Source organism: Pinus tabuliformis, chromosome 9 (assembly GCF_031772625.1).
Source record: "Pinus tabuliformis cultivar Carrire ecotype Pingquan chromosome 9, CPIR1, whole genome shotgun sequence".
NCBI lineage: Eukaryota > Viridiplantae > Streptophyta > Pinopsida > Pinales > Pinaceae > Pinus > Pinus tabuliformis.
Window position 1 is genome coordinate 1,047,036,004 of NC_142307.1, and position 144,179 is coordinate 1,047,180,182.

At 39.1% G+C, this 144,179-nt stretch overlaps 1 protein-coding gene across 1 annotated transcript; it reads left to right on the forward strand.

Annotated features, from left to right (window-relative positions):
• Positions 1–42,716: 42,716 nt before the first annotated feature.
• Positions 42,717–93,828, forward strand: LOC149152295 (uncharacterized). Its single transcript, XM_089443438.1, is given in 3 exon segments — positions 42,717–42,789; positions 93,037–93,239; positions 93,241–93,828. Coding segments are annotated over 3 exon segments (864 nt in total).
• Positions 93,829–144,179: the final 50,351 nt, after the last annotated feature.

A 144,179-nucleotide genomic window follows, 5' to 3' on the forward strand; every position in this document is an offset into this window, starting at 1 on the left:
TTTTCCTCATGCATGAAGTAGATAGTTAGCTCATGAAATTATGTTTTCCTTGGTTAATTGAAATCCTTCTTCTTCACATGATTTTTGGATAAATGTCCATGGTTGATGCAGTACATGAGTTTCAGAAGTACAAATAAATTTCATAGTCAGAAATCTCATTCCATATTCATCCATCCATGGTCCTCACTCTCTTTCACTAAAACCCTCACCAATTTCATCATTTCACAAGAATATTCTCCAAACTTGTTGAGCAAATCCAACCACCTCACAACTCTGGTTTTGAGTTCTAAAGTGGTCCTAGGAACTCCCTTGCCTCATTCCATCCACTAACCACCTTACCTGAGCCTCCATCACCTTCAATATCCCTCATTTTTCTCTTGGCTGTATCCTGTAGGTTTGCAGGACATCCAGTAGAACACATTAGGAAATCCTGTAGGTTGACCTGTAGTGGCCTGTTTTGAGGCTGAATTGAGGAAAAATCCTCTAGGAATATAGAAAAGGACCCCTACTTTTCTCCCAAGCCTTATGACCATCCACCATCATCCCTAAGCCACCTGCCACATCACCAAAAGAAGTTAGTTTTCATACTTTCACATAAAAAGAACAAAAAGAAAAATAGATTTATTTTATTCATTTATATGCACAACAATAGAATGTTTGATGTTTTGAATTTGCATGCTTAGGATAGTAGGATTTCATACATGTTAACTTAGCATTCTTTTGAAGAAAATCCTCTTAGCAATTATTTAGAAGAATGGTGTGTTCTAGCATTTTCTTTCAGTCTTTTTCCTTGCTGCAATGGACAAGATTTCTCTTAGTGTAGATTTCTCTTTCTCTCATCGGTTATCAAGCTTCTTCTAATCAATAGAAGTCTGGTTTGAAAAACCTTAGTGCTCTATCACCAGCTTAGTAGTGACAAAGAGTAGACCCATCACATTTACTTGTGTATACAACACTGTCACCTCCAAGTTTGTACGAACCTTGAGTTAATAAAGTAAAGTTGGTAGCCCAAGGAGTTGTAGCATTCTTGCTGAAATAGTGGTGCTCATCACATGGTCCTATGGTTTGTGTGTGACTAGGGGATGGGGGCCAAGCATTCCACCCCTTTCCCCCAACGCATCGACCATTTGATTTTAAATATAATCGGGTCACTGCATCGGTTAAGAACTAATGCGATGGTTTGAAGGTAGGGCATGCAGCTATGCTGTGTCATATTGAGGGGTCGAACCCTGCCTAGGTCTTTGAGCTGCTTTACAAAAAATTTGGCCAACCACGGGGCGCCACATGGTACCCTCTCATTGGGCCATGTGGTGCCTCATAAATGGCCCAGCTCACAACCAAATAACCAGTGAAAAACTACCATATGCCTCAATACGACCCTGCCACCTGTCGAGCCCAGGTTGGTTCATATGGTCTACTATGCCTACCCATTTAGTTGTTGATGTCAATGTATGGTCTGCCTAGTCAGCAACCTAGTTAACCATGTCACTCAATTTTTAGTTGTTTGGAAAAAAATTCAAAACATCATAACTTGAGCATACTATCATAGTTTTAGGTGATTCAAGTGATATTGGATTCAGGATGACGAGAACTACGATCTAGATCTCGTTTTGATTGATTTTGAGCAATTTTAATTTTGATAATTTTTCTAATCCCCTGGATTAGAAACACAAGAAATTATTATTATAAATTATTTTAAATTATTATATACAAAAATAAATTAAATTAAATTATTATATACAAAATTATTATTTATTTAAAAAATTATTAATTATTAAGTGAGAAAATATTTTACTAAGTAATTTCACCTTTTATTATTAATATTATTTATCATTAGAAATCAATATTATATGATTAAAATTAAAATAAACCTAATTTAATTATAAATTAAATATTTTGATAATATTAATTATTAAACAGTCGACCATCAACATTTTTCCTTAAACCAATACAGCTTACCTCATAACTATTTATATCTCGCTATCAAGCTCTTCTTCTATCAACACTCAATAATAGTCATGATGATGGATCCCTGTTGGGATTTGAAACGTTGACAGCAAAACGATTTTTACTGTGGGTTCTCCGGTTACTAAAGAAAAAATATTTAATAATATTAGAACTACATTCTCCAAGTTTTATAGTCCAAAGGATCCCAAAAGAAAATTTAGAACAAAAAATTCAAAGCTGGCCTATTTGAAGAATATTTCAAGAGAATTCAAGAAGCCTAACTTCCTTAGACCATATCTCTGAAATTATAGTGAATCAAGGTTGAAAATTTTAACCACATGTACATGAATATCTTCTATATTTATCCTCTAAGTTTCACATTCTAGAAAATACCATAAGAAAATTTATAGTAAAAATTCTCATTTGACTTGTTGACCCCATAAATCAATTTTTTTCTTCCACATTTAGACTCCAATAATCACATGAAAATTTATTCCTCAATTCCTCTTGCAACATCATATCTCATATTTCATGGATTGTGTAGAAATGAACTCATATTCCCTTTATTTTTAGTCTCTATATGTTCACTTATGGAGATCACTAGTAAAATTGGTTAGGTCGACCTACTTGTACATTAGTTGGGTCATCCTGATGAAATCTTTCATATCTCCTCATTCTTATGGAATCAATGAGAGTTCCATATACTTTTGCAAAGGCATCAAAATAATATTTCCAATCATTTATCCTATGCTCCCATTTGAGCTAAGTAATTGTAGTAAAAACGGCTTCAAATATATGGTATCCAAATGGAGCATCAAAAGTCCAAAAATGATATTTTCAACAATTTTCATTTCCAATATTTATCTTGGGCATAAGTAGTCTCCTCTTGTATTTGACATAAATGGAAACAATATTTCCAGAATTAAGATAATTTATAGGGACATATAGAGAGAGATATAGGAATAGACACGAGGTGGGGAGATTTAGGGAGAAAGAGAGAGAGGCATATACAAGGGAGGCATAGGGAAGGAGAGAGAGAGAGAGAGAAAGTGATAGGGTGAGACATAAAATGGGGGAGAGGGGAGAAAGGAGGAAGACAGACAAGGGAAAGGGTAGAGAGAGAGAGAGAGAGAGAGAGGGGGGAAGGGAGAAATGTTGGAATAGAGAGAGATAGGGATGTAAGGGAGATCCAGATGGATATTGGTGGCCACCCACCTATTCCAATTGAATCCCCACCATTTTTTATTTTTAGTTTACCTAATTGTAGCACAAATTACTAGTTTTGGCAGTTTTTTGGGTCCTAAACATCCAGAGTCATTTTGAGGGAATAAAAGATATTTTTAAGGAAAACGGAGAGACCGAAAAAGTCCCAACCTGATTCACCAATTTTTTGTTGGCTTCCACTTTGATATATTCAAAACGAGGTATTATGATAGCCAAACAAAGATCCTATGCCAAAATTACAACCCTGGGACATTGATGTACCAATTTACCCAAATGGGACCAACACTTTTGGCACTTCATCTCCTAGGGTTAGTTTTTGGATGTTTATGGTTTTCCATTGTTTCTCATTAATAAATAGGCCTTTGAGCCTCATTGTAGCATAGTTCACAGGCATATAGACACCGCATCTCTTCTCATAGATAAGCTACCATCGCCCGAGTTAGTTTATTTCCATTTCTGTATGTAAGCGTATTTCAATTCTTTAATATTAATGAAATGAAGTTTTATTTCTATTGCATCTATGTATATATTTGTATATCAGTATTTTTTTGCATTCCTGCATAAGTACGGATCAATCGTATCAGAGCCAGGTTTTCTCTTTCTTTATTTTTCTTTGCATGTCACTATTGAGGTCAGGGTATAAGGAGTTAGGGCTCGAACTGGTTGACCCTTTTCAAAACTAGCCTCGCAAACCTTGAGGACCTCCCAAGGCGGAAGAAAAAAAATATGAGGGGGTAGGAGATCCTTTCAAAATATTACTTGAGGAATCCCTTGAGTGAAAAATGATCGCGAGGATGGATAAATTTGCCTAGATCATTCGGCGGCTACCCACAGGTGGTGCATCTTCATCCAACAACCACTCTGGAGGCACCACTCCTTTTAAGGTACAAGTTAACTTTGACATTACCATATTTGAAGGATATATAGATACAAATGTTGTAGATACATGGTTAAATTTTTTGGAAGGATATTTTTCAATTCATGACTTTTCCAATCGGGAAAATATTACTTTTTCATTCCTCAAAGCCACCCCACATGTCAAGGACTGGTGGGAAACCTACTGTGAATAAAAGGACGAGAGGGAATCCTCACTATTTTCAACCACACCCACTTGGAATTATTTTCAAGATGCCATCAAGGAACAATATTACCCTGTCGGGAGCTATGAAGATAAATACATAAAATGGACCACGCTGCGGCAGGGAAGGGACCAAGATGTGCTAGAGTTCACAAATGTTTTCCATACCCTTGCCATGAAGCTAGGTATCAAGGATTCTTAGTGGAATTTGGTACTCAAGTACCACGACTATCTACACAAGTACATCCAAGATGAGATGAAGTTCCTAAACCTCTCCTCGCTTGGTGCCACCTATTGATACACTGTCAAGACCGAGCAAAAATTTAAACAAAAGAAGCGAGACTTTGGATCTGTGAATCCAAAGAAAGGGAAAGGTGCCCCCAAGCTGCAGAAAAAAGAACAAATCCAAGGTAGGGTGACCCAATACAACCCATCAAAGCCATGAGAAAAGAAAAACACCACGAATATAAAGAAGGATACAAGGAAATGGTGTGAATTCCACAATAGCCCCACTCACAACACAGGTGAGTGCCAAGCTAAGTAGTCGTTGGTGGCTGAGCCAAAGGCTTCCGAATTAGATGCATGTTTCGACTCTGGGTCAAAAACCAACTAGGGGAATGACAAAGGGAATCAAATTATTGATGTGGAGCCTAGTGCCAATATTGCCACCACCAATATTGAGAAGGATGAGCTCAAAGATCCAGATGAGGGGGAGTGACTATTCCGCTCAAAAATGTGGGTGAAGGGTTCTCCGCTGTAGCTCATTTTCAATAGCAGGAGCCAAAAGAACCTCATTTCAGCAAAGTTCATGAAGCAGTTGGGCCTATCAACCATACCACACCCATAACCATATACCATCTGGTGGCTTCACCAAGGGTGAGATATCTACATCTAGTGGCTTATTGCGGCTTGACCCAGGTTCAGAGTTAAGTTAGCCAAACAAATCCCGGTACTATTGGCCCTTTTGGCAACAATCCACGGAGCGTGGACTGAGGTCTCACCCGAAGTAGTATGGGAGGGTGTTAGAACCTAGTTTCTACACCTTGGAGATGTCTGATGAGTTCAAGTGTTTCGCAGTTCAATCTTGCACGCAAGTTGCTTCGTGCACTTTCTTGTACCTCACAGCCTGAGATACTGCATTCACGCAACCCTATTCAGGGGTCGAACGCTGTTATTACCCAAGTCCTTACTAGTAATCCAATGTTAGTTGATTATCTTAGTCTACTTGCATGCTTTAAGTTACACTTAACAATATAAACCATTCATACCAGTGTGCACAGTAAATAAATAGTATATTTGCAATTTATATCAAACATGCATTAATCTTGGAACAAATACAAAAATTGGTAACAAAACTTCCATTTATTAATTTCTTCCTTGGTTATAGACTCGACTCCACCCTACGCACTTAGCTGCAGGGGTCCGCACACTCAGCTGCGGATTACTAGGCCTATGCGCACTCAGCTGCAGAGCCTTCTCCTACTTTATGACCCAAAGACACCCTTTACACTTCGAATCAGTCACTTATACTTTTCATGCTCATCCTATCTTCTATCTTATTATATTTTAAACTTATAGCCTCTCTCTATTTATAAAATCCCATGGCCTGTGGACCATGGGTAGGTCTATCTAGTTGAAATTACATTACAAAACTAGGGCGGACAACCCTATGACTCTATTATACTTTTCACGCTTCACACCCACAATTCGCGGAGCTTTACAACAAGATTAAGTCAAAACTTGGGCTTTGAGCCCCAAAACATGCCTTGGTGGAGATTCCATGCCCAACAGGTCCCCAACACAAACATCGTGACTCGCCCTCAAGTCACTTGGTTGACGCGGAAATCTTAGCGCGGAGTCCCTCCAACTGTTCTCAAATTGTGCTGATGTCCACAACAAAATGAGCTGTTGCTTGCTGGATCTGCTACATTCGTTGTTCCAAGACCTCTATGTCTGGGGTGCTTCTCTACATCGATGTGTTCATCCCCTGTATGTGCACGAGCTTTCCTTCGATGTTTTCCATGATAGTGAAGGCCTTGTCAATCTAAGGCTAGACGCGCGCTTTGAGAACTGCTTCCTTGTGTCGCGTCGCATCTACCTGCTCCTTCAGTGCTTTAGCTTGCTACATCCTCGCAAGCCTCTGGGTGGGGACTACTATTTGTGTAGTTCCTTGGACACTGTTGTATTTCTGTTGGAGTCTAGCGCTTCTATTTCCAAGTGCTGGATGTTGGGATCCTCTTGCAAAGTCGTGAGAACCTCAAGTGCTTGTTCCAACATAAGGGTACAGTCTCACACTCCACCTCCGATTTCCTCAAGTCTGTTGTGATAGTGATAGCATGTTGTTCTTTGACTTCCAGGGGAGTGGAAGGTTGCGCCTTCAAATGCAGCTCGACGATCTGAAGATTCAACTCTAGCTGAATCTTTGTCGTTTCTTCCCTAGCCTCGAAAACTCTTGCTCCTAGCCTATGGATCCACACCTCCGTTGGTAGATCTGCTAGGATGGCCAACTTCGGGACACTTCAGCAAGCGTCACTTACCACCTACACCAACTGTTGATTTTGTGACACCAATTTGTCATGCTGCAAGTTGAGTTGTTCCATGTTTATCTTTTGCTCGTTGAGGACTTGGAGTGCGCGGCTCTCTGTAGCACGCAACTTTGCTGTTATCCCATCCTGCAACAGATATAGTGTCTCACACAGAACGGTAGCTATATTAAGGCCAAGGCCTTTCATCATGCTAACCGAAAATCTATCGGCCTCATTCACTCTCACTAGGGCCCCTTTTAGAAAAAGTATTTTGTTTTCCATTCGTGCACACAACACCTTATCTACTACCGAGGATCTTGCTATGAGGTGGGTAGAAAGGGTACCCACCTGGAGGGTCCACACCTGTAACTCCTGCAACTGAGCTCTGAGGGCCCCCAACATAGTCTGGTGCTCCTGCATAAAATTTTGAAGAGCCTCATTGATGACATCATGCACTATCTCACCGATGTCATGAAGATCACCCTCGGTTAGGGTGATCGGGTCAATGGCCAACTTTGAGGCCTTGACCTTCTTCCTCGGTCCTACTCACTCTATTGGGTGTTAGTGCTTCAAATGTGTAGACATGGTTCATGGGTTCGCACCTCATTATTCTATTTCTACTTCCTTTGTTTCCTGCTCTTGAGAAGGCGTTGCTTAGCCCTCGCCTGCCTTCATGGTTGCTTCCTGTACTGCTGTTGCTGCAGCCTTTTCCTGCTCGGCTGCTTTCTATGCCGCTTCCTGTGCTTTGGCTGTTGCTGTTTCCTTCCATCGTTTTTTGGCCAACTGTGTGATGTGCAACCTAACATCATCTTTCTTCTTCTGCACTGCCGACTTCTCAAGTTCCGCAATGTCTGATGCACATGATTTTTGTGGCCATGCCTCCAAGACATTAAAAAGGGCGTCGTCAATGGCTACAAAGGGTAGCTTTTTCCACTGCTTCGTCGGATCCTTTCATGACCTGATGTATATATTATGCATATTTGCCTTAAAGTCTGCAAAGCTCTGCAGACTATTGGGCACTGTGGGCGACAAGCGTGGCTTCTAGTTGGTGCACATTTGGATGTTCATCTCCATGAAAACCCAGAAGATCTTACTATCTCGTATCCTCTTTGCATCATTCGTGACGTAGAGAAAAGCATACTTCACAGCCTCTGCTAATTCTGTGTCAATGATGGGGAATTGACTATCCTCCAACAATTCCCCTGCTATGATCACTGTGGACAACAATAGCCACGCATAGTGGAAGGTTTTACCCTGCTCCTGGGCTTCGCAACAATTCTGTAAGAACTCCATGCAAAGGAATTCAGACCAGTTAAACTAGACCCCCTCTACGCATTGCTCAGCTAGTGCGATCACTAGTGGAGGTACCTCATCTGTGTGGCACTTCTGCATAAATTTTCCTACCAGGATTTATGTTGCTATGCGTACTACTTTATCCTTGATGTTGCATATGGCATAGCCCCTCCTCATCTTCTCCTGCTTGTACCTTTTCTTCATGGCCTCCGCGAGGGCCAAGTCACTAACCTTCCCTTGCGATATGGTCATGGGGTCCTTTCCTTTGAATGGCAGCCAGGAAATGCGATGAATTAGGCCTGCCGTGATGGGGATGGGCTCCTCCAGCCATAGATACATGCACCAGGAAGATCAGCTGCCTGATGACGAAAATGGCTATTGGGGTGCAATGGAAATGCGACACCCATAGTAGGTTCAGAAACCCAACCTTTTCCACTCCGCGCAGCCACTTCCGCGGTTCTAATGTTGTCGCCACCCCCACGGTGTTCTACTTCATAAGGTTCCCGATTTGAAGGTGGGGAAACTTTTTGCGGTCAGCAAGGTTCCAATCTTCAAACTTCATGGTTGGCACATGGCCCAGTTGCATGCCTTCAAACATAATTCTACCTGGGAGGAGCAGGGTCTGGAGCAAACTCTTGGTCTTGTCCAAGTCCTTGGGCACTTTGGCCTTCCCTTTGCGTGGGATCACATAGGCAGGAAGCTTTTTTGCAGAGTGCGTTGGTGGAATATCCACCTTCATGCCTTCATCTTCTTCCTCTGCGATGATGAGAGCTTGCAAATCTTCTTCTTCCCCATCTATTTCTATCATGATAGCTTTCCCCTTCTCCTCCATTGATAGTTTGTTGTGCGCCGTATTCCTCAGGGACACGTGCACACGATCCATTGCTTGTTTACTCTTCTTTGGTCTTGGTGTACACGATGATTTGGAGATCTCTGCCACAATCCTGGCACCTTCTGGAACATCCACCATAGTTGTCGCTTGCGCATCCTCGTCGGCAGTTACCTCTTCTATTCCTAGGCCATCCTTAGTTGCTGTCATCTTATCTGGGCTGTAATCTGTCACTCGCGAATTCTAGGGTTCAATCAACGCTTGACTCACAATACTCATGGCTTTGATTAATCACTCAAATCTCAAATGAACAAGTGTTATTTGCTAGGTAGCCCTTTGTGTTTTACAGTGCTTTTTAAATTCGAGTTTGACCATTCCCCCCAATTCTGGTTGATTAGTGCTTTCTTGGCGGCAGATTTTCCCAAATCTTACCTATAAATCACATCTTAGTTGTTTGTCGCTTGCTCCATTTGGCCTCAAGTCGACCATCCCATCATGAACAGTGACTTCAATGGTCACTTTCTATCCAATCCACGTGGCAGCTCAGTCCCCCATGCGCAGTCGCAGACCTTGTGACTCTCTACTTCTGCGGACATCTCCAATATCACGTAGCTCCTCGGCATAATATTTTATAGTCCCACGCTTCCTTCCAACTGCCTGGAGCACTAATACTATCCTTACCCTAGCTATTCAGGTGGTCACACCACCCATATAAAGCTTCATCCTGTCCTCCATCAGGGTTCTTGGAGAATCCTTACCTTCTATTGTTGTGGTCGGCATCGTGCACTTCACCATTTGTAACACGCTACCCTGCTCACTACACTTGGTGATATGTGGTTCAAGCCAAGGCATCAGAATAACCAATTCACAGCAATAGTTGTCAAACTTGTCAATATGATCATATTCACCTTACCATACCATCCTAGTTTTTTCAGTGAGAAAATATTCCTTTATCTCATCTTCTAGCTTCTTGACTTCTGCATCCATCAAAGCGCTTTTCTCTCTTAACCATACCCTTTCTTTTTCCAGTTCACGGATCTAAGGTTTCCCTATTGGATTTCCTCCTCAAGTCCCATGTGTTCTATCTCTTGCGCCTGTGTGATTCCTTCTTTTTTGGCTTCGTGAACCGTCGTATCTAGGGGTGCTGCCATGTGCGGCCTAGGCTTTGCATGCTCCATAGGGATTACAGCATCTACTTCATACTTCAGCGTCGGAAGTGCCCATGTGGTGAGGTTTTGCGCATGGTCCTCTAGCCCATAGAACCACTGATATGAGCAGGCCCCAGTCAGTATGTCTCACATGGTGAACCGTGGTCAGTACTTCACATACTTTGTTAAAGGCTTCCATGAAAATAATCTGTGGCATGCTTGGTTTGATCATACTTCATTGTTCATGCCATCTTCTTGCCCGCTCCTGCTTTTTCGTCATGTTTCCTATCACGTGGACAATGTATGTTTGTGCAAGTTGCATACCATACACCTGTACCAATCTGGAGAGGTGGGTTGTTTCGCCCGTCGTACCCTGCTTCCATCCTCATCTGAGGCTTTCCAAATCATGTTAGCATCATCCTTCTAAATTCATGCCAGTCCTCAAAATTTCTTTGATGCGTACCCCACTGTCTTGCGAGCGTAGCCCACAATGCCCATTTCAGAGCATCAAAATGTTGTTGTTCTGGTACTTCTCTTTCAAACTTGTCTAGGAAATCATCCACCTTGTTGACCCCCTCATACATAGGCAGATCTCTTACCTCTATTTCCACGCAATGCAGTGACCTTATAAGCATGTTGCAATTGAGCATGGTTACCTCATGTAACTGGTTCTGCCATTGTTCTATCTCTTCGTCTGAATCTGAAGTGTAGGAGCTTTCATGCTCCCATGAATTCTTACCATCCACTATTGGATTTACCCAGTCCTGCTCCTATGAATTTATCCTGTAAATAAAGTCTAGATCATCGTTGCTATTGTAATCATGCACTGGCTCTATGTAGCGTGATCCTTTAGCAGGGTCTAAAGGTACCACTACGCGAAGTGACTTTTTCTCAAAAATCATCTTGCGCTTCTTTAGATTTATAACTCCATTCATTTCAGTGGCCCAATCTATTCCTAGTAGCACGGGATAGGGATTTTTGTCATCAACAATCTTTATCACTTTGAAATCTGCAAGCTTGCTCACACATTCAATATCCACCATTATTCCTTGCAATCTTCCCATGGGTAGGATCTTTTTCTGGTTCGCCATTCATAGTTGAATAGGAGACCATTGCAACGTGGACCTACCCATGTGCTCCCATGTCTTCTTTGGCAAGATGTTCACATCAGATCCTAGATCTAGAATCACTTGATCCATTTCGTATTCTCTGATTTGCACAGTCAATCTCATCTCCCTTCATGTTTGTGTTGTGTGCTTTTTGAGATTCTAGACTATGTGTGGTTCTCCTGATCCAGCACATCTAGTGATGAGTTCTTGCAGCCCCTTCACCACTTTGTTGTCACGCAGTAGCTTCATACATGTCTCTAGAAAGGTAGTGAGCATTGATGGGTCCATCTCGGTCTAGTTTTTCTTTACTACCTGAAGTGGAGGCCTCCGTGAAGCTCTTCTTATCTTCCATGAAAGTCTCCTCTCACGCTCCAAATCAAATTCTGGTTCCTTTGTTAGAGCCTTGCGAACCTAGGCACTCTCTTCGAGCTACTTTTCTTTGTCATCTCTTGTCATGATATCACTTTGGAGCATGATGTTTGCATTCGAGTCCGCCTCGCGTGGCTCAGACCTCATCATTTATAGGTTCTGAGTCGGGGGAGGCTAGAGTGTTCCTTTATCGCACAACCTCACTATCAGCATGGGGTAGTCCTCCATCTCATGATCAAACTGGGTATAATATAAACATGATGCTCTTGTTGGATTTGTACAGTCATGGGAATAATGCTCTGACCCTCCGCAATTGTAACAAATCAGCTATTTGCATTGCCTTCCTAGTCCCATTTCACCTTGACCGCGTCTTCGCCCCTGAAATCCAGTGAGCACCATCCCTGCATTTTGATTGAACACTCACGTTTCAGTCTGAACTCTATAGGTAGGAGTCTGATCTATCACCAGTTCATAACTTCTACAAGTGTGCTCATCATGGCCTACTAATCTGAAGAGATTACAAAACAACTGTTGGGACGTCTGTGTATACTTCTGTAATAGATGGCAGTTATCTGTAGCATACTTCCCTCCTATCTAACAAATCGCAAACCATAATGCAGGTGCTGCGCTTAGTCCTTCTTGTGCCTCTTGTCTCAATGGCATTGGCCCTCCTCTCACCAGGTAGTTTGCGAAGATTGGACAATGGTCCTTGTCATGTCCTTGGCCTTTGCACTTTATGCATCATACCTCCTCGCGCGCCTCTGGGACAGATGTCCTGTCTTGTTTCAAACTCTGCATCTCAAGACACAATTTTTTCAATTATGCATGGATCTGTTGGACCCCCAAGTTAGGATCTTGTATCAAGGTCTCGTGCAGTCTCATTGCGATTTCCAAAGCTTCGGCCTAGGTGGATAGCTCCTGCTGTGAAAGTGCGGTCCTTAGATGTAGCATTAGCAACACTACAAACCATGCACGGTGTTTCCCATCCATCAAGGTCATGTTAGCTTCCTGAATCATACCCTTCTAGGGGGTCTCACCTGGAAGCATCGCGATTTCCTTAAATCCGATAATCGATCATGTCTCTGATTTTGTCCTGCTAAATTCCCTGTTTAGCGCAGCTTGGATATCCACGATCCATGCATTTGCATTGTCATTGGAATGCTTAATGTACCACGTTAGTGCATGATCCTGCAAAGCACTCACTAACACTGCTTTCTTTATATTGTCATCCGTGACTCCCTGCGCTTCCCATATAGCCTTTACCATGAACCAAAACTTGTCCGGATCTTCATTCCCTACTCCTTTGAACACTAGAAACTTTATTATTCCTGCCATACTGAATTGTGGTGGTGGCAACAGTGGTGTGGGTGAAGATGGGGGTGAAGAAGGTGAAACTGGTGGTGGTGTAGGTGGAAATGGTATGCGTGGAATTCTCTTCCTTATCACACTGATCGCACTTCTTGGTGCAAGTTTTGCAATATATTCCTCACTTTCCCATGGAGGTGAAATCAAGGGGCTATTTTCTATCTCTGCACTAACTTTGTTTCTATAGACCCTCCCACTTCACGCATCCCCAAACATCAATTTATTTGCATAACCCACTTTTCACACAGTAGCATTTTAATCCAAGTGTTCAAAGATTTAATGTACTTACCTCGCGTTCCTTTGAGGAAACGTCATTCCACCTCGCTATAGATGATTGAAGTATCTACCGCGAACTCGGTGATAAACCCTCCTATAAACTAATCGAGCCAATGGTCTACAACACGCACGATATTATCTTCTGATGCTTCTAGTCTGCGCACCAACTCTGGAGTCCACACAATTAGTTTGTCAAGCTTACACCTTCCTTGACTGTCTGCTAGCTTCGTGATCCACTCGTATAATTTAGAGAGGAAGGATGCAAAGGAAATTTCATGTATTCTTGTATATATGTAGCGATCTAACCACTCTTCCTTCCATACTCGTGGATTCCTATTTTCCCGCGCTGCGAACTCATGAATCTTTCTGTCCAACCACTCTTCAATTTCTTTCTTTGTTGGATTCCAGTGACACAATGTAAGACATCTCTTACGTAAATCCCGGTCCCAGCAACGGAATCATTTGTTGGATTATTGGGGCCTCACCCAGGTCCAGAGTTAACTTAGCCAAACAAATCCTAGTACCACTGGCCTTTTCGCCAACAGTCTGCGGAGCGCGGACTGAGGTCTCACCCGAAGTAGTATGGGAGGGTGCTAGAACCAGGTTTCGGCACCCTAGAGATGTCTGACGAGTTCAAGTGTTTCGTGGTTCAATCCTACGTGCAAGTCACTTCGCGCACTTTCTTGTAACTCGCAGCCTGAGATACTGCCTTCACGCAACTTTACTCAGGAGCCGAACATTGTTATTAGCCAAGTCCTTACTAGTAATCCAATGTTAGTTGATTATCTTAGTCTACTTGCATCCTTTAAGTTACACTAAACAATATAAACCATTCATACCAGTGCACGCAGTAAATAAACAGTATATTTTCAATTTATATCAAACATGCATTAATCTCGGAACAATTACACAAATTAGTAACAAAACTTCTCTTTGTTAATTTCTTCATTGGTTACAAACTTGACTCCGCCCTACGCACTTCACTGTAGGGGTCCGTGCACTCAGTTGTAGACTGCTAGGCCTCTTTGCACTTAGCTGTAGAGCCTTCTCCTACTCTTCGACCCAAAGACACCCTTTACACTTCGACTTAATGTTATCAAGAAATCTAGTGTCCACTCGGAACTGCTAGTCCCACTAAGACTGGTAGCTATCTTAGAAACAAGCAAACTAAAACTACTTTTGTTTTCATTTATGAGAAGTAGATAAGAGAGGAATGAAGGACACCAACCTAATCTTGCGCTCGGTTCCTTGCTTGATTCCTCTCCCTTCTGACAGATCCTTGTCGCTTTCTCCTTCATCTACCCAGCTTCAAAGATCACCTGTGGAATCAAAGTAGCATAATACTATCGAAGAACAGAGATCTACAATCATAAACAATATAGGACCAGATATATATTGACCACAAAAATGCATATATCATCAAACATACAAGAATGTGGAGGAAAACTTGAATAGCTTTATTAATATCAAGAATAGCAAAGAGGATTACAACCAATTGTTCTGTCCCAGCGTCATCCTCCAGCATGAAAGCCCTTCTTTCACCTCATGAAAAGCTTAGATCACCCAACACTATGATATTCCAACAGGAAACCAACAACACTTCCTTACAAGATACAAAATTCCAGCCTATGGATCTCTGGGATGAGGGATCCATATATAGATGATTGCAGGGGGGTGAGTCAGCTTCTGGGATTTTGATTAGTGTCCTCTCTCTGATAGTTCTTGATTCCACTTGGAGATTTATGATCTCTTACTCATCCCTAGGCAAATTCAGAGAGGCAACTATCATAGGAGAAGTTTCTGGAAGATTCCATGATCATCCACCTCGCAAAATGTCTCTGCCATTTGTCCACTCTCACCCATCGCACCCCATAGAAGGGATTTTCAGTATGCATCATACCTCCCATGTGCATTAGGTGGGATGCATCGCACTTTGACCATGGAGCAAGTGAGATGGTCCAGTTTTGACCAGTTCTGAGCAGTTTTTCATGGAGAACTTCTGGGAGATGATGTAATCAGTTGACCTTGTTCTTTTAGGGTATGGAACAACACTTTTAGGGACTTAGGAGCCCTTGGTTTATGGACATGTTTGATTGGGGTTGCAGTGCCCAAAAATTTCTATAACAGTTTCCCCCTAAAGCATGAGGTCGTTAATATTTTGATGTCGAGTGAAACGCTTTATCATGAGGATCCGAAGTTTTTTCGAGCTGGAAGGTGACCTATAATAAGATACAATACAATACATTCTCTTCATAATATTTTTCATGATCTAGCTGAGGCAGGCATTCCCATGCTCAGCTTTATAAATTCATTTTCATGTACATAAGATAGACAACTGTCTGTGTGGGAGACTGATGATTCTAATAGAGTCATCATCCTTTGATTCAGATGATCGTCTATGTAGCAACAATGTAGATTTTATGTCTTTATTTTCCTGAATATATCGCAGCCCGGATGGATGAAACTAGATCCGGGGTCTTCAAACTCGTTCAATCTTCACTCCAAGTACAAGTCGATCCATGTGAAAGATGTTCTGGAGTCGAACATGGAAAGACATCGCCTGATTACCAGCCAATGATGTAAGTTGTTAATAGGCATGAGAGGAATCACCGATAATGATGATGACCCTCAAGGTACTACAGTCCATATCGTGTGGTGTGAATAAGGGACTCGGCGTCGAACACCGTGCAAAATCTTTCGGTCGAAGGCCATTGATGTAAACCTGTCATCGGAAGTGAGAAACTTGCCATTGAGGCATGCAAGCTTCAAAGTACTAAAAAGGTTGTTCCTAAGTCGACTTCTTGGATAATGAGCTAATGTCGACAAGAAGCAACCCGCTGTAGGAGGGCCTTAATGAATCCCACATCTACGACACAGAATGGAGTAAATGATTTTGGAGGTGAAAATGATCTGATGATACAGGGTTCAGGGTGGTGGTCATGAAAGAATGGAGCGTGAATGTATTGCAGCTGATGAGACACAGGTTGAATTCTCTGAGCGACTTCTCTTGAATGTACCGGCGACACTGACATGGACTGGTAGCATTAACCCCAAATATGGATGGTGCGGTGGACCAATGGTGATATGACTGGTGAACAGAACAACCCAACCCGACTCGGATGCGGAGTGAAAGTGTCATGTTCAAGAGCGACTTGCTACCAATAAAGTTTCTTCAAGTTTTCTTCCCAATTTTCCCCTAGACATTGTTAACCAGTACCTCTTTATTTTTTTCAAGCTTGAGGAGGACAAAATATGCTTGTTCTATAATTTTCCCTTCGGGCAAACCCGTCGCTATATTTTAACGAGCCTAGCGACAGTGAAACTCATTCTTGTCTGTATGGACAAGTTTGTCGTTATTTGGTTTTAACGAGTTTAACGAAAAAGATAACTCGGTCCTTTTCAATTTTAGAGAGTCTAAAAGGGATGTAAAGGAAACTCCAATAATCCTTTTTCGTCATGTAATCCCTTAAGTCCAAAAAAGTATAAAATAATACAAAAGGGATGAATTGTTGGTATTTTTAACAAGCCGAACAAAACAAGCACTCGATATTTTTGTGTAATAATCCCTCAGGTCCAAAAAGATTAAAATCTAGAGGAGGGATAGCACTTCCGGTCGCTTTAATGAGCTGGAGAGGCCAATTGCTCAGCAATCTTTTCAAAATTTATGAGTCAGGTGAAAAGAGCTTAAAGAAGACTCATTTTTTGAGGAATGAGTGATAATTTCGGGTAGCAGCTGATTCCAGGTAAGGTTTGGAATTTTCCAATCACGGCAGTGTCACAAGGATGGTAACAGGATCACTCTTCGCAACTGTTCCTCAAAAGGGGTAAACAATCAAATGGAGGTGAATGATCAGCCAAAAAAGAGTGGAGGTGATGATGAGAACATAACCAAGGCTCAAAAGATGATGATAATGCATTCACATGGGTATTTACTAGAAATTGGTTCATTTTTTAATGAGCTTAAACTCTGGGGGAACGTTTGCTCATTGCTTATGTTTAATTTTTAACGAGCTTGAACTCCACATAAAAACTGCTCGTGCCAGTCGTATAATAAGGACGTCTCATCGATAGGTTCAATTTTTAGGAATCTTGCACCATTCGAAACTATGCTCCAGCGCCTCTCGCATGCAAGCTAGGAACGACCAACTACACCCCTCTACTTAACTACCAAGATCACTACCAAGGTTAGGTAGGAAAGTTTTTCCTTTACTTTGCCAGTGCCATGGTGGCCTCTGCGAAGATGAATGGTCAATTTGACCACTCACCCGACCTAGGCAGTTGAAGTCAGTGGAATCATAGAGTTAACGTTAGTTGGTCATTTCTCGCTTGCTCACAAGAGGTTTGCATGCCCCCAGGTATAGCGAAGTAGAGTTTCTAGGTTACCTCTCAATTTGCAAACAAAACGTTTGTTCTGTCGGGAAAGGCCTACATTTTAATGGAGGTATCTTATCCGGTCTAATCCCCTCTTCCTATATGGACGGGGATCAGACCAGTCATATATCCTTCGCAGAAACCTACCGTATACCCAGAATTTCCCTGCCGAAGCAAACCAGGGTGCATGCCCCCTGGGTTTCAGTCATGTCCTCTCGAATCACTCCCGCTCTTCAGGTGGACGGACTAGAGACTGATGAGACATTTCTTGCATGAAAAGACCATTTAGGGATGGCATTTGACTATTTGCTATGTATGAGCCGGGGAACGAAAGCTGGTCTACGAGCTGGACCACTCTACCTTCATACGGAAAACACATTACTCGAAAGAGTGAGGAGACGATGGCTCCCATGCAATAAATATAGTCATGCCCAAGGAGTAGATTGTAATCTAAAGGCCCTTGGACTACCATTATGTTTAGATGAATGTTTTTCCTCCTCAATGTTATGGGCACATTGGTAAGGATCCCTAACGGTCGACTAGTTCCTTTGTCAAAACCTGTCAGATTTCTCATCTCAGGCATAAGCAATGGTGAACCAAGCACTTTCCAAGCAGTCGAGGAAAGGATACTCATAGAAGCCCCTTCATCAATGATGGTACTGACCATGACCATTCTGTATACTTGTGCAATGATGCAGAATGGTATACTAGCCGGTAGACGGGGTCTGCCTAGTAGATTCCAATCGAAGGAAACCACCAGGTTGCTTGGAGGTGGGACCGAATAGACGGCTGGATATGACTCTGACGAACTTCCTTCCTGTGGTAAAGGAATGGGTAGATTTCTCCCATGTTCATCAGAGTCTGTGTTTACGAAAAGAATTTGAATAGTGTCATTCTCGTTCTCTTCTGTGACTGTATCATCTGAAGATGGACCTCCCGGAGACAAGACCGGGTCAACCGCCACCTCGACCTTTTGACATTCATCTGGTGTTGGCTCAGAGTGTTTATCTTCAATGATAGATGCTTCGACTAACCACAAAGGCGTGTCAATCGGATTTTCAACTAGCGATGGACTCCGCAAGAGTTTCTTGTACCCAGGAGGAAGCCATAGCGGTGAAGCGGGACGGTTGTCCAAGACTCTTTTAGCTTCGTCCAGGAAGGGACAACGGTGGAGGGCATGATCACCTTCACACAGTCTACAAGGGAATTTACATTTTCCTTTTTGTGAAGGGACTTCATTTTCACTAGTTTATGGTGTACTCTCAACTTGATCGTCAGAGGTCAATGACACTGGATTGTGCAAATGGGGAGACCAATCCCTTAAGATCTGAGGGATGCAAGGACAATCCCGATGATAGTGGTCTCCTTTGTAAATGACACATGGAGATTTAGGCTTGGATGGTGCAGTGTGTGGATTTTCGCTAGACGATGCATGGTTGCTCATTTTCGCCTTTGGCTCCTTCTTCTTCTTCTCTTTCTTCTTCTTCTCCTTCTTCTTCTCAGTTACTTGGTTTTTAGCTTTACCAACTTCACCAAGCGAAGAGGAAGGAGGGGAGGGAGAAACAAGTGAAGCAGAAGGTTGGGGGGTAACTCTAGTATCATCTAGTTGCTGACTTGATTGCTCAGGAACCGTGGGGTTTGAACGACAAAGGTCGAGAAGAGCCATATGGGCAAGCCAATTGTCAATGCTGGAAGTGATAATGTGGCCATATGAGGTGCACCAACATCTCCCCAAGAGGAGAAAGGACTAGGATTTCCCCCAAGGGAAATCCTTGGTTGGTGGACTCCATTTTTCTCAACCTAAGACCAACGCGGGAATGGTGGTATTATTCCGATTAAAATAAATTTTAGACGCTTTGACACAAGTTGTTTTTTCAAATTTTAAGAGTCGAGAAAAAACAAAAAATGACTCTAGTCGCCTTTAATTTTTAATGAACCTGAAGTGACAAGTGCTTAGATGGAACTTTTCCTTTAAGGAGTCTGAAAAGGAACGAAAGAGACTACTCTGGAAATCTAGATAGAGGGATTATGAAACCAATCACAAAATTGCAGAATACTTTTTACGGTACGGCAGTCAATCTTCCTGAATGTTGTGTTTAGTGCATTGCGATCGATAGGGCGGCAGACACGGCTTCCTATGGATAAAGGATATAGCCTATTGTGGTCTCCCTATATATACTCGACAATACGTGGGAGCACAAGTCTGTACTGGTACTTGTCATCTCAAAGAGGAGGAATCACCCAACCAACAACTACCAGGCTTTACGACGTCGGAATACGTCTCTAGCCTAGACTTCTAGATGTTGTGCGTTAGGTTCCAAAGAATTTTTAGGCTCATTAAATTTATTTTACAGTTGATCTTTCTTAAGAAATTTGCCTTTCAGGTTCACCGTGTGATGTAGATGTACAATTCCTAAAATGCAACCTAAGATGATAAACAATCATTTAATCTTCTTTTTGCAATGAAAATCCTAGCTACTAAAGAAAGAGAGATGATATTCTTTCAACATAGAGCAGAGAGCAGACACTAGATGCATTGTCCTAAATCAAACCAACAAGCAGTCTAAATGTAAATGCACATGCATGTATTTTTTTTCAGCTTTCTTAATGTGTGAATGACAAGAAGAATGCTAAGTACAAATCTGAATTATCTTTTCAAAGCGAAAGTACTAACAAATTTCTCTTCAAAAATGAAAGGAAGATAATGACAACACTTTACGATTTTGAATTGAAAACTGCTTTTGACACTTGAAAAACTACTAATTCAAATAAAATACAAGAGTAACTGTATATTCAACCATCAAGAACAATAGAATTCTTTTCTTTGACTGAAAATGACACTTGCGACACTTTCAAATCAAAAGACGACAGTTCGACTATGCTACTACTTTGTAAAAGAGAACTGAAAATGGCAGAAAATACATAAAAACATTCACAATTCTTTGCACAATGGAGGTGGAAAGATGGAAAGGAAGGCGGTTTCGATAGTGGTATACTAATCACAGACAGCAAAACCCCTGAATAGAGCTGAAGAGAGTGAACACAGAAACCAAAATATGAGAGCAAAAGAGGTCTTGTCTCATCAGTGCACATGTAACACAGGGAAAGTGCGATGAAGCGCACCTATTGCACACAGGAAGTGCGATGCATCCAGATTCACAAGAGTAAAAGGTGTGATGGTCCAAGGACGAGACTTCAACTGGGTTCCGGGTCATAGTTTTCAGTTTAGTTCAGGGATTTAGGCCGGGAAAATGATGTACAGTAAATAGAAATCACAGGGGCTGATCTAATGAGGTTACTAGAGCCACCACTAAGGCAATTAGAAAGTTTGCAAATCGATTGTTCAGTTTATAAACAAAACCCATAGATACACTGACGCAGCATTGATCTATTTTGCACTTGCATAGAAAATGCAATTCGAAGGCTAGCTGGCTTGACTTTAGGCTCCGTCTGTAAGTTTATAAAACAAAAAAATATAGACAAACAAACAATCTATTCCCTCCCTAGTGGAGTCGCAATTTTGTTATCGGGAAATCTAGTGTCCACTCGGAACTGCTAGTTCCACTAAGACTGGTAACTATCTTAGAAACAAACAAACTAAAACTACTTTTGTTTTCCTTTATGAGAAGTAGATAAGAGAGGAATGAAGGACACCAACCTCAGTCTTGTGCTTGGTTCCTTGCTCGGTTCCTCTCCCTTCTGAAAGATCCTTGCCGCTTTCTCCTTCGTCTACCCAACTTCAAAGAGCACCTGTGGAATCAAAGCAACATAATACTATCGAAGAACAGAGGTCTACAATCATCAAAAATATAGGACTAGATATATATTGACCACACAAATGCATATATCATCAAACATACAAGAATGTGGAGGAGAACTTGAATAGCTTTATTAATATCAAGAATAGCAAAGAGGATTACAACCAATTGTTCTAACCTAGTGTCATCCTCCAGCATGAAAGACCTTCTTTCACCTCATGAAGAGCTTATATCACCCAACACTATGATATTCCAACAATAAACCAAGAGCAATTCCTTACAAGTTACAAAATTCCAGCCTCTGGATCTCTGGGATGAGGGATCCATATATAGATGATTGCAGGGGGGTGAGTTAGCTTCTGGGATTTTGATTAGTGTCCTCTCTCTAATATTTCTTGATTCCACTTGGAGATTGATGATCTCTTACTCATCCCTGGGCAAATTCAGAGAGGCAAGTGTCACAGGAGAAGTTTATGGAAGATTCCATGATCATCCACCTCGCAAACTGTCTCTGCCATTTGTTCACTCTCGCCCATCGCACCCCATAGAAGGGCTTTTCAGTATGCATTGCACCTCCCATGTGCATTAGGTGGGATGCATCACACTTTGACCATGGAGCAAGTGAGATGGTCCAGTTTCGACCAGTTCTGGGCAGTTTTTCATGGATAACTTCTGGGAGATGATGTAATCAGCTGACCTTGTTCTTTTAGGGTATGGAACAACACTTTTAGGGACTTACGAGCCCTTGGTTTATGGACATGTTGATTGGGGTTGCAGTGCCCAAAAATTCCTATAACACTCAGTCACTTAGACTTTTCATGCTCATCCTAAATTCTATCTTGTTATCTTTTACACTTAAATCCTCACTCTATTTGTACAATTCCATGGTTTGCAGACCATGGGAACATCTATCTAGCCAACATTACATTACAAAATTAGGGCAAAAAACCCTATGACTCTATTATACTTTTTGCGCTCCGCGCCCACCATTCGCAAAGCTTTACAACAAGATTAAGTCAAAACTTGGGCTTTGAGCCCCAAAACATGCCTTGGGGGGATTCTACGCCCAACAGTGTCAACCAATAATGTCGCCTTCCCTACAACATCAAGCCCTTCATAGATGAAGTATTGTGTGATGTTGCTCCTCTTGAAGTTTGTGATGTTTTATTAGGAAAACCATACTTATGAAGACCTCACATTGTTATTATTAATGTATGAGTCTAGGCCTTGCACTGGACAATAAGTTGTAGACAATACTGCAGGTCGCACCACCAATTGTCGTTTCTTTGATAATTGTGAAGCAATGCAGAAAGGTCATTTCCCAGACTGGGAAATTTGTTTTCCTTATTATTCACCCTGAGGGAAAGAAGAAGATTATGGCCACGACCTCCAAACAAGGCTCCTCTACACAACAACAACAGATGTACAAGGTTGTAGAGAAGTATAGGGACATCTTCACCTCACCCACAGGGGTACCTCTACACTATTAGGTCAAGCACTCCATTGATCTAACCTCGGGATAACTGCTATGCAATGCACTGATCTATTGATGCTCTGTTATGGAGAATGATGAAAACAAGAGGCAAATTCAAGAGTTGTTGCAGAAAGGTCACATCATGCCAAGTTCATCACACTGTGGGAGCCCAATCGTGTTGGTACAAAATAAGGATAGGACCTAGAGACTCTGTATTGACTATTGGGTGTTGAATAAGATCACTGCCTCGAATAGGTATCCAATCCCACAGATTGATGACCTTTTGGACCAAATCAAGGGGGCAAATATTTGAACAAGATTGACTTGAAGTCTGGTTATCACCAAGAACTAATCGAACCCTCCAATGTGTGGAAGTGTACCTTCAAATCCAAGGAGTGCATTTTAGAATGGTTGGTCATGCCTTTCGGGTTGATGAAGGCCCCCACTACCTTCATGAGGTTGATGGATGACATCTTGTGACCATTCACTAACTCATTCATGGTGGTGTATTTGGACAACATTTTGATCTTCATCTAGAGTTGGGAAGAACACCTCCATCATATTTGATAGGTCCTCTAAACCTTTCATCAACAAAAGTTGTGTGCCAATTGAAAGAAAAGCACTTGTGGTATGACCGAGGTTCAATATCTGGGGAAGATCATTAATGAGTGGCTATGTATGTGGAGACATCCAAGATACAAGTCATTCATGATTGGCTAGCCCCAACCACTCTAATAGAACTCCACAACTTACTGGGTCTTGCTAACTTCTACCATAGGTTTGTGTTGGGGTTCTCTCATATAACTTGGCCTTTGAGTCAAGTCATTAAGGGAGGAGAAAAAGAAAATTTCTTTTTGTTTGAATCCCAACAGAAGGCATTTTCTAAGTTGAAGCATTGCCTCTACTCTACACTAGTGCTCACATTACTAGATGTTGGATACCTATAGTAATAGGTTTCATATTTCATGATTGATTATTGAAAATCCAAATATGCTCTGCTTTGTTACTACAAAGATCCCATATTTCCAGGAAATCAGAGGTGTGTGAAATACTTCAAATATTGAGGACCTTATTACAAATTTTGTGGATGATTCAACAGTTCAAGCTGGATCATGCCATGTTTCAATTTTGAGTTGTAGAATAGAGAAAGAAGTCTGTCCAAACAGCTTAATCTTGGCAGACAAGTAGTTCAGGTAGAGAAACAAAGGTTCCCAAAAGTCTAATCTGGGACCTTGGAAGAGATAAGGGTAGAAGCAGATAGAGTAAAAAAGGAAAAAGCCAAAGAAAAGAAAAGGCAATTGAGGGTTGCAAGTTCAAGTGCCCCTCCAAGGAGAAACAAAAAATGCTAGGTGAAATAGTGGGGTAGGCAGTTGTGGTTGCAGAAAAGACATGTTCACCATCACATAGTTGTCAAAGATGTTTTGCCAAGGCAATGAACATATCAGCAAAAAAGGTGGTGAATTTCATGGATTCACAGCAGAGAGCATCACTAACTTCACTTTTTCCCCTCTACTCCATCATTAACACCCCCTTTCTAAATCCCCCTCCTTCCCTCATACTAACTCCTAACTCTACTATGTAATTCCCCTATTTTACCCCTACCCCTAATAATAATAACACTAAGGTGTATAAAACCCCAAATGATATATATTTTCCCTCCCCTAGGCATAATAGCCGAGAATTCTGCAAAGAGGGACCATAATGGCACCTGGCCACCATGGTGAACCTATCTCCACTATTTTTCCTTTGCTGCAAATCATTTCCCCAAAAATATACCTTTGCATGGGTAAAACCCCTCTCTAAACCCCTTTGATCTATAAAACCCTCTGCAAACCTTACAAAAATCAAATTTCCGCCTTCAGCACGTTCCCAAATGCAAGCGCGGGTGGTCAGAATCAAAACATTTGGAAAACCATGCCAAAAACCCACAGACGGTTAATATTTCCGCCGCATTATCGGCCGTGCACCTCACACCTCCGCCAGCCGTCGGATCAAGCCTTCCAGATCCGACGGCCCACAGCAATATCGGAGCGCCATCCGCAACCGCACGTTAACTCCCGAGAACGTGACGTTGCGCCTCGTCACGCCTCCGCCACGCGTCGCCTGATGGACCATCTTGGAGCTCCCTCTGACACCCTGGGCGCCGTACTCTAACTGCCCCGAGAGACCGTGACGGTTAGAGCCTTAACCATAACTCTCACGGTTTCACTTCCGCCCGTCCACCATTAACCTTTCTGCCACGTCCAGCTCACCGCTGACTGGACTGCCACCTCACCGCCCTTTGACCGGTCGTCTTCTGCCACGTCCTCCCTGATGACGTCAGCTGACGTCACATCACCGTGACCCACCAATGACGTCATGCTGACGTCATTGTAAAAAAGCGCCAAACAGGTAAAAAACTCATATTAACCAAATTTTACGCGTTTTTTCACCATTTCATCGTTATTCCGTCTGAACTCTCTGCTCAACCATTTCTGCCTGGATTTCCGCCAACCGGTAAAATTAGCTAAAGCGACCACTTCAGCAGCTGCAGTACACCTTGCCACGACCTCTGCACGTCGAATTACAGGTATTTACACTGCCCTGCCTTCCATACGACCTGCATTCAGCTCAAAACTGCTCACAGGCATAATAGGACCATAAGATCGACCTTTTCACCGTTAGAATCTAGTTGTACCTCCACCATTGTCACTGTGAGGTCCAAAAATTCCCTGCAGAGCCGTAATAAGCTGCAATTCATCTAAAAACCCCTCAGTTCTGCGTTTCCCCGGCAAATTCACTACTAAATATCTCTGAACTACTACCAGAAGCTCACTTAGGCCCCAAAGAGGCTCTGTTACCAATTACCAGCAGTATTTCAATTTCTAGCTGGTGAATTCCCCTCTGACAGTTCAGAAAATCAAGCTATTTTCCACTGAGGGCAGTCTGCGGTCTGTTTTTGCCCATTCACCTGTCAGATTGCAATAGTTTACCCCTTCAGAAGCTATGGAGACCCCCATTGCTCTCAATATCAAGCCTATCAATGCTCCCCACCAAGAATTGGCATGGAAGCCCCTGGGAGACATGGACTACCAAATGCTGGACTGGTTTCCTATGGGAACTAAGTATAATATCCTGATGCTAAATGAACTGAGAGCCCAGCACATGAGTGGAGCAGATATCTTGGGGATTTGGGAATCAAATTTGCCCATATACAACCTTCCCCAAGTTAATCCCATGCCAGAGCTTATCTACAGTTGCCAGGAGTGCTATGACCCCAGCCAAAGGGCAGTCATTAGCCCCACAGGCCTAGTCCTGTTTCAGATCACTCCAGAGAGTATAAATCAGATGCTGCATTTCCATACAGCCAAGAAACTGACCCCTCTTTCCATGCAAGATTTGATAAAGAGAGGAAATAACCTGTCTAATGACCAGATTGTGAAGATTAACCAGCTATTTCTCGCACCTAGCTCTGAAGCAGTCAGAACCCCTCCCATTGGGTACCAATGTCTGAATGAGTTGGGCAGAATGCTGGTGGACCTAATTAGCTATGTCCTAGGGTTCAGGGGGCTGGAAGATGTAGATGACAGCATATTGGCAATGCTGTCTATATTTGCCCCGGTAAGCCTCCAGCTGTGCAGTATGACTATGCAACCTACATTGCAGAGAAGATTCATGATCAGTTCATGAACCTGAAGAGAGAGAGACTGTTCAGATACTCCTCATATATCTACCATTTGTTCCTTTTCAATCAGCCAGCCACCTTCTCAGTTCCTTTGAGGCCACTCAATGCCCAAGGAAGCCCAAGATCAGTTATTTTCTGGACCTCTGTGTTTCATTTTACCTCAGTATCACCTTATACATACTGTGAGTTCATTGATATGTTTGTTCATCCGGCCCTAACAGTTCTGCAAGGTACTCCTCCTCCCAGATTAACCGACGAAATGAGGAGGATTTTACATCTGAACAAATCCTACAATATTGGCAACTGGTACTTCTACCAGAACCACACAGTCCTTAGGATATATGGCTGTGAATTGAACCCATTTAGATTGCCAAGGTATGTCCCCATGAGGCTTTTTGCCCTGGAGTATTTCAGGCAGTTTGGGAACTCAGATTACCTTCATTTTCAGAGTAGAAACAAAAAGTCACAGCTGAAGGTAAGAAGCCAGCTAGGTTCCTTCTTGTATAACAAGAAAGAGGAAGGATGGAAAGAGGCACACAGCATGCTAGAAGGCCTCAGATTGCAGACCAGTTTTGAGTGGATTCCTTATGACCCCAATCATAGTATCTCCCTCAGGAGAATTAGATACAGACTGGGCAACTATGCACATAAAAGACAACTGGAAATAGAAAAGTATGCCAATGCACTAGATTGGGAAGAGGGTACACTAATAGAACAACTCACTGAGGTAGAACTGCTTGAGAAAGAAGCCAGGAATGTACAAAAGGAAACTGACTTGGAAACTTGTGCACAGGTGCCTTACTCCTACAGAAGACAAAGTGGAACAGCTGCTGGATCTGCAGCAGCACAGCAGCAAACCACTGAAAAGACATCCCAGGCAGCAAGCAAAGACAAAGGTAAACAGGTGGAACAGCCACCTGTATTGACAGAGGAACAAGTGGACACCTTGCTACAGCAGCAAGAGGAAATGGAACAGCAAGAGCTGGGACAGCAACAAGAAAAAGCACAGTCCAGTGAGCAGCCCTTACAGCAGGAAAAGGGGACAGATCAACCTGGCAGTACCGAGCAGCAGCCTCAAACAAATGTGCCTCCCAGGACAGACACCAATGTTGACACATCAGTCCTCCAAACAACACAAAAGGAGGATGTGACAAGGAAAAGGGATAGAGAGACCCCCCACACCTCATCTTTCATCAGGGGAGAGAAGAGACAAAGACTGAATGACTCCCAAGAGGAGGACATTGCAGTAAGGCAAGCCATGGGTATGGGCCCACCCAGTGGAGAACTTTCGGCCAGCTCATCCCAGCGAGGACATGACATGACAATGGGAGGAGAGGTCAGCTCCTCCAGTGAAACAAGAAAAGGACAGTCAAGTATAAAACAGCAATTCATTGACATAAAAAGGAGGAGTGATCCAATAAAAGTGCAGCTATATGATCACTTGTTGAACCTAGCTCCTAGCAACCAGCAGAGACTCATGTCTGCTTTCGATGTGAGCGAAGGCAAAATGATAATGAGCCATTTCATGCCTACATCTTTGCAGCCTCAGTCCACCTCAGATTATCTAAGAACCAACATGGAGGTTCTTGCCAAAGACATACACCCCATGGACAAAATTGAACTACATAAGCAGACTGGGGAAATGGTGTATGCCTCCTTGGCAGATGAGACATTAGAAAATTATAAATTAAAGAGCAGCCTAGACAACACAGCTTCTCAGCTGGAGTTAGAAAGAGCTTCATCACAGGCCAAGGACAACAGGATCAAGTCCTTGGAAGAGGTAATCATAGAGATAGGGCATGACCCTAAAGATGTCAAAGGCATCCAAGAGCTCCTGAAAATAAGGGATGCAGATATGGCAGCCCTAAGAAAGAAGATCAAGCTCCCGGCCACCATCCATCCACAGACCGATGAAGTTGCCCAGCAAAGGCAAGAGAAGGAGGCTACAGATCTGCTGATATCCTTATATAAAGAGCTGGTCAGGACTCAGGACCAGCTAGGACAGACTGAAGCTGCAAAGGCAGCACTACAGGAGACACTAAAGCAAAGAGAAGAGGGCCAACCCTCCCAGCCTCCTCCTATCATAATAAACCTTGAGGAAACCCCTCCCAAGATTACTCCTCCTCTTCAGCAAACAGAAACCACAGCACCATCCACAGCAGCAACAACAACAAAATCAGAACAGGCTGCTAGCTTAGACATGCAAAAGCTGCAAGCTGAGATCCAAGCCATGGAATCTCAAATGAAAGAGCTGGATGAGCTTAAGAAAACCTTGACTAAGGTTAATGAAAGGTTTGACAGGAGTAAACATAATGAGGCAACCAAAGACAGAGAGGTGAAAGCTCTTAAAAAGAGGATTGCTGAACTAGAGAAGGAGCTTGCACTAGAAAGGGTGACAGCTGAAATGAAAGCAGTATTATGGAGCAACATTGGAAGGTCCATTGCCAAACAGTGGCAATATATTGAGACCATGGATGAGCAAATGGTGCTCATCACCAAAGCAAATAAAGAAATACAGAGAGCCAGGGCGAGCCTTGGACACATGCCAGAAGCTGCCACAAGGATAATCAACACTCTGAACTATAAGACTAGCTCTCAATTAGCTGTCATGGGAATCACTAACAGGACAGAAGCAATTGCTGTAGCAAAGAGAGTCGTTACATTAAGGAACTTAGTTGGAACATTGGAGAGGAGGACCCAGGATATGCAAACTGAGATCAATAGATTCCTGGAAAAATTCGTGACTCTGCAGAACAGAGGCCTCCCCAGCATCTTAAGCAGTGTAGGAAGACTGCTCACCCTGGACAATTATAACAAGAGGATTGATGCCCATGCAGTGGCAGAAATTGCACAACCACCCAGCACTTCAGCAGAGCCAGGGCCAGCCACAGGGCAAAGTATGTATGACAGAGTGGAAAACCTGTTTTTCCTAATGAATGAAGTGGACCATCTATTTGACACACCACCTAACTTCTTCAAATTTACAGAAGCAGATGAAACTCTGGGTGCAATTCTAGCACACCAACTGCCCACTCAGGATGCCTGGAGAAATTTGACACAAACAGTTCTGTCAGGCCAGAATCAGTAGCGCTGTTCCTACAGGCAAATAAGCATCATGCGCAGGCACAGTTTTGAGGAAAAATATCTACAGGAAAGAGGCAGAGGCTGAGCCAACTCAGCAGGACCATTGAGCTCAACACAAGCAACAGTCACAATCACAGGTGACAAGTCCAAGACACAGCGTACAAAGCATTAAAGACAGGTTTTCCAGCATTTACTCAGAAAATCTTGACCGACTTAGCTATCTCCAAAGGCTAAAATATCTTCTGACAGAGCATTTAAATGCCTGTACTCTGTAATCAATGCTGCATTAAATTGTGCCCATAATATCTTAAATAGTTGGTAAGGAAGTAAAATCTGAGATAACTCAGGACTCAGATATTTTGTAAATGACCGCAAGTATATATTCACCCTTCACAGCAGTGAAAGGGGTTGGTTGATAGTTGTTATTTTCTTTTGAAGAGCTCTAGCTCGTTGTAACATTTTCAGAGAATTAATACAAAGGAAGAATGGAATTTCCAAGGCTCGGTGTTCTTTGATGTAGTGTGGTGAAAGATGAATGTTACAGGATCCCAGGGTGTTGCATAAAACAGCAAGTATTCTCAAATCTCTTTGTCATGTGTGTTTTGAGTCTTTTGTTCTCTTTGTTGTTCTAATGTTTTACACTTGATAGCAAGGTGAAAGGATAGTACCAGGATTTAACCATGTTTACCCTGGACTCAAACTGAGCTATCATATATGTTTTCCTCATATACAGTAACAGAATTGTAATTCTTAATTGCTGCAATTCAAAACTGTGTTTTTATTGTAACAGTCATTCTCAGGGATTCAACTTTTGCCCCTAAGACCTCTGTTTTCTCTTCTTAAAGCTATCTGTTGGGAACATATAAATAACTAGTGAAAATTCTTAAATGCTTTCACTGTTTGTGTTACCTGTTTCCAGTCTTTTAATCAAAAATCTGTTCTATTAAACACTCAAATGGCCCTGTAAGTCCCATCTTTCATCTCAAAATTTCAAACACATATAGCTACAGACTCCATTGCCCAATGGTACTCAACCTCTCAGAAAACCACTTCACTAGAACCTAAAAGGAATTTCATCAACCAAACACAAACAAAAAACAGTGCATAATAGCTAGCCTAAAACCCTATAACAAACAGTTACAAATCATAAAGAGAGAGCCCTCTCTGATCACAGTTTGGCTAGAAACAGTGATCCAAAGATTGGTTAGTGGTTACCCCGGCCGTATTCCCTTGGGAGTCATAGGGAACAACCTGGGTGTTAACACTAGACATGCAACAACAATTCAAGATCGAGACAGATGCCTCTAACTCAGCAGGGGCATCCAATGCAATATCACAGTGAGACACTTTCAGACATAGTACAAAAGTATCCCACCTGTGATAAAGAGATGTATTCCATTATTTAGGCCTGCCAACAATGGAAACATTACATTTTGGGGAAGGAAACTGTCATCCACACAGACCACCGACCTCTCTAGTTCATATAGACACAAGGGAAGTTACAGAATGATCACCATCAGAAGTGGTACACATACCTGCAATAGTTCCATTTGAACATTAAGTACAAGAAGAGAAACACCAAAAATGTTGTAGACTGCCTCAACCTACAATAGGTTATGGCGCTAACCACTGTGCTCGACTCTTGTGGGCACGAGATACAAGGGTGGCTACATATTTGCAAGAGTGATCTAAAATTCGGAAACACATAGAAGACGCTCCTAGAAGGCAAGAAAGCTATGAAATTTCACCTCCAGGATGCACTATTATGCCACCTAGGACACCTTTGTCTTCCTTCAAGTGAGTGTGCCAAGATGATTTGGGAGGTGCACCATTGTCGGATAGCTGAACATTTTTGGTTAGAGAAAATAGTGGCAGTTAAGTAGAAGTATTTTTATTGGTCAAAACTTTGATAGGATGTTGGGAAGTACATCAGGTCTTGCACTACTTATGCCATTTCCAAACCGACAGATTTTCTAAAATGACCATTTTGGCAGCCTACAAAAAGGGTATCACAACATAAGCCACTGCTAAGCTCTTCTTTGAACGAGTGTGGGTACATTTTGGGATCCCATAGTCCATTATCTCAGATCGAGACAATAGGTTCCTAAGTACATTTTGTTCAAGTATATGGTAAATGTTGGATACCAAACTCACTAAGTCCATGACTTTCTACCCTCAAACCGATGGCCAAATAGAGGTCATCAATATGATGATCATACACATTATACGTATGTAAAACTTGAAGCATCCACGTACATGGGATGAAAGCCTCCCCTATTTCCAACATAACTACAAAAGAGATATCGATAGCTCAACCAGCCACAACCACTTATAGGTGGAGTTGGGATTCCATCCATTATGTCCCATTGATGTGGCCATACCATTTGCAACTACTCAAGAAGATTTGGCTCATGTCTAGTCCAAAGTTGACAAGGCTAACAACTTCCTTGAGAACATTCATCACATCTACCAGAAGTTCCATGAAATATTGGACAAAGCCAATGCTAAGTACAAGCAATGTCATGATCAGCATCGGGTGCCACACAAGTTCCAGGTGGGCGACAAAGTTTGGTTACATTTGGAGAAAGAGTGCCTCGTTAAGACCCACCACAAGATTTTCCCATCACCATCACTAAGGTTGTAGGGGAAAATGATTTCGAACTCAACATTCCACCATTCCTTGACTTGTACATAGTGTTCAATTTTGATCGTCTTCGACCATACTTTCGACCATTACTTGACACATTAGACATTGTGAAATATCTCACACCAACAGAGTTAAACCCAGACTACATGGAATAGGCCACAGATGATCAGATCATGGAAACGCAAACCAAGAACACTCACCAGAAAAAGATCCAAATGTATCAGTTTGTCAAAGCTGGCCAACTCCTGCACCAAGGCAAGTGGCTCACTAGGGACCAAGTTCAGCAGAAGTTTCCCCATCTCATGGAGGCACCCAACGCAATGGGGACCATTGCTTCCTAATGGGGGAGGACTGATCCAAGTGGATATTTGTGGCCACCTTACTATTCCACTTGGACCCCCACCATTGTTTCATTTTAGTTTCCTTAATTGTAGCACAACTTACTATTTTTCGTAGTTTTTCGGGTCCTAAACTTCCAGAGTCATTTGAGGGAATAAAATATGTTTTAAGGGAATATGAACATACCAGAAAAGCCTTACACTTGTTTACTAGTTTTCTTTTGGCCTTGTCTTCAATTTGTTCAAAACGAGGTATTATGATAGCCAAACAGAAATAGTATGCCAAAGTTATGGCCCCAAGAAGTTGATGTACCAATTTACATGAACGGGGCCCATAGTTTTGGCGCTTCATATCCTAGGTTTTGGTTTTTGGATGTTTATGGTTTTCAATTGTTTCTCAATAACAAATAGACCTTTGAGCCTCATTCTAACATAGTTCAGAGGCATGTATCTACCACATCTCTTCTTAGAGTTAAGCTACCATCACTCAAGCTAGTTTATTTCCATTTTTGTATGTAAGCATATTTTAGTTCTTTGATATTAATGAAAGGAAGTTTTATTTCCACTACATATCTATGTTTGTATATATTTGTATTTTTTTGCATTCATGCATAAGTCTGGATCAAAGGGAAGTCATCTAGGGGGGCAAAGAGAGAGAGCGAGATATTTATGTAGGAGAGATAGAAATGTGTTGATAATGGGGTGTTTATGGGGGGAGAGAGATAGAGGAGGCACACACACACACACACACATAGAGAGAGAGAGAGAGAGAGAGAGAGAGATGTAGGAGGGAGATGTAGAGAGAGAGAGAGATAAATGGGGGAAGGAAGACAGAGAAAGAGATAGATATGGGGGGAGAGAGAGAGAGAGAGAGAGAGTTGTGGTAAATGGGATATAGAGAAAGACGATAAAATAAGGAAAGAGGTGATAGATAGAAATATGGAGTCATATGTCCAAGGACAGATAAAGGAAGGGATAGGAAAAGAGGTCGATAGATGAGGGAAACATGAGGGGGAGAGAGAGAGGGGAGGGACGCTTAAAAAACGAAAGAGAGAGGGATATATTAGGAATAAATAATCACAAAGAGAGAAATGGATAGGGAGAGAGAAAAGGATGACGAGTGGGGTGGAGTGGGGGGGGGGGGAGGGGGGAAGGAAGAGAAATGAGAGAGAAAGAGAGAGGAAGAAATAGGGAAAATTGAGAGAGATATAAAGAGGGAGACATGGGGAGAGAGATAAAGAAATGGATTTGGAAAAGGGGAGAGAGAAGCTAGGGGGAGAGAGGACAAAAGCACATGGAGAACAAGAGAGAGAAAGGGATAGGGAAAGAGAGAAAGAGGGAGTGGGGGGGTTAGGGAAGGGGATTATTAGTGAAGGGGGGAGAGATCCTACTATAGGAGGGATACATAAGGATAAAGTGTAAAATTTATTATGTATATTTACAACTGCTCGTGAAGTTTTAATCAAAATCATAAGACCCAAACCTACTCTATTGTTATGTGGAAATCAATTCACAACTTAGAACATCAATCACAAACATGCAATGAGAAATAAAACACATGCACACAATATTTTTCCAGGGAAAGAAATTTGCTAAAAACCCCAATGTATGCTTGCATTAATTTGGTGAATATAGATGTATTACAATATCTTTGCTCAACTGAGCACAACCTGCAAGCGAATAACCTATGTTTTTGCTCACTGAGAAGCTCTGACCCAAACTTAGTCAAATTATGCCTATGATTGAGGCCATATTTCCTTACATAATTCTTTTATAAATTAGGCCCTCGTTATTTAGGAAATTCCTCAAATTGATTGTGTAATTCCCAAGGATGATCATCTCACTGCATGCAACACCTATACACTCAAGACTAGTCTACAACTAATGTTACACTGCCTTGGATTCTCCACCAAAGCTGGGGAAATTGAATTCTCTCCATGAACTAGCTATTTTGGGCTAATAGATCAATTAACTAGATCATAATTGAGTTTGATTGAAGTCCCACTACACAACTGACCTTCTACTAGGTCCTCAAACAGTTAGAACTAGTTTGGTTGAAAAAAACCTGAGATAACTGACCTTCATTGCTACAAATTAAAAATCACACATGCTTACAGGGGGGTATACAGTGGGGTTATAGCCCCCCTACAAGGGGTCTGAGGCAGTGCTTTGGGATTTTTTTTGACCCTATATTAGGTTCATAAAACTACCTATAGTATTGTGTATGGATTTCACACATGGTTTTGGGCGCGATGGTTTTCAGTCCATGGTATTTTTTACATCCATTCAAGGGAACTACGATTATGTTATAATCCAGGGTTAATGGATTGGGGTTTATGGATGCTTTTGCATGTATAGATATGTATTGTAACATTGAAAAGAACATAATGAAAAATCAATCTGGTAGTCCCAATTTTGGGATCCAGGGGAAAATCTCTGTGTATATTTGTTTTATCTGTTATGCTCTTTCCATTGTTTAATTTTTTACTTTTAGAATTCGTATGCTGGTAATTATGTACGGGGTTTAAACATATACTTAGTGAAGGGGGGAGATATCCTACTATAGGAGGGAGACATAAGGATAAAGTGTAGAAATTATGATGTATATTTGCAACTGCTCATGAAGTTTTAATCAAAATCATAAGACACAAACCTACTCTACTATTATGCGGAAATCAATTCACAATTTAGAACATCAATCACAAACATGCAATGAGAAATAACACACATGCACACAGTATTTTTCCAGGGAAAGAAATCTGCTAAAAACCCCAATGTATGCTTGCATTAATCTGGTGAATATAGATGTATTATAATTTCTTTGCTCAAATGAGCACAACCATCAAGTGAATAACCTATCTCTCTACTCACTCAAAATTTATTACCCAAACTTACTCAAATTATGCCTCTTCTTGAGCCCTTATTTCCTTGTGTAATTCCTTGATAAATTAGGCCCTCATTATTTAGGAAATCCCTCAAATTGATTGTGTAATTCTCAAGGATGATCATTTGACTACATGTGGCACATATACACTCAGGACTAGTCTAAAATTGATGTTGCACTGCCTTGGACTCTCCACCACAACTGGGCAACTTGAATTCCTTGCATGCAATAGCTATTTTGGGCAAATATATTAGTTAACTAGATCATCACTGAGTTTGACTGAAGTCCCACTACATGATCTTCTACTAGGTCCTCCAGCAGTTAGAACTAGTTTGGTTGAAAACAACCTGAGATTACTGACCTTGATTGCTACAAATTAGCAATCAAACATGCTTACATGGGGGTATGCAGGGGGGCGGTAGCCTGCCTGCACGGGGTCTGGGGTAGTGCCCTAGGAATTTTTTTTTGGACCCTATATTAGGTGGCAGGCCTACCTATGGCTTTTGCATGGATTCTGCACATGGTTTTGGGTGCAATGGTTTTTGGTCCATGGTATTTTGTAGATCCGGTTAAGGGAACTATGGTTATGTTCTAATCCAGGGTTAATCGATTGGGGTTTATGGATGCTTTGACATGTATATATATGTATTGTAATATTGAAAGGAACATAATGAAAAATCAATCTGGTAGTCCCGATTTTGGGATCTAGGGGAAAATATCTGTGTATATTTGTTTTATGTGTTATTCTCTTGCCATTGTTTATTTTCTATTTTTAGAATTCATATGCAAATAATTTCTGTATGGGGTTAAAACCTACACTTAGTGAAGGGGCGAGAGATCCTACTATAGGAGGGAGACATAAGGATAAACTGTAGAAATTATGATGTATATTTGCAACTATTTATGAAGTTTTAATCAAAATCATGACACAAACCTACTCTACTATTATGTGTAAATCAATTCACAATTTAGAACATCAATCACAAACATGAAATGAAAAATAACACACAAGCACACAATATTTTTCCAAGGAAAAAAATCTGCTAAAAACCCCAAAGTATGCTTGCATTAATCTGGTGAATATAGATGTATTACAATTTCTTTGCTCAACTGAGCACAACCTGCAAGTGAATAACCTATCTCTCTGCTCACTGAGAAGCTCTGACTCAAACTTAGTCAAATTATGCCTCTGCTTGAGCCCCTATTTCCTTGCATAATTCCTTGATAAACTAGGCCCTCATTATTTAGGAAATTCCTCAAATTGATTGTGTAATTCCCAAGGATGATCATCTAACTACATGCAACACCTATACATTCAAGACTAGTCTACAACTGATGTTACACGGCCTTGCACTCTCCACCACAATTGGAGAGCTCAAATTATTTGCATGCACTAGATATTTTGGGCTAATAGATCTGTTAACTAGATCATCATTGAGTTTGACTGAAGTCCCACTACACAACTGGCCTTCTACTAGGTCCTCCAATAGTTAGAACTAGTTTGGTTAAAAGCAACCTGAGATAACTGACCTGGATTGCTACAAATTAGCAATCACACATGCTTATAGGGGGGGTATGACGGGGGTGGTAGCCCCTCTGCATGAGGTCTGGGGCAATGCCCCGTGAATTTCTTTTTGGACCCTATATTAGGTGGGTAGACCTACCTATGGTTTTGTGCATGGATTTCACACATGGTTTTGAGTGCGACGATTCTCGGTCCATGGTATTTTGTAGATCCAGTCAAGGGAATTAAGGTTATGTTCTAATCCAAGGTTAATGGATTAGCCTTTATGGATGCTTCGACATGTATACATATATATTGTAAAATTGAAAGGAACATAATGAAAAATGAATCTGGTAGTCCCAGTTTTGGGATCCAAGGGAAAACATCTGTGTATATTTGTTTTATGTGTTATGCTCTCGCCATTGTTTATTTTCTATTTTTAGAATTCGTATGCAAGTAATTTATGTACACGGTTAAAACCTACACTTAGTGAAGGGAGGAGAGATCCTACTATAGGAGGGAGACATAAGGATAAATTGTAGAAATTATGATGTATATTTGCAACTGCTCATGAAGTTTTAATCAAAATCATAAGACACAAACCTACACTATTGTTATGCGGAAATCAATTCACAATTTTGAACATCAATCACAAAAATGCAATGAGAAATAACACACATGCACATAGCATTTTTCTAGGGAAATAGGTCTGCTAAAAAACGCCATGTATGCTTGCATTAATCTGGTGAATATAGATGTATTACAATTTCTTTTCTCAATTGAGCACAACTTGCAAGTGAATAACCTATCTCACTACTCACTAAGAAGCTCTGACTCAAACTTAGTCAAATTATGCCTCTACTTGAGCCCCTATTTCCTTTCATAATTCCTTGATAAATTAGGCCCTCATTATTTAGGAAATTCCTCAAATTGATTGTGTAATTCCCAAGGATGATCATCTCACTGCATGCAACACCTATACACTCAAGACTAGTCTATAACTGATGTTACACTGCCTTGGACTCTCCACCATAGTTGGGGAACTCTAATTCTTTGCATGCACTAGCTATTTTGGGCTAATAGATCAGTTAACTAGATCATCATTGAGTTTGACTGAAGTCCCACTACACAACTGACCTTCTACTAGGTCCTCCAACAATTAGAACTAGTTTGGTTGAAAACAACCTAAGATAACTGACCTTGATTGCTACAAATTAGCAATCACACATGCTTAACTGAACTCTAACTCCTCCAAATTAAATTTACTAATCTAACTGAGTGACAAGAGCCATGTCACGTCAATTAACTGCATCCAAGTTATCTATTGTTGTGGAAATTTGAATTTTCTCAATTTAATCAAGGCAAAATCAAATTGAAAATTGCTTGCTGCATTTTTCAACACAAAGAGAGAAATAGATAAGCAAAGAGAAAGGAATAAAGAGGAAAAGGATGAAGTGGGAAACAAAGTGAGAGGAGGGAAAGGGTGAGAGGTAGAGACAAAAACAAATATAGAAGAAGATGGGAAATGAGTATGTGTGTGTGTGTGTTAGCCAATGTATGTTCATTATATAATGCATGTATCTTTTTAAAAAGCATGTGTTTTATTAATGTGCATGTGTTTCTAATTTAAAAATACAGTAGGGACACCTTTTCCAGTTACATGGTGGATGAGGCGGCCTCTTTGATTTTAGTTTTGTGGTGACAAAAATCCAAGATTATTCCATATAAATCAAAACACATCCATTTTTACAACTGCTTGATTTTCAGCCATGATTCCTCAACACATTTATAGAATGTATGCAAACACACACAATATCTCTATATATATTAGAAAGTAATTATTATTTTTAATATATATATATATATATATATATATATATATATATATATATATATATATATATATATATATATATATATATATATGGATGTGTGTGTGGAATTAATTACTATTTTGTATTTAATTTTTTTGGACATACAACAAATTTATAAAAAAATCATAGTTCTTTTATTTCCACTATAACATTTGATTTGTTGACTTATTTTGGAAAAACAAAAAAACCCACACCAAAATATATTAGGACCTACGTAGTAAAAAAAGAAAATATGAATATGATAAGAATCTCATAGCAATGCTAGCAATTAACCTCATCATTTAAGGCTTCATTTCTTAATCTAAAATAATATAAAATCAACATTCAAAATTGTGGAAAAATAATTTGATGCACAATATCCTTTAGTTATATACAATAATAAAAAAACTTGAGGCCTAATAGGAAGATATGCATCATGTTTTAGAGAAAAATCATACAAATTTGTTTCAAAAAATTCCATCATTACATACCAAACCTTGGGCCTAACATGAAGATATGCATTATGCTTTAGAGAAAAATTAACATACCAATTTGATAAAAGCACCATTTTTTTAAGTTACACCAATTTTCTATAAATAAAAGTTATATATTCAGGAAAACAAATTGATTGTCTACATCTCATCCTTTTACATGATGTCCTAAAAAATTGTGTAAATACTTCTAATAATTCCTTTTAGTGATCAAAATTTTGTTTTTCCATATTTCTATTGCAATTAGCATATCATAATTTGGTAGCATTATCTTGCACCAACCAATAAATATTCTTTTGGAAATCAAAAAGCTAATTTACATTTCATTGTAGCATGATAAACTTGAGAGATTGATAACTTCATGGCTTTACGAGATGGGCCTAAGCTTATCTTCATTTGTGATTAGAATAGTATTCTTGGTAATAAACTAATCTAACTTGAGTATAACTGCAATGGAAGAGTACAAATTTAAAGGAACTCTCTGTGTTTACGTTGAAATAACCACATGTTTTCTAACCTTTATTTTTAAATATATAAAGAAAATATGTCAATATCATTTGTTTAAAAAGGAAATTAACACACTTATTTATCTAAAGATTCTTCAATAATATGCACATTTAATAACTACCTTCCCAAAATTTAGGCATTCTAGTTTTAATTTACTAGTTTAGGCTCACAAGCCCCATAGAGAATATGGATGCCTAATAAATATGAAGTTTTATTATTTGAATAGCACTATGACTAATTCAAATTATATATTGCATTTTATTTCATTTTTTTGTCTCTTTCCCAATTTATTGTAATAATGGCTTGATTCCATATTGAGTGTTAGAGCCTAGATTTGTCTCACGCTGAAAAGACAAGGTTCTAGGTCCACATCAAACCACGCTCAGCCTCGTAGCTAGCCCTACGAGGACAGGAGAGGGCTCCCTCCGGGTCGAGCTCGGCAAAGATAATCGATGGGGCTCGAGATGACTGCAATAAAAACTAATTTTAGGCTAGGTATGAAGTACAAAGGTTTGATTTGACTTTTTGGGGGTTTTGTGTTGAAAACAGGGAAAGACAAATTGGGCTCGAGGATGAGGCATAGTTTCTGCAGAGTTCTGATTGGGGCAAGGAAGGCAATCGTTTTGATGCTTTAAATTGATTGAACGGATAGATCAGACTAGTGAGGAGCTAAGGAGAGCAAGAGAGTCTCAAGAATTCTCCTTAAACAGATGAAAACATGGAAATTTTAAACAAATTCAAAGGCAAAGCATAGCAGTTAATGGATTCTACCTTAATCACTCATTTTTTCAAATTCAGAAGAAGAGACAGGAAAATGATATACATAACACTAATGAACTTACAATTACTTAGAGAAGCACACCATCAAAACATAAAGCCACATGGATCCCAAACAGTGCTACAAAACCCTGGTCTTTCCTTAGCCAAAAATGCAGAGATAGAATGTACAATGATATGCCAAAGCAATCCCTAGTGTCCAACCCTGAAAATGACTTAGAAATTACATGATATAGACTAGCCCAACCCATTCCCTTGCCTCTATGGATCGAGCTCATCAGTCTAGGAGCTGTTTCAACCAATTCTAAACAAAGCACTAAAATCTAGGCAATCGAAACAACTTGCCTTTAGAAGGTAGGAAACTGATTCATTCATTAAATTTTCAATTTTTAGTGAATGAATCCTCTGGAACAAGTAAATAAGTGCCAAAATTACATAATGTTTATCCAATTACATCAAGATATATCAAAAATTACATCACAAAGCAAAACTATTCAAACTAGCCGAATTTCTGAGCTGGAAGGTGAAAAATTGAGCAAAAATTCTCTGTGCGCCACGCCAATTTCTCTGTGCGTCGCACCAATTTGAGGCTGATTTTGAGGCACTTCCTGAAGTCCAAATTGAGCCCAAGTGTGATTTTTGGAAAGCCCTACCTATGTACTTTCCAACCCAAGTGGAATTTCTGAATTTGGTACCCATTTTCCCCTCCAAAACTTCAATCTTCCAAGATTGCTTCCTGTGTGTCAAAATAGGGGCAGAGAGGTCATTTTTTGAGTGTTTTTGACCTCATGGGGACTCAAAACTTGCCCAAACTTCTTGGCCATGAACCAGAAGTCATGATTTCTCATGGAAAATCCAAAAATATAAATTTTTTGTAGTTTGGAGCTCCGTAGCAAAAGCGTGCGCCGGGTGGCGCGGCGCACAGGGAGAAAAATCCTGTTTTTTGTACCAAAATTTGCCAAAATGCCAAAAATGCCCCAAATTTCTTGAAATTTGCACTGGAGCTTCTTCATTAAGTGCTATGTTGGGATAAAGAGGCTTTGGCCAATATCTAAAGATCATCAAGCTCCCTTTGCCTCTTTTGCTTCCTTATTGCCTTTCTCAATTTTAAATGCCTGATTCATGCCTTGCAGACCTTGTTTCGTGCCATGTAGTGGAAAGCCACGTGTCTCAGCAAAGCATGGTCCTTGTTGGTCTTGTACAACAGCCTCTCTAAGTGCATGTTAACTCTCTCGAGATTAGCCTCCCGATCCTCATTAATCTCTTGCTCCAATGACGTGAGCTCAATTCTTCTCCTTTGTGCAGCCTAGCGATTCTCGCGGATGTTCTGTAGCTCCATGATTTCCTGTTGATATTCAAGCTGTTTGTTTTTCTACTCCAAATATTTCATGGTCCACTTAGCTCTCTCCAAGTCAAGGGATAAGGCTTGGATTTCTGTTTGCCACTCCTGGATGATCTCCCTAAGCTTGGCACTTTGTGGGCCCGTATCTGTATCATCATCATGAAGGAGAATGAAGTGGATCTCTCCTTCACATGATGGCTCACCTAAAGGCCCCTCATCCTACATTGGTCTCTTGCCTTTGTCCTATACCTATGATGCTGATGGAGGAAGCGAGGCCCCTTCCACCCCAGCTGGAGATAACACTCGCTTTGTCACTGCAAACAAATGTCTGGTGCCTCTCTAATATGTGATGAATACCGACACACTAGCGGTCTCATGGTGCTCATACGGATGAGAATGTCCACCTTCATGCTTAACCTATGATAATCCTTGTGAAGCTTTGAAGAAGTCACGAGAGATGAAATCATCCCAATTGATGCCCTGTACTCCAAGCTGATGAACCACCAAAATCTTAATAAGAGCAAAATGATAGACACTGCTAAGTTGCTGCTGAGGAGTTTTGTGTTGCACAAGTGTGGTCATCCTCTCTATGTTCTGGAAAAAGAAATACAGAATGTTCATCATCCGTACCCTGGTGAAATGCATGAGCAACCTGATGTGATAAGCATAGATACAAGAGAACCGTCCCTCACAGCTGAAATATTTCATGATCAATTTCATTATTGGAGCATATTCATCTTTCAGATATCAGAATGGGAACACTCTCTTGAGCTGCCTCAAGAAACCAGTTTTAATGTATGGCTCATAATGCTGCTGGTCAATCTTCTACTTCTTGTGCCATGGTTCTCCAACGTTTGCTATGCCGATTGCTAATGAGACAGATTCTAGTGTAAGCGTGAAGGTGACACCGTCTAAGGTAGCTTTATCTCAATGTAAGTGCAGCACAAAATGATGAGCCAGCTCATGATGAAATTGAACACTAGCCACCTTTTGACAAAACTCAAAGCATGACTGATGCTGAAAACAAAACATGGCAAGAGAGCAAGCCTGCAATTCTGTAAGGGTGGTTGGTTCTTCTCTAACATGTCTGCCACCTTTATGAGGCCTCCGGGGTGCATGTTCTTCCAAAGGTGAGTCACTTTGGGTTTCCACTTCATAGTCCTGTTAGCTACCTATACCAATAGGTTTCATTTTTCATGATTGGCAAGGGAAGTGCCAATATGATCTACTTTGGTGATGCAAAGATCTCATATTTTTGTGGAAAAAACATATCTACAGTTGTTTGATGCTGTCCTACTTATGAATGGGTGATCCAACAGTCTAAGCTGGGTCATGCCATATTTCAATTTTTTGTTGTAGACTAGAGAAAGAAATATGTCCAAACTGTTCAATCTTGGCAGATAAGTAGTTAGGTAGAGAATGAAGGTTCCCAACTGTTTAATCTGGGGCCTTGGAAGTAATAAGGCTAGCCTTAGATAGAAAATCAAAAGGAAATGCCAAAGGAAAAGAAAAGGCACATGAGGGTTTGCAAGTCTAAGTGCACCCTCCTTCAAGTAACAAAAAATGCTAGGCAATAGAATAGGTAGGTAGATGGGGTTGCAGAAGCAGGATTTCCTTCATATCACTGGCCTAAGCAAAGGAAACACATGGGTGCAGATCCTCCTATTTAGCAGTTTTGTTGCAACAAAGTGGAGCATGTCTAACTTCCCAATTATCCCCCATCAAACTCCTTGCTAACATCCTTCTATCACCTTCGTTCATGAGAGAAATCAAACTCATTTATTGATCCTTGTAGCATAAAAAGCCACATTTCCTGTGTAAAAGTCTTTTCAATTTGATCTACTCCCCTAACTAAGTTTGTTCCCTAAAAACTTAGTGTCTATCACCTCTCATTCATATCCCCTCCAATACTAACTACTAACTCTATCTATACTTAACTCCCTATGTTCCCCTTTCCCTATTACTATAGCACTATTGTGTATAAAAAATATGTATATTCCCTTTCCCTTAGGAAATATAGCCTTATAGTTTCAAAGGTTGGAGCGCTAAGAAATTTAAGCGCAATAGGCAAATAATACCAAAAACAGAGTCTAGGGATTAATCCAAGATCTGCTTGGTTTAACAGCCCTAACCCCGCTTTGCGAACTTTAACCCTTTTGGTTCATAAATCAACGTAAAACCCATTTTTCTCCGCTTTTCCAAAGTTTGATTATAGCGTGCATTCCCAGAAAAATATTTGTTTATTCTCCGCTTCCCCGCCGTATTGTCCGATCATCTACACAACCCGTCGTCCGTCGGATCTGGGCCCTCCCATCCTACGACTCCTTTTGATTTCGGACCGCTCCCGATGGCGGTACTTTACCTCCTGAAAAGTGTCAGACCATGACGTCAGGGCAATGGCACGCGTCGCTCCCAGGTTGTATCGGGAGGCCGCCTGCCAAAACCTCTCCCGTACTATAAGCGGTCCGATGGAACCACTTACCACTTTCGTTTACCGCTTGCCCACGTCATGACCACGCCATGCCCACGTCATGACAAGTCAACCCTGCATCAGTGCCTAGCCCGCCATTGCTCCACTTTGTTCGCCACCTCATCAGTTCCCGTGGACCACTCACAGGCTGCCACGTCACCTTTCCGTACCCGACCCCACCCGATGACATCATGCTGATGTCATCCAAAAACGTGCCAAAGCCCAAAATGTCCATATTTGGCCAAAAATCATGGTTTTTTTCACACTTTTCGACAAAACACCACTGTGCTCCCTGCATGCAATTTCACGACCATTTCACCGCCAACCTGCTGAAACTCACTCCAGAGCCGTGGCTGCCTACAAGTCAACTCGAACCGAGCCTCTCCCATTGTGCTGCTACCAGGTATTTACTACATTCTTCCTGCGCCTGGTCTATTCCGCTCCGCACTGTTAAAACACTGTAAAACTGCCAATTTCACCGAGAAATTAAGCTACATTGCCCTGCAACTAAGTCAATTGCCCTCATATTAGCCAATTGTTCCCATTTGTACCACAGTTACCCTGTCTTCACTGCAAATCCTCCAAGTTTATATCAACCTGCTGCACAAGCATTGCATTGGCCCACATTTCACTGAAATTCTCCTAAAAACACACAAAAAACATGGAAACTCCAGTTGCATTGAATGTTACACCTCTAAATGCCCCACAAAGAGAGCTAGAGTGGCTACCCTTGGCTGACAGAGACTACCAAATGGCAGAGGGAATCCCAAACTATAGAAAGTACCACATTCATGTACTCAATGATCTTAAAGCCAAACATCTCAGTGGAAATGATATCCTAGGGATTTGGGACTCCAATTTGCCCATTTTCAATCTCCCTCAAGTCAATATCCTCCCAGACTTGATACATAGATGCAGTGCCAATTATGACCCATGTCAAAGAGCTGTCCTCAACCCCTCAGGCTCAGTTTTGTTCCATGTCACCCCTGAGGCCATAAATGAAATGCTACACTTTCATACTACAAGGCCATTGACTCCTCTCTCCATGATGGATTTGATAAAGAAAGGAGGCAAGCTGTCCAGTGCCCAAATTGTAAAGATCAATCAATTATTCATTCAATCAGGCTCTCAAACTGTGAGGACTCCTCCTATTGGAAATGTATATCTAAATGAGCTGGGCAAAATGCTTGTGGATATGATCAGTTATGTCCTGGGATACAGAACATCTGAGGATGTTGATGAAACCATTCTGGCCATGATGTCCATCTTCTCCCCTGGAAAGCCTCCTGCTGTTCACTATGATTATGCTGCCTACATTGCCAATAAGATTCATGAGAAATTGATGAATCTAGAGAGGGAGAGGATATTTAGATATACTTCTTACATCTATCACTTGTTCCTATTCTATCAGCCTGATAGCTTCCCTATTACTCTAAAGAAGCTTGATGCCCAAGGGAACCAAAGGTCTGTAGTATTTTGGTCTTCAGTCTTTCACCACATATCTTTTTCACCATATAACTACTGTGAATTCATAGACCTATTTATCCATCCAGCCATGTCCTTGCTGTTGAGTGCCCCTCCTCCAAGATTAACAGATGAGATGCAAAGAATCCTCCAACTCTCAAAGGCCTACAGCATTGGGGATTGGTACTTCTACCAACACCATACAGTGATCAGAATATATGGTTGTGAGCTAGCCCCATATAGGCTGCCAAGATATGTCCCTATGAGACTCTTTGCCTTAGAGTATTTCAGACAATTTGGAAATGCAGACATGGTCCATTTCCACAGCAAAAACAAGAAGGTACAACTAAAAGTCAGAAATCAGCTAGGCCCATTCATTTATAATAAAAGAGAAGAGGCATGGCAAGAAGAAGATAAGATCCTGCAACGCCTCGGGTTGCAAACTAGTTTCCTCTGGATACCCTATGATCCCAATCATTTCATTAGTCTTAGAAGGGTCAAGTATAAGTTGGCTAGCTATGATCATGTCAGGCTGCCTCATATTGAAAAATATGCAAATCTGTTAAGATGGAAAGAGGGCACATTAGAAGAGGCAAGTACTACTACAAAAAGAAGCAAAGAATCTTGAGAAGGAAGCTAACTTGGAAAATTTTGGGCAGGTTTCCTCTTCTTATCAAGTTCAACTTGGAGCAGCTACCTCATCCTCTACATCCCCCAGCAGGCAGCTCAAACTACTGTTCAGGCAGCCAGCACAGGTAAAGGAAAAGAGATGGAACAGGAGCAGCCACCCCCAACAGCAGAACAGCAGAAAGAGCAGCCCAAACAGCAAGAGGAAATGGCTGAGGCCCCAATATCTACAGAGCAACAGGCTCAAGAAAGTGTGCCTCCAAGGTAGGAAACAGTAGTGGATGCCTCGGTGCTCCAAACTCCATTAAATGAAGAGAGAACCAGGAAGAGGGATAGAGAGCAGGAAACTCCCCTCACTACATCAACAAGTCAACAAGGGGAGAAAAGGCAAAGATTAAATCCTCTTTCTGAAGAAGAGATGCCTATTGGGCCATCCATGGGTATGGGCCCCCCTAGCATGGAAGCATCTGCCAGTTCCTTCCAACAGGAACAAGAAAGAACACTTGGAGGAGAGGTCAGCTCCTCAAGCCAGCAAAGGAGGGCAGAATCCGGCATAAAGCAGCAATTCATTGACATTAAGAAGAGGAATGAGCCAGTTAGACTCCAGCTATACAATCATTTACTCAAAATGGCTCCCACAAACCAGCAGAGGCTTATGTCAGCATATGACATAACAGAGGGGAAGATGACTATGAGTCATTTCATGCCTACTATGCTACAGCCATAGTCAGCTGCAGATTACATAAGGACCAACCTTGAGGTATTTGCAAAAGACATCCACCCAATGGACCAAATAGAGCTTCATAAGCAAACAGGTGAGATGGTCTATTCCACTCTTGCAGACAAAACCTTTCTTGCACACAAATTGCAAAATAGTCTCCATAATACCACTGCCCAATTAGAATTGGAGAAAGTGTCCTCTCAAGCCAAAGACAACATGATTAGATCTTTGGAAGATATCATTATAGAGCTTGGGCATGACCCAAGTGATCCCAAAGCTGTGCAGGCATTACTAAAGGAAAAAGAGGCAGATATAGCAGCTTTGAGGAAGATGCTCAAGATTCCAGCAACCCTTCACCCTCAAAAAGAAGATGTTGCTCAGCAGAGAAAGGATCAAGATGTAGCAGCCATGCTGCTAACACTACAAAAACAATTGGTAGAGACAGAAGGGAGATTGGTAGCAACAGAGGGTGCATTACAGGCAGCCCTGAAATAGAAAGAAGGAGGCCAGACATCTCAACCCCCTCAGCCAGTGATGAGTAGCCTCCTCAAATTATCAGTCCTCCCACAGGACAGACAGCTGGAACAGGCCTTTGAACATCAGCACCAAATACAACAACAGCACCAGCAACAACATCAGAACAGGCACCAAGCCTTGATAAGCAAAACATGATGAAAGAACTTCAAGTTCTAGAGGCCCAGATGGCAGAGCTAAATGAGGCCAAGGAAAAATTGGCTACATTTAATGAAAAATATGATAAATCAAAGCAAACTGTAGCTGAAAAAACAAGAGAGGTAAAGGCTCTTGAGAAGAAGATAAAAGAACTGTAGAAAGAGCTCTCTCTTGACAAAGTGGTGGCTGAAATCAAGAAAGTCCTGTGGGCCAATATTGGTCAATCCATAACAGATCAATGGCAATATATAGAAACCATTCATGAGCACATGGATCTCATAGGGAGGGCGCACAAGGAAAGTTAAAGAGCAATGGCATCTCTAGGCACTATGCCTGAGATAGCCAATAGAATGATCAATGTCCTCAATAACCGTACAGGCCCTCAGCTGGTAGCCATGGGTATTTCCAACAAAACTGACACCATCTTACTGGTGAAGAGGGTCCTCACTTTGAGAAATCTGGTGTAAACATTGGATAGAAGGTGCTAGGAAATGCAGACAGAGGTAAACAAATTCACAGAGAAATTTACAGCATTGCATAACAGAGGCCTTCCCAGCTTACTAAACAATGCAGGAAGGTTTTTGTCCCATGAAAACTATGCCAAGAGGGTAAATACATTTGCTACAAATCAGATCACCGCAGGATCAAGTACCCCAGAGGAAACAGGGCCTGCATCTGGGCAGAGTCTCTATGACAGAATAGAGAATTTGTTTTTTATCATGAATGAGATTAGACATCTGTTTGAAGTGCCCCCAAATTACTACAAATATACTGAGGCAGATGAAACCTTAGGCACAATTTTGAGACATCAGTTGCCTACTCAGGAATGGTGGACCAACATGATACAGACATTGCTGTGAACAAACAGATTTTTCACCAAATTTTGTACATCAAATGATAAGTCATCATTTTCAGAAAATTGATACATTCATTATGACTGGAGAAGAGTGGACCGAGCCAACTCAACAGACAAATTTGGCCACCAAAGCAACACCGACAGATGCAGATGACAGGGCTGAGATAGTCGCACCTCGACCAAGCCATAAAGAGCATATCATTCAGAATTAATGCAAAGTGCGCAACCGACTCACTGGCCTCCAAAAGTCAAAAAGGTTTCTGACAGGACTGAAGGGTATTCATTGTATATTTAGAATAGCAATAACTTTTTTTATCTGCTATTTTGAAAGTTGGTAAACGCAGTTATTGAGCAAATGACTTAGTGTTCAAATATTTTGTAAAACCGATTGTATATATATCCCCTCGCATAAGCTTGCTGGGGTTGTTGATTTTCTCTTCTGGAGAACTTATGCTGTAAATTTCAGACTTTTAATACAGGGAGCTGATGGAATTTCTAAAGTTCTGAGTTGTTTTGATGTGTTGTGGTGTGATTGCTTACTGCTACAGGATTCCTGCATATTTCATGGCACAATAAGTTTCCTGAACTTTCTTGTTATGTATTTCATTCTATCCTAATCCGCTTATGCTCTATATTTCACAGTTTAATAGCACAGAAAAAGAATAGTTCAGGATTTATTCATTAAATACCCTGAACTCAATCTATGTTGTTATGAATGTTTCCTCCAGTATTAGTTATGAAAGTGTAATTCTTAGTTGCTTCACCTTCAGACTAAAACTTCACAGTGAGCATTATTCAGGAATTCAAATCCACTCCTGAGTGATATATCCCTTTCTCACATCACCAGCTTAGTGAAAGACTCTTAGTTGCCTCTCACTGGCTAGACATATTTCATCTTCACAATTTTAAGTTTGTTTCATGATATATCTATATGGCCCTGGAGTTTTAGTAATCTTACTCAATATCTCAAACAACCCATAATCACAGACTCCATTGCCTAATGGACTGAACCTTCTGAAGATCTCATCTCAGCTACTGGAAGACATCATTCAACCAAAACTTTAAACAAAACACCCACCTCATAACTAGCCTAAAATCCTCAAAAAACAAAGTTAAAACTGAAAGAGAGAGCCCTCTCTGATTATAGGTAGGCTAGAGCCTGTAATCCAAAGCTTGGTTAGTGGTTACCTCGGCCGTATTCCCTCAGGAGTCAAAGGGAACAACCTAGGTGTTAACATAAATGGCGACTCCGCTGGGGACCTGAATGAATTTCATAAGCCCCTTTCTGATTCCTAATACTATAGATAAAGCCTGAGTGACAGCCAGACAGCCTTGGAAACTGCCTTTGCTTTGCATTTGCAGGAGTATATAAAAGTTTCCTCAGTCAATCTTTATTCAGTCTTAAGTTCCATACAATTGTGCTATACCTGATCAGTCCTTGTCAAATATCACTATCTCTTAGAAATTATCCCAAAGAAAATCACAGAAACTGGCTCCTAAGAAGAAAACTCGCTATACAATATCTAACCCAGATCCTGATCCATCACCCGAGTTCCAAAATCCAAACTTTATTTCAAGAATCCTTAAGAGACACAAATTAGAAGGGACTTTATCAGATTCAAGTTCTGAAGCAGGATGTCAAACTAATATTCCAACCCCTGCTAAGGTTTCTTTACATCCTCATACCACCATTCCACAATCTCCTAGTTCTTCATCCACTTCACAAGGTATCCTTTCAACCCCTCCATCAACTACAAATACCCTTCTCATTCCCTTTCCTCCCCTTGTCCCATTCGTTCCTGTTATCCCTATTATCCCACCAAACATGGCTAATAGATATGCTCCACTGCAATTACCTGCCAATCCAGGGCCTATGCCTCAAGATTACCAAAGCAAGATTTCATATTTTGATGGTACTGGCTCTTATCCAGCCCTTCAACATACTAAGAAAATGCAGGACTACTTTGAAAATTATGAGATAGATGATGATGGGGTTAGAATGAAAATTTTTGTGCAAAGCCTAACAGGAGATGTAAGATCATGGTTTAGGTCACTCCCAGCAAACTCCATAGCTGACCCTGAAGCCCTGTATCAAACCTTTATCAACAAATGGGAGAAGAAAAAGGATCCACTTCACATTTTATCTGAATACAATACTATCAAAAGAGGTCCCCAAGAAACTGTCTTGGACTATTGTGCTCAGTTCAACAATGTCTACAATGCTATTCCCCAAAATCTCAGACCCCCACCTGACCTAGCTCTATACACCTTTCCTGATGGGTTTGATTCAGATATGGCATACCAATTAAGAGAAATAGCTCCCCGAACTTTAGCTGAAATGCAAGACATAACAGTCAGTGTAGAAGCCAACCTGATAGCTAGGAGAAATAAGACTAGAACTGAAAGAAAAACTACCTTCAAAGAAGAGCCTTCAGGCTGGGATCAGAAACTGGATGCAATAATCACTGGTATGCATAGGTTAGGTGACAGAGTGGAATTAGTTGAGAGGAAATCATCATGGGAAGCACCACTGAATAATCCTATCAGGAATCCCAATTTTAGAAGAAATCAAAACCCTAATGTTGGCAAGGCCAACCTTGAACCAGAAATTAGACCTCCGTTCCAAGAAAACTATGCTGAAGAATCCATTTCTAGTGAGCAGATAGATGATACTCACATCAATTTGATGGGCCTCAACAATGATCAGCAAGTTTTTCTGAGTCAAGAAGATCATGAAGATGAAGACATCAAACAGTTCCAAACCAAGTCAGGTGAATCATTTGATTTCAAACAAGGCTATGACACAGCTGTTTTTGAAGTTCATAAGTAATACAAATTAAGAAGCAGAACTATAAATGTGACACAGCCTGACAAAAAAAAAGGAAAGCCTGCAACCTAAGAAAACTATTGTCACAGAGCCTATTAGCAAGACTGATTCAATTATAAATGAAGTAACAGTTGAAGAGGTAACCGAACCATTTCCCTCAAATCAACAACCAATGGTTACACCTCCTTCACAGTACAATCCAAGCAACACTTTTCAAAAGGTAAACAAAAAGGACAAGTCTCAAGATCAGAGTGAGAGTCAAGAAGAAAACTTAATTAACAAAGAAAAAGTTGTTAACCAAAACACCAAGATCCAATCTGAAAAACCTTTTGACTTAGAAGTTGAAATTGGTAAATTGAAGATAGCCATTCCTCTGTCAGAGCTAGCCAAGCATAACATTTACAAACAACAAATCAAGAAGTCCCTTCAACTGACTCATAATAAAGATGATGTCAATGTGTTGGATGACACCCCAGAACTACTTTTCGGGCCAGAGGTTGATGGAAAGACAGCAGTTACTGGAATCCTACCTTTTTATGTCAGCTTGCATGTTCATGATAAGATATTACACAATGCAATGTTTGATTCAGGTGCCTCTCATAACCTGATGCCTAAGTCAGTAATGGAGAGATTGAATCTAGACATCACAAGACCATATAAGGACCTATGTTCATTTGAATCTAGCCAAGTTAAGTGTTTAGGCTTGATAAAGGATGTATGTGTGTCCCTTGTCCAGTACCCAAATAAAACAATTTTAATGGATGTGGTAGTTGCTGATATCCCACCCAAATATGGAATGTTGTTATCAAGATCATGGGGAGCTAAACTCCAAGGTTCCCTACAACTGGACATGTCATATGCCACTATCTCTGTTTTTGGCCAGCCAAAGAGACTATACAGAGAATCACTCATGAAATACATGGTGAGCAGTGAAGAAAAACCTCAAAATTTCCCTATTTATGCAGTCCATTCTGATATGGATTCTTTCATTCTGTTCAATGATGATATAAGTCCAATGAGTGATGACAAATTTGTCATACTTGAACAAGATCTGCATATGAGTGAGCAATCAAGTTCCCAAGAAATCAAGGTTGTGCAATCAAGTGATGAGACCATTCTAGAAGACAAACCAAATGAAAGACAAGAACTCCCACTTATAATCCCAAGTCATAGAGAAGCCGCTAAATCTCCCCTAAATCAAGAAATCCTTTGGTTTCTTGAGTTTGATGGATCAATAAACAAATTAGGGGCAGGGGCTGGAGTGTGGATTCATAACAAACAAAGCAATCATGCACAAGGTCGAGCCTATAGGCTTAATTTCAGATGTACTAATAATATGGCAGAGTATGAGGCTCTTCTGCTAGGCCTTAAACTGGTAAAATCCTTACAGGCCACAAAAGTTTCAATTATGGGAGATTCAGACCTAATTATTCAACAAGTGAAAGGCAATTTTGTTACCAATGACAAAAGACTAAGATCATACAGGTCTGCTACTATTGAAATACTCAAAGCTTTCACTGAATTTCAGATGACCAAAATACCTAGGACCCATAACCTTCATGCACACAGTTTAGCTACATTTTCCAGTACATGCAAATTGCCTTTTGAACCCAACCATTGTTTTACAGCTGAGATAAAACACAGACCTTCTATCCCAAACAATGTTAAAGATTGGCAAGTATTTGAGGATGATGCACAGATAAATAGTTTCTTAACCTTGCAGCATGAATTTTCAGGCTTGAACATTGATGTTGATTCTGTGAAAGACACACAACCACTGAGTGAACAGGACCAAACAACTATATCACTCAAAACAGCAAATCAAATACTCTGTCCAACAACCTTTGAAAAGGAAAATATACAAGAACTTAAACAATTGCATTTTGATGAAATAACTGGTGCAGAGGCTGAAGTCATACAACTAAAAGAAAATTTTCTACCAACAGGCCTAACTCCATTGGAGGACATTTTTGACTCAAAAGATGTTCCTAGAAAACCAAAAATGCAACCCCTTAATGCTGCCATTGAAGAATGCAACATTGGAACTACTAAAAAACCCAAGATAATAAAATTGTCTGCCTCTTTACCTCCTGACCAGAAGCCCAAATACATTGACCTCTTTAAATATTTCCAAGATGTGTTTGCATGGAGTTATGAGGATTTGAAATCCTATGACACCTCTGTTATTCAACACACTATCCCTCTCAAGCCTAATCAAAAGCCATTCAAGCAAAAATTGAGAAGAATCAATCATATGCTTCTCCCTTCAATTAAGAAAGAGGTACAGAAAATGTTTAAAGCTGGTATCATAGCACCAATCAGGTTTTCAGACTGGATTTCAAATTTGGTCCGCACAAGAAAGAAAACTGGGGATTTTAGGCTTTGTGTTGATCTGAGGAATTTGAATCAGGTATCCCTTAAAGACAATTATCCCTTACCAAAAATGGATCACATTCTCCAAAGAGTGGTGGGGGCTTCAAGAATCTCATTACTTGATGGATTTTCAGGTTTCAATCAGATCCTAGTCCACCCTGATGATCAAGATAAAACAGCTTTCACAACCCCATGGGGAACTTTTAAATATGTTAAAATGCCTTTTGGGTGGAAAAATGCAGGAGATACATTTAAGAGAGCAATGGATATTGATTTTGCTAAAGAGATTTGTGATTTCCTTGTTATTTACCTAGATGACCTAACCCCTTTCTCAAAATCTGACCAAGAACATCTAAAACACTTGAGACAAATATTCATAACATGTAGGAAATATGGAATTTCCTTAAACCCCAAGAAGTCTCTATTTGGTTTGGAGGAAGGCAAACTATTGGGTCATATCATTTCAAAGGATGGCATCAGAATTGACCCAGACAAAATACAGGCCATCTTGCAAAGGCCCCATCCAAGAAATATAAAAGAATTACAAGCCTTCTTGGGAAAGATCAACTTTTTAAGGAGATTCATCCCAAACTTAGCAGAATTGATCAGATTACTAAACAACATGATAAAAAAGGATTCAAAAGTGAAGTGGACAGTAGAAGCAAATCAAGCTTTTGAAGGTATTAAATTGGCCCTTACCCAAACCCCAGTCTTAACAAATCCTCAATTTGACAGAGAATTTATCATTTTCTCTTTTTCTTCCCAGCATACCATTGCTGCTGTCTTATTGCAGAAAGATGATCAAGGGAATGAAAAACTTATTGCTTTCTTTAGTAGAGCTCTTAGAGATGCACCTCTGAAATATCAGATCATGGAAAAGCAAGCTTATGCTTTGGTCAAAGCCATCAAAGACTTTAGGATCTACATTCTATACTCTCATGTTATTGCTTATGTACCAAATCCCATTGTGAAAGACATACTGACTCAAGAAAACTTAGAGGGAAGAAGAGGAAAATGGATTGCTAACATATTGGAATTTGACATTGAAATAAGACCTACAAAACTGATAAAAGGGAAAGGTTTGAACATTAACCAACTGGACAATGAACCGGAGCTGGTGACTCCAAAGATCAATGTAGCCTTTGAACAATCCCTGTGGTATTCTGATATCTGTTATATATTGAAAAACCTGTGTGCTCCCCCAGGGTTGTCCAGAACCAAATCTAGATTTCTAAAAATGAAAGCTTCAAGATTTTGTGCTATAGATGGTAATTTACTATGGAAAAATCATGAAGGTATATTGTTGAATTGTTTGACTATGGATGAAACAAGCAATGTTATGAAAGAATTTAATGCAGGTGATTGTGGTGGACATTTGTACTGGAAGTCCACTGTGGATAACATATTAAGGGCAAGTTACTATTGGCCCACTCTCTTCTCTGATGTTAAAAATTTTACCACTTCATGTCACAAGTGTCAAGTGTTTGAGGGAAAAAGAAAGTTACTACCACTTCCCTTAAAGCCTATTGCAACAGAAAGACCCTTTCAGCAATGGGGCTTGGATTTCATTGGGGAAATTCATCCTTCATCTTCAGGCCAACATAAATGGATCCTGACAGCCACAAATTACTTTACTAAATGGATTGAGGTTGTTCCATGCAGACAAGCAAATGATTCTACTATCATTCAGTTCCTTGAAACCAACATTCTTTCCAGATTTGGTTGTCCTGACAAGATTATAACAGACAACGCTGCTGCTTTTAGATCCAAGAAGATGGTGAACTTTTGTCACAAATTCCATATCACTTTGGGTCATTCTACTGCATATTACCCTCAAGGCAATGGTTTAGATGAATCATCTAACAAAAGTCTTATCAACATCATTAAGAAGATACTGGAAGAGAATAATAAAAATTGGCATAAGAAGCTTGTAAATGCCTTGTGGGAAGACAGGCTAACAACCAAGAGATCTATTGGGGTCAGCCCATATGAGTTGGTTTATGGAATGGAAGCCAAATTCCCTTCATCATTAGGGGTCCCTGTCATGAAGCTACTTCAAGAAAGTCAAGCTGAACCAAATGACATGCAAAGAAGAATCAATCAGATTATCTGTTTACAACAAACTAGAGATCAAGTCTACAGCAGAGTTCAGGTCCTACAAGAGAAACTAAAAAAAGCTTTTGATAGAAGAACCAAGGCTGAATATTTCTTCATTGGGGATAAAGTGCTTAAATGGGATTCAAGAAGAGAAGACAAGGGAAAGCATGGCAAATTTCACTCCCTTTGGAGGGGGCCTTTTGTTATTCAAGCTGTACAAGGAAATAACACCTATTTCTTGGAGAATTTAGATGGCACTGAAGCTGAAGAGGGCCCTATGAATGGCCGGATGTTAAAGAATTATTTTGACTACTTTCCATGTATATAGCATGGCTTTCCCCTTGTACATAATCAGTTGTATATAGTATTTTCTTCCAGCATATAGATAGTTCAGTTTAAGAAGTTTTGCAAATAAGCAGGAAAAGGCTTTTATTTCAGAAGTTCCACAATGGTGACAGATTCCAGTTTTGAAGTCTAAAGAGAGAGCTTTCAAGTTTTGAGAAGAAGTCAAAAGCCAAGGCAGTCTGACCTGCTGTTCTTGGTCTTTCAAGTAGAAAAACCATCCCCAAGTGGAGCCACTGTTAGCTACCTATACCAATAGGTTTCATTTTTCATGATTGGCAGGGGAAGTGCCAATATGATCTACTTTGGTGATGCAAAGATCTCATATTTTTGTGGAAAACACATATCTATAGTTGTTTGATGCTGTCCTACTTCTGAATGGGTGATCCAACAGTCTAAGCTGGGTCATGCCATATTTCAATTTTTTGTTGTATACTAGAGAAAGAAATCTGTCCAAACTGTTCAATCTTGGCAGATAAGTAGTTAGGTAGAGAATGAAGGTTCCCAACTATTTAATCTGGGGCCTTGGAAGTAATAAGGCTAGCCTTAGATAGAAAATCAAAAGGAAATGCCAAAGGAAAAGAAAAGGCACATGAGGGTTTGCAAGTCTAAGTGCACCCTCCTTCAAGTAACAAAAAATTTTAGGCAATAGAATGGGTAGGTAGATGGGGTTGCAGAAGCAGGATTTCCTTCATATCATTGGCCTAAGCAAAGGAAACACATGGTGGCAAGTGCAGATCCTCCTATTCATCAGTTTTGTAGCAACAAAGTGGAGCATGTCTAACTTCCCAATTATCCCCCATCAAACTCCTTGCTAACATCCCTCTATCACCTTGGTTCATGAGAGAAATCAAACTCATTTATTGATCCTTGTAGCATAAAAAGCCACATTTCCTGTGTAAAAGTCTTTTCAATTTGATCTACACTCCTAACTAAGTTTTTTCCCTAAAAACTTAGTGTCTATCACCTCTCATTCATATCCCCTCCAATACTAACTACTAACTCTATCTATACTTAACTCCCTATGTTCCCCTTTCCCTATTACTATAGCACTATTGTGTATAAAAAATATGTATATTCCCTTTCCCTTAGGCAATATAGCCTTATAGTTTCAAAGGTTGGAGCGCTAAGAAATGTAAGTGCAATAGGCAAATAATACCAAAAACAGAGTCTAGGGATTAATCCAAGATCTGCTTGGTTTAACAGCCCTAACCCCGCTTTGCGAACTTTAACCCTTTTGGCTCATAAATCATCGTAAAACCCATTTTTCTTCGCTTATCCAAAGTTTGATTATAGCACGCATTCCCAGAAAAATATTTGTTTATTCTCCGCTTCCCCGCCATATTTTCCGATCATCTACACAACCCGTCGTCCGTCAGATCTGGGCCCTCCCATCCGACGACTCCTTGTGATTTCGGACTGCTCCCGATGGTGGTACGTTACCTCCCGAAAAGTGTCAGACCATGACGTCAGGGCAATGGCACGCGTCGCTCCCAGGTTGTATCGGGAGGCCGCCTGCCAAAACCACTTCCGTACTATAAGCGGTTCGATGGAACTGCTTACCGCTTTCGTTTACCGCCTGCCCACGTCATGACCACGCCATGCCCACGTCATGACAAGTCAACCCCGCATCAGCGCCTAGCCCGCCATTGCTCCACTCTGTCCGCCACCTCATCAGTTCCCGTGGACCACTCACAGGCCGCCACGTCACCTTTCCGTACCCAACCCCACCCGATGACATCATGCTGACGTCATTCAAAAACGCGCCAAAGCCCAAAATGTCCATATTTGCCAAAAATCATGGTTTTTTCGCACTTTTCGACAAAACACCACTGTGCTCCCTACATGCAATTTCACGACCATTTCACCGCCAACCTGCTGAAACTCACTCCAGAGCCGTGGCCGCCTACAAGTCAACTCGAACCGAGCCTCGGCCATTGCGCTGCTACCAAGTATTTACTACATTCTTCCTGCGCATGGTCTATTCCACTCCGCACTGTTAAAACACTGTAAAACTGCCAATTTCACCAAGAAATTAAGCTACATTGCCCTGCAACTAAGTCAATTGCCCTCATATTAGCCAATTGTGCCTAGTTGTACCGCAGTTACCCTGTCTTCACTGCAAATCCTCCAAGTTTATATCAACCTGCTGCGCAAGCATTGCATTGGCCCACATTTCACTGAAATTCTGCTAAAAACACACAAAAACCATGGAAACTCTAGTTGCATTGAATGTTACACCTCTAAATGCCCCACAAAGAGAGCTAGAGTGGCTGCCCTTAGCTGACAGAGACTACCAAATGGCAGAGGGAATCCCAGACTATAGAAAGTACCACATTCATGTACTCAATGATCTTAAAGCCAAACATCTCAGTGGAAATGATATCCTAGGGATTTGGGACTCCAATTTGCCCATTTTCAATCTCCCTCAAGTCAATATCCCCCCAGACTTGATACATAGATGCAGGGCCAATTATGACCCATGTCAGAGAGCTGTCCTCAACCCCTCAGGCTCAGTTTTGTTCCATGTCACCCCTGAGGCCATAAATGAAATGCTACACTTTCATACTACAAGGCCATTAACTCCTCTCTCCATGATGGATTTGATAAAGAAAGGAGGCAAGCTGTCCAGTGCCCAAATTGTAAAGATCAATCAATTATTCATTCAATCAGGCTCTCAAACTGTGAGGACTCCTCCTATTGGAAATGTATATCTAAATGAGCTGGGAAAAAATGCTTGTGGATATGATCAGTTATGTCCTGGGATACAGAACATCTGAGGATGTTGATGAAACCATTCTGGCCATGATGTCCATCTTCTCCCCTGGAAAGCCTCCTGCTGTTCACTATGATTATGCTGCCTACATTGCCAATAAGATTCACGAGCAATTGATAAATCTAGAGAGGGAGAGGATATTTAGATATAATTCTTACATCTATAACTTGTTCCTATTCTATCAGCCTGATAGCTTCCCTATTACTCTCAAGAAGCTTGATGCCCAAGGGAACGAAAGGTCTGTAGTAATTTGGTCTTCAGTCTTTCACCACATATCTTTTTCACCATATAACTACTGTGAATTCATAGACCTGTTTATCCATCCAGCCATGTCCTTGTTGTTGAGTGCCCCTCCTCCAAGATTAACAGATGAGATGCAAATAATCCTCCAGTTCTCAAAGGCCTACAACATTGGGTATTGGTACTTCTACCAACACCATACAGTGATCAGAATATATTGTTGTGAGCTAGCTCCATATAGGCTGCCAAGATATGTCCCTATGAGACTCTTTGCCTTAGAGTATTTCAGACAGTTTGGAAATGCAGACATGGTCCATTTCCACAGCAAAACAAGAAGGTACAACTAAAAGTCAGAAATCAGCTAGGCCCATTCATTTATAATAAAAGAGAATAGGCATGGCAAGAAGAAGATAAGATCCTGCAACGCCTCGGGTTGCAAACTAGTTTCCTCTGGATACCCTATGATCCCAATCATTTCATTAGTCTTAGAAGGGTCAAGTATAAGTTGGCTAGCTATGATCATGTCAGGCTGCCTCATATTGAAAAATATGCAAATCTGTTAAGATGGAAAGAGGGCACATTAGAAGAGGCAAGTACTAAAGAGGAAATACTACAAAAATAAGCAAAGAATCTTGAGAAGGAAGCTGACTTGGAAAATTGTGGGCAGGTTTCCTCTTCTTATGAAGTTCAACTTGGAGCAGCTGTCTCATCCTCTACAGCCCCCCAGCAGGCAACTCAAACTACTCCTCAGGAAGCCAGCACAGGTAAAGGATAAGAGATGGAACAGGAGCAGCCACCCCCAACAGCAGAACAGCAGAAAGAGCAGCCCAAACAGCAAGAGGAAATGGCTGAGGCCCCAATATCTACAGACCAACAGGCTCAAGAAAGTGTGCCTCCAAGGCCGAAAACAGTAGTGGATGCCTCGGTGCTCCAAACTCCATTAAATGAAGAGAGAACCAGGAAGAGGGATAGAGAGCAGGAAACTCCCCTCACTACATCAACAAGTCAACAAGGGGAGAAAAGGCAAAGATTAAATCCTCTTTCTGAAGAAGAGATGCCTATTGGGCCATCCATGGGTATGGGCCCCCCTAGCATGGAAGCATCTGCCAGTTCCTTCCAACAGGAACAAGAAAGAACACTTGGTGGAGAGGTCATCTCCTCAAGCCAGCAAAGGAGGGCAGAATCCGGCATAAAGCAGCAATTCATTGACATTAAGAAGAGGAATGAGCCAGTTAGGCTCCAACTATACAATCATTTACTCAAAATGGCTCCCACAAACTAGCAGAGGCTTATGTCAGCATATGACATAACAGAGGGGAAGATGACTATGAGTCATTTCATGCCTACTATGCTGCAGCCACAGTGAGCTGCAGATTACATAAGGACCAACCTTGAGGTATTTGCAAAAGACATCCACCCAATGGACCAGATAGAGCTTCATAAGCAAACGGGTGAGATGGTCTATTCCACTCTTGCAGACAAAACCTTTCTTGCACACAAATTGCAAAATAGTCTCCATAATACCACTGCCCAATTAGAATTGGAGAAAGTGTCCTCTCAAGCCAAAGACAACAGGATTAGGTCTTTGGAAGATATCATTATAGAGCTTGGGCATGACCCAAGTGATCCCAAAGCTGTGCAGGCATTACTAAAGGAAAAAGAGGCAGATATAGCAGCTTTGAGGAAGATGGTCAAGATTCCAGCAACCCTTCACCCTCAAACAGAAGATGTGGCTCAGCAGAGAAAGGACCAAGATGTAGCAGCCATGATGCTAACACTACACAAACAATTGGTAGAGACAAAAGGGAGATTGGTAGCAACATAGGGTGCATTACAGGCAGCCCTGAAACAGAAAGAAGGAGGGCAGACATCTCAGCCCCCTCAGCCAGTGATGAGGAGCCTACTCAAATTATCAGTCCTCCCACAGGACAGACAGCTGGAACAGGCCTTTCAACATCAGCACCAAATACAGCAGAAGCACCAGCAACAACATCAGAACAGGCACCAAACCTTGATATGCAAAACATGATGAAAGAACTTCAAGTTCTCGAGGCCCAAATGGCAGAGCTAAATGTGGCCAAGGAAAAATTGGCTACACTTAATGAAAAATATGATAAATCAAAGCAAACTGTAGCTGAAAAAACAAGAGAGGTAAAGGCTCTTGAGAAGAAGATAAAAGAACTGGAGAAAGAGCTCTCTCTTGAGAAAGTGGTGGCTGAAATCAAGAAATTCCTGTGGGCCAATATTGGTCAATCCATAATAGATCAATGGCAATATATAGAAACCATTCATGAGCACATGGATCTCATAGGCAGGGCCCACAAGTAAAGTCAAAGAGCAAGGGCATCTCTAGGCACTATGCCTGAGATAGCCAATAGAATGATCAATGTCCTCAATAACCGTACAGGCCCTCAGCTGGCAGCCATGGGTATTTCCAACAGAACTGACACCATCTTACTAGTGAAGAGGGTCCTCACTTTGAGAAATCTGGTGCAAACATTGGATAGAAGGTGCCAGGAAATGCAGACAGAGGTAAACAAATTCACAGAGAAATTTACAGCATTGCATAACAGAGGCCTTCCCAGTTTACTAAACAGTGCAAGAAGGTTGTTGTCCCATGAAAACTATGCCAAGAGGGTAAATACATTTGCTACAAATCAGATCACTGCAGGATCAAGTACCCCAGAGGAAACAGGGCTTGCATCTGGGCAGAGTCTCTATGAAAGAATAGAGAATGTTTTTTTTATGATGAGTGAGATTAGACATCTGTTTGAAGTGCCCCCAAATTACTACAAATATACTGAGGCAGATGAAACCTTAGGCACAATTTTGAGACATTAGTTGCCTACTCAGGAATGGTGGACCAGCACGATACAGACATTGCTGTGAACAAACAGATTTTTCACCAAATTTTGTACATCAAATGATAAGTCATCATGTTCAGAAAATTGATACATTCATTATGACTGGAGAAGAGTGGACCGAGCCAACTCAGCAGACAAATTTGGCCACCAAAGCAACACCAACAGATGCAGATGACAGGGCTGAGATAGTCGCACCTCGACCAAGCCATAAAGAGCATATCATTCAGAATTAATGCAAAGTGCGCAACCAACTCACTGGCCTCCAAAAGTCAAAAAGGTTTCTGACAGGACTGAAGGGTATTCATTGTATATTTAGAATAGCAATAACTTTTTTATCTGCTATTCTGAATGTTGGTAAACGCAGTTATTGAGCAAATGACTCAGCATTCAGATATTTTGTAAAACCGATTGTATATATATCCCCTCGCATAAGCTTGTTGGGGTTGTTGATTTTCTCTTCTGGAGAACTTATGCTGTAAATTTCAGACTTTTAATACAGGGAGCTGATGGAATTTCTGAAGTTCTGAGTTGTTTTGATGTGTTGTGGTGTGATTGCTTACTGCTACAGGATTCCTGCATATTTCATGGCACAATAAGTTTCCTGAACTTTCTTGTTATGTATTTCATTCTATCATAATCCGCTTATGCTCTATATTTTACAGTTTAATAACACAGAAAAAGAATAGTTCAGGATTTATTCATTAAATACCCTGAACTCAATCTATGTTGTTATGAATGTTTCCTCCAGTATCAGTTATGAAAGTGTAATTCTTAGTTGCTTCACCTTCAGACTAAAACTTCACAGTGAGTATTATTTAGGAATTCAAATCCACTCCTCAGTGATATATCCCTTTCTCACATCACCAGCTTAGTGAAAGACTCTTAGTTGCCTCTCACTGGCTAGACATATTTTATCTTCACAATTTTAAGTTTGTTTCATGATATATCTATATGGCCCTGCAGTTTTAGTAATCTTACTCAAACAACCCATAATCACAGACTCCATTGCCCAATGGACTGAACCTTTTGAAGATCTCATCTCAGCTACTGGAAGACATCATTCAACCAAAACTTTAAACAAAACTCCCACCTCATAACTAGCCTAAAATCCTCAAAAAACAAAGTTAAAACTGAAAGAGAGAGCCCTCTCTGATTACAGGTAGGCTAGAGCCTGTAATCCAAAGCTTGGTTAGTGGTTACCCCGGCCGTATTCCCTCAGGAGTCAAAGGGAACAACCTAGGTGTTAACAAGTCCAATGAATGCTCAGATGCCATGACTGTTGTTTTTCAACTACCTTGGAGAAAAATATGCTGGTGTATGAAAACTGTGCTGAACTGCTCTTTTTAGGGATGTATTCAAATTCTACCACCAAGGGGAAAATGCAACAAGGGACTGTTAGGAAGGAGGGGGGAAAAGATGAAGAGTTTAGGGAATATAAAGATACATTTTGTTTAGGGAAATGTAGGAGGGTTTTGGGAAGTTAATCTAAGGTAGGGTTTGGGGTTTTTGCATTTGTAGAGGTGTGGAAGGGAATTGGGAATAGGAATTTAATAATTTTTAGGGATAGGGAAGAATAAAATTCAGGAGAAATGGAATAAGGGAGAAGGGAATGATGGAAAGAAAGGAAAAAATGGGATGGAGGGGGAACCTTGGTAACAAAACAATGAATTTGCAACCCTAACAGCAATTGGCTTGAGGAATTTTAGAGGTGGGGTTTGAAAGTTTTTATTTCAACCAATAGCAGCTATAAACCACCATCACATTGGCACAAAATGAATTAAACATTACGATGGCGGTCCTACCTGGAAAATCCAAATGATTAAATGGCAATTTGGCGAAGTTTTGAACGAGTTTCAGGCTTTCAGGTGTATGTGCCGCACCGCATACCCAACGCGCCGCACCGTCCGAGTGCGCTGCACCCATTCAAATTTGCACTGGAAAATTTCTCCCAGTGTGCCGTGCCTCTCCAATGTGTTGCGCCACCTGTTCTATGCGCCGCGCCTGCCAAGTTTCCTCCAACTTCACCCAAAACGTGCACTTGCTCACCCAATTGCTTTGAACTGTTACCTCTTTACTCTTGGCATTCAAAATGACCTTGACCCTTATGGAGAAATCTTTATAAAGACATGGAGACATGGTTTTGATTTTTGATTCTCCAAAACTCATTTTTATAATGTTTGACATTGGCACTTTTTCACACTTTAATGCAACTCTGTTTTTCACACTTCCTTTTTGATTTTTCACTGAAATGATGAAATTTTTTTTGGCAATTTTTTGCAGGGACAGCTGACATGGAATTTGGAAAAGGAGATTAGGGTTGTGCCTGAGGATTTGAAAAACTGAAAAATTTGAAAATTATTACAAAAGGAAAAAATGTTTGACTTTTCCTCAAAACAATGTTTTATAATCCATCCATATGATGATGAAAATATTTCAATGACAACTTTGTAAGAACCTCCCTCTGGCCTGTTGGCATTATTAGACACTTTAACGACTCAATTTGTGAAACCCTAGAACTAGTGACTGAAAATAACTCTTGCTTATCAAAAGACATGAAAACTTGATTTTGATGAACAGACCTGAGCCAGCAGTGCAAAGCATGAGGGGGATGAATGACAAAGCCCTTCCGTCAGATTATGGCATGCGCCTAGTGGAATGGAACTGAGTGAAACGAGCAAGACACCTAAAAATGAAATGCAAAAAGATTTTTGATCTCTAACGGAGGGATGACTAGACCGACTCTAACATTGGCTCCAATGGGGATGGTAGCTCCTTGGAGGTGCCAAGAACGGCAGATCTCTAGGACAGCTAGACAGTGCCTTCATCCATTGGGCTATGGAGTCATTATTTTGACAAACAACACAATACTCTGACTCAATTTATTTGACAGAAACTTGACACAAAATGACTCAATGATGAAACTGAAATGACTGAAAAACTGACTTGACAAACCAAACATAAATGACTTATGGCTGACTTAAAACAAAAGCTTTTGGAAAAGGTAGCCGTCCATCAAGATTTGAAATCATGATGACAACCACCTGTGTTTCTTACAAAACAATATACCATCAAACTATATCAAAATGCCAATGCAACCAATCAAGCAGATGCCTTCTTGATTGATTCTCCTGATCAGATCTTCTGGTCAACAATGAATACTTGTAACTGGGCATCCAAAAACATAATTGACCATGATCTCCTTACCACTGAATACTGCAATAATCACTTTCACTATTGACTGCAACAAATCTTCCATTAGATCCTGAAAAACATGAAGATTTACCTCCTGCTGAAGAAACGAGGTATATTTTTCTTTTGATTCTGGTCTTTCTTCATAATGTACTTCAGTAAAAATGTGTTCCTGGTCCTCAAATAATTCTGAACAAGTAGATGAGAAGATTTCCTCTTCAAAGAACATTTCATAACATGAAACATAAGAAGAAGAATCTGAAATGGCATCCTGAATGGTCTAATCTTTGGTAGTCTGACTATATTGTAGATCATATTCATATGATATGACAGCCGGATTCTCATTACATTCATCAACCATGAGAAAAGAAACTTCAGATATTTCTTGATACTCAACACTATCATTGCTATCATTTACCATAAATGCATCCCAAGGAAATTTTTCACTTACTTGAACGAAGAACTCATCTTTTTTTTGTTTATGAACTGACTGGATTACCTCTTTATGAAGGCTTTGTTCTAATGACATGAGAACGTTTAGATTCATAACTCTGTCTTCTTTATTCCAGATTATTTCAACAGTAGAGTTCTCCTCCGTGGGATTCAGTATAAGGTATTCTTGGTCATCACAATCTGAATCTAGATCTGAAATGGCTGACTTAACGTTATCACTTTCTGATTTCGAAACTTGACTTTCCTGCATGCTATTTTCTTCTATGGAAAGATCTGAAACGACACTTTTTCTTTCATCACATTCAACTATATGGACATCTTCAACCTGCTGATCTATAAAGCTGTTGATAGGACTGTCATCCTTTTCAGAAGAGGAAAAAGTTCCACCATCACCTTCTTGACCATGTGCACACTACAGATCTACGTTAACTTGAGCTGGAACATGACCGTTCAAGAGTTGATCTATCTCGTCTTCAGATAGAGGAGATAATACTTTTTTTTTTCTGCTCAAACAGTGATTGTCTTCATTGATTTCAAGTGGAGTGTACAAATTTTCCTCATACTACTGATCTATTTCATGTAATTCCTGTTGGCTATCAAAATGAAAAATTCCTTCATCTTCCGTCGTACTAAGATCTTGATCCTGCTATACATTTCCCTGATCATCTTGATAAGTATCACTCTCTTTATTCCGCTGGAATGGATTTTCGTACAGGGCTTCCATGATCTCATCATCCATGAAGTCATCATCTTCATAAACTTTCTTAAGATTTTCAATAAAACTATGAACATGGCTACAATATTCCTAAACTAAAGCGAAGGATGGATATGATTCTTTATACCTTTCAAAGAATATTGCATGAAATTTTTTTAAACCATACATAGATGCCGGTGGCAAACTTTCATACCAAGATCGGGCTTCGTCTTCCAGAGTAGCCATAAATAGTTTCATCAAACAGTCTTTAGGAAAAGTGATCTTTAATTTATGCACATGAATGTGAAATTTCACCAGATGAAGAGCAGCGTCATTACCTTCCGCATTTCTGAACATAGGCAAATTATTTGACCAATCTACCTTGGGAATTTTATTTCGAAAACGTGGGATATGATCTCGGCTCATGGGAGCGTATCTTCTTGCAACTCGATCCATCTTGAAAACCTTAAAGATACTAATCTTCTTGTAGTGGAGTCACCATGAAGCATTGATTTCTGGATTTTTCAGTGAATGGAGTCGCCAGGTGAATGATTTCAGCCTTCTTATGTCTGATCATTGTCCACCATCAACAATCAGATCTGAACTTGATACATGTACTGGGGCAACTAAAAAGTTATATGTCACATTTACAAGCTAGATCGAAGATTGACTGAAGTAGCGTTTATCTACTTCCGCTAATGCAAAGCAAAAGTGTTTTGAAGGCTACTTGGCATAACTTCAGGCTCTGTCTGTAGCTTATAAAACAAATGACATCAACAAGCAAATCATTTTCTTCCCCAATATGGTCGCCACTATCTTAGAGCCTAGATTTGTCTCAGGCTAAAAAGACAAGGTTCTAGGTCCACATCAAACCACGCTCAGCCTCGTAGCTAGCCCTACGAGGACAGGAGACGACTCTCTCCGGGTCGATCTTGGCAAAGATAATCGATGGGGCTCGAGATGACTGCAATAAAAACTAATTTTAGGCTAGGTATGAAGTACAAAGGTTTGATTTGATTTTTTGGGGGTTTTGTGTTGAAAACGGGGAAAGGCGAATTGGGCTCGGGGATGAGGCACAGTTTCTGCAGAGTTCTGATTGGGGCAAGGAAGGAAATTGTTTTGATGCTTTAAAGTGAGTGAATGGATAGATCAGACTGGTGAAGAGCTAAGGAGACCAAGAGAGTCTCAATAATTCTCCTTAAACAGATGAAAACATGGAAATTTTAAACAAATTCAAAGGCAGAGCATAGCAGTTAATGGATTCTACCTTAATCACTCATTTGTTCAAATTCAAAAGAAGAGACAGGAAAATGATACACATAACACTAATGAACTTACAATTACTTAGAGAAGCTCACAATAAAAACATAAAGCCACATGGATCAAACAGTGCTGCAAAACCCTGGTCTTTCCTTAGCCAAAAATGCAGAGATAGAATGTACAATGATATGCCAAAGCAATCCCTAGTGTCCAACCCTGAAAATGACTTAGAAATTACATGATATAGACTAGCCCAACCCATTCCCTTGCCTCTAGGGTTCGAGCTCATCATTCTAGGAGCTGTTTAAACCAATTCTAAACAAAGCACTAAAATCTAGGCAATCAAAACAACTTGCCTCTATAAGGTAGGAAACTGATTCATTCATTAAATTTTCACTTTTTAGTGAATGAATCCTCTAGAACAAGTAAATAAGTGCCAAAATTACATCATGTTTATCCAATTACATCAAGATAGATCAAAAATTACATCACAAAGCAAAACTAGTCAAACTGGCCAAATTTCTGAGCTGGAAGATGAAAAATTGAGCAAAAATTCTATGTGCGTCGTGCCAATTTCTCTGTGCATCGCGCCACCTTGAGGCTGAGTTTGAGACACTTCCTGAAGTCCAAATTGAGCCCAAGTGTGCTTGTTGGAAATTTGTCTACTTTCCAACCCTAGTGGAATTTCTGAATTTGGTGCCCATTTATCGCTCCAAAACTTCAATATCCCAAGACTTCTTCTTGTGTGTCAAAATAGGGGCAGAGAGGTCATTTTTTGAGTGTTTTTGACCTCCTGTGTATTCAAAACTTGCCCAAAATTCTTGGCCATGCACTAGAAATCATGATTTTTCATTCCAAATCCAAAAATATAAACTATTTGTAGTTTGGATCTCCCTAGCAAAAGCGCGCGCCAAGTGGCGTGACGCATAGGGAGAAAAATCCTGTTTTTTGTACCAAAATTTGCCAAAATGCCAAAAATGCCCCAAATTTCTTGAAATTTGGGCTGGATCTTCTTCATTAAGTGTTATGCTGGGCTAAAGAGGCTTTGGCCAATATCTGAAGATGATCAAGCTCCCTTTGCCTCTTTTGCTTCCTTATTGCCTTTCTCAATTTTGCCTTTAAATGCCTGATTCGTGCCTTACAGACCTTGTTTCGTGCCATGTAGTGGAAAGCCATGTGTCTCAGCAAAGCATGGTCCTTGTCAATCTTGTCCAATAGCCTCTCTAAGTGGATGTTAACTCTCTCAATATTAGCCTCCCGATCCTCATTAATCTCTTGCTCCAATGACATGAGCTCAATTCTTCTCCTTTGTGCAGCCTGGCGATTCTCACGAATGTTATGTAGCTCCATGATTGCTTGTTGATATTCAAGCTATTTGTTCCTCTGCTCCAAATATTTCATGGTCCACTTAGCTCTCTCCAAGTCAAGGGATAAGGCTTGGATCTTTGTTTGCCACTCCTGGGTGATCTCCCTAAGCTTGGCACTTTGTGGGCCTGTATCTGTATCATCATCATGAAGGAGAATGAAGTCGGTCTCTCATTCACCTGATGGCTCACCTGAAGGCCCCTCATCCTGAATTGGCCTCTTGCCTTTGTCCTGTACCTGTGATGCTGATGGAGGAAGTGAGGCCCCTTCCACCCCGGGTGGAGATAACACTCGCTTTTCCGCTGCAAACAAATGTTTGGTGCCTCTCTGATATGTGATGAATATCGGCACACTGTTGTGGGGAAAAATGCCTATGCAGGACGATCCTATCGACCTAAGGTGTGACAGTGCCTTAGCAAAAAATAGAGACAGCTATCTAGTATTCTTCCTTTATGAATTAAGAATGAAGAGAGATGGATGGACTAACCGGTGTCTTCCGTTTGTCCCTCGATCCGGTTTCTCTTCTCTTTGAGAGTTCCCAACTACTTGCCTTCTCGCTTGCCCAGCTTCAACAGGTCTCTGCAAGATCACAAGAAGAGAACACTACACAAAGACATAGATTCATATTCATAACTAGTTCAGGATTAGAAATAAACTAAACATACTAATGCAATCATACATCAAAGATACATCAGTATATAGGAGAAACCAAGATAGCTTTATTGATGAATAACAAGGTTCAAGAAGAGATACAACCAAGAAGGCTCCAATCCAGCATCTCCTTCCCAGAAAATGGAATTCCTATCTTCACCTCCCTTCAAAGCATTAAGCACCCAATGATTCCAGTCTTAAACCAACAGAAATTCTTTGCAATAACAAAATTCCAGCCTCCTTGGATCTCATGGAGGAGAGATCCATAAATAGATGTTTGGAGAGAGGATGAGTCAGCTTGAGATCTGACTAGTGTCCTCTCCCTCTGTCAGTTCTTGATTCCACTTGGAGGTTCTTGCTTCCACTTGGAGATTGGGAACCTCTTACTCATCACCAGTCGAATTCACTGAGGCAAGTGTCATTGAGGAAGATTCTGGAAGCTTCCTTGGTCTTGACACCTCTTGGAATGAACTTGCCATTTGTCAATTCCCGCTTAGCGCACCCTGGTAGTGCTTCTACCTGCGTTGTAGTGCAGGTAGCCAGTGTTGACTTTGCATTTCAGCGCAGACAGCTAGTGGAGCCACTGAATTGATCCTGAATTGATTTGTTTTTGAGCAGTTTTTGGTGGAGAACTTTTGTGAATTGCTGTAGTTTGTTAGCCTTGTTCTTCTAGGGGTAGGAACAACATGTTTAGGGACTTTGGATCCCTTAGATTATGGACATTTCATGCTCAATGTTGTAAGGCACAAAAATGTCTATAACAGTTGCCCCCTAAAGTATGAGGCCGTTTATCGGGTGAAATGCTTTATTAGGAGGATCCGAAGTTCATCCAATGCTGGGAGGAGACCTGTAATAAGATAAAATACAATACATTATTTTTCATACTGCTTTCATGATCTAGCTGAGGCGGGCATTCCCATGCTCAGCTTTATAAATTCATTTTTCTGTACATAGAACAGACAATCGTCTGATGGTAGACTGATAATTTTGATGAAATTATCTTCCTTTGGGTAGGATGATTATCTGCTGCAATGATGTACATGTCAATGTCTTTATCTTTCCTGAATATATATCGCAGCCCGGATGGATGAAACTAGATCCGGGGTCTTCAAACTCGTTCGATCTTCACTCTAAGTACAAGTCGATCCATGTGAGAAATGTTCTGAAGTCGAACATGGAAAGACATCGCTTGATTACCGGTCAATGAGGTAAACTGTTAACAAGCGCGAGAGAAATCACCGATAATGATAATGACCCTCAAGGTACTGCAGTACAATTCACGTGGTGTGAATAAAGGACTTGGCGTCGAACACCACGTAAAATCTTTCGGTCGAAGGTCATTGATGTATACCTATCGCCGGAAGTGAGAAACTTGCCATTGAGGCATGCAAGCTTCAAAGTACTGAAGGGGTTGTTCCTATATCCACTTCTTGGATAATGAGTTGATGTCGACAAGAAGCGATCCGTCGAAGGAGGGCCTTAATGAATCCCACATCGATGACACGGAATGGAGCTAATGATTTTGATGGAGGTGAAAACGATCTGTGACATATGATTCAGGGTGGCGGTCATGAAAGGATGAAGGATAATGTATGGCAGTGGATGGGACACGGTTGACTTCTCTGAACGACTTCTCTTGAACATATGGCGACACTGATGCGATGGATCGGTAGCATTACCCCAAATATGGATGGTATGGCGAGACCATGGTGATGTGACCGGTGAATGAAACAACCCAACCCGATTGTGGTACGGAGGAAAAGTGTCATGTTCAAGAGCGACTTGCTACCATCAAAGTTTTCTTGAGTTTCTCCCAATTTTTCCCCAGTCATTGCTGACCAGTACCTCTTTATTTTTGTCAAGCTTGAGGAGGATAACATATGCTTGTTCTATAACTTGCCCTTTGGGCAAGTCCATCGCTATGTTTTAACGACCCTAGCGATAGTGAAACTCGTTCTCGTCTAAAGACAAGTTTGTCGCTATTTAATGATTTTAACGAGTCTAACGACAAAGATAACTCGGTCCTTTTCATTTTTAGAGAGTCTGAAAAGGTACATAAAGTTAACTGCAAAAGTCCTTTTTCGTCATCTAATCCCTTAAGTCCGAAAAAGTATAAAACAATACAGAAGGGATGAGTTTTCGATAGTTTTAACGAGCCGAACAAAACAAGCGCTCGATCTTTTTGTGCAATAATCCCTCAGGTCCAAAAAGATTAAAATCTAGAGGAGGGATAGCAATTCCGGTCGCTTTAATGAGCTGGAAGGCCAAAACTCGGCAATCTTTTCATATTTTACGAGTCAGATGAAAAGAGCTTAAAGAAGACTCGTCTTTTGAGGAACGAGTGATAAAACGGGTTAGCAGCTGATTCCAGGTACAGGTTGGAATTTTCCAATCACGGCAATGTCACAAGGATGGCTAGGTGAAATCACTCTTCGGAGCTATTCCTCAAAATGGGTAAACAATCATATGGAGGTGAACGATCGGCCAAATGAAAAGTGGAGGTGACGGTGCAAACACGACCAAGGCTTTAACGGCTGATAATACTACATTCACGGTGATTATTTACCAGAATAGTTCATTTTTTAACGAGCTTAAACGCGGGTTGAAACATTTGCTCGATCTTATGTTTATTTTTTAACGAGCATGAACTATGTGCTAAAACTACTCCGATCTTGCGTTTATTTTTTAACGAGCATGAACTGTGTGCTAAAACTGCTCGATTAACCCAGTCATATGATAAGAGTGTCTCATCAAGATTCCATTTTTTATGGAGCTTCATCTCACAAAGCTTTGCTCCGGATCCTTTCGTTATGCAAGTTCAGAAACGACTAATCCTACGAGTTTAAAGGGTTAGAGGTCTTAAAAATTTAAAAAATAAATAGCCGCCCCTTGCTTGCACTCAAAAAGGTTTGCATGCCCCCAGGCATAAAGTACGATTTCAAGGTTACCCCTACTTCATTTCCGTCAAAACATTTGTTTCACTGAGAGAGGCCTACCTCTTTCAGGTTACCCAAAGATTGTTTCATTAATCTTTCAAACAAAACACTTCCTCGGCAATGTCTACCGAAGTAGACAAAGGTGAGCGACGAAGCTCGCCAACTCACATAACTTTGACAAAAGAATCTTATTCTAGAATAACCCCTCTTCCTAGAAGGACGGGGTACAGACTAGTCATATTCTCTCGCGGAAACCTACTCTATACCCAAAGTTTCCCTGCCGAAGCAGACCAGGACATATGCCCCCTGGGTTCCAGTCATATCCTCCCGGATTACTCGCGCTCATCAGGAGGACGGACAGTGGGTTGAGACACTTCTTGCGTGAAGAGACCATTTAGGGATGGTACATGACTATTTGCGATGCGTGATCCGGGAAATGAAAGTTGGTCCATGAGCTTGACCACTCTTCCTTCGTGCGGAAAACACATTACTCTAAAGAGTGAGGAGACGATGGCTCCCATGCAATATATGTAGTCTCGTCCAAGGAGTAGGTTATAATCCAAGGGTCCTTGAACGACCATCACGTTCATTTGAATGGTCTTCCCATTCAATGTGATAGGCACATTGGGGAGGATCCCTAAAGGTCGACTGGTTCCTTTATCGAAGCCTGACAGATTTCTCATTTCAGGCAAAAGCGCTGGCGAACCAAGCGCTTTCCAAGCAATAGAGGAAAGGATACTCACAGATGCCCCCTCATCAATGATGGTGCCAGCCATTACCATTTTTTATATTTGAACGATAATTCGGAATGGTATGCTTGCTAGCAACCGGGGTCTGCCTAGTTGGTTCCAGTCGAACGAGACAACTAGGTTGTTTGGTGGTGGGACCGAATAGATGGCCGGATATCGCTCTGACGAACTTCCTTCCTGCGATAAAGGAATGGGTGCATTGCCCCCTTGTTCGTCGGAGTCTGTGTTGATGAAGAGAATTTGGATGGTGTCGTCTTTATTCTCTTCTGTGATGGTATCATTCAAAGATAGAGCCTCTGAAGGCAAAACCGGGTCAACTGCCGCCTCAACCTTTTGACTTTTGTCAAGTATGGATTCAGACGGTTCATCTTCAATGATAGGTGCTTCGGCTGACCACCTGAGCGGGCCAGCCAGGTTCTCAACCAGTGAAGGACTTGGCAGGAGTTTTTGATATCCAGGAGGAAGTTGCGCTCGTAAAATCGGGTGATCTTCCAAAACTCTTTTAGCCTCGTCTAAGAAGGGACAACGGTGGATGGCATGGTCGCCTTCACACAGTTTGCAGGGAAATCTAGCTTTCCCTCTCTGTCCTATGGCTTCACTTTCACTAGTTGATGGTGTGCAGTCAACATGACTATCAGAGGTTGACGCCACCGAATTGTGCAAACGGGGAGACCAGTCCCTTAGTATCCGAGGGATGCAGGGACAATCTCTGTGGAAGTGGTCTCCCTTGCATATGACACATGGCGATTTAGGCCTAGTCAGTGCTGTGTGTGGATTTTTGTCAGACGACACTTGTTTGCCCCCAGTCGCTTTTGGCTCTTTCTTCTTCTTTTCCTTCTTCTCCTTAGGAACTTGGTTTTTTGTTTTACCAGTTCCGTCAAGCGAAGAGGAAGGAGGAGAAGAAGAATTAGATGAAGTAGAAGGTTGGTGGGCAACTTTGGTATGGTCTAACTGTTGACTCGACTGTTCAAGAATAGTGGTGTTCTGAATGGCACTGGTTGAAAAGAGCCAGACCGACAGGCCAATTGTCAGTCCTGGAAGCGACAATGTGGCCATATGGGGCGCACCAACATCTCCCCAAGAGGAGAAGGGATTAGGATTTCCATCAAGGGGAATTCCTTGGTTGGTGGGCTCCATTTTTTCAACCTAAAGATCAATACAGGAATAGAGGGTGATTGTTCCGTTTAAAATAAATTTTTAACGACGCTTAGACACAACTTGCTTTTTCAATTTTAAAGAGTCAAGAAAAAGCTAAAGATGACTCTAGTCTCCTTCGATGTTTTAACGAGCCCGAAGTGACAAATGCTCGGATGGACTTTTTCCGTTATAGAGTTTGAAAAAGGCCAAAAGGAACTACTCTGGAGTTCTAGGCAGAGGGTGTGCCAAACTTTTCGCAAAACCGCAGAATACTTTTTAGGGTACGGGCAGTCGATCTTCCTGAATGTTGTGTTCAGTGCATTGGGATCAGTAGGGCGGCCGACACGGCTTCCTATGGATAAAGGTTATATTCCTATAGGGGTCTCCCAATATATACGCGACGGTACGTGGGAGCACAATCCGTACTGGTACTAATCGTCCCTCAGGAGGAATCACCCAACCATCAGTGAGGCGACCAGTGACCAGGTTTTACGACGCCGGAACACGTCTCTAGCCTAGACCTCTATGTTGTGCGGTATGTTGCAAAGTGTTGTTAAGTTCATTCAATTTATTTTAGGTTTATCTTTTTAGAAGTTTGCCTTTCTGGATCACCACGAGATGTATGATACAATTCCTAAATGCAGTCTAAAGATGATAAGCAAGCTTTATATCTTTTCAACTATGAAAATCCTAGCTACAAAGGGAAAAGAAAGACACCATCTTTTCTCAAAGAGCAATCAGCACACTCTAATGCACTTTTCTAAATCAAGCATGCAAACTATCAAGATGCAAATGCACAATACAGGTGTTTGTTTTCCGCTTTCTTAGTATTGATGCCTACAAAGAAAGCTTTTTGTACAACTTTGAATTTGCTTTTAAATGACAAATACAAACAAGTTTACCTTTTCGAAATCAGAAAGGGTAGAAGAGAATACAACACTTTACGAATTTCGAAATGAACACTTGTTTCAACACTTAAAAGAGACAAACTCAAACCAAAATCAAAAGTAAATGTATAATCAACTGTAAACAGCCAATGAACTCTCTCCTAAGATCACAATCAACAGATCTGAATCAAGGGCTACAGGATGACTATTTCACTCATGCAAAGGAAAACTGTAAATGACGCCACAAACACATAAAAACACTCACAGTCTTTTTGTACAAAAGGAGGTAGAATTTAAGCAGAGAAAAGGAGTTATCAGACTGGTACCTATGCTGGTTACAGGCTGCAAAAATCAGAGATCAAAACAAGGCAAAACAGAGCAGAGAACCCCAGCTGCACAAGGCCTAACTGGATTAGCGCACCCTCAACACAGGGGTTTTGACATTCAGCGCACGTAGCCTTCACGGGACCTGCGTTGAAATGCAGAACCTCTTCACAGGGTCTGCGCTGAAGGAGAAACGAGAGTTTCTCACTGGGTTCTGGGTCACAGTTTGCTGATTAATCTACGGTTTCAGGCCAAATAAAAGCAACAAGCAAGGTACAATCAAAGGGATGCTTTGAGGGTGTACTAAGATCTATCAAAAAGGATCATCAAATCATTTGTGAATCCATTGTTCAGATCATAGACAAATCCAGTGATTGGATCAAAGCAGCAGCTGTCTACTTTGCATCTGAGAATAGCAGATGCAGTTCGATTGTTGCTGTTGAGTCTATGAAACAAACACTGATAGAGACACAAATAAAATGACTAAACATATCTCCCCAGCGAAGTCGCCAATTTGTTGTGGGGAAAAATGCCTATGCAGGACGATCCTATCCACCTAAGGTGTGACAGTGCCTTAGCAACAAACAGAGACAGCTATTCTAGTATTCTTCCTTTATGAATTAAGAATGAAGAGAGATGGATGGACTAACCGGTGTCTTCCGTTTGTCCCTCGATCCAGTTTCTCTTCTCTTTGAGAGTTCCCAGCTACTTGCCTTCTCGCTCGCCCAGCTTCAACAGGTCTCTGCAAGATCACAAGAAGAGAACACTACACAAAGACATAGATTCATATTCATAACTAGTTCAGGATTAGAAATAAACTAAACATACTAATGCAATCATACATCAAAGATACATCAGTATATAGGAGAAACCAAGATAGCTTTATTGATGAATAACAAGGTTCAAGAAGAGATACAACCAAGAAGGCTCCAATCCAGCATCTCCTTCCCAGCAAATGGAATTCCTATCTTCACCTCCCTTCAAAGCATTAAGCACCCAATGATTCCAGTCTCAAACCAACAGAAATTCTTTGCAATAACAAAATTCCAGCCTCCTTGGATCTCATGGAGGAGAGATCCATATATAGATGTTTGGAGAGAGGATGAGTCAGCTTGAGATCTGACTAGTGTCCTCTCCCTCTGTCAGTTCTTGATTCCACTTGGAGGTTCTTGCTTCCACTTGGAGATTGGGAACCTCTTACTCATCACCAGTCAAATTCACTGAGGCAAGTGTCATTGAGGAAGATTCTGGAAGCTTCCTGGGTCTTGACACCTCTTGGAATGAACTTTCCATTTGTCAATTCCCGCTCAGCGCACCCTGGTAGCGCCTCTACCTGCGTTGCAGTGCAGGTAGCCAGTGTTGACTTTGCATTTCAGCGCAGACAGCTAGTGGAGCCACTGAATTGATCCTGAATTGACTTGTTTTTGAGTAGTTTCTGGTGGAGAACTTCTGTGAATTGCTGTGGTTTGTTAGACTTGTTCCTCTATGGGTAGGAACAACATGTTTAGGGACTTTGGATCCCTTAGATTATGGACATTTCATGCTCAATGCTGTAAGGCACAAAAATGTCTATAACACACACTAGCGGTTTCATGGTGCTCATAATGATGAGAAAGTCCACCTTCATGCTTAACCTCTGATAATCCCCATGAAGCTCTGAAGAAGTCACAAGAGATGAAATCATCCCAATTGATGCCCTGTACTCCAAGCTAATGAACCACCAAAATCTTAATAAGAGAAAAATGATAAACACTGTTAAGTTGCTCCTGAGGAGTTTTGTGCTGCACAAGCGTGCTCATCCTCTCTATGTTCCGACAAAATAAATACGAAATTTTCATCATCCATACCCTGGTGAAATGCATGAGAAACCTGATGTGATAAGCATAGAGACGAGAGAACAGTCCCTCACAGCTGAAATATTTCATGATCAATTTCATTAGTGGAGCATATTCGTCTTTCAGATATCAGAATGGGAACACTCTCTTGAGCTGCCTCAAGAAACCGGTTTTAATGTATGGCTCATAATGCTACCGGTCAATATTTTGCTTCTTGTGCCATGGTTCTCCAATGGTCAGTATGCCAGTTGCTAATGAGACAGATTTTGGTGTAAGCGTGAAGGTGACACCGGCTAAGGTAGCTTGATCTCCATGTAAGTGCAACACAAAATGACAAGCCAGCTCATGATGAAATTGAACACTAGCCACCTTTTGACAAAACTCATAGCATGACTGATGCTGAAAACAAAACATGGAAAGAGGGAAGGCCTGCAATTCTGTAAGGGTGGTTGGTTCTTCTCTAACATGTCTGCCACCTTTATGAGGCCTCCGGGGTGCCTGTTCTTCCAAGGGTGAGTCACTTTGGGTTTCCACTTCATAGTCTGATGAATCCTCAGATGCCATGACTGCTGTTTTTCAACTGCCTTGGAGAAAAAGATGTTGGTGTATGAAAACTGTGTTGAACTACTCTTTTTAGGGATGTATTCAAATTCTGCCACCAAGGGGAAAATGCAACAAGGGATTGTTAGGAAGGAGGGGGGAAAAGATGAAGAGTTTAGGGACTATTAGGATACATTTTGTTTAGGGAAATGTAGGAGGGTTTTGGGAAGTTTATCTAAGGTAGGGTTTGGGGTTTTTGCATTTGTAGAGGTGTGGAAGGGAATTGGGAATAGGAATTTAATAATTTTTAGGGATAGGGAAGAATAAAATTAAGGAGAAATGGAATAAGGGAGAAGGGAATGATGGAAAGAAAGGAAAAAATGGGATGGAGGGGGAACCTTTGTAACAAAACAATGAATTTGCAACCCTAACAACAATTGGCTTGAGTAATTTTAGAGGTGGGGTTTGAGAGTTTTTATTTCAAACAATAGCAGCGATAAACCACCATCACATTAGCATAAAATGAATGAAACATTACGATGGCGGTACTACCTGGAAAATCCAAACGATTAAATGGAAATTTGGTGAAGTTTTGAATGAGTTTCGGGCTTTCAGGTGTATGCACCGCGCTGTCTGAGTGCGTCACACCCGTTCAAATTTTCACTGGACAATTTCTCCCAGTGCATCATGCCTCTCCAGTGTGTTGCGCCACCTGTTCTATGCACCGTGCCCACCAAGTTTCCTCCAACTTCACCCAAAACATGCATTTGCTCACCCAATTGCTTTGAACTATTACCTCTTTACTCTTGGCATTCAAAATGACCTTGACCCTCATGGAGAAATCTTTATAAAGACATGGAGACATGGTTTTGATTTTTGATTCTCCAAAACCCATTTTTATAATGTTTGACATTGGCACTTTTTCACACTTTAATGCAACTCCGTTTTTCACACTTCCTTTTTTATTTTTCACTGAAATGATGAATTTTTTTTGGCAATTTTTTGCAAGGACAGCTGACATGGAATTTGGCAAAGGAGACCAGGGCTACACCTGAGGATTTGAAAAACTGAAAACTTTGAAAATTATTACAAAAGGACAAAATGTTTGACTTTTCTTCAAAACAACATTTTGAAGAATAGTCATAATCCATCCATATGCTGATGAAAATATTTGAATGACAACTTTGTAAGAACCTCCCTCTGGCCTACTGGCATTATTAGACACTTTAACGACTCAATTTGTGAAACCCTAGACCTAGTGACTGAAAATAACTCTTGCTGATCAAAAGACATGAAAACTTGATTTTGATGAACAGACCTGAGCCAGCAGTGCAAAGCATGAGGGGGATGAATGACAAAGCCCTTCCGTCAGATTATGGCATGCCCCTAGCAGAATGCAACTGAGTGAAACGAGCGAGACACCTAAAAATGAAATGCAAAAAGAGTTTTGATCTCTGACGGAGGGATGACCAGACCGACTCTAACATTGAGGGTGCTAAGATCTTTTGAAGGGTCATAATAATAAATCACTAAATTCATGAGAACAAAAATCAGCTTGCTTAGATATAAGACAACTAGTATCGTTATGAAAATGGTGTGCTATTGATTTAAGTTATCTCTCAATTTCCAACATGTCTCCCTTAACATTACCTACATGAAGAAATCAACTTGGCTTGCATCATCTCTCACAAGGGGCCGCAAACTACCCATGAGTCCCCCACATGTAAAAATAAGCTTTCACGAGTACTTACACACTATCCATACACAAATTTACATGTAAATATCAACTGTTTCAAGCGCTCACAAACAACCCAGTTGTAAAAGATAGCTCTCCTAGAATTAGTACCCTTAGTGAATATCAAGTGCTCCAATGATCAATATTCAGCACTTACATATAAAATTAAGTATTTAAACCAAGTTTTTTTTCTTATTTCATCAACAATGAGAAAAGAGTAAAGAGATTCATTTTCTTATATGTATATGCAGGTTTAATTGACACTTTTTTATGTTTTAGGATGCTAGCACTCCTTAGTTTCCCATGGCTGAGAAAGGAGACTATAGGAGGTAGCCTCAAACCAAATTTTGACTTGGTATATACCCCTACCAAATCAAATAGCGATATCTCAAACAATCTCACAGTCAATGAAAGTGACTGGAGAACATGCGGATTTTAGGCTAGGTAATTGGCATAGTAGGGTTTGATTTAGGGTGTGTTGGACAGAAGCACTAGGTCTAAAAACTAGGTCAAGAATCCCAAATGATCAGTTGCAAAGATAAGATGGGGCAAGGTAAATACAATCAGTGGCACAAAGAAAATTTTGTCATTGTAGTATGGTGAGGGAAAAAGAAAAATCAAAATGAGCATATAAGTATGAATTCATTTGCTTAGAAGAGAAAACACTTATGTGAAAACCTCAAATAAAACAGAGCATATTGATCATGAAATATTCTTTAAAACTTAAGAGATAATCACCAGAAGAATATAAATGGATGCTAAAATACTTAATCATCAAATGCATAAAGAAAACTAAAGAAACACAGTGCCACAAACCACATCACAGGAATCCCATGAAAATAGCTGCAACTACTTATATTTCTACAAAAATGTCTAATACACTAGTCCAAGAGATGAGTTCAGGAATCCAACTCCCTCTATGAGTTCATTTTGACTACATATATATGTAAAACAACATTCCCCCCCCTTAGGGGTAAAATCCTCCTTCTTAGGCACTGATTTCCTACTCCTACCCAATCCCTTCCACATCAAGAGTAGTTAGAAACTACTTTCCTCTTTTACATAAATTTATTTGAATTTTACTTGAGAGAATTTAATTACAAACTATCCACTCTAACCATCATTATAATATTCAACTACATCAAGTAAAAATATTTTGACACTAATTACATTGGCCAAAGTTGGATTTTACCAAGCAAAACTCGAAATCTGGCTTTCCCACATAAGCGCAACGAAAATTTCAGAAGCACAACGTGGTCTAGCAGAAACGTAGCATGGTCTTTGAGGATTTTTTTGGTGGCTTTGCTTGATCTCTGAGCTGAACTGGTGGTTTGTGAAGGTAGTTGAGAATGTCTAGAAGACCTCTAAAGATTCAAGCCTACAAAAATCCACCTCCAAAGCGCCTAAAAACCAAATCTTCTAAGAATACTCTAGAAGCGTAGTGTGGGGTCTAGAATAGTGGCAGAAACATGAACAATTGTTAGTTTTTTTACTTTTCAGTCAAAACTGTGAGCTGACATGAAAGACAGTATATATTTGTGATGTAGAGGTCAAGAGAAACCTAGATATCTGTGACATTCCTCATTTTATGCTCTAAGAATAAGCATATCATGGCCATGTTGTGCTTATGTACATCAAAATTTCTAGAATTAACCAAAAAACTCAAAATTTGCCAAACAATTCCCAAAATTTTTTGCTTCATCATTTTTTAGTCATGGCTTAGACAACTAGAGATGGATCAACTAGAAAATCAAAGTTATCTCTCTTCTTAAGCTTGATTAGGTCTTTCTTAATCCTTCTCTTCATGTTCCTAACCCTCATCTTGCACACCAAGTTTCTTACATAATAGTGCCTTGCCATATGCCTCTTCAGGGAAGTGTTTGTTTTTTCCTCCCTCACAACCTTCTCTAGGTACACATTCACTCTCTCAAACCAATATTCCTTGTCCTCTTGAATTTTAGCTGCTATGGAGTCATGAAAGGTTTCTAGGGTTTGAGTAGGAGGAAGATTTTATGCTTGTTGTCCCTTCTTAATCAAGGCTCTGGCTGCGGGTCTCTTTGACTGTACCTATGTGTCTTAATCTTGTTTTTCTTCATCAATGACTGCCTTACCTTTGCACTTATCTATCTTGCTGTATGATGGGGGCTCTTCATGTGATTTACCTTGCAGCATTAGGGTTAGCTTCAATTTCCTATTCTCTTGTTTCAAGAGAGCCACCATGAAATTTTCCTTAGCAAGATCATCTTTGAGCTCCCCGATCTATGCCTCTTTCTCTTTGACTATATCTTCAACTTCTTTGTCTTCATTGTGTTCTGTTATGTCAACCATGTCTAAACCAAGAGATTTTTGTTCTTCACTGTGCAATAGTGTATCATGTCTACCTCTTAATGATTCTTATCTCATAATGCTAGGCTGAACTCTTTCCTCACTAATAGTCTTCCTAGGAAGCATCTTATCTTGAGCCCTAGTTCTAGGTCTAGGCATCTCAACTATTTCAGGGGCAAACACCAATCTTTTACCTCTGCTATAAGTCTTTGTAATCTCTTCCCTAGGTGTCTTTGTCACTGATGGCCTACTTGATGAGCCAACCTCCTATGGCCTAGATGGTGCTAATGGAGTGCTTTTACTATTAGGTTGACTAATGGTAGGCATAAGAGAAGTTGCTTGCATGAATGTATCCCATGGTATGTTAACCTATGAAAGCTGAGGAAGAATTATGACTTTGACCAAACCATGATGAAATAAACTTGCATGATGATCTCTCCCTTTGCTTTGTACTTTCTCAGTCATCTTGACTAGGCTCCTGAATAAGTAATGGGGCAAGTTCAGTGGTTTGATGGCAGTGAAGTGCATCAACAACCTTATGTGATACTGATACAACCTAGAAAACCTCCCTTCACAAGTAAAATACTTCATAATCACCTTCATCAAAGGAGCATATCTATCCAACAATTGCCTGAAAGGAAAGATATGAGTGGGAGCATCTTTGTAGTGTGGTTTCAGGAAGACTTTGTAGTTTTCAATGTCCAAATCCATCCCCTTAAACCAAATTTATTATTTTATATGGATACATGTGGCTGAAGCTATGACATCTACTGATATGATGAAATCCATCCATACTATGGTGGTTTTATCCCTCTTGAAATTTGTAGCAAAAAGGTTGGTCAACTTAGCATGGCAGCATACCTCTTGTATCTTTTCACAAAACCCTAGGAAACCCACATCTTCAAATGATTTCTTGATGAATGATGAGTCATTTATCTCCTTCATATGAGTTGGCTCATATTTGGATACATTCCCTCCTTTGTTATACTTCTTCTTCTCACTGTCCATGGTGTTGGTTTGCATGATAAAAACCCTAGCTTGATAGGAGGGAAGGGAAGGGTAGGATTGGAAGAACAGGGGAAAATGGGGCAACTAGTTTAGGTAAGAGAATAGATGGGATAGGGATTAGGGAAATTTGTAGGAAAATTCTAGGGGGTAGGGATAGATGTTAGGGAGACTTAGGAAGTGGAATTTCTTGAAATGGATGAGGGAAAGAGGGGGAAAATCCAACAACACAATCCTAACCCATAATTTTAGCAAAAGCGCAACGTGGTCTAGGGTTTTTGGGGAAAATAATGGAAATGAGGGAGATGGGTGTGGGAAGTGGTTGGGAGATGTGTATGAAGTGTGTATAGGGGTGTTAGGGTAGGAAAACTAGGGTATTTATCTCTGAACTGAACAAAACACCAAGAAGACCAAAAGCGCAGCGAAAAACCCTAAGAGAATAATTTCACCATTTACTGAAGGAAATCTCTATATAAAAGTTTGATGAGAGGCTATACTTACTTGCTAAGAGTCTCTGGAACATGTAGATTTCTGAATGAACCCTTTTGATGCTCTCTTTTACCTCCAAATCCAAAAACACAATGTGCTTACCAGAAACGCAGCGTGCTCAATAGCAAGGGCATTAGTGATGGAAAAATCAGAGTTTTGAAGGCTGAAGTGAAGCACAATGGTGGATGAGATCTCTAGGAAGATGAAATGAAGTGATTTAATGCTTATATGGTCTATTTATAGCTTGAAAGTCAATTTTTTCTTTTGGTGATGGTATGACATTACATGTCCTTTTGAGAATCAACATGATGAGGTAGTGTATTGCAGCTTTATTGCTCTTTTTGGAAAGGTTACATCTCCATGTGGGGTAAATGTACCTTTGAAAACTTTTTTGAACACTTTTCCCTAATTACTAACTCCCATATGGTGACTATAGTGATGACATGACTCCCTACATGAGTTTTGATGACATGGCCTAATCATGACACCAAATGCATATCTTGAACCATGATTTGGAACTTTGAACCTTTAAAGTATTAATCTTTATGATTTGCTGACCAAAATGATGACCAAGACACTCATTTGATGACCTATTATAAAGAATGATGACATGACCATAATGACATTGTATGACCTTGAAAATGGAGGGAGCAGTAATAATACCTAGACACCGACCCATGACCATTTCAGAACAAGGACATGTAAAATTTTATTTGAAGCTAGAACAATTTGACCTAAGACCTTATCAACCACATGAAAGAGTACATTTGATCATTGAAACTACGTGAACACTAACATAAGCAACCTTCATGGGGGCTTATCTTTAACATTACGATATGGTATTGTACATCCTAACCATTCCAAGGACATAGCTTTCTCTATTAGGCGTACTTGAAATAGACTCATCCATGATTTTGGGATATATCTTTCCTTGATATATGTATGTATGTATCAATGTACATTACATATATTTTGTTGAGATATGGTTTTTTGGATAAAGATTTTTTTTTTTCAAAATTGAATATGCTAACTACATTTTTTGAAGTTTAGATTTCTTTGAGGAAATCAACTTCAGCTAAAAGTTGTTTTTTTAAGAATGAACAATCATCCTTCTACATTATGTTTATATTACATGGACATTATCTACATATTCTTTTTATTATTGCAGTGTGAATGGCTCACAATAGACATGATGGAGTGTAATAGTACGTGTTAAAGTGGACCAAATTCTATGAATCGGGAACTTCAGAAAGGCCTCATGTTGCATTGGAAGTTTTTAATATAAAAGAGTGAGAATGGGTTTTGAGAACTTCCTTTGAAATCCAAAGGTAGTAGAGTGATTTTATTTTTGCGAGCATTTTTTCCATCTTCCTAATTATTTTGTTTGCGACTTTTAAAAAGGTTATATGCATATTCATACACTATATTCCTTTATGGATAATGAAAATTAAATTTACTGTGAGTGTGGAGTAGAATAGATAAATTAGCAATGAGGCAATAATGATTTTTAAGAGAACTCAAGGCTTTGTTACGATGTGTAAAATACCTAAAATGTTTACATGTTTACCGTCTCATGTGATGTATTATCCTCATTGCTTGATAGCATTCAAGTAAAGGTTCAAATTCATTATCAAACCACCTTGATATTCCCTCGTGTAATGTTATTCTAGCTTACTTATATATCCTACTCATAATAGGAGGGAATTTGTTCATGAGTATCTTAATGAAATGTTGTAATATCCCCCAACCGATTGAAATGGTTGGACAAAATAATAATAATAATAATAAGAAAAATAAATAAATAAGCGGCATTAGCCCATAGTAATTTCCCATAGTTTCTTCCGAGAAGCCCAGCTATAAAAGGAGCAACATCCATAGAAAGGCATGGAATTTAGTTTTCTCTTCATTGTTATTTTGAGAGCTCGTGTGAGTTTTCAAGTGAGGGATTTCAATATTCTCTATGATTCATGGGAGCGCACCAACATGTATATCCAGTTTGCAAGATGACGTAGGCTTCCAGACGTTGGAAGGAAGAGCATAAAAAAGGACCCCACTTGTATGCATCATTCTAATCATTTAATGAGGGTCGAGCCTCACTCTTTGGCAATAAAACAACAACTATGTCCTCTGGTTTTAAGTATTTGGGTTGTTTTATCAAGCCAGTTAGCTACCAAATAGTGGATTGGGACTAGCTGATCCATAAAGTCAAAAGTAAGTTATCCATGTGGGACCATAGATGACTTTCTATTTGCTGAAGAGTAATAGGATGCATTTGTTTCTCATCCCCCTGACAGCCATTAAAAAAATTGATACCATTATTGCATGATTTCTCTGGTCTGGTGTTGGAAATGAAAAAAAGATACGCCTTAGTATACTAGAGGCTCTATCTCGGCTATATGAGATGGGGGGATGGGGCATGAGAGACACAAAGTGCTTCAACTTAGAACTTCTCTCTAGAAACCTATGGAGGGATTTTAACTCTCATGGAATTTAGCAGGAGGTTGTACATGGGCTCCACAAGCCAGTAGGCAATCATACATTTGGAGGAGCATGACATTGTCGAAAGACTAGATATGTGGAAACCTGCGATGGCAAGTTGGAGATGGGAGAAAAATCCACATTGGATTGGATGACATTAAGGGATTTTCTGGGAACCACTTCCTTTCTCCACAAATCATTTAATATTTGCACCAAAGGGGTATATGTTTCCTAGCAGATTTACACATCATTGAGTTTCAAGGAACTCTTGAACACATATGGCCCCACTCGTGGGACTTGGGTCTACTAACTGGTTTGGAACTGGAATGGGAAACATACAGATATAATTTAGTTTCCGCAAGTATCTCAATCACCAATAGGGATGACTCTCTTACCTGGGGTGGCAGGAATGTCAACAAAAAGATAGCAGTCAAAGAATTTTACCTATACATCTATGGTTTTCCTACGAGATCGCTCTTTTAGGATTGGACTATTTCTATGTGGAAGTGGGAGGCCACTTTAAATCTCAAATGCTTCTCTTGGTTGAATTCAACTAAATTATCACACGGGATAATTTGATGAAAAGAGGTTTTCTTGGTCCTACTAGATGTCAATTATGCAGAAATGTGGTTGAGAATTGCCTACACTTATTTCTTGGATGCTCTTTTGTAAAATAAGTTTGGAGGCACATTGCTGAGTTATTGGGGATAACAATGGATTCCAATTGGCAGTCTATTTACACATGCCTCTGTTATTGGTCTAGCATGCACAAATCCTTCAAGACAGTCCCACTATATGTGCTTTGGGGCATTTGGATCTCTCTAAATGCTGCTATTTTTTAGGACAAAGTCCCTCTCATTGTTGTCAAATGTCTTAACATCATTGTGAATTTTTTAGAGATTGGTCCATGGATGCCTCGACTCTCCAAGTGAGATGCCTCCTTCAAATATATGGGAGATTCTTTCCCAATGGGTTTTTTTGATGGGGCTGAGAAAGGTGGCAACTGTGGGTGTGGGGCACTCATCAAGCTCAGTCATGAAATGGAATATCATTTTTAATATCATGGTGAGGGAGGGTATAAACATAAGGGCTAAAATTGTAGCTCTTTGGGGGATCCTGAAATGTGTGAAATGGTTGGAGATTTAATCTATCAAGACAATTAGGGATTCGAAATCTATCATTGAGTGGGTGTTGGGACAAAGTTCCCTCTAGATCCCGCCCCCACCCCCCGCCCGCCCCATCCCCACCCCTTACACCATTGGATGGCACAAATCATGCAGATCATTCATTCTTATGAGGAAATATCCTTTGTTCATGTATATAGGGAACAAAATGGGATGACGGATGCCCTGTCTAAACATGGACTTCTCCTCTGTTTTGGCATGGTGGAATTTGAAATAATTTTGGATGGCTTTATATGTGCTCGATGATCCTTTGAGTTCTGAGCTAGGGTATATTTTGGCCTTCATGTTCCTGTCTTCCTGTAGATGTTGGAAGTTTTACTTTTTTTTTTGGTTTTGAGGAATCTAAAATTTTTGAATGCAGGGTATTGAGAATTTTATTATATGTTTATTGTAAGGTACATGGATGTATGCAAAATGTAGAAGACTGGTATTTTTCCATCTACTATATAAACATTTTATTAATCAAGATGTTATGTTTTTCTTTTTATTTTTTTTTTGAAAAAAAAGGAGGGTCAAGCCTCTGCTAGTTGATTAATTTGTCCCTACACAGTCTTCATGACCAATAATGTCGTCTCAGTAGTTCCTATGGCGTGGAAAGGGGATCATTACATCACAAAGGAAGAGGGTCAGTTGTCATCATTGTCTCTGTCCAAAACATGAGAAAGATGGTCATCACTGGAGTCATAGCTTGCTGAAATCATCACTGATCATTAGGTCAAGTCGTCAGTCATCGCTGGAGTCTGAGCCTGCAGAGTTCACATAATCTACAACGGGTGTTGAGGATCGTATCTCAGGGGGGGAGCATGTTACCATTGCACATGCTGGGGAGAGAAGATCAGGGTGGAGGGTGTTACCATGGCACACAATGGAGAGAGGAGATCGTGAACCTTTAAGCTCTTCACTCTTGGCATAGATTCTGATCCACTTTCATGGTAGTTGTAATGGCCATCTTTCACTTCTATTGTGTGTGGATGTTTGCTTTCACATGAGTTGTATGTCAGTGAACTAATTCGTGGATTATTTCACATATGTTTGTTGAATCTTTCTCTTTCATTCCATGCATAGCACTAGTTGTTAGTTGTGAAATACTTTACAATTAAGTTTTAGTACTCTTTTACTCTTGTATGTCCTATATGGTTTTTGCTAACTAATTTCTCTTAAGATATACTTAGTACTCTTATTGTTGTGCTATTACGATCTTGTATGTTGTATTGCAAGTTTATAATTTGTGGGTTGATTCATCCTCACTCTTCGAGTATTTCACACTCACCTCGAATTAACATTTCTTCACTCAAAACCCAAGAAAAAGAAACAAATTGGTGGTAGCTGAGCCCACATATCGAATGAGACTCATATCCCAAACAGTGTGAGGTATAAATGAGACTTTGCAGTGGGAAGATCCCTTTACCATTGGTGGTGCATTTTTCCTCGTCAACATAATGATAATATTGGGTTTGGATCTCAACCTATTTTTTGCAGGTTGTAGTACCTAGGGGAAAGGTTTCCTTACATATTCTAAATTGTTCATCTTGCCATCATGCTACATGCACATGTTGAGTAAATGTTCCAATTTTTATAAAAAAATTATTTCATGAAATCAAATACTCATGCCTAATGCCACAAATATAAGTTCATCATAAAAAACATATATGTTGAATTTGAAAATGCGATAAGAAATAATGTGATGTTAACTTAGCTAGGACTTCAACAATGTAGTCTATTTTCTTTCTTTACCACTATCTAGTTCATAGGTAACATATTTGAATCTTTGTTTACTATCACCCTCCAAAATATGTGCTCCTTATTTTTACGAATGCACCAACTTAATGATCCAAATCCATTGCACCTAGAGCATGTCCCATCTGAACAAGATTTTGCATAATATCATTTTTTCTTCAGCCTTGGATGTGTGATGCTATGAATAAATTCTCTTGATGAAAAATGTGGTAGTTTGGATGAGAAATCCTACACAATGTCACAATGAAAAACATGATGAATGTGTACATATGTGTCATACAAATAATCTATTTTTGCATGGTATTTACAACATGTGTTACGATCTATGCATGTTCTAACATACCAAGTTTTGTATTTCTCAAAAGATCTTTGGTACAGGTTCAATTCCATGGGCTCTCTCTTGAATCTCTCATAGAGTTCTATTTGTGTCATGTCAAGGAAGTGCTTAAGGTGGGGTTAGTGGTCTTCACGACATTTTTTTATTTTAGCACATATTTTTTATTGGATGAAGCCCTATTATTTCCATGCCAAAAATTTTGTACTAGTTCCTTAACATCATAAATTAACTTCATGTGTGAATGAGACGACCTACCTATGAAGGGACAATAATATGTTTTGAATGTGGTAACCTACAAATGAATACCCAATAATTTTCTTGAGAGAGAGAGAGCGAGCGCGAGAGAGAGAGAGAGATCATATGTGCCTTGACATCTATTTTTTTTCTCATCCAAATTTTACAAAATGAAACATCTCAAAAGGAAAGATAGAAAAAATGTCAAGCTAACCTATTTGAAGCATGTTTCAAGAGAATTTAGGAACATTATATTCCTCATATCATATCTATGAAATTATAGTAAGACAAGGTCTAAAATTTCTATCAGAAGTAACTTGGGATCTCTTCTTTGTCTCCTCTCTATTTTAGATTCTGAAACATTAGAGAGAAATATATATAGAAAATAAACAGTTTGCATATTTGAATAATATTTTAGAAGCATTCAAGAAGCCTCAATTCTCTATAGCGTATCTATGAAATTATAGTGAACCAACACATGTAATTTTAAACATAGGTAGATGACAATATTCTATCTATACCCTCCAAGTTTCACAATCCAAAACATCTTAGAACAAAATTTATAGCAAAACTCGCTAGCTAACATATTTGAAGAAGATTTTGAGAGAATTAAGGAAGCCTAAATTCCTTAAAGCATATCTATGAAACTATAGTGAAAAAATGTACGCAGTTTGAAACATAAATATATAACAATAGTCTAACTACATCCTCCTAGTTTCAAGGTTCAAAAATTCCCAAAACAAAATTTATAGCAAAAAATTCCATGTTGACATGTTTGAAGAAGATTTCAAGAGCATTCAAGAAGCATAACTTCCTTAGACCATATCTCTGTGTTGGTATTATGGTCCATGTGTTGCCCTTGATGGAAGCCCGCATATATGATAACCAAATGTATTTTCAAGTCAGTTCATAAATGACAAATTGATGTATGATGACAACTCACATTATAACAGGTCAATTCATAGGTAACAAAGTAATGACTCAGAAAAATAGAATGATGGAACAAAATGATGATCAAAGGTTTACATCTCAGAATTAGAATTTTGATATAGGGAGATTGTTAGTGTTGTCCTTGATAGAAGCCTACCTAATGAGTTGTCCTTGATGACAACCTATTTGATGAAATGGAATCAGTTCAGAAGAATGATAAGGTTGAAAGTTAACATGATGTGTTTACAGATATGACAGAATGCATGACAATTCAGAGGAATCAGATCAGAATCAAGAAATTGAGGAAAAAGAATGTTTTAAGTTGTATATGATGTTTAGCATAGTCCAAGTTGAATATACACATGGGTACACAAAATAAAAGGCACGTATGTGTATGAATGTAGTTTCACAAAAGGAAAAGTGCATATGGGATGGAAAATTAACGTTAAAGAATATGAAGGGTCCATACCATGGTATTAGCCCATAATATTGAGCGTAATAATGGTTACTTGATCCCGTCTAAGAACACCATAGGTTCTAGGTGTTGTTTTAGTGCATGGTATTGGTAAAGTTTCTAAGTATGTAAGGAGGAGAAGACCAAAGGGATAAATTTGCAAGTGAAAGGGTTTTTTCATGAATACTTCTATCTGAAGTATATTTTGTGTTGGAAGGGCTATGGTTATGATATATATCTGAAACATCTTGTGCACCCTTGGATACAATGCTTGATCAGGATTATGAGACCTGAAATGACTTATCATTATATGATCTGATAATGGATAGGCTAGATGTGAGTCCTAACACATGTTTTATCTTTTAAATGCTATGATATGGGTATATCTTAAGTCTTAAAAAGCTGCGAAGTTATAAGTCATTATTTGTAGATCTATATGCAGGTTCGCCTCGGTGAAGGCGTGTATACATGTGGATTTAGCACTTCCAAGTAGCATATGCATAGGAAGGTCTTGTTGTTCAGAAATGAGTAAGCTATCTTATCAGTGTTGTTGTTTCACTGTGGTTTGTCAATGATGTCTTCATTAGATCTGAAGTTAAACTAATCATATAATGAGATTGAGTCTAGCTAACTGTTTGATTGAGTAAGAAGGGTTTGTTTTCGTAAATGACTGATCAATCTGATCAATGCTGCTACTTCTTTGTTGTTTGTCAATGATGTCCTCTTGATTGATCTGGGTTAAATGAGCATGTCTGAACTAGATTTGATTGAATGATGAAGCTCAATGAGGTTATGAATAGTGTTAATATTACTTGCTGATTAGAAACAGTTATAGTTTTGGTTCAAAATTTGTATGATTCAATATCTTTAGAAGTGTACGCAGGTTGAGTTACAGAAAGTAGTGTATCCACACAAATTGTCCTCATTGAAGTAACATATACATTCTGACATATGATTTTTGAGGTTGAATTTGGATCTGGTTGTTTGTGCATTGTTCTGGGTTCAATTCTATGTACTGGTTACAGTGATATGACTGTTCTAGCTAATTGGTTGAATTTTTATTAAGTGTTGGTTGATTGGGTTTTCAATGATTGATTCAATTGTGACAGAAGTTTCATTTAGCGATTGATTCAAATATTAATGATTTGGGTTTCAGTTACGTTAGATATTAATGATTGAGTTTCAGTGATTGATGATTGGGTTTCAATGATTGATTGATTCAGTTGTGTTAGAGATAAATGACAGTGTTGCAGTGATGAGTTAAAGTTTAATTTTTGATATTAAGCTTAAGTGTTGTTAATGCTTCTAGTGTGAAAATTTGATGAAACATGGCCTACAAGTAATGATGTGTTGAAGAAGGTGGATCCAGTCTAAAAATTTGATGAAACATGTTCCATGGACAATGCTGAGGGTTGGAGACTCCAGTGAGGAAGTTTAAGCTTCCTACCAGTAGTAGCTGGTGATTAGATCAAGGGGTTGGAACTTCCTTCCAGTAGGAGCTAGAGAACGAGTAAAGGTTGTAGCCTTCTGTAGGTTGGTTCTTGCATACTAGTATAAGTTTATGCTAGTACAAGAACCAGGGGGTTGTGTTGGGCCTCCATTTTGTCCTATTCTTACTCGGTCTCTCATGTTGTTGTTTGGCTAAATGATTATTTTTTAGAATATTTGTTACTTCCCTTGTTTCATGAGGATTAAAACATTATTAATAAATGTTTGTATGTTTTAGGTTTAAAATTGGTTCGATCATGCCTTTATACAGGCTTTGGTCCTACATTTACCTTCTTGGATAGTGTAGCAGATTCCTACACCATGCAATAGATTCTTGTACCATGCAACAATTTCTTGTACCAATTGGGATTCCTGCACCAGTTATAGTGGGCTTCCTACACTCTGAAGAGTCTCTCGACTATACTCATTTTCAGTTCTAATCGACATCATATTGGTTTTTGTGTTACATGTGGTTGGACTTTATTCATGGTATAAAAGAGATGATCTACTATATCCACTTGTTATGCTTCCTCCAAATACAATACCACCCTTTTGGCATGCACTATTCATCATTTTGGTCAATGATACAATGGTGCGACAAGTTGCAATGGTTTTGAAATGTGGTCTTTTCACATATATATAAGAATAGTTGAGGCCATAACTATCGGAAGCAGGTTCAAATGTTGACTTTGGTTGAATACATTCTGTTACTCTATCATGTATTGCTTCCTACACTTGTTTGGTATTGCTTCTTCTTGAACAAAGAATATGGTAGTCTGTTTTCATCTCTCACAATAGCGTTGTACCGTACCTTTAAGCTGACATCAATTGTGGAGAAGGTGAAATCTTTCTTTGCAACAATGAAGGCACTATCCCGCAAAGAAGTCCGATATGGGTCATATGCTACTATAGAGGAGGTTCTTGCTACTGGAGACTTGTGCGCAATCTGTGAGGAGAAAATGCATGCTCCCATATTATTATGTTATAAACATATATTTTGTGAGGAGTGTGTCTCAGAATGGTTCGAAAGGGAGACAACATGCTCACTTTGTCATGCTTTGGTAAAGCCAACTAATTTGAAGCGGTCAGAGACTCCATCAAATTTGGAAAATGATTTACAAGAAAGAAATATGACTCAGTGTAGACACTACAGAACATTGGTGGTTTTATTGGAGATTGTTTCTCTTCGAAGGACCAAAGATTTATTGAGAGTGGGACAGTGTTAACTTACTTCACAACTAAAGTACGCTTGGCTCCCAGAAAGTGCAATCAAATTATGGATGCCACGACAAGGGGAATAAGCTCTAGGCTAGCACAGTGCCATGAAAGAGGGAAGCGATTGAATCTATTATCGGACTCCAACTCGACCACAATGCCAAATTATCTGATATAATGCATTTCAGCGTGAGAAAGAAACATGTGGGAATTTTTACCATCATCCTCTCTTGCTATGACGACAAAGGTTTAAAACCAATGTGATGATGCATCGTTGTGCCATATGATGCAGAGTAATCGTTGTTAGTTTTAGAATCATAAAATGTTTCAGGCGATCCTAGTTTTATGAGCAAATTAATGTTATTTGAACAAGAAATTTGAGGAAGTAGTTTGTTCACCCACAACATCATTATAGGAAAAGAGGAACGAATTTCCAAAAATAATTCCTATTTTGAAATTTAGTTACAAACTCCATTTTATTCCTGGAAAATTGTTAAGATTCACAATCTGCCCCTCTTGTATTTCAATTAGCTGTTAAAAGCCTTAATTTGTATTTTGATCCATATATAAGTTGAAGAGACTACCTGGAGAGGGAGGAGTTAGTCAATTAATAGGCATGCACAGAAATGGAAGGAATGCATAGAAGGGAGGAGAAGTTGGTCTCAATGTAGAATCACGTCGTTATAACCAATGGATCACTTCTCCTAGTTGTTGGAGTTAAGTGTTTGTCTGCATAATGTAAAAGACTGATTTTAAATATTAATTGAAGCATTTCTTGCTGTGTTATATTTATTTGTTTGTTGCATCTAATGATCTTAATTCCTGTGTGAACTAGGTTACTAATAGAGGGTGCGAGCTGGTTGGGTTGGCCGCTAGACCATCTCGACACCGCTCTGAATCTTTTAGATTAAATTTTATTTAAATAATTATTTGTTGTGTGAAATTCTTATTGTAGGATTTAATTACTTTCAGACTCTTTCCTCCTCCAAACTGATGTTATTTAATCAAACATCAATGTTTTCCTTTTGACTGCAACATTGATTTTATTTTCTGCATTAGAAATTTCTCTTGCACTTGAATTCTTTCCTTATATCAAATAAGGATTGCGTCCCTTCACAACATCTAAATTTACAAGATCATCTTATGCATTGAAACTCTACTTTTATGAGCTGTAATGTGCAACTTAAAACCATTGAATTGATTCAGATCCATTTAATTTATATTCCAGAACTTGAGACTGACTTGAGTGTTCACGCTTTCAAGGTATTAATGCATTTATTCAATCTATGCTTACAAGAAACCATATGTTACTCAGAAGCATAGATCGCATATATATTTATGTCATTTTAAACCATGATGGTTGCAAAGTCGACATTTATGAAAAGGAAATTGTCTCATGTTTGAAAAATGATAATGTTTATTTTCCACTGTAGTTGTCTTTAAACTTCTGGACAGTTTTAGAAGATTTATTTCTAGGGACAAGGAAGGCGAGAGAATCTATATTGAATCCATTTCTTCCATAAGTTTATTTACATAGTAAATATTGCCAATTCTTTCAGGTTAATTTTACACAGAGATAGATGCAGTAGAATTAGTGCAAGCAGAATGGTTTTTGAAATTCTCATGAATTTATTCCAACATTTATAGCCTTTTTGATATTGTGTCAGCACTGCTTGGTTTCCAGTTTTGATTTCCCTTCTGTTTGCTCATACTTAGAATTTCCTTTTGCATTGTTAAACAATACATGATTACCTTTTATTTCTTGCATGATATTAATTGTTTGGATTGATGTATCTCGAATTATCATTTAGTGCAAGATTTCATTTATTGTCGAGATTAATGTGCCAGATAGACTAGAATTCGTCTTGAAGGTTTCGAGGGGCTCTCTCTGGCATTTCCAGTGCTGCATCTCAAATTTCACGAACTATCCAGATTGATAATTAAATGTTGGTACATTTATAGACCCTATATTGCAGTTGCCAAGGAGGCGCTTAGGGGATTGACCTTGGTGACCTGATGCATTTGGTTTTTTTCCTTCACCTAGTTTCTCTTGCAATTTTATGTTCTTTGAATTTATTTCTTTCTTGCATATCTTCGTTGCTTTAAGGTTTATCATTTTCTCTCATGTTGTAAGAACCCCCCTACATATCTATATATATCTATATATCTATCTATCTATCTATATATATATATATATATATATATATATATATATATATAGAGAGAGAGAGAGAGAGAGAGAGAGAGAGAGAGAGAGAGATACACACATTATTCATGTACTAACAAATGTGCCAGTTGGCTTGTTAAATACATCAAAATGGTATTTTGAGGAATCATTCAAATGAGGAGTTTTTATGCTGCTACAGAGACATAAAATTCATATAATGAAGAATTAACAAGTGAAGAAATTAATATTTTTCTTGAACATAAAAATTATATTATTAAATCTTTGATTTCAAAATTGGATGATTTGCAGGAAGAGTAGAAGAAGGATGACAAAACATTTCTTATCTTTTGCGCCAACTGTAGAAAGAAACACTTTGGAAATTTTCCACTCAGTAGCCTAAAGGTTTGTGACGTTTGGAAAGAGGATCATCTAACAGAATATTACCCAGCACTACCAGGATTACTAAAGGCACTCAGGAAATCAAGTAAGGAATCAAATCGACTACCAGGTATAACTTAAAACCCATCACCATTTGATACTTGGAATAATGTTTATTATCCTGATTAGTCTCCCCAACGTGTTCATAATCCTGCAGTTTCATGGAAAAATTTTAATCCTCCTCCAATTTAACACCCTGCTTCATGGCCGCAATGGCCCTCTCCTTGGCCCTCATCCTCAAGCAAGATATCTCCATGACCTCGAGAATGGTTTGGATTCCTCTCTATAGGAAAATATCCCATGCAAAATCAATCATATCAGCACCAACAACAATCACAATTTCTTTCCAATTCATCATCAAGTCATCCTCCTCCATGTTCCTAGTTGCACATGCAACCTTATCCTATCCTTGATCCATATCCTAACCCAAACCCTAGTCCATACCCTAACCCTAGTCCAAACCCTTATCCTAGCCTTAATCCATACCCTAGTCCTAACACAAACCCTAATCCATACCCTAACCCTAGTCCATACCCTAGACCTAACCCCAATCTTAATCCAAAACCTAGTTCAAAGCCTAACTCCAATCCAAATCTAAATCTTAGTCCAAGCCTTAAAAAAAGCCATAGCCCAAACCATAACTTAAACCCTAATTGAAACCATCATGTTGCACAATAGTTTGAAACACCTATTCTTCCTACTATTGAACAAAATGTCACATCTTCCATGTTGGGAAAGGGAATGAATTTTGAAACTTCCCCCATTACTGCATAACATATACCCAAGGAAGATATAATTCAAATACCACCAGAGGATCAATCAATCATTGGAACTTGTTATCAAAATGTTTTTGAAGCTCAAAACCCTAGAATCTCTCAACCATTCTTTTCAATTTGAAAATCAAATATTTGAGCCTGAACTTGAGGGATTTATCGTTTGTCCTTCACCAGATTCTTTGTGCCTCCAGGAGATTGACCATCAATCTGTGGAAGATTTGCATCAATTGGAGAATCATAAATATGTGGATTCCATTGAATCCTGGTTTCGAGCAGTCATTAGCCCACCTTATTTCCTCATCATTCAAAAATTCTTGATACCATGTCAATTGAAGCAATTGGTTTCTCACACTTTGGTATGTCTTGAAGTCTATTCTTTAAAACTAAGTGTGAGTATAATCAGCATTTTGTTACACACATGGCTTCATTGGAAGTATGCCTACACTTAAAGGTGATATTTCTCTTTTTAGAAATAGGGTAGGGTAATATGAGAATAATTAATAAAGATGTATAACAACACTCTTGAACTTGTGATTCCCTAAAAGCACAGCTTTTGAAATGTCTATTATTATGCACTCTCATGGTTAGACTTGTCAGAAGAACTTTACACTTACTGCCTCATATTTTAAAGTGACTTTAATTATGGATTAATATGTCAGTGAAGGGTATTGTTATAAGTTACATGTAATACTTTTTCCTATTTTAACAAACTATCATCCCGAAAACATTTTCAAGTTCCTCTTCGAAGGGACCGGTGAAAAACCTCCTACGGTGGACCATGCCTACTAAACTCTAATAGGCTTTCATAAAGAACCCTGACATGAACAACTCAAGGAATCTTTTTAATAAGTCTTTCGGGTAGCACGACCAACCAGTAAAGAATAGTAATTAAAAACTTGTCACGCCATCCCACACTCTTAAGGATTATATTTTCTTCCCCACATATTAAGTAACCTATCTGAAGTTAATCATAATTGTAGATTTTGTTTTAGAAATAAACGACTTAATTAAGTGATAGGAGGTCTCATTATGAGCCGACCTACTATGATAATGGGTCCTAAGGAGAATGAGATTACTTAAGATACTAGTTTGTCATATATATGACAAGTTTGTCATATATATCTTTTGATGTTTCTAGTTTAGATACATAGGGAATGAGGGGATCCTTGATCGATTCTATGGGAATCCTTTGATCCCTTACTTCCCCTTTCATATACCTTGCAAGAGATTGATCATATTCCTTTGGAGGTTTAGTGATTGAGCCCTTAACATGTTCCATGACCTCATTTTATATGAGTTTCAAATTTGTCCTCTTCTTCCATGCAAGAAAAATTGAAGCCCTAACCAATTTGTTGCTTTCCTTGCAAAAAGATAGTTTGATAGATTCAGATGTAGACATAAATATACTTACTTGTGAGGATGCTCCTTCAACTTGTTTCCTTCTTGAATTTGATGATGATATAGGTAATTTAAAACTTCTTCTTGATGAAGATGCTTTTCTTCAAGAGTGATCCTTGACTCCAAAGAGAGGGAGATCACCTTGAATTCTTTGATGATGATGACAATGTCCTTGATCTTGCTTCTCTTGGATGAGAAGACTTCAATTTACTTTTATTTGGAGATCTCTTCAACTTAAATATAGGTAGGGTTTTTGTGGTCTCTTTCCTCGATGAAGACTTGAGAGAGGATCCCAAGAATACTTCTAGTGTAGACTTCTTCTTTGATCGATCTATGGTTTTGACACTTCTAAGAAGATGATGTAGGCCATGCATTCAAGATGACTTGAATATGAGATTATATTATAGATGCTTTGATTCCCTTCTCGAAATTCAGTCCTTGAATGCTTGAGTGTTCCCTATTAAGTTTCCCTTCCTTGATTTGTCACCTTAGCTCTCATCCCATGTTGAGAAATCTAGGGAAGAGGGATGAGTTGATTTCTCTAGAAATGATAACTGCTTGTGATGCAAATTTACTTAGTCTTTTATTAGCTTCTTTCTTTCTCTTGATTATGTTAATTTTGATCTTGAGACAAAGGACACGAAATTTAGGTGATCTATCAGGTCCAAAACCTCTCCAACTTGAGAGGGAAACCCAAATGAACTCTTCCTATTATAGAATATTCAAGTGATGAATTCCAAGACCAAGAACCTTTACCAATATTCTTCTAAGACCAAGTCACCCTTGCCCTTAAGTCAAAGCGTCTTCTTCCTTGACTTCAACTTCAACCTCGGAAACACTACAACTTCGTCCTTCCTTACTCCAATTCGGCTTACCTACAAATTTTGCAACATTTTGGCCCTAGCTTCAAAGACCCTAGGTTACATGAGATAGGAGATAATTGACAGATCTATCCTCCTTTGCCTTCACTATGGCTCCCTTTCTTTCCTAGTGAATTCAAACTTCAAAATAGACTTTTTTGACATGAATCTTTTAACACTTTTATGTGACTGTAACTCGACCTTTTTGTAGAATATTTAAACCATAGAAATATTCGCACGTGTGGAGAGAAGTAGCCCAAAATTGATTACAAAAACTTTGATTTTCTTTCCTTCTTTCGTCCTCCTTTATCTCACACCAGTTAGAAAATTGTATATTACAGAGCAATGGAACACATACAATATATTGCAGAAATAGAAACACAAAGAACACATAAAACAAGAGAGACACAGATATACGTGGTTCACCCAATTTGGGTTACGTCCACGGAGAAACAGTAAGTCCTTCATTTTATATTATCCAACAAACTGAAGAGATAAAACCTACAACAAATCCGTTGTAGTTCCCTCTTCGCTCCCACACCATCTCCTCTCTCCTTCTCACTCAGAATATAGATATACATAGACGCAATACAAGTACCTCATATATAGTGAGGGGTTTCCTTCTAGGGAAAAAACCTAAATTAAACATAAATTCTACTATCAAATCTCCGCCTAATGAACGACCCAAATTGACTGTGGAATTACAACATTTTACAAGTCAATTTTACATCTATTTTCAGCTTCGAGGGTGTTGCCCCCATCCCCCCGCCAGAGGGGGGGGCTCACAAAGGTCGCAGCCACCCCCCCTGCAGCATATATTTTACAGGAGGAATTGCCACCACATTATGAATTGGGGTCCAATGTGGCAATACCTCTAAATAAAGAAGATAATCAGGCTCCACACTCAACAATCTCCCACTTGGAGAATAATTATAGCAACTCCACTACTACTTCATTTGCTAGACAATGACTCCACTTTAGACCTAGTCATTTCTCATCTTCTTCATCATACTTGAAGACTAACTGAAACTGAGCAGATTCTCAGGTGCTCCATGGTTACAACTTTTGTTAACATATCTGCAAGATTCTAGCTAATGTGTATCTTTTCCAGCTTTAATTGTCCATCTTCTAATGCTGACCATATGAAATGGTACTTGAGCTGTATATGTTTAGTCTTGGAATGAAATGAAGAGTTCTTTGCAAGATGTATGGCACTCTAGCTATCACTGTATAACCTACCCAAATCCTGCTTCTTACCCAATTCATCCAGAAACCTTTGTAACCAAATCATTTCTTTACTAGCCTTTGTAGCAGCAGCATACTCTACTTCCGTTGTTGAGAATGCAACAACACCTTGTAGTTTTGAGACCCAACTAACAGTTGTTCCACCTATAGAAAACACATACCCTATTGTGCTCCTCCTGTTATCTCTATAACCCGCCATATCTGCATCAAGATATCCCCGTAGAGAAATGTTTGAACCACCAAAGCATAATTCTTGATTTGCGGTACCTCCCAAATACCTGAGAATCCACTTCACTACCATCTAATGTTATTTTCTTGGATTTTTCATGTACCTGCTTACAACTCCCATTGCATGTGCAATATCAGGCCTTGTGCACCATTGCATACATTAAGCTTCCAATTGTTGATGCATATGGAACTTTAGACATATGAGTCATTTCTTCCTGAGTCTTGGGACACTCCTCCTTAATTAATTTGAAATGGCTAGCCAAAGGTATACTAATTGGTTTTGCATTCTGCATATTAAACCTTTTCAACACCTTTTCTATTTACTCGCTTTAAGACAATTTTAATTTTCGATTCTTCATGTCTCTAGTTATTCTCATACCAAGGATTTGTTTTATAGCACCCAAATCCTTCATTACAAATGAGTTCGCCAATTTTATTTTGAGCACATTTATTTCCTCTATGTTAGAACCTACAACAAGCATGTCATCTACATACAATAACAATATAATATAGCTGCCATCATTTTTCCTTTTAAGATAAACAAAATGATCAGAGTGAAATCTAGTATAACCTTGTTCAGACATAAACCTGTCATATTTTAGATACCACTGCCTTGGAGCCTGTTTTAAGCCTTACAAGCTCTTCTTCAACCTGCACACCAGTTTCTCCTTCCCTTTTACCTCATATCCTTGTGGTTGCTGCATATATATCTCTGACTCCAAATCCCCATGGAGAAAGGTTGTCTTTACATCTAACCACTCAAGATGTAAATCTTCAGCTGCCACTAGACTTAAAATAGTTCTAATTGAATTCATTTTAACAACAGGAGAAAATATCTCATCAAATTCTATACCCTTTTTTTGTGCAAACCCTTTCACTACAAGTCTAGCTTTATACCCTTTTCTACCTCCATCTTCTTCCTTCAACTTGTAAACCCATTTATTCTGCAAAGTTTTTTTACCTGCAGGCAACCTGACTAAGTCCCAAGTCTGGTTATGTGCTAAGGAGTCCATCCCTTCTTTCATGGCTTGCTCCCACTTCTTCCTGGTTTCTACCTACACTGCTTCTTCATAACATTCCAGTTCACCAGAATCAATCAATAGTAGATAATATAATGAAGGAGAGTATCATTCATGGGATCTACTTATTCGGGTAGATATTCTAACACCACTTTCAGGTGTTTGAAGTGCTTGTCGCTATTGTGGTTGTTTTTCTAGTCATTGATCATTATGATTTTCAGGCATCATCACTTTTTTTGTGATCTCATCAAGCACTATGTATTCTCTGCTTTCTTTTTCTTGTTTATTTTCCTGTAGCTTATCCTTATACAAAAAATTTTCATTTAATATGACATCTCTGCTCCTAATGATTTTTTGTTTTTCCTAAGCAATAACCAAAATCATTAACACCATATCCAATAAAAGTACATTTCTTTGATTTTGCCTCAATATTTGTTCTATTTTCTTTATTAATGTGGACAAAGGCTTCACAACCAAAATTTCTTAAAATTGAGTAGTTTACTTTTTTACCTGTCCATGCCTCCTCTAGAATACCACCATCCAAGGAACTTGAAGGCCCTATATTTGTTAGATAAACAGTAGTATCTACAACATTTGCCCAAAATTGTAAAGGCAATCCTGCATGCAATCTCATGCACCTTGCACGCTCCACGATTTTCATGTTCATCCTTTCTGACACAACATTTTCTTGTGGTGTTCTTGGAACTGTATTCTCTTTGCAAATTCCATTCTCTGAACAGTACCTATCAAACTCTTTGCTACAATATTCACCTCCATTGTCCGATCTGAGACATTTTAACCTTTTTCCTGTCTCATTTTCAACAAAATCTTTTCATTTCTTGAAAGTATCAAATACATCAGATTTATTTCGAATACAATAAATCCAGGTTTTTTTGGTTACATCATCAATAAAAGTAACATAATAATGAGAGCCACCAAGAGATGATACCTGAGCAGGTCCCCATACATCTGTATGCACAAGCTCTATTTTTTCGCTCTTCTTTTCTTTCCCAACTCTAAGGAATCTGACTCTCTTCTATTTTCCATAAACACAATTCTCATAGAATTTTAAATCAACATGCTTCAAACCTGGCAACAAATTTCTTGAGCGAAGAATTTGCATCCCTTTCTCACTCATGTGCCCGAACCTATGATGCCACAATGTTGTATCTTCTCCTATAGAGGTTAAATCATTAACAAAATTATAAATACCATTGCATAAATACAATGTACCAACCTTTTCTCCTTTTGCTATTACCAAGGGTCCTTTAATGACCTTCTAGGTTTTATCTGTAAAAGTAGTCACACATCCTTCACCTCCCAACTGCCCTGTTGAAATAATATTTTTCTTTAGATATGGAACATGCTTTACCTCCTTCAATATCCATTGATTTCCATCTTGCTGTTTTGTGAAAACTCTACCCATTCCAATAATTTTACAAGGTTTATCATCACCCAATCGAACCTGTCCAAAATCTCCTTGAACATAATCATGAAAATGAATCCTATCAGCTATGGCATGGAATGAGGGCCCTGAATCTACCACCTAGGCATCAATAATATTTTCTAAAGAAATAATCAAAGAATCTTGCAACGCATCACCTGTCACATTCGCTTCATGATTGTTTTCTTGTTGTATGTCTCCTTCTTTACACTTCCGAGACTTGCAGTCTTTCTTCAGGTGTCCTTTCTTCCCGCATTTCTAGCACACTATCCCTGATCTAGACTTGGATATGCCTTTCCTTGACTTACTGTGATATCTTGGGTTCTTTCCTCTTTCCATTTTTCTTCCCCTAGTCTCTGTAGTCAAAGCATTACCTGATGTCTCACTAGAGATTTTCCGTCACATTTCATCGCTAAGGATTGCATCGACAACATCATCAAACTTTAAAGTACTAGATCCAGAGATAGAGTTATTAATGACCATAACTAAACCATTCCAACTTTCTGGCAATAAGCACAGAAATAACAAAGCCCTAACTTCATCATCAAAATTTACCCCTATAGAACTTAATTGACTAGTAACTATATTAAATTCATTTAAATGATTAGCAACAGATCCACCTTCTGACATTTTCATATTAAATAAATGCTTCATTAGAAATACCTTATTTGAGGCTAAGGTTTTTTCATATAGTTTGGCCAATGTCGACATTAAACCCTCTTTTTTCATTTCCTTTGAAATATTAAACGTTACCGATGTGGCTAGGCATAGCCCTATTGTTCCAAGTGCCTTATTGTCGATATATCCCATTCTGTGTCTGTCATACTCGTCGACTTCTTTGCCTTTCTGCTTAATGGTTGGCATAGATATATCTGGTACACATAATCTTCCATCTGCATTTTCCATGGCTGGTAGTTTTTTCCATTAAATTTTTTGACCCTAAACCTACCATCTTCCGACATTGCTCCCACTCGAACCAGGAACCCTTCTCTCCTATGATTTTATCAGCCAAAGAGACCTTCAACTCTGATACCAGTTGTTAGAAAATTATATATACAAAGAAATAGAACACATAAAATATATTGCAGAAATAAAAACACAAAAACACATAAAATAAGAGAGACAGATATACGTGGTTCACCTAATTTGGGCTACATTGACGAAGAAACAATTAGTCCTTCCTTTTATATTTTCCAACAAACTAAAGAGATACAACCTACAGTGAATCTGTTGTAGTTCCCTCTTTGGTTTCACACCATCTCCTCTCTCATTCCCACTCAGAATATAGATATGTATAGATGCAATACAATTCCCTCATATAGCGAGGGGTTTCCTTCTAGGGAAAAAAAACCCTAAATTAAACATAACTTCTACCATCAAATCTCCGCCTAATGAACGGATCAGATTGACTATGAAATTACAACATTTTACAAGGCAATTTTACATCTATTTTTGGCTTTGGGGGCACTTCCCCTGATCCCCCTAGCAGGAGGGGCTCCCAAAGGTCGCAGCCACCCCCCATGGAACCCCTCTGTAGCGTATATTTTACAAGCGGCATTGCCACCACATTACGAACTGGGGTCCAATGTTGCAATACATCTAAATAAAGAAGAAAATCAGGCTTCACACCCAACAACACCTTTTCCTCTTACTTGTGTTTGATTTTCAAGCATGAAGTGTGTCCTTGAGAGAGGTTGAGTACCTCCTTATATAGGCTTCTTGTTCGTGACTTGAGGTCGACTAGGCATAGCCGTATTGTTCAAAGTGCCTTTCTGTCGATAATATCCCATTTTGTGTCTGTCATACTCATCGGCTTCTTTGCCTTTTCGCTCAATGGTTGGTACAGATATCTCTGATACAGATAATCTTACATCTGCATCTTCCATGGCTGGTAGTTTTTGCCGTTAAATTTTTCGATCCTAAACCTACCATCTTCTGACGTTGCTCCCACTCGAACCAGGAACCCTTCTCTCCTGCGATTTTATCAGCCAAATAGACCTTCGACTCTGATACCAGTTGTTAGAAAATTATATATTACAAAGCAACATAACACATAAAATATATTGCAGAAATAAAAACACATAAAACAAGAGAGACACAGATATACGTGGTTCACCCAATTTGGGCTACGTTGATGGAGAAACAATCAGTCCTTCCTTTTATATTATCCAACAAACTAAAGAGATACAACCTACAACAAATCTGTTTTAGTTCCCTCTTCGATTTCACACCATCTCCTCTCTCTTTCTCACTCAGAATATAGATATGCAATATAATTCCCTCATATATAGTGAGGGGTTTCCTTCTAGGGAAAAAAACCCTAAATTAAACGTAACTTCTACCATAAAATCTTCGCATAATGAACGGCTCAGATTGACTATGAAATTACAACATTTTACAAGGCAAGTTTACATCTATTTTTAGCTTCAGGGGCACTTCCCCCGATCCCCCCGCCAGGGGGGGCTCCCAAAGGTCGCAGCCACCCCCCCTGGAACCCCGTTGTAGCATATATTTTACGGGCAGCATTGCTGCCACATTACAAACTGGGGTCCAATGTTATGATACCTCTAAATAAAGAAGATAATTAGGCTTCACACCCAACAACACCTTTTCCTCTTACTTTTGTTCTATTTTCAAGCATGAAGTGTGTCCTTGAGAGAGGTTGAGTACCTCCTTATATCGGCTTCTTGTTCGTGACTTGAGGTCGACTTTCCATTGATTATAGGCTGACTTGATCTTAGTGAAGATTAATTGCTTCATTGAAGGCCGACTTGTTGGAGGTGCTTGGACTTGGTATTAGAGGATCTTTAGACTCTTTATTGATCCAAAATGGATCCTAAACACCCTCTAAATCTTCAAACATCTAAAACTATCACATAAGAAGAAGCTTTAAAAATGTTGGATTACACTATCAAGAGTGAAAAACACAAGGAAATAGCGGAAATAGATCTTATTGGAGGTCAAAAAAACTTTTCATAGGAGTCGTCAGATCTGGCCAATCAACAGTCCATATCCAATCAGCATATTGCAACTGGCAATGACAGGCGGAGTTTATTGGAGGCAGCCATATGACAATTGTGATAGCGATCAGCGCAAGTCAATGAGGACCGTTGATCAAGCACACAGATCGACAACCCAGATTAACTCATGATATAACATCGAAAAAATACAAAGGAGCGGGGAGGATATACTTGCGACTGTGATAGCCAGACTCAATAGGATTATGGATGAAATTTGATAATATTTCAAGTCCGGTAAAAGGGTTTTTTCAGTGTATTTTGTATTTTCGTAAATAAACAAAAAACAAAGGAAATGTGAATAAAGCGATGAATCCAGACCCGAAAGGGATATACATGCAGATATATATGTTTTGAGTTCCATAATGGACAGGATTTTTGGCGGGCCTTAGGCGGTAAGTGGTATTGGATGGGCTCTGCCCAATCCCATCCACTAGCCGACACATGGCGTGAGAAAACTGCCTTTTCAGGTAGGTAATCTCCGTACGCCTTCACCACCGGAAATGAATCTCAACCGTTGGATCAAGATCACTCAGATCAACTGTGGATATGCGATAGCGATATAAAACTGGACCTGATGGAACTTATAGATGCAAATATATAACATTTCAAGTCTACCATAAAGCCATTTTGTGGGATTTTCAGTGTTTTAATGTATGTTTACAAATACAAAGGAAACCATGGCACAAGGGAATTTTCGACATGTGATAGTGATTTAAAGGCAGACCTGGTGGAATATAGGGTAGAATTCATAATATTTGAAGTCCGATAAATAGTGATTTGGCATATTTTTCTCGTGTTTTACAGTGTTTCTCTATGTAAACAAAGAACACTATTTTTGGGGATTTCAAAGGCCCAATGGTCCCTTTTGTTGTAGAACAGGTGGCCACCTTCCTTGAAGACATTATGCTATGATTGCTAATGCTCAGAAGGGGATTCGAGTGGACAGAGATGCTAGAGAGCCCAAGAAGGGGAAACGAAGAAACAACACCAATTGGCTTTAAAGCCACAGACTGACAGAGACAGAGAGAGGCAATACTGAGACAGAGAGACAGAGAGTGAAATAAAGAGTATGTGTACTCAGAGAGGCTTGAGGGATTCAAGCAAACTCATGTTGTTTTGTATCTATGTGTTGAGACTCAATTTGAGCTCACACTTTTGTAACACTTTGCTCTTGAAGACATAATAGGGAGGTCACTACTGAAGGTTGGACCAGTAGACGTAGCCCAAGAGTTTTGAGTGAACTCCATATTAAATTTGTTGTGTTATGTGTGTTGTATATTATGTTTCTCTAACTACTCAATTTCCTATATTATTCGCAATCTTATCGATCTGTTGCACTATGTAATATAGGAAAATCCATGCACATGAGTCTATAATACCTTAAAATTAATGTAAGATCTCATTTTCAGATCAAGTGGTATCAGAGCTTTAGGTTTGCTAAGGTTAGACAAGCTTGTTCTGGATTGTTGAATGCTAACTAGGTCAAACCTCAAACTAGGAGAAGGCAAGCTTGTTGAGACTAATCCAGATATTGGAAGAGTCTACGCTTAGAGGAGAATGGCCGGAGAAGTCCCATTGGAATCAGAATTTCAGTTCATGGATAGTTTCATGACCATGACGGCCATGGTGGAAGAAATGTATCGGGAATATAAGAAGGATCGAGGTGAAATCACCTCAACACCCGAACAAGGCAAAGGAGTAGAGGAACCTCTTCTATTTTCCCATTTAGAAGGTAAAGGGAAAGGGGAAGAGCCTCCTCCATCAACTCCTCCTTCTAGCCCTAAAAATAAAAAGAAGAAAAAATATTTCATTAAATTAGATGTAAAGTTTGATTTTCCAATCTATGATGGAGAATTAAATGCAAAAAACCTAGATAACTGGATTAGATAGATTGATGTGTATTGTAGGGTGTAGAACATTGATTCAGAAAGGAGTAAAATTCAACTAGCTAACCTTAACCTGGGAGGAACTACCCTAGTGTGGTGGGAAGGTAGGACACAAGCTGATTTGAAGAAGCATGGTAAAATTCTTTCTACCTAGAGTGAATTTGTTTCTGTCATTAAAAAACAATTCTATCCATTAGCTTATATGCAGCAAGCAATGATGAGTTGGCAAACTCTTCGCCACTTAAAGGGGCAAAGTGTACAAAGCTATACCCAAGAATTTAGAAAAAGAGCTTTAATTCTAGGCATTTCTCTAGACTCACCTGAAACTTTGTTGAAGTATATAGATGGTCTGCATAGCTATTTGAGGCACACCATTCTCATGTTTAACCCCACTAGCATAGATGAGGTATCCATTCAGGCTACACATGTAGAGGCTAGAGGCAAGAATGTGAACCCAGAGATTGGGGGATCATCAAAACCCACTACAAGCAAGAACAAGGAAAAGAAGAAGCAAAAATTGAAAGAGAGGAAGGAAAACACTATACAGAAAGACAAACCTTCATGCACTCACTGCAAGAAGGATGGAGATGATGATGCACATTTCCGGTCTTTGCATCCAAAGCTGAAACCCAAGAATTTTGATGACAAGAAGAAGAATATTGTTGCTGCTATTTAGAAAGATTTGGGGTCAGACTTAGGTGATGAAACAATAGTCACGGCCATAGAGCATCTACTAGTAATTCTACACAATCTATTGATAATGAATAAAATTAGAGGAAAATACATGATCTTTTTCATATTAGAGTTATTTCAAAGCATAAAAATATTGATACTTTATTTGATAGTGGATCACAAGTAAACTTGATTTCTGAAGCAATTGTAAAGAAGATGGGATTACTAACCAAACCTCACAAGAAGCCATATCCATTAGGTTGGGTATGTGATAAAGCAAAGCTACAAGTGACTAGACAATGTAAACTTGGGTTTGCATTTGGGTCAACATTTGTAGATGAGGTTGAGTTAGATATAGTTCCATTGGATATATGTGGTATTGTTTTGGGAAGTCCTTACTTGTATGATAGAAAATCCATTTTCTATAGAGCTGAAAATAAGTATCAACTCACCAAATATGGAATAGAATACATTGTAAGAGCTCATAAACTCAAAAATAATTACACTCTCATAAACTCAGGGTAGATGAAAAGAATTGTAAATTCATGCAAGCAATTTTTACTCATGGTTGTAAAGGAAAAGAACCCTGAAAAAACCAATCTATTTGAGGGTTGTGATGCTAAACAGAACACTGATTTAGAAAAAGTTGTTTCAGAATATGATATCCTATCTCAAGAACCTAAAGGTCTGCCACCCAAAAGAAAAATAATACATGATATTCATTTGCAGCAAGATGCTCCATTGCCTCACATCAGAATGTATAGGTTATTCGCTTTAAAGAATGCAGAGATCAAGAAGCATGTACAAGAGCTGCTCGATAAAGGGTTCATAAGACTAAGCACATCACCATGCGTATCTCCAATCATGTTGGTGAGAAATAAAGATGGTTCATGGAGGATGTGCATTGATTATAGAGCACTAAATAAAATAATGATCAAGAATTGTTATGCTCTTCCTCGCATTGATGGTCTATTAGATCAGCTGAAAGAAGAGGTTTACTTTTCCAAGTTAGACTTGCGTAGTGGCTACCATCAGGTCAGAGTTGCAGAATAAGATGCATGGAAGACTGCTTTCAAAACAAAGCAAGGGATGTATGAATGGTCGGTAATGCCTTTTGGCTTAACTAATGCTCCAGCCACTTTCATGAGAGTTATGAATGATGTACTCCGACCTTTTATTGATGATTTTGTAATTGTATACTTAGATGACATTCTTGTTTTTAGTAAAACATGGGAAGAACATTTGAAGCATGTAAAGTATACTCTAGATGTTTTGAAAAGCGAAAAGCTCTATGTTAAGTTATCAAAATGTGAATTTGGCAAAACATTTTTAAATTATTTGGGTCATATTGTAGGGGGTGGTCAATTGAAGATAGATCCCTCTAAGGTTGAAGTCATTGTGAACTGGCTTAAACCCAAATCTGCTATAGAAGTTAGAAACTTCCTAGGAGCAGCATAATATTGGAGAAAGTTTATTGCTAACTTTTCCTTGATTGCAGCTCCCTTACATGCTTTAACAGGATTGAATAAGGTGTTTCAATGGGGAGGCAAACAGAAGAAAGCCTTCGACACCTTAAAAGAAAAAATTAGTAAAACACTAGTACTAGCACTGCTAGATCTTCAACGACCATTTGAGATTGAAACATATGTCAGTGACTATGCCATGGGAGCAGTGTTGATGCAACACGGTAAACCCATATGCTATCATTCTGAGACATTTAATTCTGCAGTAGTTAATTATCCCACATATGATAAAGAATTTTATTCATTAGTACAAATTGTGAAAAGTGGAAACATTACTTAATGGGCAAAGAAACAATCATCCATACAAACCATCAACCACTTCAATATTTGAACTCACAAACTAAATTGTAGCGATCAAGACACTATAGGTGGATGGGTTTTCTACAACAGTTTCATCTAGTCATCAAATTTAAGAAGGGGATACACAATAAAGTTGCAGATATGTTGTCCAGACCAATCATAAATGCATCTACTATACTTAAGCATAACTCAGTAAGGCATGAAAGCTACATTGAACAATATGCTCAAGATATAGATTTTAAAGATGTTTATGCAACTTTAAGTCATGGAAAACAAGTAGAAGAATTGGATTATTATGTTAAGGACCAACTCTTGTATCATTCGGGAAAGTTATGCATTCCACAAACTGAAAGAGTTAACATAATCCGACAAGCACACACTTCTCTTATATTAGGTCATTTTTGTGTAAGTAAAACAGTTGCACAGCTGCAAAGGTTCTGCTATTGGCCAAGAATGCATGAAATAGTTTCTAGATATATTAAAGGGTGTACCATATGTGCTAAAAGCAAGCCCAACAATAGAAAATTAGGCTTGTACACTCCACTTCCAATTCCTTCTCGTCCTTGGGAAAGTGTTTCCATGGACTTTGCTTGGGGATTGCCAAAATCTAGAAAAGGTCATGACTATTTATATGTTATTGTGGACAGGTTCAGCAAAATGTGTATATTAATACCTTGTAATAAGTAGATTACAGTTGAACAAACTTCTTCTTTCAGCATGTATGGGTTCATTTTGGGTTACCCACTTCCATTATATTTGATCAAGATTCCCGATTTGTTGGGAAGTTTTGGTCAAGTTTGTGGGAATTGATGGACACCAGACTGAAGAAGAGCACAACCTGTCATCCACAAACAGATGGCCAAACAAAGGTGTTCAATAGTATAGTGATCCATTTGCCCAGGGGCTATTACATCAAGCATCCCAAGCTTTGGGATGAACATTTGTGTTATGTGCAACATGCTTACAATTGTGCCAAGCACTCTTCTACACAGAGATCTCCTTTTGAAACTTGTTTTGGTTTTACACCAAGGTCTCCCTTGGATTTTATCTTTGGAAAAGACATAGCAGTTGATGGACACAGTGATGTGGACAAAGCAACCAAGTTCATTGAACAAATCCAAGAAATTCACCACGCAGTGTAGGAACAACTGGAAAAGAGCCAGGCCAAGTACAAGGCAAGGCATGATAAGCATCGAATTGAGCATAGCTTCCAAGTTGGTGATCAAGTCTAGCCGTACATCAAAAAAGACAGAATGCAAGGTGAAGGTAAGAAGTTGAAGCCAATAAGGTATGGGCCTTTCAAGATACTTGAGAAATTGGTGAGAACACTTTTTGCCTTGATTTTCCAGCTTACATGCACATCTATTCAATGGTTAATGCAGAAAACTTGAGACTGTTTGAACCTTCATTGATTGAAGATCCCGAAGAGCAAAGTCAGTTGCCTTCTATTGATGATCTGTTGCTTGAATATCTCAATGAGTTGTAGGAAGATACAATTCTGGATAGGAAGGTGAGAACTACACACATAGGGTATGTTGAGTACCTCAGAATTGGACTCAAAGGTTCAAACCCAAGCAGTGCAAGATGGATAGAGATTGGACAAGTGAGGAAGTTGTATCCTCACTTGATCGATGCTTAAAACCAACTTTTGGTGGTCCAAAATCTTTTTCAGTGGGAAGGCGTGATCCAAAATGGATCCTAAACACCCTCTAAGTCTTCAAACATCCAAAACTATCGCATAAGAAGAACCTTTAAAAATGGGAGATTACACTATTGGGAGTGAAAACAGAATGAAATAGCGGAAATAGAGCCTATCGGAGGTCAAAAAAACTTTTCACAGGAGTCGTCAGATCTGGCCATTCAACGGTCTAGATCCGATCGGCATATCACAATCAGTGGTGATAGGCGGAGGTTATCCGAGGCAGCCATATGAAAATTGTGATAACAATCGGTGAAAGTCAATGAGGACCGTCGATCAAGTGCACAGATCGACGGCCCAGGTTAACTCACGATATCGCATCGGCAGAATACAAAGGAGTGGGGCTGATATACTTGTGACTACGATAGTCAGACCCGATAGGATTATGGATGAAATTTGATAATATTTCAAGTCCGGTAAAAGGGTTTTTTCAATGTATTTCGTATTTTCATAAATAAACAAAAAACAAAGGAAATGTGAATAAAGTGATGAATTCGGACCCAAAATGGATTTACATGCTGATATATATGTTTTGAGTTCCGTAATGGATAGGATTTCAGGTGGGCCTTAGGCGGTAAGTGGTATTGGACAGGCTCTTCCTGATCCCATCCACTGGCTGACACGTGGCATGAGAAAACCGCCTTTTCGGGTGGGTAATCTCCATACGCCTTCGCCGCCTGAAATGAATCTCAACCGTTGGATCAAGATCACTCAGATCAATAGTGGATGTGTGATAGCGATATAAAACCAGACCCAATGGAATTTACAAATATATAACATTTCAAGTCTGTCATAAAGCCATTTTGTGGGATTTTCAGTGTTTTAATGTATTTTTACAAATACAAAGGAAACCATGGCATAGGGGCATTTGTGACATGCATTTAAAGGCGGACCTGATGGAATATAGGGTGGAATTCATAATATTTGAAGTCTGATAAATAGTGATTTGATGGATTTTTCCCGTGTTTTACAATGTTTCTCTGTGTAAACAAAGAACACTATTTTTGGGATTTCAAAGGTATGATGGTCCCTTCAGTTGTAGAATAGGTGTCCACCTTCCCTGAAGGCGTTATGCCATGATTTCTAATCCTCAGAAGGGGATTCGAGCATACAGAGGTTGGGAGCCAAAGAGCTCGAGAATGGGAAATGAACAGATAGCGTCGATTAGCTTTAAAGCCACAGACTGACAGAGACAGAGGGAGGCAGTACTGAGACAGAGAGAAAACAGAGACAGAGAGTGAAAGAAAGATTTTGTGTACTCAAAGAGGCTTGAGGGATTCAAGCAAACTCTTGATATTTTTTATCTGTGTGTTGAGACTCAACTTGAGCTCACACTTTTGTAAAAACTCTGCTCTTGAAGACATAATAAAGAGGTCACTACTAAAGGCTGGACCAGGAGACGTAGCCCAAGCGTTTTGGGTGAACTCCATATTAAATTTGTTGCGTTATGTGTGTTGTCTATTATGTTTCTCTAACTGCTCATTTGCCTATATTATTCACAATCTTATCGATCTGTTGCACTAAGTAATATAGGCAAATCCATGCACATGAGTCTATAATACCTTAAAAGTTATCTAAGATCTCATTTTCAGATCATTTACAATGACTTAATTACATATGTAACATGCCCAAATGGGTCTTCAATACATGACATTGACTCAATAGACTTTATGAATTGATGACCAAACTTGATAGCTCACAATGGGAGCTTCATCTATAAAATTAAAAAGAAAAATTACATGAAACCTGTGACTCAAGCATAACATAAATAATTTTATTTTTAATCTTTTCATAAATTACATAAAATCATGATTACATATCTCATTATGAAGACCAAACCTAGTTACATATTTCAAAATGGATCACCCAGACTTCCAGATCAATTTGAAGAAATGGTGGAACAAAGCTCCTCCTCAAAGAGGCTCCTAAATGTATCGATTTCAACAAAAATTAAGCCACATCAAGTACAAAATCAAGAAATGGAATAAGGGAATTTTGGTAACATCGCCACAAATAAAAATATTTGGAGAAGCAGATGGAAGATATTCAACAAAAATCATCCAACAGGGACTCACAAGTCAAATGAAGCAAGAGGAAAAAGACCTGCAACAGAGATGGGAAGAAGGAGCTAAGAAGGAAGAGAAGTTGTGGAAACATAAAACTATTATTCAATGGTTGAAATGTAGGGAGCTAAATCCAAGTTATTCCATCGATCCATGATCCAACATAGGAAGAAAAATAGGATTCTTTCCCTTAAAAAAGTGGACAGAGAATTTCCTTGCACTCAAGAGGGTATTTCAAGGGAACTGAACACCTTCTATGGAAGACTCTTGGGGGATCCCAACACATAATGGACCCAATCCATCAAGGATATAGTAAAAAACATACCTACAATTCTGAATCCATACCACAATACCATGCTCTAAAAGACGTCACCATGTAAGAAGTTGAGGAGGTTGTTATGTCAATTCCATCGGGCAAGGCCCCTATGCCAGATGGTTTCACAACTGACTTCTTTAAAGCATGTTGGTCAATTATAAAAGAGGAATTTCATGCAATAATGGAGTATTCAAGGAAAAATAAAATAGTGTGTGGCACCTTCAATGCAAATTTTTTAAATTTAATTCCCAAGGAAGAGGGGCTAGACATTCTTAACCGATTATGACCTATTGCCCTCTGCAATGTAATATATAAGATAATTTCAAAGGTTTTGGCCAACAGACTTATATCATTGCTACCACTTCTGGTCTCTCCCAAGCAATCATGATATGTGGAAGGGAGATAGATTATAGACATTATCAGTCTATCCCATGAGACTATCCAATCGCTACAAACTTTGTAGAAACCTGGGATGTTAATGCAACTGGACATGTCAATGGGTTTTGATCAAATAAAATGGAATTATATGTAGGAGGTTCTAATAGCATTTGGTTTCCCTAAGGACTGCATTGACTGGTTTATGGCCCTTGTTTAATGAGCCTTTTTCTCCATACTCCTTAATGGCACTCCCACCCAACAATTTGTGCCTACCAAAGTAATCAGGTAGGGAGAACCCCTTTCCCTTTTCCTCTTTTTTCTCATGGAAGAAGGCCTCAAAAGATCAATCCATGCAACCTAGACTAACCATGAATTAATGGATCTAAATCTCCATGCCAATTCTCCAGCTTGCACACATCAACAATTTTCTTATGACACCCTTCTAATGGGCATCACAAATATGGTAGAGGCAAAACCCTCAAACGCATCTTAAAACTCTTCTCCAATGCTTTAGGTACCACGGTTAATCTTTAGAAATCAAAAATATTTTTCTTCAACACCCTCCTATCCAGCAAAATATTATCATAATTCTTGGCTTCTAGAATAGCTCCCTACCCTCAAAGTACTCAGGAGTCCCTTTCACTGACAAGCCCCTAAGAAAGTCTACCTAGGAATATTGCCTAAACCATATACAAAGAAAGCTCTCCAATTGGACCTTATGGTCCCTCAACCTAGTTGTCCATCTCATTATGGTTAAATCGGTTCTCCAAGCAATGCCCTTATATCTCTTCTCTGCCCTAGAAGCTCCTAAATCTATCCTAAACACCATTCGCAAGTATTCAAAGGAATTTACTTTGTAGGGGTTCTAATGATAAGCGTAAATGGGCCCTTTTCGGGTGGGATAATCTTTGCAAGCCAAAGCAAATTTGTGGGATTGGTCTGAGAGACCTGGAAATTATGGATAAGACCCTGGGAGAAAAAACTTGGTGTAGGTGATTGGAAAATCCCACAACCCTTGGGCTAACCTTTGGAAAGATAAATTTTCTCCTAACCACTACCAAAGGGGTCTCATCAAATTATCTTTCCAATTCTTGTGATCAGCTATATGGAATCAATCCTGGAAGAACAAATAAATAATCCAGTAACATAGTTTTTGGGAGATCTAAACTGGGAAAAGTGTTCCTTTTTAGGAGGATGCTTGGAAACAACTCCCAACCTTAGATGATGTGAACCATGCCCTCCTACAGAGGTCAATGAATGATAAAGGGAAAACTCATGTTGCCCATTACTAGAAACCAACCCCCCATGGAAGAAAACGAATAGAATATATTAGCAGACAAGATTGGAAGCCTCTTCTTGATGACTTCAATTGGGATACCTTCGAAGGGCTTCTTCAAGAATTCCAAATAATGTTGGATTAGGAGGATGATAAATCAATATGGGGTAAAAACTCAGTTGCTGTCTTAAATCTTAAGGAAGCCTATGGCTATTTGGCCAATTATGGTCAATTGGATCAGAGTCAATGTTGGATCTCTCTATGGGCTAAACAAAAATGCTCGAAAATAACTATCTTCATATGGTTGGTTATCCATGGTAAATTAATAACATGGGATGATATTTAGAAAAGAGCGCTTTCAGGCCCTTCTCAATTTTTTCTATGTGAGAACCAGGAAGAGTCCATTAATCATCTCCGAAATTCCTGTCACTTTGCTTCAACCCTCTCGGAGTGGGGGGCTAAAGTTTTCAAGATGACTGATGAGAATAAAACATCACTGCAAGACACCTTGGATAACTGGCACCCTCACATCACCTCTCACACTATGGTTAACAGAGCCTTGAATATCCTCCCAGTAACCCTATGTTGGGTGATTTGGAAAGAAAGGAACGCAAGAATATTTATAAATTCGAAAGGCTTCAGGAGAATTTCTTCTTACCAAATTCAAGAAGATAATTTTTGAATCAGTCTCCATCTCCAATCTTCCTCCGATACAGGGACCTCTATGGGCTTTTGATCTCCACATCCTCCAACTTTTGGACCTGTAAAACATTCACATTGACGTTCCCAATTATCCATCGTCTAGTCCTAATATCCATCATCTAGTCCTGATATCCAACTGGAGGCTAACGTGGAATGAATAGGGCACCTGCTTGAATGATGTGGCCTACGTAGCTTACATAACCGGATCGTATAGGAGGAGCTATCATGAAACTAGCGGGCAGATATTTCCGCTAGCAAGGCCCCTTATATGCCCTTTTCCTAGGCCCTTTATAAAGAAGCCCTCACCATATGAATAGTGAGCCCGATGGCGGCCTTTTAGTCGAGCCCCCTACCGGGTCCTCACCATCGGAATAGTGAGTCCCTACCGGGCCTCTCCTCGACCTCCTCGGCCGAGTCCCTCGACCTCGTAACCTCAGTCGAGTCCCTCCGGACCTCACTTCTTTGGGGAAGGTGAGCTTCCAAATCGATGGCAGCCTTGACAGTCGAGTGTGCTAACACACCCTCACCATATGAATAGTGAGTGACTCCGTCCCTAATGGGCCTTTTAGTCGAGCCCCCTACTGGGTCCTAACGGGTCCTACCGGGCCTGATGATTGAGCCTGCGTTAGGATCATGATTGGAAGAAATGCATAATGACATATATAATGAGATATATATTTGGATATTACGGATCGATGATTCGAGCTACGATCCCATACGACGCTAAAGCTTAATGACATAGAAAGAAAGAGGCCTTACTTTGCTGAGCTAAAGCGAAGAAGAATAAGTTTTCTCCTCTCCTTAGTCCCATGAGCGGAAGCGAAGCTATGCAATTGTATCCACACATTAGAGCAGAGCCGTTAGTGGCTAGTCCCCCGAGCTCTAGTGAATAAGCTTTCTAATTTGTTCGTGTAGTTCCAAAGGATACTAGCGAGGAAACCTAACCAGCAAACCTCCTCATAGTAGCCAGACCTACAACTACAAAACTATTCGTTAATATACAATATCGCATTGAGACGTTTAAGCTTTCCATTCCAATGGGGTGGTTTACTCCTACAGCAGTGATCCCAATGGGTAAATAAACAAGATATCTAAATACACAACTCGCTCCAATGCCATTAAGAGGACTTCACCCCATAACACACATAAAAAGAAACGCCCTAGGGATGAGAGAAAATGCCACTATTGTTTAGAAAATCATTCATGTAGCAGATACGGACCCGATAACGGAGCACTGAAGTCGGTTGAGTGCTCGATCTGGCAATCAAGCGTAAATGACCTGTCCCGATCAATCAAGCGTCAATGTCCTCGACCAATCCAACATGGATGGACTTCTCTCCCGTCGATCTGGGATTCATGCAGGTCATTCTTATTACTGAAATGAGAGAATTTCTACTAAATGGTATAGAGATGGACTACTAGTTGGACCACTAGGGACAAAATGCATGACTCTCTAGTGCATTCAACAACACATCATCGAATTAGGAGGGGTCGACTTCTAAGCGGTCAGAAGAAAGGACAACCCCATTATAGATCGGTTGGAAAATGAGGGGAAAATTGGTAGAGCCACGCTAATGTCCCATGCATGGAAAGATATAACTGATGGCCCTCTATGTCAAGAGTGTGAAGGGATAAATAAAAAAACAAAGATATTTGTGACATTAATGAGCATCCTAACCCACCTACCGGCTAACAGATTGCTTCTAGTCAAATCATACAAGATATCTAAGTTTATGCGATGCCCTTTATCTCCAGAACCATGCATAATAATTTCTCTAATGTGTCTCTAATCTCAAGAACATCTTCAGATTGCAATCGCCACCACCCTTGCCCCCTAGCTAGTAAGCTGGAACACTCCACCCTGAGTATTTAGTTATTGGTACAAACCAGTCTTTCTTGTTTTAGTGCCCTCATTATTCTCCATGATCCCCCAAACTCTTGGAGGCCCTATTTTAACCCCCTCCTAACTATGTCCCATTCTCATTCGATCCCCTATGCTTATTCTCCTTCTCGCTACCCTACTCGCCATCCCTTGTTTCCCAATATTTTCCTTTCACTCCCTTGGGCTAGCCTAGGAATGACTCACACCTAACATTCTAATCGTAGCGCCTAGACTAGTCATCACACTAAAGGTTGAAATATGGATGGGTGGTGACAAGCTGACATGAAGCCGCATACCAGGGCCGAAACAGTCACCAAAAAGCTACCATAAATTTCCATACCATTATCCCCCAGGAGATTCAAGAGCATGTTAATCACCTGGAAGATTAAGTCTCATAAGTCAAGAGACATATGAACACAAAGGAGGTGGACATGAAATTCAGGTGGATCCCAAAACTAGGTCTCACTAGAACGAGAGAGAACCTCTTCAGTCGAGATATTGCACTCTTTTGGAACATGAATACCATCATGGTTCTGGAAATTCAAGGGAACATCTAGGCCAGATAGACTCTGGAGTAAAAATTGGACATGTTGAATGATAAATATATTGTCCATGTGGAAATTTTTCATCACAGAAAGTTTGTCACTAAGGGTTCATCTCACTATAAGCTTCTCAAGCACAGAACAACAAAGGCACAAGAAGGAAATCTCGACAAGCCCCCAACCAAGATGGAGCACTAAGACACCTCTTCTAGACTGATGAATATCAAGGATGATACTTCAAGAGGGATGCCTGAGAATCCCCTAACGGTCGATGAGGATCGACACAACACATCTAAGTTTATGATGAGGTTTTGTGGTCACTGTTTTTGTTTCTATTCCCTATGGGCTTGTCAACTGAATTATTTTACTCAAGTTTTCAAATTTAATTAAATATCAGTCTCTCTAGAAACTCCTTTAAATAGTGTTTTTCCATTTATAATGTAAATAATTTTAGCTTAAAGGTCAGTAGGGGGAAGTGTACTAGACATTATAGATGGTCTAAGTTAGAAATGTTTTTTTAGTGGTTGGACTATTAATCAAGCCTACCATGCCTTATTGTTTTGTATGATTTTCTGAATTTTCTAGCTTAATATAAATTCATCTTACTTACAAAAAAAACTATACTCTTTACAAGATAATTTGAGAAGATAAATTGCAGAAAAAACGCTTCTAAACATAAACCATAAACTCGACTTGTTGGCTCTTGACATTGGTGGTCAGGTTTGACATCAATGTCAAATTGTTTCTCAGCATATGACATGCAAGTGGGGAGATAAATCAATATAAGAATTTTTTTACTTGTTTAAATAGTCATGAACCATCAGAAAACAATCACATATTGGATCTACTAGACACAAAACATAGAACACGAGACTTGAAACCCTTTTGAGAGAGAACCACAAAAGTTATTTTATAATTCTTTGTAGACACCTAACTATTATTACAAATATTTGTAGGCCCCAACCTACTAGAGACATCAATCCCCATTGGTACAAACCTTGGTAGGCACCAACCTATTCTTATAGATCTTTGTAAACATTAATCTACTAGAGACACAAATCTCTGCCACTACAAATATTTGTATGCACTAACCTACAAGAGACACCAATCCCCATCATTGCAAATATCATATGTTCCAACCTACTAGAGGCACCAATCCCCAATGCTAAGTATTGACTTTGAGAGAGAAACCAATACCTTTTTTTGAGCATCAACCCTTAATAACAACTCTTCTTTAATGCATATAACTTCTTCAAAATATGACAAAGTTCAAATTACCTTCATCAATTTTCTTTCTATTTCTACATTTATTGGATCTACCCATTGCTTCTATAGTCACTAGATCTACTTGATGCTTATTCCTTCATTAGATATGCTCCTACTTTTGTCTTCACTAGGTTTGACCAAAATTTGAATCTCTAAATAAAATTTATGGTAACTCTCCCAAAGCTTGTTATTTATGTCCCCTTCCTAAGAATGAACTTATATAACATTCCACATATCCAATTTTGTAAATATGATTATGAAATTTTTATATAAGGCACTTATGCATGTCTCCTAAAATCTCTGAAAAATTCAAAATCTGAAATGCCGCGAGGAAGAAGTTACAACAAAAATTTCAAGCTAGCCAGTTTAAAATTCACTTCATGACCATTTAGAAACCTAAATTCCACTGGTAATATCTCTAAAATTATACCAAACCAAAGTATAAAATTTGTATGTGAGGTACTGTTATATGTCTCTACATATTTCTCAAATTTTGCAATCTAGAACATCCCAATTATTAATTATAATAAAAATTCTGAACTAACCTATTTGAAATTGATTTCATAGGAATTTAGAAACTGTAACTTCCACAAGGAATATCTCATAAAGTACAATGAAGCATTGTCAAAAATTTGGATGACATCTACATAGAGATCTCGCCTCTATCTCCTCAAAATTTCACAATTTCGAACATCACAAAAATAAGTTATAATGAAAATGTCAAAATGGACTATTTCAAATTGATTTCAAGTGCATTTAGTAACTCTAACTTCCATAGAACATATCTCAAAAATTACAACAAATCAATCTCTAAAATTTTGACCACATATACAAAATATCTCAACTCCATCTCCTCAAATTTTCACGGTATGAAATGTCGCATAAAATAATTTATAGCAAAAATCTAAATATGACTCATTTGAAGCATATTTCAGGAAAAATCACAAACCCTGACTTCCATGGCATATATCTCTAAAATTATAATGAATCAAGATCTTATACTTTAAACTAATGTTCTCCTAGATTTGTCCTGAATATGCTCAAAAATTTTCCATTTGAAGTACCTCGGGAAAAAGGTTATAGCAAAAATTCTATGACTCATTCACTCCACAAATTACTCTTTTTCTCACACACACTTTAATTCCAATTCTTTCTCTGTTATACATTACATGACCCTTCATAAAAAGACATGTTAATTCAAAAATTCAAGTCAATCTATTATATAATTAATTAATTCCCCTTTTTATTTCACTTTTCCATATACCATGGACAAATATTATGGGCCTCCTAAACCATGGGTTTGTGAAGGGGAGTTTCCTTTACCTAGCCCAAATACCAACGAGTTATTAGATTTCCCCTTGTGGTATTATTGTTTGTCTATGAGGTGGCCAATTGTAGAAAGTTAGTGAGGAATTGAGCTTATGGTTGAGTGGAAAAGACTCCTTTCTAGATTGGTTGTCAACTTGCCATTTTAGCTAAGTGTTTACTCTATTCATTTTATGCTTCAATAAATGAAGGTTTGTAGTATTTAACTTTATGATAATGATATTTTGGTTGTATGATTGTGGCATATATTTATATATTCATGCAAATATATAAAGTTATGCTTGAGTTTGATATATTCAGCATGAATGTATATTACTATAAGTTAGAAAGAGTTTTTATAGGAATAAGGTGATTTATAAAGTGGAGAAATAAATCACATAATATTCTTGCCTAATCATGCAAAAAGATATGCATAAATTTTATTGGGCTACATGTTTACATTTTACATTATGGTGGGTAGTGACTCTTGGTAATTATGTTTATTTACAGAGTATGAATATTGTATAAAGTTTACTTATTCTGGTAATGATCCATTCTAAGAGAAAAATCTACTTTAATACAATACTCATATATTACTTACATTCATGGATTTTATCATGCATGAAGAAGGGAATTTTGGACAAGAATTTTACCCAACTACAATATTTTGGAGCTCGATGCAGAGAGTGTGTTTTGATTGAATTCCTCAATATAGATAATCCTCTTTAATGTTTAATGCAAATTTTTCTTATATTTGTTGAAAATATTGCTAAATATACTCCAATAACAGTTGGGAAAATTCATGAGAATTTTACCAAGTTATGTGACAAATTTTTTCAACTCAAAATACCATTGTGAGTTTTGCAAATTTGGCAAGATTCTAAAAGTTACATGAATTTTTTTTCCAATGGTTGAAAATATCATCAAGGGTTGGCTGAATTAGGAAAGGTTCTAAAGCTTACATGACAAATTTTTCCTATGGTAAAAAATATTGTCAAGGGTTCAACAAATTTGATGTAGGGACACCCCTAAGTACTCCCATTATTTTACTTATGGTTGAAAATATTGTCAAGGATTCGACGAATTTGATGTAAGGACACTCCTAAGTACTTCCATTTTTGTAATAAATTATTTTCATAATAATAATGTCATACATACCAGAAAATCTTATCAACAAAATAAATTATATATCACAAAATCACAAAGTTATAAAAATAATAAATAGTAATATATGCAACTTTTTAAAATAATTCATCCACTAAATCATTAAAACCAACGTGAGGATTATACACATACAAGTAAATGAAAGGCACATATACTATCAATAAAAGATTTTTTTAATTATGAAAAATTCCTTCAACCTCTACAATCAAGTAACTGGGCATCAATAATATACTAAGGTCTTTGTAAACCTACAACATAGCACATTACAATTGATAATAATAATATAGAAACTTTGTATAGGATCATCAATATCATGCACCAAGGGATTGAATTTGAAACTCTGATTAGTTGAATCCTCACACTCTCTTGATGTAGTCCTTGTGCATTTGTGGAATTCCTACATCCCAATCGAACTGTACTAACTCACCGATGTTGACTCATGAGTCACTCACCATAAAAAAATGTGCAAATCATTGCAACCCCTCTCTCTTCTTAAAAAATTAATATAACAATACAATAAATTTTGAGTAGGTGGATTCCTTGAAAGAAATAAGAATCTAGTTGGCTCACAGATTTCTTTTGTGTTTCACGGCTTTATGATCATTATAACTGGTGGCATCTGCTTGTTTCAAGAATATTCCCCCACATAATGTGGGTGGAAAGACATCAAGGTTGGTTTTTAGCCAACCATTTTCATGTACCCTCCACCCCTCAAGTTATCACTCTACTCTTCACTTTGAATCAAACCCTAGTTTTGCAGAGGAATTGGCCATGAGACCATTTTGCTAGTTGTGGCATGGGTGGTAATGGTTCTTGGGCCTATGTTAATTAGTTTAAAGATTTAATAACACAGGTATGCCTAGATTTTGGTCTTTGTTGAAATGAAATTTCACCATATAGCTAGCTTATTAAATATTTGCATGTATGGCTCTGCTTATGTAATGTATTTGAGTTAATCCTCCTATTTAGCTCGAACTTCTCGCCATTTCTTATCTCTTGTGCTTATTTTGACTACATTTCGTTCATAATTGACATGCATGAGTTTATTAAAAGGAACTAGTGTTCATTTCCCCCTAAAATTGCACATTGTTATTGTTCATAGTAGCTCTTGTTTGAAAAAGAAAATCATGTAACAACTCCATAATTGACCCTCCCTCTTAGTGATTACTATCTCATGCCCATTGCAATTATTTTCTCGAGCCCATGTATGAATCTTAGTTTCCATTACAAGCCTCCTTTCCTTTGCATGCAAACATTGTATGTTTAAAAAACGGTTTTTTTTCCTTCCTTATGACCTAGACTAAACCCTATGGCTTATATGAACTCTTAGAGTCACCAACACTCATCTCCAAGAGTGGCAAACCAACGAGACTTTCTCTTGTCAACTCGCATATTATAGATTATTTTTCCCACTTTGAATCAATGAGAGAGACCATTGTCTATCATCATCCTCTTTGATTATCGATTCTTAGCAGTGAGGTCGCTCCCACAACAATAGCATGATGTGTACAGTCACTACTATACAGTGCGCAATATAGATACATAGTACCCTAGTTACCTTTCTTCAGGGAGCGATCGTGCTCAAAGCTTCTATATTTTTTTCACTCCCAAGGAGATCAACTTGACTTACTTGTGCATGAGTTGGCTAGGGGTATATTATTGTAGAAGTTGTTGGCATTATGACACAGGTTTGACTCGATGACATAAGTGTTGTCCTTGATGGCAACTCACTCAAATAGTAGATCACAGTTCAGGCTCACAGAATGGTAGAAAATGAGATACCCGCAGGTTCCTTTTCACAAAAGCCGCGTACATACGCAGGTGCACCGAACAAAAGGTGCATACATATACGTAAGTGTACCGAACAAAAGGTGTGTACGTACAGTACACGCACTTTCATGCAGAGAAAAGCGCGTACATGTGGGAAATCTTATGGTTGGTCCATGGTATTTAGTTCGAGATTTTTGAACCTATGGTTTTGGTCCATGGTTTTGCATCTAAAGCAATGAACCCAGGTATTGGGTCCCTAGTATTGGATCTCTATGGTTTTGGACCATGGTTTGAGTAAGGCCTAGACTATAAAAAGGAAAGGAGATCATATGGCTTGGGGTGGACTAATGTGTTAAATATCTTGAGAAGAGCAAGATCTGAAATACTAGTGATCGGTTGGTGAGTTATAGCTGGACCTGAATCAAGGAGGAACTTGGGCATTACAAGATGGTTAAGATCTACTGATAGGTCGAGATCTCTTGGGCGCATGATTAGATCTATAAATCTGATAATCTGGGTCTGATTAAGAAAAGGGATAAATTATCTATACCCGCAAGTCCAACACAGTGGAGGCGCATATACCCACAGGTTCGACACAACGTAGGCGCAGATATACGCGGGTTTGAAACAGCGCAGACGCATATTCCATAGGATCGACAGAGCAGAGGCGCGAATACCCACATATTCAACACATCGCAGGTGCGTATTCCGCAGGATCTACACACCAGAGGTGCGGATACCCGCAAGTTCGACATAGCAGAGGCGCGGATACCCGCAGGTTAAGGAAGTGAATACTGCGTATACACGTAGGTTCGCTTTGACATATATGCGTATGTACGCAGATTTCTATTGGTGAAGTAGCGGACTTTTCTTGAAATATGTTTTAGTTTCTTTTGTTTATTACTACAGTTTTCTGGGTTCTAAATTGGTGTCTGGTTACTGGTACTATGTTCTGAGAAGTTATTGATTCAGTATTTGTACAAGTAAGTTGGTTGATTGATATTCATGGATCCAGTATGAAAATTTATGAAATGCGGTCCCTGGAAGAAAAGAGAAGGTTGAAGCCTTCTGTAGGTCAGCACCTACGTACTAGTGCCTCAGCTAGTACAAGAGCTAAAGGAGTTGTAGCTCCCTTCTAGGAGAGTCCGGAGAACGAGAGAAGGTTGTAGCCTTCTGCAGGTTAAATCCTGTGTGCTAGTATAAGACTGCACCAGTACAGAATCAATTGTAAAAAGAAGTTTCTAATAGAAAGAAGATAAAGACATATTGCAGCAGGTGATTTTCACCCACATTGGGTTTCCACCTTACATCATGGTGTTCATGTGTGCTTCTTGTGTGTGATGATCTGTTCTATTTTACTGCTCCTGTTTACTGTTCATATGGTTAATAATGTTCTGATGCACTCATTAAGGATCAACTAACTAAATCATAAGTTTACTGGATATACGGTTGTTGCATTACACAGTTGCGAATACACGCGGTTTTCCTTAACTAAAATAGCGTATATGAATCTTAATATGGAAATGAAAAATTTATATTGATTTGATAATATTGATTCACTGCCCCCCCCCCCCCCCCCCCCCCTCTCAGTATTATTTCCAACAATTGGTATCAGAGCAGGTCCTTTGATAGAAGCTTGATCGCTTGATGGATATCTGTAGATCAATGGGAAAGAAGCTTAAGAAGAAAGTGCCTAAGAAGAAGAATACATCTCAGAAGAGCTATGATAGTGGAAGAATCGATTGGGGAATATGTGGAAGAAGCACTTCAGATTCAGAATCACTTCAGAATGAAGATGAACAAGCAAAAGAACTATCAGTTATGAATTTGTTATTCTCTGGTGATACTTTTATCCATCCATTTGAAGATGATGAAAGTGATAGAGAAACAAATGAATTTTCTCTTATGGGTGAGCAAGAAGGATACCAAATAGAGGCAGAATTTAAAAGGCTTACAGACAAAATTAGAGATCAACAAGATCTATTGAACAAAAGGGAATGTGCCTTCAAAGAAGAAGCTACCAAACTAAAAGCTCAACTAGAGGAAGGAAACAAGGTAAGGAATTTATTCAAGGATAAGGAAGATCAATGTCAGAAATTGTAGAATGAGGTGACATCATTAAGAAATGAAGTCAATGAAAGGAGCACAACTATCAAGAAACTCAGAGATAGATCCAGTTACTATGAAATTATTCAAGCTATGATCCTCTCACTGAAAGAAGATCTTGAAGAATCAAATAAGCAGAATAAAGAACTACTCCAAGCTCTTGAAAACCAAGAAAAAGAAGTTCTTGAACTAAGACATCAGTTGGAAGAAGGAAGAAAAGCTGAAGAAAACATGAAGAAGCAGTATCGTGAAAAGGAAGAGCAACATCAGGTTGAGGTAAATATTCTAAAATACAACATAGAAGAAAAGGATAAGCTCTTACGATTTCAAGATAGTACTAAGATCTTGGATGATATCCTTAGTAGTAAAAGGTCCCCTGCTATCAAGACTGGTCTTGGTTTTCATGAATATGTTGAATATGAATCTAGTTCACAAAGGAAGACAAGGAACTCTAATGCACAATGTGAAAGACTCAACAAGGAGATGAGAGGTCAATTCCATCAACAACCAAGGAAAGAAATTCTTCAAAGAAAATATTTTACTCCTACAATGAATAATGTTGAATATTATGTATGTCATAATCTTGGACATGTTGCAGCGACATGCAGAAGAAGAATGTTTCAAGACCATCACACAGAAAGATCATCACGTTCCAGGTACTTTAAGGGATGTTGCTTTGCTTGCAATATGTTTGGTCACAGAGTTGTTGATCGCTATAGAAGGAACATGAAACATGTAAGATGTTATGCATGTAACAAGCTTGGACATACAACGAAGGAATGCAGGAACAAAGTACGGACACCATACCAAAAAGAGAAAACATCATCACACTTGAAGATATTGAAGAAGAAGGAAGTACAGTCAGAAAGATGTGGCACAGCACAATATACAGACATAACAAACTCAGAGGGAGCTGAAAGTGTAAAAATTCAGTGTCCTAAATCTCATATGCAAGTTTCATAATGGGAAGTCGCGTATGTACGCAAGTTAGTTACTGCACAGTCGCGTATATGTTAGTTTGAGGAAAAGAAATAGGGATAGGCTCAGGAAAAGGGTTTGATATGATTCAGTCCATTATTTACTCTATTTGATAATGATTACAATCTGATGATGATGTCTTGACACTTGTTTAAAAGTGTTTTGATCCTAAATTAATGATGATGATGCCTTAACACTTCTTGCTGATATATGCATGATCAGATCTAACAGTGAACAAATGGCACAGGTTCAGGGGGAGCATATGCCTTTAATAATGCATTGTTGGCATTATGGTTAGTAGTCCTTGGTAATGATGCTTATATGGCTAAATGATATATCTTGCTATGATCTCATATGATTCTTGGGGATACATAGTTGATGTTCAGATCAGATTTGTGGTTGATTCTCTGATGATGCATATATGGTGCTTACATGGTGATCTTCATAAGGATAAGGAGAAGTACAAAGCTTGAATACACATCTTCATTACTTGATGATGAGTCACTCATATGCTGCTATCATCATATGCATAAAGATCATATAATACAGTTATGATGCAGAATTCCTATAGTTCTTGGCGCTCATGTGGATGTGGATTGTTGCTGTTGATGATATCAAGAAGTCTTGACAAATGATCTTGAGCTCAAGATACATAGTGATGGATACATGAATGATTACTCAAATTTGCATTGTTGGAGACAAGATGATGATGAGTTCTTACCTATATGATGATAGGTTGATACTTACATATGCTGATTGATGCAGATGCTCCCAAGTGATGATACTTGGATCATGCAAATCTTAATGTTGATGATATGGCTATGGTGTTTTTCACATATGATATAATGTGAATGATTCTGTATATCATATGCAGAATTCTGTTCAAAAGGATGAGTTGATGCAGACATACCCTGTTGATGACGTATACATCACGTATAGGTTGCATGTCTAGATGTTGTTGTTAGATGATTATGGAGCAGATCATACATTGTGTATGATAGTTGTTGATGACTATCATGATTATTTGGTCTCTATTATAAATATCATTTAAAGGTCATATCAATACCCATGATACCTTGCTTATAGTTTGGGGGAGCATGAACAGCACGCTTCAGTAGAGCAGAGATTTCAGCATGTACTCAGAGGGAGCATGGACAGATTGGTACAACTTGCCATACACAAAGGGGGAGCTCAATCAGAGATTTCAGCAGGTACTTAGGGGGAGTATGGATAGTGGAATGTTTATCAAGGAAAGAAAATATCTTGGTCCGCCCTTTGCCCTTGATGTCAAATGGGGAGAGTGGTTTGGTGTTGTTTCCATCAAGTTTAAAGGGGGGGATTGTTGGCATTATGATGCATGTGTTGTACTTGATGGAAACCCACTTGTAGAAGAACAACTCACTTATATATAACTAGATGAATCTATAGAAGAGATATCAGATGTGACAGAATACATGAGATGCAGGACAGCTCAAGGAATCAGATGACAGTTCTCAGTACGACAAGTTAGCTTTGCCATCAAGTCCAAAGGGGGAGATTGCTGGCATTATGACACAGGTTTGGCACAGGTTTGGCTCGATGAGATAAGTGTTGTCCTTGATGGTAACTCACTCAAATAGCAGATCACAGTTTAGGCTCTCAGAATGGTAGAAATGAGATACCCGCAAGTTCCTTTTCACAAAGTCGCGTACATATGCAGGTGCACCAAACAAAAGGTGCGTACATATACGCAGGTGTACCGAACAAAAGGTGCGTACGTACAGTACACGAACATTCATGCAGAGCAAAGTGCGCACACGTGGGAAATCTTATGGTTAGTCCCTGGTATTTATTCGGACATTTTTGAACCTATGGTTTTGGTCCGTGGTTTTGCATCTAAAGCATTGAACCCAGGTATTGGGTCCCTAGTATTGGATCTCTATGGTTTTGGACCATGGTTTGAGTAAGGCCTAGACTATAAAGGAAAGGAGATCATTTGGCTTGGGGTGGACTAATGTGTTAAATATCTTGATAAGAGCAAGATCTAAAATACTGGTGATCAGTTGGTGAGTTATAGTTGGAACTGAATCAAGGAGGAACCTGAGCATTACAAGATGGTTAAGATCTACTAATAGGTCGAGATCTCTTGGGCACATGATTAGATATATAAATCTGATAATCTGGGTCTGATTAAGAAAAGGGATAAATTATCTATACCCGCAAGTCCGACATAGTGGAGAAGCATATACCCACAGGTTGGACATAGCGGAGGCACGGATATACGCGGGTTTGACACAGCGCAGCCGCATATTCCGCAGGATCGACAAAGCAAAGGCGCGAATACCGGTAGATTCAACACAGCGCAGGCGCATATTTTGCAGGATCTACACAGCAGAGGCGCGAATACCCATAGGTTCGACACAGCGGAGGCACAGATACCCACAGGTTAAGGAAGTGAATACTGCGTATGCACGCAGGTTTGCTTTGACATATATGCATATGTACGCATATTTCTATTGGTGAAGTGGCGGAATTTTCTTGAAATATGTTTTAGCTGCTTTTGTTTATTACTGCAGTGTTCCGGGTTCTGAATTGGTGTCTAGTTACTGGTACTGTGTTCTGAGAAGTTATTGATTCATTATTTGTACAAGGAAGTTGGTTGATTGCATATCTATTTGATGTTTGATTGATATTCATGGATCCAGTATGAAAATTTATGAAACGTGGTCCCTGGAAGAAAAGAGAAGTTTGAAGCCTTCTGTAGGTCAGCACCTACGTACTAGTACCTCAGCTAGTACAAGAGCTAAGGGGGTTGTAGCTCCCTTCTAGGAGAGTCTGGAGAACGAGAGAAGGTTGTAGCCTTCTGCAGGTTAAAGCCTGCGTGCTGGTATAAGACTGCACCAATACATAATCAATTGTAAAAAGAAGTTTCTAATAGAAAGAAGATAGAGACATATTGCAACAGGTGGTTTTCACCCACATTGGGTTTCCACCTTACATCATGGTGTTCATGTGTGCTTATTGTGTGTGATGATTTGTTTTATTTTACTGCTCCTATTTACTGTTCATATGGTTAATAATGTTTCGATGTACTCATTAAGGATCAACTAACTGAATCATAAGTTTACTGGATATACGGTTGTTGCATTACACACAATTGTGAATACACGTGGTTTGCCTTAACTGAAGTAGCGTATATGAATCTTAATATGGAAATGAAAAATTTATATTGATTTGATAATACTGTTTCACCTCCCCCTCTCAATATTATTTCCAACAGAAGTTTCCTAACTTATTGAGCCTCTAGGTGTCTAAATACATTCTCCCAGAGGATTCTATAAATTGGCCTTGTCAATAGGTGAAGGGGGTTAGGAAATGAGAAATAACTCAGTCATGTTGTTGGTTTCCAATTAGACTTCCATTGCATGCAAGATCAACCCTATCTTGTTGTATCTAGGAAGATGGTAGGCCAAGGATCTAGGAGGAGTAACAAAGAACCTTAGTTATGAGATGTTCTATTATTCTCATTTCCTTCTATGTATGCAGTATGATTATTATATGCATATGTTTCATGTTTTTTACTATTTGTGCTAATTCCCCCTTTGTAGAGGAAGAACTATCATCTTCTCTCGTGGTGACTATGTGTAGGGGATTAGATCTAGGAGAAAGAGGAGCAAGATCTCCAAGATAATTTTCAAATCTACTCCATTAGCGTGCAAAGGATCAAGCGTACTTTTATTACTCTATGATATAGACTTGGTTGTATTAAGCCTTAGAAATTCACATAAATTACACCCATCATTTAACAGATCAAAGGGGCAAGGCAAAAACCCCTTGTCTTAAGGAAATTTCCTAAAACAACAAAATTGGAAACTCCACTAGGGATCTAACCCTGGTGCTTTTATTTATCTCTCCTCAGATTTGATTTTGGATTTATATATGTTGCTAAGTTTTCTTCTTCCTTTTTCGGCCTTTTATGGGCATGTTATAAGCTATGTTTGATTGAATTTTTTTTATCTGGGTTTTTTTTTCTTTTTTAACTCACCCTTGGCTTGCAGTTGTTACCTGTTAGTGATTTATAGAGTGATTGTACAATTAAGTCATAGTTTGTATACATATACTTCTGTAACTATTTCCTTCTTTCTGTGTTGTCTGGGTGCAACCACCTTCTGTAGGTGGGTTTTTTGGTAGGACTTCCTTTGTGGTCTCTTGCCTACATATCAAATCTATTATCCTCTACTTGTTATTAATCTGGTTCAAATCTAGTTTAATTGGCCTTTGATTAGGTGAATTCATTTTGTGTTTTCAATTTTGGTTTCCTAGTCCAAATTGTTTTCTTGTTTCAATTGCTTCTTATAGTGACTAGTATTTTTATCTCTTTTATGACATTGTAAAATAGATATCAGTGGTTTGGAAAGTACTTCTGATCTATTTGTGCGTTTATATCGTGAAAAAATCGTATTTTCTTTGACCTCTCAAGTCTTGTTTCTTTATTTAGTGTTTGGTTTGTTTCCCTTGTAGGTCATTATAGGTGTATGCTTTCTTTTTGTCTACATTGAGTTGTAGATCTAAAATTTCCTTTGCACTTTAATTTATTGTTCACCTGTCTGTGATGAACCATTGTTATGATTTTATTTTGTAAAGCCTTATAATTTTTGAGCTTTTGAGTGCTTGGTTCTCTTGCTTTGGTCATTGTATGAGAATTTATTTTCATTTTTCATTGGGTTTTTTTGTAGGATCAAATTTCTTTTGTGGATTTATTGAATATTAGAGAAAATATTGAGAGTGAATGTGAGGTGTATTGTCACTTAAAAAAAGTCAATATACTCTTTACCCTTCATTAATTAGTTTCCATTGAAATTTAAAGAAGAAGATTGCACTTCACTTAGCTTGCATTGGGATTGGTCTCGATTCATTTCATACAATCTCAGTTGCACTCCACTACCCCTGAGTAAAAAATAGCCATAAAATAAAGTACGAATAAAACCAGTTAGGTATTTTGGTTATTGCGAACCAATATTATCTTAGGATGGTAGAGTCTTGGAGTAGGGTTTGGAGAGGAAACTCTTCAAGGCTATCAAACTGAAACTAAAACTACTAAAGAGTGCATATCCATTTTCACAGTGGCATAATCAGGAAATATCCTCTTACACAGGAATCAAGCACATGGTCGCATTGAGACTCTAAGGGTGGCATACCCACTATTAGTTTATTGGAGTCTGTGAATTGTGTGTGTTACATGGGGATCTCCTTGAGAGGCATACAACACACTTAGAGCAATATCTCTAGAGGTTTCAAACATATATACATTGCCTACGCATATCGTTTTGATCAAACGTGTTGATCCATAAAATTTTGTGGATATTCCACCAGACAATTCGTCAAAACATAAATGATAAAACTATATCTAAAAAATTTGAAATTTACATTATTAGGGTTTATTTCTCTTTAGATTTCTAGATTTGTAAATTATTGTTAATTATGTATGTATACAAAATTAGAATTTATGTAGAAAATAGATAACAACAAAATAAAAACTCACAAACATATTTGGCACGAGATATAACCTAGGAAACCCTTTCAAAGAAAACCCAACTAGAAATTGAGATCGCTCTACTCTCTTTATTTGAATAGAAAATGACTCGAAGTAAAAAGAAGAAAGGCATGTGGCCTATGGGCTATTATAGTGCAAAAATTATCTTTGTGTGCTCTCTCCCTATTCCTCTTAGCTACTATGCTCATCTATGGAATAATTACACTCGAAAATAATCAAACACCTTTTCCTCCAAGTGACTTGGTTATAACACAGTCTGATAGCCTACTAGTGGTCAGGTCTGACACCCTCAACTCTTAACCAGAGTTACAATATGGACTCTTCTAGAGTCTTCTTCATCATAATAACGTGGCTATCCCATTTTCCATGCGTTATGGGGGCTAACATCGCATCATCTCAAATTATGGTGGTGAAAATAGCAGGGTCAACTTCTAAGTGGCATAACCTTTGCATACAGACACGGATTGAGGCGATTTTTGCATCTTTGGAAAAGTCTTTGTGTAGAATACAAAAAAATGGTGTTACGCTAAAGCATAAAAGTTTTACCCCTAAAAAACATCATTTCATGCCTCAAAATTCTCTTGGAATGTTAAAGTTAGTTAAGATAAGTGTATTCCACATTGGCTTGGAGCTAGCATGTGGGAGAATAACCTAACGTGACTTAGGAAATAAATGAAATTTATGAGATAAAGTTCACTTTAAGTGAAGTCAATGAAATATTAAACCACAGTCGTGGATCATGAGGGGCTAAGATCAAATCTCAGTCATTGATCTTGGAGGCTAGTTGGAAGGTCAAGGGACACACCCATTCGGCTTCTTAAGTGGCACAAATCCCAAGGAGAGATCATTCTTAAATTGTGTGAGAAACACAATAGGTAAAGAGGAGAGATCAATATGAGCAAAAGGTGAAGACAACAAGAGGCACACATTCCAAGGAAACTAAGTGTTGGACACCTAATTCACTAACGGTTTTAGTGTGGAAGTTAAACAGTCAAAGGGAGTCCAAGAGACCTTGGAATATGAATCCAAGAGTCATAACAATGTATTATAAATGTATATATTTTGAATAGTGAATATAATTCATGCTTATCTTAATATTTTGTCTATTCATGTGTGTGTTTAACATGGTATCAAGGTTGCAAGTGAATACCTACCTTGCTCCAATTTGAGCCACTAGTTTTTGTGGCCTTTATGTTGACTCTGCTGTCAGACCTGCATTTCCTCAAGTTTGTCATTACTCAACCCTGTTTTTGGCACTTTTCTCTGAGATATCATAACTTGTTTGTGTTTGGTATTGTTAGCGCTTGAAATTTCACCTCAGGCTGAGAAAGGTAAACCTCAAGGCAACATCAAACCACTTCGCCTCGTAGCTAGCCCTACAGGGCGGGAGAGGGCTCTCTCCAGGTCTATCTCGGTGAGATCTTCAATGGATGAGATGACCAATAGGGTAACACTGATTTTAGGCTAGTAAACTGATCAAAAGGGTTGATTTGGGGTTTTTAGGGTTTTCGGTGGCAAATTGAGGGGATGGCAATTTTGGGTGCGGGGATTGGACACAGTTTCTGCAGGGGGTTCTTTAGGGCGAGGTAGGAGACAGTATTGATGCCTTTGATTGAGGTGGATGGTCAGGAATGACAGGTGAGGAGCTAAGGAGAGCAAATATTAACTTTGAATTTTCCTTAAACAGTAGAAAACATTGAAATTAAACAAACTTAAAAGCAGAGCATGACAGTCATGAATTCTTACTTTAACACTTCATTTGCTTAATGTGCAGAAGGAAAAGCAAGGAAATTATTCACATAACACACTTACAAGTACATAGAGAAAAACACCATCAATACATGTAACCACAAGAATCCCAAAAAGGACTGCAAAACCCTGGTCTTCCTTAGCCAAAACTTGCAGAGATATAGTGAATAATACAATGATAGCTTCTCCCTCAAGAGTCCAACCTCTCCAACCATGAAAATGATTGAAAAAATACATAATATAGGCAAGCCAACCTCTTCCCTTGCCTCTAGGGGTCTAGCTCATCCTTCTAGGAGCTGTTTCAACCAATTCTAAACTGAGCACTAAAATCTAGGCAGACAAAACAAATTGCCTCTATAAGCTAGGAAACCAATTCATTCATTTAATTTTCACCTTTTTTATGAATGAATATTCTAGAAGAAGTACATAAGAGTAAAAGTGTCATAAAAGTACATTTATTACATCAAAGAGGATAATAATCCACCCCAAAAAGTCAAACAGGGTCAAACTGCGTTTTTCTGAGCTGTACACTGAAATTTGGAGAAGTTTGCCTGACGGGTCGCGCGCCTCTGCCTGACGGGTCGTGCGCCTTTGGGACCACATTTGGGGCACTTCTAGGTGGCCAAATTGAGCAATAGTAGGCTTGTTGGAAATTTCTGTGAGTCTACTTTCCAACCCAACTGTAATTTCTGAATTTGGTGGTCATTGGCCCCTCCAAAATTGCAATCTCCCAAGACTGCTTTCTGCAACTCAAAAATGTGGCAGAAAGTCATTTTTTGCTTGTTTTTTGACTTTCTGGAGGCCCAAAACTTCATAAAATCTCAAGTCCATTGATGAGCATATGTAACTTCTCATGAAAAATCTGGAAATGCTGAGTTTTTGCAAAATGGAGTTGCCATGATGAAGGGTCGCGTGGGGGGTGAGACCCGTTAATGGAGAAAACCTGCAATTGCCTGAAAAAACCAAAATTTACCCAAAATGCTCAAATTTTTTTGGGATTTGTGCTATGGCTAGGCTATTTAGTGCCATGCTCAATCAAAGAGGCTTTGGCCAAAATTTGGAGTGGATCGGGCCTTTTCCGTCGTTTTAGTGCCTTGGCCAACCTCCTTGGATTTGGCGATTGCAATTTTGACATTTCTCTAAAACCATGACACCTGTGCAAAAAGTGAAGGAGGTTTTTCTTCTTTGGCATGTTATGGACAAAAACCTTTCTCAGTTTTCCAAAATTCATCTTTTATTTCTCTAGAACATCATTTGAGTGCGACTTGTCCCGATGTGTGAAACAAGGAATTTTGTCGAAATGGAGCGAAATGAAGGGGATAGGGGGCTTCTAAATTCTTGGGGAAATTTTTGGGAGTAGGGAGGGATGTTAGAAAGTAAGGGAAAGTGGAATCGTGGAGATTGAGTGAGGGGAAGGGGTCCAAAAGGGCAAAACACAAGCCCAACCTAGGAAATTGCCAGGTTGTAGCTAAAAACTAGGGTTTGTGCGAAAATGAGGAGTTTGGGGAATCTCAGTGATGGGAAGCATTTGATAAGGTAAATGAAGGATAGGGGAAGGTTTATGAACATCTGGATACAAGTTTTGCCGATGATTTGACCATCCAAGAGAAATTAGCTTTCAAAACCCTAGAAGAGGGAAATGACCTTGCGTGGGCGCAACTGAAGCATGAACAAGGTGTAAAATGACTCATTAGACACTGACATGATAATGAAAACCCTATGAATGATGATAGACTCAGCTGAATGATGACATGGTTTCAGGGGCAAAGTGGCTGAAATGTACTGCTGCTTCTGCTTTGAAACCTGTTGTTTTAACTGTTTTGAAATGCTGTTTCAAGGGGACAAGTAGCACAAAGGAAATGTTAGGGAAGGGAGACTTGGAAGGGAAATTGGGAAAAATATATGAAACAGGGGTTAAAGAGAGGAATCATGACATCAACATCATCATACAATTTCATTTGCAAGGATGTTATGGAAGGTAGGGTTTAGGGTTTGATTTTTGATTTCTTAATATTTTTGGTAGGGAAATTAAATAATAGTGATAAGGGAGTAAGAAATGGGAAGTGGGAAAATGTAGGAACAATAGGAATGAAAAGGAATACCTTAAAACAACAAAACAAACCCTAGCAACTTTGATATTTTGAAGCAAAAGCACATGGAGTCTTTACTTGCAAATGAAGGCTTTTAAAATATTATCATGATCTTCTCAAGCTTTAGCAAACCATAATTTATATGATTGAAGGCCTACCAGACAAGCTTGAACAATTTGTGGTCGCTTGGCAGCTTGCTGGTAATTTTCTGTGGAGGAAACCCTGATGGGTCGCGCGCACTGCCCAACGGGTCACGCGCCCTCAACGGGTCGCGCCTGTGTAATTTTTACACTACTGGAGGTTCCCTGACGGGTCGCGCGCCTTCAACGGGTCGCGTGCCAGTCTCAACAGGTCGCGCGCCTCCCAAACTCACCGAATTCACTCAAACGCTCTTGCAACTGATTTCTCTATCACTTGGATGCACAATGGAGCTTGATGGAGGGAAATAGAGCCTTTATAGCCTGGCTTTGAATAAATTTCATGTCACAACTCACTTTCTAATGTTTTTCCATGACACTTTTTAAACTTTGAATGTTGTTGTCTTTTTGGTTTCCTTTTGTCCTGAAATTGCTTGATTTGATGTTTTTCCTTGATAATTTTTGCAAGGATAGCTTCTGAGGGGTCTTGGCAAGGGAGCCAGGGTTGTATGTTGTCCTGTGAATCATTTTGAATTTTTACAAGTTTTACAAAATTTTGTGAAATGACCTTGGCTTTAAAAACAAGGTTTTTAAATCCAAGGTGAAAATTAGCTGCACAAGATAGAATCTTTCGAAGAAAAACTTTGAAAAGCATCCCTCTGGCTTGCTGGGCACTTATTGACCTTCAGAGACATGACCTTGAAGAAAAATTTGACCTAAACCCTAGACCTAGAAATTTTTACCTCAAGACAAAAAAAGTAACCTTGAAAAAGTTTAATGACTGAAACAACTTGATCCAGTAGTGCCAAGAGGGGAATAAAGACACCCGCTCCTCCATCAGGGTTATGGCATGCCTAATGGAATGCAAGACACTGATGAGACACCTACTTATGCAAATGCAAAGAGCTTTGATCGCTGATGGAGGGCTACTAGACCAACTCTAACAGGTATAACCTAGTAGAGATAATTATGCCTTGACACAACGTTCCTCTATGCCAACTTTTTCATGTGTCTCTGCTCTATCCTTGTCTCGACCTCAGCCTGATCTATGTTATTCTCAACCTCCCATTGATGGGTTTACAGAAACACCTTTAACGATAAAATTGTCTTATCTTCTTTATGCTCCTGTTCACGCTCAACTTGTAATGTTTTCCAGTGGTGCTTAAGATTCACTCCACCTAACCCTGATGTTCCAAATTTCCTTACTAATCAACCATTGAAATTCCTCACAATAGTTATTACACTAATGTCTCTTTTCCTCTATACCAATTTATGTGCACACAGAATCACCCCGTGGCCTATGAAATTCTTATTAATAAGAATATACGTGGAAACCACAACTAATTGGAATCTCTTGAAAGGATATTGTGAGTTTGAAGAGCTGCATGAAGGAGAGAAGAATAAAAAATTATAAGGTGCCATATGTTAAAATATTGCAAATGCAGTAAAATTCTACATTCTACAACTCATATGATGAAGATAATGATCGAAATAGATTCCTCTTTTTGAGAAGACCAAAATCAACCTAAATATCACCTTATTTGGACCAGCAGATGTTGGCTTTCTAATTTATTTATTTACTCATGTATATTGGATTACGTCAGCCCTAAGCACATGTACAATTGGATAGATCGACCTCAAAATCAAGTGGATCCTCATGAAAGCCTAAAAATATAAGAGAACTCAATCTCATTTGGACACGATCATCAAGCAATCTCTTCTCTCTTCTATTTTTTGGTTCGCACAGGTCTGATGAAGAAAAGCTCGCGCAAAGGGTCCGAAACTACAGGGTCGAAGCTCACACGGGTCTAGGTTTTATGAGTCTCGGACGCTCGAACGTAACTAAGGTTTTTCGTCCTTAGATTCTGAAATGGTATGGTCATGGGAGAATCTGGGAAGTATCAGACATTCGTACAGGATGTCTAAGAGAGCGTCTGGGAGGCTAGGGTTTCCACAATACAGTTGGACCTCGGATGCCTGCATCTAGTTCTCTTTAGAGTGTCCAAATATGTCCCAGACGCACTTATCCAGTTCTGTAGAGAGAATCTAGATCAATCTTAAACACTCACACATAGTGTCTCAAAGAACATCTAGGAGGTTAGGGTTTATGCAGCTCAGATCAGTCCTAGATGCCTACATGCAGTTCACGTGAGAGAGTCTAGGTCAGTCCCAAACACCCACACAGAGTATCTATGGTATCATCCGGGATGAAAAGATGAGTTATCAGTATGCATAATTATTCAACATTGTTCATCAGTGTTCAACAATGATCATCACAGTGACAGTAGTATCCAGCAATTAACTACAGTTAGTGACAGTGCATTACAGTCCTTAGAATCGGGATATTTGAATATAACTATGTTTAAGGTCATGTTATCGATGTTCTAGTTGTTTTGTTGTATTGATGAAGATATGAGTCATTGTACTCTCTTTTTATAAATCATTTGACGATGATCTTAGAAGAATAAGAAGAATTTACAAGGGTTTTCCCTATAGTGGGTTTTGCCCTAGTCTCCGACCAATCCCGGTGTCTCTATGTGTGCATGCTTTTCTTATATCGTTCCTTTATGTTTTGTTGCATTGATGACGATGATATTGTTCTTTCTACATAATTTCATATGCTGATGAATAATAATGTAAATTTGAATAATGTTATAATGTTACGGGGTGAATTTAATGTGTTAATAAAGAAATGCGAAAATAACAAGGTAGCCCTATGAAAAATTAACATGGATTCAAAGCAAGGTTGAAGAAAATCCATGGAGCCCACCCTGATGATGACACCTTTGATGGAAGAAAGAAGAGGATGGTGGAGACCTAAAATAATTCTAGAATTTGAAGAAAACCCTAGGCAACTTTATTAATTAGGGTTTGATGGATACTATGAGGTTAGGGTTGGAAAGAAAACCTTGGTTTATGGAAAAGACATGAGATATAACATGGTTTGATGATGCCCTAGATGGGATAATCCCTAGTAGGTTTCATTGATTGATTAAAGGTAGCAGTGTTATGTGGACTATGGATGGTGATGGCTGGTTATAGAGGGAGAGGATCACATCTCATTGAAGGTAAGTATTTCTTGACTTATGGTGCGTCTTACTTTTGTTTAGACTTATGGATATGATTAGTATGTTTATTTCTTGCATATGTATTTAACTATATGGATGTTTCTAACCTCCTTGATGAGATGTGATGAGTGAATCCTTCATGAGGGTCATTTGAAATGCAGGAAAGATGGTTAGAGCTAGAAAAGGTTAAGAGGCACTATATGAAAAGGTAACAAAGTGCTACTAGCTACATATGTCTAATAAAATGGTGCACAAGTAATAACACAAGGTATGCATGATATGTTGTATTTCAGCAGTAACATTGATGGCTAGCCCCAAGGTACAATGAGAATATATATTTCTTTAATGGCTCATACATGTATATGAAAGCAACGTGGATCTATGTTTCCTATGATTAAATGATGCACCTGGTGTTGAACATTTTGTTCTTCTTGAATTCTATGAGGTTATCTAATGTTAATACACTTGATGTTTGGCTAACATCTATTTGTTGGATATATTGGTCCTATAAAGAAGGCTAACACCTTGACTCTAGTATATTATACTCTTGATACTTGTTGTACATAAGACATGATGGATTTCATGTAGAAGTTTAGCTCATTAATTCTTATACATGATACTATTGATAATTCTTGTGATAAGCATGATGAAAGCTAATGGAAAAAGAGGTTGTCACTCGTTGTTTTTGGAGAAGTTTTATTAAATGATATAACTAGATCGTACTGATAATGATAAGCATGGTAACCATGATGATAGAGGTATAACTATGAGATTGATATTTTAGATCCTTACTACTTGTGGTCATATGGTAAAAATAAATTCCCTAAATTGATGGAGTGACTCGATAGAAAATGTTATAGTGTTCATAATCTCTAAGTTATGATGTTGCATCTATCTGTTTCTTTGATTCTAACCTTTGATGAAAGATTGATTTCATGATGTTGATAGCCATGCTATATATATGTTTATGATCTAATAGATGTGTTGTTACATGACTCTAGTAGATGTAGGTTGTTGACATGAATGAAGTAGATTCCTAGTCAGAGGGAGAATCTCTTCTCAAGATTCTTACTCACATCATTATTTTCATTATGTATTGTTGAAGGATGATTTATGTGCATATGACACTATTGAACTGTAGCAAAGTCTCAGATCTGAAGCTTGTACAAAAATTAGGGTTCTTATTTCACACACAGGGACAAATATGGGAGATTGTTTCCTTGGACACATGCATGCTAAGGCCAAGGTAGCATCTAGGAAGCTAAAGATGCAAGCATGATAACCTGAAGGGAGCATATAGGGGTTTTAATACTATTGACCATAATCTGAAGTTTTTTGCAGCTATCTGAACTCTGAATCAAGTGTCTTTGACATATTCTGCCACTGTAAACTAATTTATGAAGTTGTTGGGTTAAATTGTTGATCATAGAAAAATGAAGTATTATGCATAAAATCAGATGTTCACCTGGAAGATGTCAGTACTACAAATGTGTTTTTGATAATAGTAAGATCTTAAAGTAGGAAAAGCTTGAATGTTTCAACAAGAATATTGAACTTGTGTTTGCAGCTGATCGAGACATACATATAGATATGTCATTATGTTTGAAGTTTGTGTTACAAGAATTTGACATGATTTGGCTTATTGATATAGATGAGTTGTGTTTGGAGATTTTCCATGATGCTTGACGATGAATTAGAACTTTGAATTGTTGATTGAGACATGTTTTTACTATAGATCTCTCTATGCTAACAAATTTAGACTTGAACTGATGACTAATGATTTGATTTTACGATTGTTGATTTGCCTTGATATCAATGTTATGTGGGCATAGTGACCTTCAATGACTTATGTGGATATTCAGAAAACTAGTTTTATATTGGCATCCTAGCACTATGGTTGAAGTATTGATAAGTTGTGATTCAGTACGAAGATGGAACCTGCATGACTTATCCTTGGTGTATGCATTTTCACGTAATGCCATAATGACTTGATGAAATTTTGGATTTGTATTGCATGATAGATGACAATGTGTTGGCACAATAATTAAATGATGTCAAGACTTGATATGAACTCTACATGTCACCTAGTTGAAAGAATTGATACTATGATATTTATGACTTTGATAATAGTTTTGATTTGACTTCTAAACTCTGATAAACTAACTTTTTTGATACAAAATTGATTTATGTAAGGCTAATTATGTTGGCTTAGTAAGGAAATATGCTTGTAGAGAGCATTGCATGAAGCAATCTCCCTAATCTAGATATGTCCATATTTGACTGTTATCTAATGAAGTCAGGATTATGAGTTCCTTGGTATGGCTTTAATTTTTATTTTGGTTTTGGTTTAACATATTGATGGTCTACTCTTGATAGGTGATTAACCTAATAGATCTAAGTAAGAGGAAGATGGCTTCTAAAGCTCTAAATTATCTATCATGGCATGATGAATCGATTTCTAGAATTTGTGAAAGAAATTCTATTGAAAGATTTTTTTGAATAATGAAAATACAAATCCCTGAATACTTTGATTTGAAGTTCAGGTGTAGTTTAACTTGACATGGCATCCGATAGTTGACTAAATCATTGATGTTCCATTTTGAACATCCATATATATATATATATATATATATATATATATATATATATATATATATATATATATATATATATATATATATATATATATATATGATGTGCTCAGAACCTGAATAAATTCATGATTGAGCTGCTTCATTCACATAGAGTTTCCACCAAACATCGTTTGATGTATTTGCATGAGATGTTCTATTTTTGAAGCTGAGATATTTCTCCTATGATATGTGATTGCATGGATGTATTGTTGATATTTGAGATTACTGTTGATGAGCACATTTGGATGTTGTTTTAGTATGAGATTGTCATGCAGAAAGAGTCAATTTTGCAGACAAAACCGACCTCCCTAGAAGCTAAGGCTTTCTAGTGACAAACAAGACAATTAAACACTATATTTCCCTAAATATGCATTTAGAATACAAGTAATCAGGTGTTTATAACATACCTTTAGTCCAACGCTTTGTAGTAGTCCAATCTCTCCGATCCGGATGAGCTCCTCCTTCTCTTCGAAACCTGCATTCACTAACAAGCAAACGATTACATAGCACCTGCATAACTCATAAAATAAAACATATTCATCATACAAACGAAGGAGTATATGAAACAAATCATGTATAACAACTTGTTGAGAAAAATGAGCTTAATTGTATTAAGTGGAAACAAAAGAAACCATTACAACCTGTGCCTTGGTGTTGTGCAGGTCCCTTCCAGGGTCCAGCAAGAGTTCTCCTTTACTTTGATCAGCTCACCCACTTCCAAATGAAGCT